The following is a 124,671-nucleotide window of genomic DNA, read 5'->3' on the forward strand; positions in this document are numbered from 1 at the left end:
GAAAAATAACTGCTGTTTGGAGGCTATCTCTTTGCATCTGCCATGCCCTATGGATCTCTAACTATACCCCCATGGACGACACCAGGATCTGCAGGAGCCCATACGATTCAAAAGACGGACATTTTCTGTGCAGGTGGACAATGGTTTTTCGATAATCGACTACAGCTCATTGTTGATGAAAAGTCTGCAATAAACCACAAATGTGTAAAGCCAGGCTCATTGTGTGATCATCGTAAAGGCTGCTTCGAGTAGTTGCTGCTTTATTGACATTATTTGTGCATAATATGCTGCCTGTTTTCAATGAATGTTGTGAAGGTGAAGGTTGTTAGCTTGGCGCGGCTAATAGTGCCTTAGCTCCGGGAGAAAACCACTCGGCTACGACTCGCTGTAGATGAAATGTGAGCAATAAACTACAAAATCAACAAGCCAGGCTCCGTGTGTGATCACCATAAAGGCTGCTTCAAGCAGTTGCCTGTTTTAGTGACGTTTTCAATGCATAATATGCTGCTTGTATTCAGTGAATTTTCCCGTTAGCTTATCGCGGCTAGCTTGTTAGCTCCGGGAGAAAACCACTCGGCTACGACTCACTGTAGATGAAATGTGAGCAATAAACTACGAAATCAACAAGCCCGGCTCAGTGTGTGATCATCATAAAGGCTGCTTCAAGCAGTTGCCTGTTTTAGTGACGTTTTCAATGCATAATATGCTGCTTGTATTCAGTGAATTTTCCCGTTAGCTTGACGTGGCTAGCTTGTTAGCTCCGGGAGAAAGCCACTCGGCTATGACCCATTGTAGATGAAATGTGAGCAATAAACGTCCAAATCAACAAGCCAGGCTCCGTGTGTGATCATTGTTAAACGGTTCTTTATGTGTGTGGTGGTTTTATTGACTTTATGTGTGCATATCTCTCGTTTTCACGTGATGACTCGAGGTTTAGCTTAGCATTAGCTTTCTGCGGAGGCTCTGTGCATCATCAAGGCCCAGCGCAGAACCAGACACTGAAATAAGTGTTCTTGTCACCGGTTTTAATCCTGGGTGTTTCGGTAACAGAAACACTGATGTGTGTCTTTGTAAAAGTGCTGTGGCTCCGTTTCACAACACATGAAGCTAAACCTCCATGATGACTCTGTTTACGTCTTAGGGCTGGACACTGCGGGGAGGGGGTTCTGCTGAGGGGCAGTGGTTGGTTACTCGGCTGGTGACGAAAGGTCGGAGGCGTATCCTGGAGGTCGAGGGCGTTTCCTGAAGGAATCAGGCGTTTTATCCCTAAAATGGCCGCCATCAGAGTTTCTACAGACTACTCGAAAATACGTGAATGTGCCAAGGCAACACTTCAGGCATGGTTTTAATGAGGGAATGACTTAATAACATGATGTAAAGCTTGAAAAAGTCGATTTTGCATAATACCCCCCCTTTAATGGAAATCTATGAGCTTATGGCAACATTACGCACTTTCTTTCCATTTTACAAGAACGAAACTTAAACCACATGGCTAATTTGCATAAGAACAGATGCTTATGCAGCTGTCTGTGATCAACTAAGGGACAGGATTTGGTGAATATCAATAATAATTGAACAATGATGTTCATAAAGAGCTCATAAAGAGTTGTTTATTTAACACATCATTCTGACATGTGTGCAGTTTATATTGTCTGGTTGGTAATTGTTAAATTTGTTGCACTGCAAGAGGATATGGAGTGTATGTTGTACGACGTCACTTCCTGGTCGTTCCCTCCATTGGGTTAGGAAGGTTCAGCTTGTCTTGACGGGCAGAAGGAGCAGCTGAAGCTCCTGTTCCATAACTGCAAATGGTTCCTCAAGGTCGACCTCATGACGTCGCCTCATAGAGAAAGGAAAAGAATAAAGGAGCCATCTTGCCACTTTTTAGATGCAGCCTCTGTCTTTGTCTCTCCAAACATCATTCAATCATCAGTAGTTTTAAAGTTTCGGTTTTATCACTGACTTGGGTTGGTTTAAAGAGGAGACAGTTATTCATAAAGTCTGGACAGAAAGACACACACCAGACAGTGTGCCCCTCTCTGACTCATTGGCCCTCTCTGAAACCAAATTCCTCCTTCCTTCTCTTGCCCACTTCCACTAATTCCTCAGTGAAGACTCCTTCAGAAGTTCCTTCAGTCGAGCACTTGAGCTGTGGCTCCCAGACGGGCGCCTCTTTTAACTGAAAATATTTTTTCCTTAGGATACACCAAGGAAAATGTAATCAATGACCAATCATATTCAGATTTGTCATATCCACACAAAGTGGAGGCCTTTTCCACTCCCAATAAAATTATATTAGGCCTCTTTAACAAATGTGTATTTCTCTGTTTTATTGTGTGTGTGGAACTGAAGTTGTTTGGTGCTTGTTGCAGGTGGGGCTGCTCTCCAGTGTAACACACACCTGTGAAGGAGCCACTTCTCCTCACTGCGTGGTCTGTTTCAGACAGACCTTTCCTTCGTGGGAATGTGCATTTTGAGTGTTAGAGCGTAGGAAGAGGAAGAAGGAAGCGGCTTCAGAAAGGGCTATAGTGCCTGATCAGGAGGGGGGAGGAGGGGGGGTGGGAGCAGGAGGGACGCCCACAGGAGACAGGAGAAGATGCTTGAAAAAAGACAGTGTTTTCTCCCCCTACTGACTGAACACTGCTGTCTACTGGGAAATTATGTGTCTTGATTGTTGTTTGATTGTAATTGTTTTTAACTTGGTGAACCCTTGGTCCTCCAGAACACACATGGGCATAAAAAAAGTGAAAAGTGAACTAATGGCACTAACAAGTACAAGCACTTGAGCTCCACTATAGCTAAAACAGAACAGGTTTGCAGTTGAGGCAATTTAAACACAAAATGCCGTGATTCATTATTTGTTGTGTTTTATTTCCCTCGGACAATGCTGCACTGTCACCTAAAACCACCACTGCGAAGCATCAGCAAATAGAAGAACAGTTTTATTTTAATACGTTATGTGTCAACAATGTATTCATATTTTCAACTTTTACAGCTTTCAGCATTGCCTTTTTTGACACCGTTTTATCTCCACATGATGGCAATAAAAGCAAATGACTAACTATTTCAAGTATATTATCCAGTGTCCACGTCTATTGTCTGTTGTGCTTGTTGTTTTGTAGCCTTTCCTATCAGTAAACATTGACCTGCCCTGGGACTACAAATCAAATTTAGCCATTGTGGCTAACTCTGGTATATTTACATGTGCATTTTCAGGACTCATGTTAAGTAATTAAATAAATAAATCTACAATACAAATGTGCATATACATACAAGCGCACATGTACAGTTGTGCCAATAAGTTTACACACACTTTTTAATTTATTTTTTTTGGCCATTTTTCAAAGAATATGAACGAAAACACTGACACAACAAACTCGTGGTCGGTGATGCTGTGAAGTCATTTATTGTGAAAAAATGTGTGAACTATCTTCAAATCACCATAACAAAATAAAATACCAAAATGACCCTGTTGAAAAGTTTACACGCTGTTGTGGAGTACAGTTGTGGAGAAGTTTCTGTATATAATCTAATGGTAAAGCGGCCCATTCATCTTGGCAAAAAACCTCCAGGTCCTGTAAACTCCTGGGCTGCCTTGCATAAACTGCACATTGAGCTCTCCCCACAGTGGTTCAATGATATTGAGGTCAGGAGACTGAGATGGCCACTAACAGGACCTTCACTTTATTCTCCTGAAGCCAGTGAGAGATCGACTTGGCCTTGTGTTTTGAATCATTGTCTTGTTGGAACGTCCAAGTACGTCCCATGCACAGCTTTCGGGCTGATGAGTGACACTTTTTCTCCAGTATTCTTTAATAACATGCTGCATTCCTCCAGAAAACAATTTTGACCAGGTTTCCATTGCCTTGGTAACTCACCCCCCCAAAACATCAGCGAACCACCTCCATGTTTCACAGTAGGAATGGTGCACTTTTCATCATTGGCCTTATTGACTCGTCTCCAAATGTAACGTTTATGGTTGTGGCCAAAAAGTTTAATTTTGTATTATATTGAGACAAGTCTCAATATTTCTGGAACAAAATGCTTTGGAGTGATGAAATCCACCAGGGTGTGTAAACTTATTGGCACAACTGTACATACCCCTACACACATGGTACATCCACATATGCATGGGTATGCAGCTCTTGTCATACGTAATACTTATGCACTATACTCTAATAGTTTTACACTCCTTGAGTTTACCGTCTTATGTATTTATCCATCCATCCATCCATCCATTTTCTTCCGCTTTATCCGGGGCCGGGTTGCGGGGGCAGCAGTCTCAGCAGAGATGCCCAAACTTCCCGATCCACACACACCTCCTCCAGCTGTTCTGGGGGGACCCCGAGGCGACACCAGGCCAGCTCGGAGACATAGTCCCACCAGCGTGCCCTGGGTCTTCCACGAGGCCTTGTCCCACTAGGACTAGGACATGCCTGGAACACCTCCCGCGGGAGGAGACCAGGAGGCATCCGGAACAGATGCCGACGTGAAGGAGCAGCAACTCTACTCCGAGCTCCTCCCGGGTAACTGAGCTCCTCACCCGATCTCGAAGGGTGCGCCCAGCCACCCTGCGAAGGAAACTCATTTCAGCCGCTTGTATTCGCAATCTTGTCCTTTCGGTCATTACCCAAATCTCATGACCATAGGTGAGGGTGGGAACGTAGATCGATCGGTAAATCGAGAGCGTTGCCTCCCGACTCAGCTCCCTCTTCACCACGACAGACCGATACAGCGACCGCATCACTGCTGACGCCGCACCGATCCGTCTATCGATCTCACGCTCCATCCGCCCCTCACTCGTGAACAAGACCCCGAGATACTTGAACTCCGCCACTTGAGGTAAGGACTCCCCACCGACCTGAAGAGGGGAAGCCACCTTTTTCCGGTGGAGAACCATGGCCTCGGATTTTGAGGTGCTGATCCTCATCCCAGCCGCTACACACTCGGCTGCAAAACGCCCCAGAGCGTGCTGAAGGTCCTGATTTGTTCATCATCGTTATCATCGTTATATATTTATACACGTTATTAAGTCTTGCTGTACTTCTCCATTTGCTTTATCTACTTAGATTGTCTCCTTTTATGGGTTTGAGGTTTATCTCTTGTGAATTCTCTTAGCATGTTATACTATAATGGATACACAGTGAGACAGTCTCTGTATAAGCTGTTTATTTTCTGTCGTGTCCATCCAGATTTTACTAATTGGGAATTTCGTTACTTTGAAATTCCTGGTAATTTGCTTTGATGTAGGTATTCTGAGAATCCAAAAGAGATATTGCTCTATCTATCTTATTTTTCTCAGTGGTATTCCAAGAAGAGCATTTTCAGTATCAGAAGAACAGTTTTAAAATCAGCAATGACACAAACATCCATCATTAAAGCAGAAAAGCAAAATGACGTAGCCTCCAAAAGTCCAAACGTCAACAGTGAAGCAGCAGATGGATAAGTGAGGACCTTTTATTTAAAAAAAAAATCAGGAACTTACACAAACATGATCATTATGGCAATTAAATGGAAAAAGGACACAAAACAGATCCATTTTATGGTACTATTGAAACAGGCCAAATGCACACAAAGACAGTTGATTTGTGAATTTAGATTCCATAGTTTAGATTCCAGCATTGTTCTTGCACCTGGAGAAAAATGGGCCCTCTCTCTAACGGTCTGAGAAAGTGTTTTGTGTCAGGGGCCGCGGTTGTCTGCAAAAATCAAAAGAAAGTGTCAAAACTGAAACTGGTGCCAAGGATCATGATGTCTCCTTTTCACGACTCCAGCCACTTATACTGGTGTTAGATTTATTAGATCCAGGCAGACATACTTTAGATACTTTCAATGGGCCGTTTAGGAAGTAGTGTTTTTACATCCATGCGTGCTCTTGTCTCTTGTCTCAGTGAACACTAAAAAGAAAAGGCTATGGTTAAAAGCAGTCGCCACCTGGATTTAACTAACTGCTATGATCGAGGGTTGCTGCAGTTGGTCAGGTCAAGGTTCAGCAAAGTTTTGTCCCAAAGAATGAGATGAGGCGACCAAATGAACATCCTGAATGACCAGCTTGTTCCATCAGTGAATTTCTTCTTCGCACAGGCACATTACAATATCACAGAGTCCAGATCTTAGGACATTGCAGAAGCTTATTGAAAAACTAAAGACGGTCCAATGAAATATCGGAGTGTACTAAGAACACATGAATTAATTAACCACAGAGCTGGGCGATCAAAGGCGAACCTGGTGATGATGGCTGTATTTGGGGCTTCAGAGGAGACGACGAGCTCCCGGGCTTTCATCGCCTGTACCTAAGAGAGATAAGGAAATGGAAGTAGAGGATTCAATTTGGTGGGAGGAGCACATAAACGAGATCATGGAGGAGAGCGACTGGGTAGAATTTAAAGGATAGGGACTGAAAAGGGCGTATGCAAGGTATGGTCCTGCTCCTGAACTTATTGATGACTCCTGATTCCTCTTCTAGACAATGTGACATCACAAGACATCCATTGTTATTTACTTTTGCAACCCCAGAAAGAAAAGTTCATGAATAAGGGTATAGTATATGAGACAGTGAAAAGATTAACGATTTACAAAGTATATCCTGGTGATGTGGCTACCATTCCAGGTTTCCTTATGGAAAATTGGCGTCTGCATTTGAGTCAGTGCTTTGCAGCGCCCAGGAACCAATCTTCAGATTTGAGCTACTATCTTGATCTGAAATATGTTTTCTTCCACACTTTAAGGCCTTAAACCCCTGGCGCAGGAATCAAACCCGGGGCCTTCTTGTTACAAGGCAAGAGTGCAAGTTAACAGGAGTTGTCCAAACATCATAAAATATCTCATCTGATTGTTAGGCCTTTACCAGCGGCACAACCTAAGTAGCACTTTGCCCATATACCTTTGTTTAACTGCATTTGTGCTTGTAGGCCATCTATTCCACACAACATTATACCATGAAAGTAATAGGTGGTTTTGCCGGTTGCACTTCTTGCTGTTAGGATAACATTAGCCACATAGTTTACAGTCATATGGGTCTTTAATCTGCATCTTTCCGCTTATTTTTGGGCTTGGCACTTCAGAATGAGTTTATAAACAATAATCCGAGTGAGTCTGGATGCACTTGTCCTGCAAAGCCACTTGAAGAAGCATCATCTAAGAACTGGTAGGTTTGGGATTACAGTTTCAATTCCACTTTTACTTGAAATGGTCTATCTAATTTATCTTTAATGAAACCTGACCACCCAGTGCCCCTCCTTCATTTTTCTGGCCCCAAAGTCAGAGCTTTAGGCCCATTACTGATCCAGCTATGGACCCATTCATCAGTCCATCCAGAGTCACTCTGATCATCATCAGATGATCTCATCAGTCCATAAAACCTTTGAAAACTCTGTCTTTAGATAATTCCTGACCCAGTCTAAACACCTTAGCTTTTGTGTTTTGATCGGTAGTGGTCAGGTTTACACTTTTCTCACATTGGTGGTATCTCTGAACACTGAACACCTTGAACTTCTGGACACTTCCGGTCAGTTACAGCTGCTGAAAAAGACAGCACTGGTAAATGATGGAATCCTGATGACTTTATGCTTGTGCACATACGGTGGGTGCACAGTGCGCACCGGACAATCGGTCCAACTATGCTATCATGACTGCCAAAGTTCTGTTTTAGTCTAAAGACTTACTTAACAATGGCATCCTTGAGGTAGTACAAATACTTTCTCTGTGATTGTTAGAGTTTGTATTGTCTGCAGTGCCATCAAAGTGGGTGTTTTAGCTGTTTGGGGTCTTTACATTGACTTGTAGCTGCCACAGTGCAAAATGGTAAGCAGCTGCAGCCCACATATTGGCCTCTTTTGTAAAAATACAGTGAGCTTAGCTGTGGAGGGACTCTAGCTTAGGACAGACAGGAAGGTACAGCACACTCCAAACCACACATATTGAAATAATATCTGGCAAAGGCCGGAGGGATGAAAGCGGGGTGTGGTTTGCGTTAAGAGAAAAGTCAGAGAAAGGTAGTAAAACATTTCCACTGTCACCAAAAGACAAGCAAAGAATCAGGAAATCAGTTTCATTCACAACTTGGAGCTGAGCAACAGTGCATGTAAACCCAGAGACTTTTTGTCCAGAATTGCGCAGTGGTTCTTCCTGAGGTTAGCACATGCGAGCGACTGATTGCAACCGTTCCTAGCTTTATTTTAATTGTTTTGTGAGGCCTGTGAGTCCTATGTCCTCCATGGGACCGTCCATGTGCTATTTGTAATGGACAACAGTACTGCAGAGTAGAGTATATTTGGGTGACGCCGCGTGCTGCGTCTTAAACTGTGTTGGTTTGAAGCCTGCTATGTGGAAATACAGCTTTTGATGACTCAGTCTTCTCTATAATGGAATACTTTGTCATAGTCTATCAACACATTTGCAAACAACAGAGCTGATCAGCAGGTGTGAATTTGCCTGATATCGTCACTCTCTCACACACATGCCCGTGCACGTGTGCTACGGCGTCTGTGTTTTTTTTTCTGTGTATTTTGAACATGAAAAAGCACTTCCACACCCATATATTACCTGCTAAAAATAGTCATGACGTCAAAGAAGTTATTTCAGTTGGTCAGCTTGCATACCCTGCACCCTTTAGGAAAACTCACTCAATAACACTGCAACTTTTAAAAATTTGTTTTCGAGTAAACAGCAATCTGTCGTGAAGAACTGTGGTTTGTGTACCTCTGCCTTCTGCATATTTGATGGCATGATTCAGGCGCCTGAAAATAGACCTATCATGTGTCGAAGTATAGTGACATATAACATAAATTCCTTACTACAGGTCCTAACAGCGAGTGCAAGTTTGGGATCTTGATAAGTATTCACATCACAGAGATCTCTGCAGTGAAGCTCAGATATGAGTCATAGTCTCGAATCGTAGGAGGGCACATTAACAGAGCGACTTTTTATTACCACTTGCTGCAAACAAATATCTCCAACAACTGGATTGACGTGACTGTAATAAGCATATACATTATAGGTAACGGTTATGGGAAAAGTAATATTTATAAGCTGTGAGTCATTTGAAAGTAATTATGCAACTGTAATAATCATGTGGGGGGAAAATAGACCTAAGGTTGGGGCTGCATATCGACAGGTAATGCGGCAGATTAAAAAAAATAAATCATTGCTATGTGACTTGATTTAATATAATTATATTCAGTGATCATTATGGAATATGTGGCTGCAGTCTTATTGGACAATATCCTCCAACAAATAGGTATAGGCATGGACAGCATCAGAGTGGTTAGCTTCCCAGCGGGAGGTCATGGGTTCAGTGCAGGTCGACGCATCACGGACTGCACTACCTTCCCCTTGTGAAATTTTCATGTGTTTATGTCAGTCTATTTAACTGACTTTTCCTCAAAACAAAGTATAGGCTTGAAACGATTTCCTACTTCTTATTTGAGGGTTTGTGCAGGCATATTCTGATGCAGTGTTTACCTGTTTAGCTCGGGTATAGGAACCTGCATATTGTGCAGATGCTCCAAAAGCTAAGGGGCCAAACACAACGTATCAAACGCACTAAACGCGATAGGATTGGTTCTATTTTGAGGAATGCGTTTTGTGCGTTGCCCTTCAGTGTGGCCGCTCCATTTCACCTTCAATGAATTCCATGTCAAAACGTCAAAAAGGCAATGCGTTTACGCAGAGCAGGGTCATAAATGAGCAGACAACGTGGCCAGTGTGTCTGGGGTCTTTTTGCAGACAGACTTTTTTGCAGTGGGTTGCAGCAAGAGTTATTAGGTTTAAGAGGCAAACAGTCAAGATGTTTTTTAAAGTATTTTCAACCAATAAAAACATCTGTTAAAGGAATAGGCCACTGTTTTTACATACTGAGATATGTTCTTACCTTAGCTTTGACGAGTTCTTTAGGACCTGTCTGGTCTTCACCCGTGCCTTCTATCACGTAAACACAGCACAGACAGCGTTAGCATTTAGCCTCACCTGTTTTGGAGCTCTCCACTATAGCTCCAAAACAGGTCAAGATAGAAGCTACCAAGCTCTTCCACGTTTTCCCTATTTAAACATGGTTAAGTATAATTACACAAAAATTAACAATGTGGATTTTCTAAGCGGATAAAAGGGGGAACTATATTGTAAGGCGTAATAATACCAGGAGTAGTTCGAAATCCGCGCAGTAATCTTCACTTTACTGTGCGGATGCCAAACTACTCCTGGTACTATTACGCCTTACAATATAGTTCCCCCTTTTATCCGCTTAGAAAATCCACATTGTTTAATTTTGTGTAATTATACTTTGTAGTGTAACACTTCACGTAACCATATTTAAATAGGGAAAACGTGGAAGAGCTTGGTAGCTTCTATCTTGACCTGTTTTGGAGCTATAGAGGAGAGAGGGAGAGGCTAAATGCTAACGCTGTGTTTACGTGACTGAAGGCACGGGTGAAGACCAGACAGGTCCTAAAAAACTCGTCAAAGCTAAGGTATGAACATATCTCAGTATGTAAAAACGGTGGCCTATTCCTTTAAGAGATTAAAGGCACACTGCGTAACATTTTGGACTATAATGTTGCCATCAGTATCCTAATGGCCAGCTCAACACAACCACACAGTGGCTAATCAAAGAATGGATTGGGATGAGAACCTAACCTATTCACAGCAAAGGCTCATGTTTGTTTGCACATTTATGAGGTATTTCTAAATGATGAAAATTGCTTTCTAAAATTGTATTTATTGAGTAAAATTTAACGCAGTGTCGCTTTAAGCTTTATTTTATTTTCAGATACAGTCTCACAGCAAGATGGTCTTGGTTTTGGTTCCTGGGTGGATGTTTTTCTGTGGCGTTTGCATGTCGCTGCTCAGACTGCTGCCTGCGTGACCCAACTCGCATGTACAGTATTTAGGTTTTGTCTGGGTCAAAAAACTATACAATACTGTCCTCCCTGGGGTCAGGAGGGATTTGAAATCTCAGTGGAGCATTCCTATCCTAGTTGAATAAAAAAGGTCAAATTTATTGTGTCAAACGTTACTCAGGATGTTTTTAAAGTACATACCGTCCACTGTGTACGAGGTGGAACGCTGCTCTGTAAACACAAACTTTAACCTTAACACTTTCTTCAGTTTGACAATTGCAAGTACTAAATATTTCACATACCAACGTCCGCACAGAGATGGTTTCATGATGACTGAATGCGTTCTCCGGGAAAACAAGGGCCTGGTATGTATTTATACCTGACCAACAATGTAAACAGTAAAATTAGGAATGCATTTGAGTCCAGTCAAGGAAATATCCGTTTACATACTTCCAGAGTGAGGCGCATATTTTTGAATGAGACTTGTTTAAATTCCTAACACAAGAAACATATTAAAGAGGATTAAGTACCAGACGTTCAAATATCTAAGTCTAAAGTTATCCAGCGGAGCTTTCAGTAAGTCCAACTATCTGTTCCCAGAAGCTGTCTCGCAAATCTCACAAACTATGAGTGTCGTCAGTGTTCAAGACTAGACATCCTGTTCAGTCTCACTGGTCATTAACATAGTAACTGTGCAAAACAACCTCTGCTCACAACATTTCAAGTCATCCTTATAATGCCGGGCCCAATATGTGAATCTGTATAATAACCGTTAATGCACTGAAGACATACAATAAATCTGTGGTGCATGTTATTTGTATCCTTGGCTTCTTTGTCGTTTCAGGCAGATGGCTCAACTATGGGCTCTAAGTGATTTAATTCTCAGAATTACCACATTTATCTCAGCACTTTTACATTGTAAATTCAGATTTAAACCTCTCCTCAACAAATCATTAAAGGGATATTTTAGAATTTTTGACATTTCCTAGTTATCCAAAGTGGAGATCTTTTATTTTTTTAAATTTATGCAGTCCTTATATTTGAAGTTAAGTGGCGCTAGGCTAGTGCTAGGCTAGCACATGTCTAAGGTAACTAATAACTAATAACCTGCCACATCTGATTTGTAGAAAGCTCTTTTGTGAATTCCACGTGTAGTAATGCCGGCCGCAGGTAAACAAACTACTGTAGATCCAAGCAGATCACTCCGCCGCTGCGTAGCTTACAACCAAGAAGCTGATGCTGCTCAAATATAAGTTATCTTAATGCAAAATGGTTACATTTCAAAAATGATTCTGTCAACACAGACATTTATATCAGTAGTCTGGTGTTATAAGTGATTTGCCTCATGTGCTTGGGTCAGACTGTTTTTAATGCAGGCTACTAGTTACCATAGCACTAGCCTAGCACCACTAAACTCTTCAAATATTCACCTTATTCCGGAGGTTCGCGTGGGCGGCGCCATGAACTGTGCCCGCCCCTTTTCTCCTATGTGTTAACATGGGACTGGAGAAGTCCACATAAAATCAGTCACTACACGAAAACAAAGCCGTTTTCAGGCCGCACAGAGAAACGCTGCAGTGTTGACTTGTTGGTGCAAATGAACATTGGCCATTTTACACAAATCAATCGACTAAACATCAGATTTGAGCGGAGAATATTTTCCCTCGTTCTTCGTTAAAATGAACGGGCTTCGCGCTCAACCGGAAGTGTCTGGACAACGAGGTGCCGAGACAAAGCAAAAAGTGGCAAAAGTGGGCGGGGCGGAATAAGGTGAATAAGGACTGCATGAATTAAAAAAATATTTTTTTATCTCCAGAAATCAACAACACTCTAGGAAATGAGGCCCTATGTCATAATATGAAATATCCCTTTAATATTTAAATCTGCATTGCCAAGCATGTATTTGCAAAGACTGCACTTCTCCCATTATGGATTGGGTTGAAATCTTAATTGTTATGGTAACAGTCATTAATTTTACATCACTGAAACCCATCTATAGTATTCTTGATTCATAAATGAGTGATAATAAAAGGCTACTAACCAGCCCAAGCTGGAATAGGGCAAATCTTCAGCTTCTTTGTATGTTATCCAGTTTCCTCGTCATCCATGCAAGTCACCAGTAGCATAATTCCTCAAACCATTGGCCACCCTTCCGTAGGTGGTCCGGTGTGTGCGTGCGCGCTGGCCTGTTGCCTCTTTTCCCTGTTTGATTTGCACTCCTCTCATCCACTGGCAGCCGGAGGGAGTCTGTGGATACAGCAGGGAGGAAGTAATAAGTCTTAATGTTTGGCTCTCGGGAGATGCACGGGCCTCGTTATCCCGCGCCTAAACACCTCAGGGCTCTCCATTGTACGCTCCCACACCCACTGCTGACCTATGACTCACCGGCCCCTCTTCCTCCTCTCAGCCATTATTGCATTGTCTTAATCGTGAGTGTTATGTCAAAGGGTCGAGGGCAGCGCACATGCAGTGAGTCTACCTACCTACGTACCGTTTATCATGCAACCTGTACACACTTACTGCTTAGAGCTACTATAGGGGCTTTTTTTTTCTCCCATGATGCACCAGGAGACAGCGCTGAGACACATTGTGCAGACTGGAGCAGGCCTGTGTCCCCGCTCCACACACAGTAAGTGCTGATTGACGTCAGTGCATTCAGCCGGAAGATGAATTGACTTTTTTTTCCTTTCTCTCATCTGATCATGCTTTTTTCTTACTGTCATTGCTCCTGACCTACACAAGGACGTTGACATAAAAATCGTGTGTTTGTTTGAGGCTTCAATATGTGCCTCAAGTGTACAAATGAATTGACACCGATTACAAAATGATCATCAGACAGACAGACATGAATGCATTATTCCTTATCCCTGACGCAAAGTGAACACAAATTAACAAATTGATACATATAAACACACATGCCTTGGGCGGTATAGAGTCACCAACACTCACCACCTACTGTCCAGGAATTTGCATGTTTTATTAATCTGGGCTTTGGACTGACTCGAAGATTAGGCTGACTGGAGATCTCATCTAAAGGCTGGCTAGTAGCTCTCTAAGCTTAAAGCTGTGTTAATAAATTATTTTCTTGCAGTAGAGTAAACATCATTCATCACCATACATCTAGATTGTAAATGCGACATTTGTGAAAGAAAAGAAGACCATGTGCACTGTTGTGTGTCAAAATATAGCACATTTTTTCGAGAAGGGGCTAAACGCAGCCGATGGAGGGGCACATGATCAGTGGAGCTCCACTTTTCTGCAGGAAATGACATCACCTTAGTAGGACAACACTAGTTTAAACTAATCCAAACTAACTGTAACACTAGCAATGGTGTTAAACTACAGGTGAGCTTCAATAACAAAGCCAGACAGTCAGTGTGGGTCCAACAGCCCTAAGGCAAAGTTTATTTACAATTAAACACAAATACTAAAATGGTTGAATTGGAACTGTAGTGGTGTGGCCTCGAGCTGGGGTGAGAGGGGTATACTATTAGTGAAAAACAAACACAAGGTTAAACACAAATAAACACCATTTCCATAACAGAAATCACCCATATATACATGTGCCACCACCACCAAAACTACAAATTAAAAATCACCACCTAAAGTGAACCCCTGTCCCACCCAGCTGTAGCTAGATTGGGTCCACACCACTTGGGGAGATCTTGTTTAAATGAAATAACCAAGTAAACTAAAACAAATTCAAAACTAAACTGCAACCAGCACTGAGCCTTTAAAACTGGACTGTTAAGACCCAGGAAGCAACGTGTGCACAGGCCTGCTCAGAAAGAGGAAGCAAGCATGTGTAGCTCCTCCCTTTATAGCCTTATGTGATCACCTGACCACACCTATCCCTGCCACATTACCCCAAACCTAACCCTTACCTTAAGGATAGTGGAGGCGTTTTATTGGGATTAACCTAACTAAATGTTGTGGGAAAAAGTGGAGGTGACGTCATTTCCTGTGGAGGTCTGGAGCTCCATTGATCACGTGACTCTCCATCAGCTGCGTTTAGACCCTTTTCCATTTTTCTCCAGCTCAAACCAGGAAGTCAGAGGCTCAATTAGCACCATGTTAGCACTTGCTGTCCACCTTGTTCATTACTCAACTCTATCTCGCTATGAACTGCGGCTGAGACGAGCTTCTAATTAACTCCAGTGAACAGTCGCGATGTTCGGATGATTTGTTTCTCCCACGACTTACGGCTTTCACAGTTTGGCACAGTTTTTCATGTGGGGCAGCTTTGAGCCGTGGAGTAATTAAATGTTTTATTATATATAGTAAGACAGTGATTGAAAGTAAGGGTCCGCACAGCAGTGAAAGCTTCTTACACCATTGGGTTAGGTATATGTGACGTTTCTGGCCACATGCCCTTAATCCGACATTTTGTTTGTTTTTTTTAGCTTTTGTTTAGCTTGTTATATAGGAAAACCATTTGACCAAAACTACTACATATACAGTAGGTAGTAGTAGCAGTAGTACTAGTAGTAGTTTAAAGCAGAACTAACTCATGCCCCTAGAGCCCATAAGCGCCACTGCAGGTGTGGTAGCATGTGGCGGTTTATTATTCCTTTATTGTCCGTGAGCGTTAATACTACGCTGACAAAGGGACAGATTTTTTTCACTCAAACTTGGCTGTAAATACTGTTTAAGTTGCGCTAGCCCGCAGTTAGCTTAGCCCGTTAGCTTCTTCTTCGTCGTTGTCGTTTTCTGACCAGAGACACCAAAGGGAGATGAAAGACAACCAATCATCCCATTCACACCTGTATCAGGGGGACTACAGAAAAGATTTGTTAAGGTAAAGATAATTAGTTCTTCTTTGAGTTTCTGAGCCTACTGTAGATGTGGTAGTCGTGGTACAAGTGACCTCAAGTGAACAATCGGGATGTTCGGAGTGTCTGTTATAGCTGAGAGGTTTTTCTCCTACAACCTATGACTACAGTAATATAAATCATTTAAAGAGGTCTGAAAACCTTCTGAACCCACTGTACAGCATCTGTGTGGGCCTTTTTTTGTCTTTTTTGGTTGACAATTGTAAAGAGGGAAACGTCATCTGCCCAGGCCCTGCCGGTAAAGGGATACCCCATGGCACACCTTTAGGCCCGACAGAGTGACCCATCCATGTGAGGTCTTAATGCAAAGTTTTCTGTGACTTTCTGTCTTTTTGCTTTGGGGCAATCCGTCTGAGAGATGTGTCCACCAAATAGTCATGCTAAAGCAGTATATTTCAACGTTAATTTACTGTTACTATCTACTCAAAACTAATCAAAACATCCAATGGCCGCAACTGTGCTGCTGTTTCTTTTTTTTGTCACTGTTTGAATCACACCTACAAATTACATTCAGTCTCAGTATGGCCTACATGGAGTAAATAAAGCCAGGCCATGTCGTTGCGCATCCACATGTAGATAAAAAACATGTAAAAGGATGATATAGGTACACTTGACGGAGCGCATTGTTGGGGCTCCCTAAAATTGTCCATTAAGTTGTGTTTATTTTGAGCAAATCAAAAGCTTCTGCTAACTGCACAGAGCTTGGCTGCAGCAGGTACACAGCTGTGCTCGCGGTCACTGGTGCAGATCGTCTGTTTTGTCTTTCTCTCAGATCCAAAGGTTTTCTTCGCAGCCAGAGGCCAGTGGCGCCACATTCCTGATTTCCAAGGCTCTGTTGGGCTGATGAGTCATCTCCGAGCCTTATTACAGGAGCAGCTCTGCCGCACGCCGGACCAATCTGCACACACCTCATAATGAAACAGAGGCCCATCCACAAGACATGCCATAAATTGATTGCAAACAGTCCTTGAGGATCAAATAGAGAAATAATTTTAATGTTGCAATATGAAATGAATGTGTTTGCTGTAATTCACATCAGACGCATCCGATGCAATATCTTTACACAGCTTTCAGTTCCCGAAAGGCACTTGAGTGAGACATCACACCCTGTATGTACAGTGGGGCGCAAACGTTTAGGCGCCCAGATCAAAATGTCTTCATATTAATTTGATGAATGTTAGTTTATATTAATATGAACAATGAAGCAAAGGGGAGGATGAAATGATGTCTAAAGGGGAACAGAAATTCATGAAAAGCACTTCTGTCTAACTGTTAAGCAGACCAGTGACACAGGGTAAATTCATTAAATTAAATTTCAACAAATTCTGTAGCTGAAGTTAAAAGCGGACGCACTTCAAGAAGTATCTGTTTAATGTATTTTAAATCAAAGTGTGTTTTATCATGATGTAAGTGTAAAAGCCTGATCATAATATCGTCCCCTTGTTCACATTAATCGAAATTTCTGTCCAGGGTTCCAAATCAGTGTCACTTGGAGCAAGTGGGTAGATGTGTCCAGGGACCCCGTGAAATGGCCCAAAACATATTTATACATATAAAGGGGACTAGACATGGGTAAATTGCCAGGGGGACACCTTTGGCAATTTGTATACCCCCATAATATCAGTAGAGTTGAGCATAAGACACCAGAGTTACTTAAATTTTCAACATTTTTCATGTATTACTGTAGCTCATCATATTTGTAGCATGTTGCAACACTTTGCGGCATTGGGAAAAACAAATCCCCCAAACACTTCTCCAACCCTATAACAATTCCATACATGTCCCTGACCTTAACACCAGACACAGGGGCCTTTAGGAGTAGCAACCAATTTACTGTTAAAATGAAGTCCCAGATCATGACTGTTGATACACACAATTAGAAGAGTGACTGTGAGACTGACTTTTTCGTTCGATAGGTATATCCTTGACCAAAGTCTGGCCTATGGGCTGTTTTACACCGCTGGGTATCGTTTGGCTGAGGACAGTTAACCCCCCGCCGTATAAGCTGAGTTACCCCCTGTTCAATCTGGGCTTAATTTGGCCAGCACTCGAAGTTTAGCCAGGTTCAAGAGCACCTCACTGAAAGATTAGCCCATGCATTTAACAGGTTGATGAATGAAATCTGGAGCAAACCAACCTATGCTCTCTTGTAATCAAACCTTGGAGCATAGTTTGAGCTAAAAAAAAAAGGGGTGTATGCTTCACAATGTCACCAAGAAAACCCCTGCTGTGTAGCTTTATGTGACTATTAAAAAAAAACTTTGGGGTGCATTCATTCTTTACTTCTTTTTGAATAACTTTAGCTCCCGTGACAGCTTCTGCATAGCAACAACAGCATGCAAATCTGCGCGACATTAGCTCAGCAAAGCCCCTCTTATGTGGTACTCAAGTCTAAACAACACTACAGGCCAAACAAATGTAGATGCAGTTTTTAATGATGTCCTTTTCTCTGCGCCTCTGCTGGATGCCAACGCTTATTATTCTAAGGCTCAGGGTTCATCAGCTTGTTTTGTCCTCCTGCCCTCTAGTGGACAGCTGTCGGGTAATGCACTTACAATGTAAAAGGTTAAAAGTCTTGCACACATTTGATCAAATCATAATGTGAAAGTTATGTTTGTTTGCCTGCTACTCTTTTTTTTTTTTTAAATCAAGTATATCTTCTTAAATTTTGAAAGTGACGTTGAAAGTATTTAAAGCATTTTAAAACAAAGTGGGCGCAATCATGTGAATAGAGAACTAAACAATTGTTGACACATCCTCGCCATGTCAAACAGAACGATGCTGCTAAACCCACTGTTTATTTTTTTCTTTGTCTTTATGATTAAATCAGTGCTGGTCTGAGTTTGATGGCAGGGCCGGCGATGAGTCAGCCAGGCTGCAGTTTGGGAGGGACACAGCAAAAAGCAGCAAATAGGAGGAATAGACAGAGACAATGAAGGGAAAAACATTGATGATTTATTACATCCTGGAAATGTAGTATAGCAATATGAAGTATGAATGGGTCTTACCTACAGGGCTGGGCAAGAAACGCATGACGATTTATAATTTTATTAGATTTTTTTTTTCATATTGTTTCTACTAAAATGGACATTGACAAGACAGGCATTTTAAATAAATGTTAGCTTAGATATTTAATGAAAGCTTTCCACTCCTGTTGATTTTTAATATTGTATTTCTGTGAAATGTGAGTGTCCAGAATGCTATAGAAATATAATGTATTATTGTTATGATTGTTATTATGATAATGATTATTGTAATTATTAATAACATGCAGCTCATCCTACCTTCAAAAATGCTGTATTTGCTCTGATAAATGATGTTCATAGAGGACAGGTGAGAAACATCTTCCATCAAAGCCATATAATGAAGTACAAACGTTTTTGTACAAGGTTCAATATCCACATCCTTCCCTTGAAAGTACAGTTTTTTCCTCCAAATTGGATCAAAAGTGACGAAGAACTGAAACGTCTCTCACCTTCGTGTCTAGACTCAGTGATTCATGTGAGTGATGAGGTCTTGTTTTTGGTTCATTGCTTCAATCCACGTTATGTCCTTGACACGAGGGCTTTGCTCACTGGCCACAGCAGCTCCTCCCTTTTAGATGTTACTTCAAACCAGTCAAGATTATCATCTGTCAGAATTATTACATTGTTTTTGGTTTGTTTTTTGTTTATTCCCTAAATTCATCAGGATTAGGATGAATGAGGCCAGCAAAATACAGTTGGCTAATGTGGTCAAGTCCTGATGACTCTCCAAACCTGTGTATTCTTCTAGTTTAAGTCATCATAGAAATGCATCGTCAGTTTACAAGAATTTGTAAATTGTGTCACTCTCATTTCCTTGGTGCATATGGGGTGGGGTTGAGGTTTAAGGGGAGGGAGGAGGGGACACATTATGGGTAAAAACAAGTTTCCCAACAGTCCACCAAGATGCCAAAATAGCCATAGACGTGGGAAACACAATTCATATAATTATAATTAAGCATGATAAGAAAGATTTGTTTTTTTTTAGACGTAATGGCTAATTTTCATTTGTAGTCCCAGGGCAGTTTGATGTTTACAGACATAAAACCCCACACTCGCATTTTTGCTATAATCTGGTACAATGAGACTTTCCTTTTGGTCAATCTTAAATTGTGCACTTTTCCTGTCTAAACACAAACCATACCATACCATGCACAACAACGAGCACAATTAAGGCTGCAAGCGGCAATAAAGGCCCTTGCCTCAGCACCCAACTCTCTCTCTCGTGATCGCCCTGCCTCGCACTCACCCTGCCCGTGCAGTCACCCATCCTCAAAAATCACTCTGACCCTGCCGGATTTCATCTGCTTATTACTTCCCTGTCCAGGTCCTCATCATTCAGAATAAATGATAAAACATGTGTCAGCTTACAGCTTAGGTGTGATGGAATCTTTTGATTGGTATTATTGAAATCACTTTACCACCAAATGTGCTGGATTTCACTGTTGTCCTGGACTTAGATTCAGGGCCCGATCTTGTGTCTCAAAACGCAGACGATATCGTGACATTTTGCGCTCAGTAGGAGCGCACTTTGTGATCTTGCCACTCCAGACTTAGCACATTTAAGTGGGTGGAGACACTCACATTTTCCACCAACCAGCTCGACTCCGCGTCCAGGAGAGTGGTTGTGTGGGAGTGGAGGGTGAACATGTGCTTTTGTTTTGCTTCGCGTTCACGCCAAGCGCGGCCGATCCGTGCCACAGCGGACGCTGTAGCTCTTTTTCTCTCGAGACGTGAACATCGTTTAGCTCACGATGGGGTAAATACAGTTTTTAGTTTGACCTGTGAGAGCCTAAGGCTTAAGAAAGAACGCAAGACAGCGCAATGTAAACGAGGAAGTGAATGTCAGCCGTGTTTCCATCAGTGCAGTCACCTCCTCTTGTGACGCCCCCTCACAGGTGGCGGAGGCGAATGGCACGTATAGCGCCGCCACTCGGAAAGTAATTCGCCAAGAGCCTGTGCCCCTCCGTGCGCCGCCACAAGATCTGGCCCTCACTCTCATCCATGAGTGATTAAATATTCACCTTAGTGTGACAAGGTACACATTATAAAGGATGCTAATGGCGATGTGGCCACACCCACATCGTACAAAAAAATGACATGTCTATATTACAGTTTTTTAGATTGGGGGCGTTATCCTGGGAGTTAGTGGTGGGTCCCATTGACTTTAAAGATTGGCATGAAACAAAGAATTTCATTTTTGCTTAATGGCAGAGTTGTGTGTCTTTCCCAATAGAATAGCGTAGGGTTTTAGGATTACTTACTTCTATAATGGTGTCTCTATTTCAGTGTCTGCTTTTCTCCTTTGGCAAATGCATTGTGTTGTTTGTGATCAAATGAGTTTGTGATAGTGGCAGTTGTTAGAAGGTGGTGAAACCAGCAAAACTAAAGCTTATTCCTCACAGTGAAGCCAGTTATATTTGTGTACTGGCAGGTGTCCCACAGAGACCGCAGTGGGGAGTGCTCTGGTCCAAAGGCTGTAGATAAGACCAGGCCAGACGTCCAAGGCTGAGATGTCGCCATCCACTGTCACTGTCAAGGTTTAAATAGGAGTTTTCAGACGATTCTAGCCAATATTTGGACTTTTCAAAAATACCACAAAGTTGTTTGAAGCAAGAAAACTGAAGCCAACATAACAACTTTGCCCACGAGTATATCAGTGCCTCTCATTCTGTGATCCGCACCTCTAGTTAAATTTGAGTCTTTATCTTTATAATTAATTGAATGCTTTTGTTTCTGCTTTTGTAATACATTGAGGTCACATACTTTTCTGGTTTAGGCACTGCTCACATAATTTATTCCAACTTAGATCTACTTAAGCCTCTTTTTAGATCAGGTTTTGTCCCACTAAAAACATGTGCTTTAGTCCAGGATGAATGAGAGGGTGTTTGAGAGCCTGAGGCTACAAGCCAGCGTGGTGTGTTTACATGCATGTGTCCGTGTATGTTCATTAACATGCACTGTCCCGACCAAATAAACAAATAAATAAGATGATTTGATCTTAATCTAGGCCCGGTGGCGTGAAAAGTTGGGAGAACTCCTGGCCTATAAATTTGTAGTTTGATTTAGAAATACATAAAGGTAAATGTAGAAAAACAAAGTCAACTACTATTAATTCCACTCATGCAAATCTTAATGTCTCTTTTAATCTTTCTCTTTTCCTTCTATCCCCCCCAAAAACTCATTTCTGTTTATAGTTTTCTACAAACGCAAATAAGACATAAACTTGATGTGGATCGAGGAAGTTTTAGCATATAACTTTTTATCATCATTGTCTTAAATGTATGAAGACTACAGAGTAACTTCACTGAGTGTTTTTACTAATGTGGACTGTCCTCTTCAAATAAACAGATAAAGTCAAGTAAGTATGTACCAACACAGAATTATGCAGCTCATATTTGCCTCCTTGCTGCTCATTTTGAAGGTTGCTCTGCTCCCTTCTCCTCTCTGCGCCTCTCTCCGCTCACGACTCCTTTATTAACAGCGTCTCATCAAACACACAAATGCCTAGAGGTCTGTGGGAAAGCCTGGCCTAACAGAGCTGGCAGCAACCGGAGCACCACAGAGACGCAGTGACGTGCTTCACCCTCTGATGTCTCTCATGGAGGACATGGGCTGAGAAATTATTAATTAGTTTAGCTCAGAAGCAGCGCACTGGAGATACTGTTGGCTATACTTAGAGCTGTAAACTTCAAGAGAGACAACACACAGCACGTGTCCTCTGCATGTTGCTTAGTGGCAATCAGACCAGCGTTTTTGCATAAAATACCAAATAGGACAGTAAATCTGGTCTCCTTGCTATGATTCTCTATTCATTTTGATGTCTTTGTCTTAATAATTTAATGCACTGATTATTCAGTACATTTTGGATCAAGTTCATTTCTGTGTGCTCCACTTCAAAAGTAGAAAAAAACATAGAATTTTTATTTTCAACAATAGAATTTGTTAAAGGTTCTCTGTGAATTAAGTTGAATGTTTTACTCATGTGTACTGGCTCTTGTAGCTCGGATGCACTCCGTAGAGGACAGTGACTCATGATGAACTTGTAGGCAATATAAGAACAAGGAAATTAACAAGGTTCACGCATTTTTAATGGAAGCTTATTTGTATAGCACTTTTCACACGACACAAGTCACCCAACTTCTCACATTGTAGGGGATATGTTCTTCATTCACTCCTCAGTGGTTTTAAAGGAATAGGTCACCGTTTTTCCATACTGAGATATGTTCTTACCTGAGACGAGTCTGGTAAAGATGTTATGAGCATTTAGCCTCACCTCCTCTCCACTATGTCCACGCAATAAAGTGAAGCTATTGCTGCGTGGACGTCAAACTGCTCCTACGGTGTTATTACACCTTACATTATAGTAGCCCTTTTTATCTGCTCAGAAAAATGTTCAATTTTGTGGAGCTATACTTGTATCGTGTAACTACTTACGCCACTTCACCCCCGTTTGGCCCAATAAGCCGCCGTTCCACATAGCACGACCCGACCGCGCACGCCACGATTACGTGCATGTATCGACACTACCCCGCACACTTCTCTGTTTCCCCCACACACACACATTTGTTGTGGGAAACACCCCCACAGAGGAGCACGCTGTACAGATCGTCATTAAAAGTTTTGTAAACCGTTATGAGAAGAAAATGCTGCAATCTGGTGGGACTTATGGAAGCATCAAGGTGTATTAAAACAGAAAAGAAACTGCTAAATACAACTATGAAGGTAAGCTACATGCAAATGTTATGCTAACACCAGCTAAAGCTGGAGGAGAGGCTAAATGCTAACAACATCTTTGGTCTGACTGAGCGCACGCGTAAAGACCAGTCAGTTACGCATCAACTAGTCTAAGATCAGGTAGAACATATCTCATATACATATCAACATAGCTATATATGTAGCTACAGTTTCCCCTGGGATAGACTGACAAAAACCAACTGACCCTCCGACCACCACCATTCATTTACTTACACACACATCATTCTTTCTGGTCTATTGTACATGTTTTAGTGATAGCGGAAACTGGTGCCCCTGCAGGAAACGTACGTTGGCACTGGGAGAACATGCAAACACAGAAGCACAACCCGGGCCTTCTAGCCATGAAGACCATGCTACACCTTTCTTCATTTTGCGAAGTTAAAGTCAATGGTAGTAAAAATATATTCACTCTATTATTACAGCAGTTCTGCAGTATATGCACAGTGTACTGTTTTAACACTGATAATAACACTTCACTTCACAACAACATAGTATATAAGCTGTATAATAGTATAAAGTATATTGTAAGATGTTAAATGTTGGTCTACCACCGTAATTCTAATTTTATCTTCTTTTTTTTAAAAATCTTTTATTTTATGTCCAACTCATCATACTAGTAATGAAAGAAGCTTCAGGATCTTGCTTTGCATCAGTAAAACAAAAGAACACTTCTATGTTTTGTTCATTTTTAACGCCTCAACCCTCAAAAGGATTTCTATGAATGCAAATTTTCACAGAGGCTTTAAGGCCGAGAGCTGACTCACAGTGCATAATGTCTCTATTATAAAGGTTAGCTGTATTGTGCGATAAGACCTTAGTGACACATGCTTAGAGAGAAATGCAAATGAAGTACGACTGGAAGCTTCGGCGGCAGAGTAAATGTTATTATACAGTAACTGGTGAGCTATTAGCAGATGAATAATATCTAATTACGCACTTCAAACACATTTAATGCTCTTGATTAAACCCAATTGAATTAGGCCAGGTCCTTTATTGCCTCTTGCTTGTCACTAGACATTCAACATTGGTGCATGTTCTACATACAGAGCACGGTCTGCATGAGTTTAGAAGATCATTGAATTGTGATTATTCTCAGCATTGCAATGGCCTTTTTTTTTTACTTTATTTTGTATCATTTCACCAAAACACTTTTAATACAGTTCTACGCCAAAATTATACCTTGTGTTAGACCTTTTGTTTGCTGTTTTCTAACAATCTGGATGGGACATACATTAACTGTTTCCATGTGATCTTATTGTACCTATGGGCCATAATGGCATCAGAGTTCTGTGTAGCCTCTGGAACTCTTCCTTTGACACTAATGTCTTACAACTGCAGTTCACTGGTTTAAAACTATGAATAACACAACAAAACAATCACACTTTTCTTGCGGCATATTTCATAATATCGATTTTATATATCTTGTCCATTATCAGTGCATTATATTACATTGTCTTTGAATGGTAACCTCGTCCAGCCCTACCTTTATGTTAAATCATCTCAACTTATAAAGGCTTTGCTCTGCCCGATCCCGCCAGACCTCGGAAGCTAAGCAGGGGAGGGGCCTGGCGGTACTTGGATGGGGGACCTGTGGGGCACACCAGGAAGCTTGGGCGAATGTAGTGTGAATGAGTGGTTGGTGGTGGAGTCAATGAATAATGCACAAAATTGTAAAGCGAGTTTGAGTGTCTGTAAAAGCACTATATAACATATATATATATATAATATATATGCATTATTATTATTATTATTATTATTATTATTATTACTATTATTATTATTACTATTATTATTATTATTATTATAGTACAGTACAGTGATTATTATCAAATAGCGCTTTTTCACCCACATTGGGCACTCAAAGGACTTTACAGCCAGGAACCACTAACCCATTCACACACCAATGTACGCAAACACTGGAGGCAAGGTGGGTGTCTTGCCCAAGGACACAATGGCAGTGTGCACCTGCAGGCGCCAGGATTCGAGGATTCGGGCCTTTCTGTGGAGTTTGCATGTTCTTCCCGTGTCTGCGTAGGTTAGTTTCTGTTTCTGACCACCAGCCCGGCTCCACATCGTGGAGATGGGTCCCCCAGCGCCGGCCCACGCTGGCAGCTCACTGCTCCTACAGGTCGCCCAGTGACATTGAGGATGGGACAAATGCAGAGAACACATTTCTCTACAGAGATTTCTCTACAGAGATTAATACAGTATAAATTAACTTAGCTTAACTTAAAACAACTTGATATTTGAGCTTAATTTACCCTTTTGTGACCCAGCGGCTGTATGGGTGGTCAACACGCCGCCTTTAATTAGTGGCCTCTACATCGCTACAGGATCAATTGTTTTGTAGATTTTCTGGTTAGAGGGTCCCTCAGCACTGAAAAACTACCTGAAACCTGAAAAACAGGAGCGTCATAGATGCCACTGTGATGGAAAGTTAAGGCATCATACGTTTTTAAGCATAACGAGACTCCATGGAGACAAGATTTTTTCCGTTTGGATTGCGTTTACTCTTGCTGCCCCACTATGCATAGTAGCATGTTTCACTGATTGTCTCCATCTTCGCGGAGGGTGTGGTGACTCATATTGCACTTGATATAGGGACCAAAATAGCAGGCAAATGGACGAGAACATTGAGTCTACCCTTGAGACTAAGCAGAAGAAAAAGGTAGGAAAAGAGCGAATGAAAGAAGTGACAGAAGGAGAAGAGAGGAGAGTATGAAGGTGTGTGTTGTGTAAGCCATCGGTGAGTCATTCGCTCTGTTTGAATCTTGACAACGAATAGAAAATTGTTTGTTTTCTCTCACTAGGGAGTGGGTTAACTCTGCAAGGACAGAAAAGGAAGTAGGACGATTTGGGAAACAAACAAGGAGTGTTTTATGTAACACATGTCAGGGTCGACGCACTGTGACATTACGCCCAAAATGAACTCGCAGTGGGTCAGGAGCCATGATGCCAACAAACAAATGACAAAGCCTACATACTGTGGGTTTATTCAGGTGTGCCTATCTCACAGGCAAAGAAGGCGGCTTTAGCACTGCATACAGTAGAGACATACAGTGTACTGTGTTTGATGTGGGGGTGTAATCTAAACACCCTTTAACCTTGTCAGCCTATAGTGAAACTGAGCTGCTGGCTGCCACATTCATTATATACAAAAGAAGAATGACTGAATGTGCCAAAGTAAGCCAAAGGTTGACTGTTTGATCCCTGCACCACATTCAGCGTATACTAGAGAAATATGTGTGGCTGCTCTCGAACTGAAGGAGCAGCAGCTCTACTCCAAGCTCATTCCAGGTTACTGAGCTGCTCACCCTGCCCCTAAAGGCAGGTACACACCTAACCGGACGAATCACGCTACCACTTCTATTTGGTCACTCACTGCACGATTCTGAACAAACCTAGTGCTATTGCTGAGCACTAATTTATGAATGAACATTGTTGCCTGATTCTTTGCTTGTGCTTTGGTGACAGTGTAATAGTTTTACAAGCCTGCCTTTCTCTGACACTTAATGCAAAGCTCCCGGATATTATTCGAATAGCTTATTTCTGGTTTTGGAGTTTGCAGTACCGCACCTCTCTGTCCAGTGTGCATGTCATGATAAAATCCTGTTCAAAACATGTTTGTAGTCTATGTTCTTTATTGCTTCTGTGTCTGTGTTTTCATAAGTTTATTGACGCATATACTTTGATCCGAATGCCTGGGCTGTCAGGTGCTGTTTCCGTTTCACTTGTGTCCTTATGATGCAGTGGAGGTGAGGTTATGTTGCTCCAAATTCGGACAGATGATCTGTATTCTTTTTTCCCCCCAATGTTGGACTTCACTTTCAGCTGTAAACAGCTGACACGCGGAGTGCTCTTTGCACAGCGCCCTGACACTCTTGCCGCCGAACCAAGTCATTCACCTGAGCAATGCACAGGAATCACCCGCTCCTGCCGCGGGATCCGTGTTTGGTGTGTATGCATCTTAAAAGTGTATCCAGCTCATTTCAACTGCTTGAATCTTTTGACTTAGCCAAAACAGTCCGATACACTGCAGACACTGCACTGAGCCATCTGTCAATCAAGCTCCATCCACCCGTCACTCGTGAACAAGACCCCGAGATACTTCAACTCCTTCACTTGAGGCACAGACTCTACACCGGCGGTGGAGAACCATGGTCTCGAATTTGGAGGCACAGTCTTTCTCCCCAGTTTCTTCACACTAAACCACCCCAATGCAGGCTAAAGGTCCTGATTTGATAAGAACCTGTAGTTCCCCAACAGTTTTGAGTGCCAAAGAGAGAGAGGTAGAATACGCATTCATGCATTGAAACGTTATATACATTTTGCAATGTATGTTGATATAATCTTTTGGCGAATGAACAGCCATTGAAATATACAGTATTCCTCCAAACAAAAACATGCATATACTGTTGGTTAATCCTATAGCTTTACACTTCTGACCCTGACTCAAGATCTGGACAAGGGTCTCAGGTGCTGCACACGCTCACCCACTGCTCCTGACGGGCTGTGTCTGTGGTAATTAAAAACTTGAACAGCACTATATTTGGATTAACTCCATTCAAACTCGACTGAAACCGTAATTCAAGATGATACAACACAAACTTGACTTGTGTGTGTCTGGGACTCCCTTCAACTCCCTTTTACTGAAGACTGAATTCAGACTCAAATCTGACTCAGTGTTTAGTCATGGCTGATGACTGGACACATGACTGTGTGCTAAAAAATATACCAAGCTGATCAAACCCCATTTATCAAACTGCAGCCGACTTAAACAGCATCTTCCAGACAAACTGTGCAATAAATGGAAACCTTTTAACTGATTTCCACTTCCTGCTCACACTGCAGTGTACAGCCCGCACTCTCAGTCGGACATTTTTGTCAAACCTCAAAAGGAGAGCAGCAGGACTCTCTACTGCTTCGTCAATGGGAAATGCTGTTTCACAATGAACACCAGATAAGCCCAGGCTCTCCATCAGCAGGACACAGACTGAGAGCGAATTAACCTGACTCTGAGCCTTCAGACTTGCAGCACACAAGAATCTTTAGTTATAGAAGGCATGCAGATCATGCCGCAGCATGGCAACAAAACAGTTATACAATTCAGTCCCGGACAGACTTTATTCCTACAAGGGAAATTGCATTATCACAGTTCAGGTAGTTCAAATAGTACTTAGAGATTGAAATGAAAGAATATAACAATTAAGCAGAATAGCTACTGATGTACTGTTTATACAAAAATCTTGCAATATACAACATATACAAGTATACAATATTGAAATAGGATGATATAATATTAAATATACAATATATACAAAATGGCAAAAATAAAATAGAATAATCAAAACAAACATATTGCAGAACAATGAACAGCGGAGAATTGAAATCAAAGGCACAGTTATCTGTCACAGAGGGCTGAGTGTTTGTGCATCTGTAATGAGTATGGTATGAATGTTCTCTTTACGTTGACTAAGAGTCTGTTGGAGAAAGAGCTCCTCAACACTGTAGAGGGTCAAACTATCACAAATGTCTCCAACTGTGATAGGGTCCACTGTGGTGTCCCCTTTCTTGATGGTCCTGATGACCAGCTCCTTGGTCTTGTCCACATTCAGGAGCAGATGGTTTGCCTGGGACCTCTCCACAAAGTCTGTAGTCAGTGTCCTGTCCTCCAGCTCTTGTCCATCACTGATACACCCCACCACCGCAGTCATCAGAAAACTTCTGCAGGTGGCAGGACCCAGAGCTGTACAGGAAATCAGAGACGTGCAGAGTAGTAGAGTGCATGAGTTATTATTTGTTACTCAGTCCCTAACGATGAGGGATCTGACTTAAATGAAAATGATGTATGTGCATATATACCCTCTTCCTATTGTAGCCATACTTCACACTTTTCCTATTAGTCTTTTCCACACACAGAGCAGGGGACCGCCATTTTGGCACCTGGACTTTTATACCTGTCATCAGCTTAGCTCATTATTGGGGTGATGTCGCCAAATTCCCCAAACATTGGTTGGATTTTCTCAGTGTAAAGTCAAAAATCAAAGTAAAACTAAAAACGTATTATTTACTTCTTGGTTTCATTGCTTTAATGTTTGGGGCAGCCCTGTGAGGCAACTCCTGTTGTGATATGAAAACAATTCATTGATCGATTGATCGATTGATTGAATGAATGATTGATCGACTGTGTATTTTATAGATTAAAACAATTCCCGTCCACCCAACCACTCCTGCAACTAAAAGCAAACAATAACACTCCCTCCCTCCCCATAGCCACACACACACACACACACACAGATGAACCAGGTAATGAAACACCATCAGAGGAGCCGGGACACCACACCTCCATCCGGGCACCCACAGGACAGCGCCCACACAGCCGCCACTGCTCCCGAGGCAGGCAACTCATTCAGAGGAAACACTGGATATTATAAAAGTAATAAAACAATATTTGCAGATAACAACATTAAATAAATAATTATGGAGTAGTATTTCATTCACCATTCAGATCAATATACTTTTCACAGCATTAGGGACATTTCTGAAACTAAAAATGTGATGTAAACAGAAAGTAGGCGTGGCTGGCTGGAGTACTATCCATGGGTTCTCATAGGCGCTAACTGTGCTAAAACAGTTTCCTGCTTTTACAGACTAATGATATAGGAATTGTGAAGAAACATGATACTGTAAACTAAGCAAATAATTATTAAAACAGTAAAAGGAAAATGATTGCATAATAACTTCCTGAGAATAAAGAAAGAAAAAAATAAAGTAAACTAAGTAATTTCTATGTGGAAAAGTTAAACAAATACAAAACTAACTTGTCTAGTTTGCCATGAAGCGCCGTAGTTCATTTGTCATTCATCAAAAGGACAGTAAATGCTGTGTAATATTTTATTGCGCTTTGAACATTTTACATCAGAGCCGAAATAAAAGCCCATTTTGTTCATCTGACAGGAAGTGGCACATGAGTCGTTTGTCACCAACAATAGTGAACAGTGTTCTGATCTCGGGCTGTCTCTGCCTCATGAAAATGGCTGGAGGCTGCTGCATCACAACGATCACTTATGTCGACAGACAACATCAGACGCACGATTGGATCACGCCAGTACTTGGACATGCATTTTTTATAATTTTAAAGGGTGGTTTCAGGACGACAAGTTCAATAGAGTCTTTAGATAAGCACGTAACAATAAAAGTGACTAAATTTTACTTCAAAATCTGTCCTTTCACCAAAATCTTCTACTAGTTTAATACGAATTCACAGAGCAACTTTTAAGCCCTTGCTCAATAAGTAAAGAACAATTCGTCCTGCTTTGCGTCAAAGGACTGACTCACCTTTTATAACAGGAATGAGATCCTTTCACTTTAACAGTTAACTTTTCTCGTTGTACAGTCTCTACAATATGACCTTAATCATGAAATATAAACATAATAGTCGTTTCCATTTAAACAGGTCAAGTGAACTGTTTCTTTTTAACCCCATTTACCGATTTTATTTCTCAAGTAAATATGTCTTTGCTCCATCGGAAGCATAAGTACAGAAACGAAGAACAGCTTCATCCACCAGGCGCTGAACTCTTCCCTTCCCTCCCTCTGCTTCTCCTTATTTTGTTTGTCTATGTTTGTTGTTCCTCTGTGTTAACTATTGTCTTTTTGAACCAAGTAGTTGAGAGTAACGCATTTCGATTGTGGTGCAATTTACGGTAAAGCAAAACGAACTGAACTGACAAAAGCTTCATAGTGACATATGAATGAATATATACATTTTTACTTTATTTTCTAATAAGAAGTACTTTTCACATTATTTCATGCTTTGACATTTGGATTAGGTTCATGCACTTAACTCTTACTTTGGTAAATATTTCTTATTGGAAATTAATGGATATTTTGCTATGGCCAATTGTAGTGTAAGTCGTTGTGTAAGTTTTAATATTGTGTGCTAGCTTGTGTAACTATAGGTACCTCCTTGTATTTGAAGCTTCTCGAACTCGACGTTCTTCTTGACCCTCTGTTCTGTCTCTTCTATTCACTACATATGGTGGTAAAGTGTAATGTATTCTTTGTAAATACCTTTTGGTACTTGTTGAGCAGCACATTGCGACATGAACAATGGCAACTACCTAAACCCATGGCCTTTGAAAGCACTGTAGCAATGTCCCAAGGTTAGTGATATAACACTGTTTGCACAAATGACAAGTCTTCCTTCATTTGCCTTTCCTGTTTATTCCTGCCCCAGACCTCACCTTGTCCCTGCACTGGCGTTGAACATGCAGGACAAAAGGCTGTTTATTACACCCTGTAAATTCTGGGGAGAAGATAATTATTGTGAATACGGATGCTGCTACGTGGAAAGGCGTACAGTGGCATGTTGTGTTACAGTCCCCCATCCCTCCAGCTCTAATAACTGCCCGAGCCCCGGTGTTGAGACGACCTCACGACTGGCCTTTTCCATTGAGAATCAGGGCTGTGGAGGGAACAGCTGATGCAGGCAAACACAAAGCCGACTGTGACTAACTCTTGCTTGCATCAACAGGAGAAGTATCTGTGAAAAAAAGCGTAACTCTGCTACCAAGGATACAAGAGGTGAACGCAGGCCTGTGCTAAATCACGACCAACTCAGGAACAGAAATGGCAATACTACGGCTGAGTAGTACCTCACAGCAAGGTCATGGGTTTGATTCCTGTATGCGCCTCTTGTGACGCCTCCACTGTGCTACAGGTCTGGGGGGCTCTCGGTGCCTTTTCAGTGTTTCAGAAGAAGAAATTTGTAGGTCTCAAATGGCTTTAGTGCATGAGCTAGCTGTTTGTTTACTTTAAAAAAATAAAATCTTAGTCTTTCAAGGCTCGAGCAGACTCTCTGCATAGACTTTTTGGTTTCTTTTTAAAAGACACTAGGTTGAAACAAACAAAAGCTGTTCAATTACCTTACGCGTTGCTCTGACGAAGACGGAAGTAGTTCCCTTGTCCGTCGAAACGCGTAAGGTAATTGAACAGCTTTTGTTTGTTTCAACCTAGTGTCTTTTAAAAAGAAACCAAAAAGTCTATCACTCAAGAAGACACAATGAATGTAATAAAAGCAGACTCTCTGCAGTAAAAAGAAATCCATTGTACCTCACACCACAGCAGAGATGTAAGTATCCAGTGAAACAATCTGGGACACAAAAATTACAAATGCAAAAAACACCTCTGTACCAAGAGGGAGGGAGGTTGCTGCTTGTTTACGCACCGCCATGACGCAAAAAAATAAAAAAAGAAGAGTGGTGAGTCAGGGTTTAATTCCAGGACCGTGTGAGTGGGGATTGCATGTTCTCCCCATGTCTGGATGGGTTTTCCAAATCAATGGTAAGTGATAAATGGTCTCTATTCAATAGCACTTTTCCACTCAAAGGCACTCAAAGCGCTTTACACCACTCACCCATTCACACTCTCATTCATACATTAGTGTGTGCAGACCCTGTGTGAAGTGTCTTGCTCCTATGGGAGCTGGGATTTAAACCGACAACCTCTTAGTTAGAGGACGACCTGCTCAACCGTCTGAGCCACCAAAACCCAAAACAGGGATCCCCAGGCTGCAGCCGCCCACTGCTCCTGACAGGTTATCCAACTTACACCGAAGGATGTGTCAGATGCAGAGGACACATTTTCTATGGGGACATAACGCCATCTACATTTACTTAAAGCCACACCACAGATATTATTATTGTTGAAAAGAGGCATAAAGAACAACCATGTGTGTTCGCTGTGAGCACCTCACCTAAGACCTGACTGTGACTTTACTGACTGCAACTTACCTGCTCCATGGAGATGTTGACTAAAAGCAGCCAAGTACGAGATTTAAATAGGTTAGGTCCTGATCCAAATCTATTCTTGGAATTCTATGTCTATGTTGACTACCCACTGCAAAAATACCATTTCCTGTGTCGAGCTGGTCATTGGGGGCATGTTTTGTAATGCAGTGTTGTCCAAAATGTTACACAGTGTGCCTTTAACCTTAAACACTGTGAAGATTAATTTAGTGCAGACAGTCTCACTTCTCAGTAAAGAGAGATTTTTCAACTTTTCCATTTGTTGTACTTGTCTTTTAACTAGAAAAAAAAATGTGTTTGTCATGATCCACAAGAAATATTTCAATATGTATTGGTTCAAATGAAAGTGATTCTGTTGTGTGATTGCGTTATGAATGATGAACTTTTTATCTACGTATTCAGTGTTGACCTAAGTTGATTAAAACAAGTACAAAATATTCCAAATTAGTATCTTTTTTTTATGATTTAATAATGATCTTTAGTATTTCTGATTCAGAAAATGACCCTTTGCCCTCTCATTATTTTCAGACTTCATTGCCCACATCTGTTTTTCAGAGCTGGTCGTGTTGCGCACAATGCCCTCCGGAGGGACTGACACCGATCATGAGTCTGCAGCACTGAGAAAGTCTTGCCACTGTGGGGTACTGTTTCCCTTCTGAACATACTCCAGTAATGCAGCAAGGAAAAGTCTTTAATTGAATCACTAAAAGAAGTTATATACCCAAAAGTGAAAGCAGTAGACATATTGACCAAGGGTCAATCATTGATGCATATAATCACTGAAATTGTACATGTTTTATGTCAGTTTATAACTCAGTTGCCTCATTGCATAGTTAGAATACTTTTATTCGCCTTTAAAAAGCTTTACTACGTATGTGGTATTATTGTAGTAATTGTATTATAATCAATTATTGCATACTGATGTGAAAACAGCTCGAATCACCAACAAAGTTTGCAGATGTTTTTAAAGTAGTGTGATGCCAACACTTTTAATTTGATTCTAAATGTGGTGTGCATTGTTAAAGTTTAGCAGGCTGAAGTGAGCTGGACTACGAGGTAAAGTGGCCGGAGTGGAGCAGTGGCAGGCCCAGCTGAACAGGAGGTGAGAAAATCAGATAAGGGCAAGAACTCAGAAACTAGCACAAGGAAATCTCCAAGGTAAAAAGAAAGAATTTGGCAGGATATGCTATTATCACGTTGCTTCATAGCTCACAGAAACTAGATCCGCACCATTTGTCTTGGCATAATCACTTTTTGAATTGCTATTGGTTCTGAATTCTTAAAGATTGTTTTTGATTATGAAATAGGAAGTCACTGATCTCAAACGACTTCGGCATCCTTATAAAGCTGAACTTGTGTTGTTGTTGAAATTGTAAAGTAACTATTGACGACTGTATTACTGATCATCATACACAGGAGACTTATCAACTTTGAACCGTTATGAGCTTTTGTCACATTGTTCCCTTGTCAAAAACAGACCTGGGGTAGTATTTTGCCCCCTTAACACATTTTAAGTAATCTTGAAATATTTCCTGGATTTTGTTATATCAAAGATGGGACAAAACTGTCCCCCATATTTTTAATCTCTTCACATTTTGCCCAAATCTAAAAGCTTCTTGAACAAAGCATCAAAACAGTGATGAAAATGAAGATGAAAATACAACAAAAACGTGACAAAAACGCGACTAAAAAGTGTCAAAAAGCAAGGACAAAAAAGCAATAAAGAAAACAACAAAAAACAATTAAAAAGAAGATGAAAACACAACAAAGAACTCGTGAAAATGTGACAAAATCGTGGCGACAGCGCAACAAAAAGTCGAGATAAGTTTTGTAGGTCTTCGCTTTCAAATGAGGCTGTAAGATCCAGTCCAGAAGCTTTAACATTTGGGTAAGACTGGAGAAAATGTGCTCAGTGAAGGTGTGTGGTTAGAGATTAAAGCCCAAAACCCATCACAGGACAGTTCTGCAAGAGAGGTGTGTTCCTCGAGGCACCTGAATGCTCTATGCTGTCATTCCCGTTGCTGCCTGCTGAGGATGCAGCCGGACAATTTTAACTCTTCACCAGCACAGATTCTCACGTCTTATTCTTGCATAGACAATATTTCAAATTTTAAATGATAAAATATTAGGGTCACACATTTTTTCAATTAATTCCAATTAATCCATTACATAGTCAGTAAAACCTCCGAGGAACTGGCATTTTCAAAAAAGCTAAAGCTAGAAAGAATTTAAAAAGTATTTCTGAGGTGTTAATCTGTGGAACGACTTGGAAGATCAGGAAAAACAGTCCGAAACAGTAAACGCTTTCAAAAAGTTGTATAAATCTGGATCTGACAAATATTGCAATATTGAAATGTATGTTATCAATTCTAAATACATGCTTATTTCTCTTCTGTTTGACACTTGATATTGTTTATTATAAATGTTTGTGTTTGTTTTCTCGTGGAAGTATGTAAACTGGGTTAGGCATAGTAAGTTTTCACTTTATCCTAAACCCTTTTGATCGTGTTGTACACGAATAATGGAAAAGTTTGTTTAAGGTTTAAAGTAATGACCGAATAAACTACTACTAAAAAACCCAACAACAACAAAAACATAAGGTTTAATGCGATTAAAAATATTAACCGAAATGAATCACACATGAATCACAAGGAAACTTTTTCAGTTTCCTTTTTCCTGCAGGATGTTGTGCAAAACCAAAATCTATTTTACTCAAACTTCTTTATTCACACAATTAAGCCGACATAAAGTTATATTAAAAGATTATTCTGCGAAATAAATGAAACTGCTAATGTCTTCGAAGTGTTTGAAATGATCAGACAGGCCTCACTTCTCCACTTAAAATAGTTCAAATGTAGGAAAATACAAGAAAGCATCTAAAAAATAAATGCAACCCCTAAATAAATTATGCTTGAATGCGATTAATTGCGATTAATTAATGACAAAGGCCATAATTAACGCGATTACAAATATTAATCGAGTCCCACCTCTGTAGAATATCAATGACGAGGTACCTCAATGTTGCTCAATGTTACTGTATGTCCACTTCGAATAACCAACCACTGGTGGACCCGTCCGGATGAAATGTCTCTATGTCACTATTAGAACTGTGTATATTCTCAGTCATCCAGGTGTTTAATTCAATCTATCTCACTATTGTGCATCATCTCTCAAAACAACATTGGCAAACCTGAAAAACATCCCAATGATCCTGGGCAGGACAGAAGCGTTACTGTCCTCCATTATTTCAACAATAGATTAGTGAAGAGGGGTCCTGTGATGTCTGATACCCCTCGCACCCCATCTTGAGTCGCGGTTTGAAATCCAATACAACTCTCCTGGTCCCCATATGCGCTGCAGACACATTGTGTAGCGTGTGTATAATAGTGAACATACATTTGCACCACGCCCTGTGCACCTTAGGCCTGTCTGCCTGACTGCTCTTTCACCTCTGCTCCATTGATCATCATGGAAGGCTGAGGACGCAAACTGTCAGGTGCAATAAAGATGAGAGTGTTAGCGATGTGTGAAGCAAAATCGTTTAATGTTTGACTGACAAAGACGAGTTCTGACTAGATAATTTATTGCATCGAAGTTCATCAGAGGTCAAAAACAAACAACTGGGGAAAAACACCTTGAACATGTTCTCCTACAGTGCATTCAGAAAGTATTCACACCTTTTCCCACATTTTGTATTTGTTAAGTTTCTCTCATCAATCTGCACACAATATTGACAAAGTTTAAAAAAGTGCAAATTTATTAAAAATAAAACTTTGAAATATTGCATGTACATAAGACACTGAAAACTAAGGACAATTTCCCACCAATCGTCCTTGAGATGTTTCTACCACTTGACTGGAGACCTGTGGTAAATGAAATGGATTGGACTTGATTTGGAAGGGTACACACAGTGCACGTCAGGGCAGAAGCTAAGCCCTGAAGTCAAAGGAACTGTCTGTAGACCTCAGAGACAGGATTGTATCAAGGCACAGATCTGGGGAATTTGTAAATGGATGAAGTCCAGAACCGCCAGGACTCTTCCTATAGCTGGTCGTGCGTGCAAACTTCAAGCAATTGGGGGAGAAGGGCCTTTGGTCAGGGAGGTGACCAACAAAAAGAAGAAGAAGAAGAAGAAGAAGAAGAAGAAGAAGAAGAAGAAGAAGAAGAAGAAGAAGAAGAAGAAGAAGAAGAAGAAGAAGAAGAAGAAGAAGAAGAAGAAGAAGAAGAAGAAGAAGGAGAAGGAGAAGGAGAAGGAGAAGGAGAACTTTATTTGTATAGCACCTTTCACAGGCATGGTCACAAATTGAATCCATGACGCTATAATAATAATAATGCATTGGTTTTATATAGCGCTTTTCTGGACACTCAAAGACGCTTTACATTGCACTATTCGTTCACTCCATACTCGGTGGTGGTAAGCTACTATTGTAGCCAAAGCTGCCCTGGGGTAGACTGACGGAAGCGAGGCAACCAGTCTGCGCCATCGGCCCCTCCGACCACCACCACTCACTCACACACTACATTCGCTAGGCTTCCTGGTGTTCCCAAACGGTCTCCCATCCAAGTCCTGCCAGGCCGTTCCCTGCTTAGTTTCTGCTTAGGTCTGACGGGATTGGGCAGAGCAAAGGCGGTATGGCTATCTTTGCAGTACTCTGCGTATTCAACAAAACTTTTTTTTTGATAAATCCAAATGTAATCCATTTTTGAATGAGGCTGTAAGATAACAAAATGTGTGAAAAGTGCTGCGTGTGAATACTTTCTGGATGCGCTTGATATTATGGGTATATATGGGCAGCATTTCACAGCTAGGGAAAAAAAACCATTTGATTTGATAATATAGAAATACATATTTAACTAATATGGTTCATGAGCTAAGTGTTTTATAAAGATGTTCCGTGAGGTATACCAGATTGTGATATTAATGCAGTAGCAATGTAGCTATAATTGTATTTATTTCATTGGTTGGGACAGTACATGTTTATGATCGCGTAACACTGGATTCTAGCGATCGGCTAATTTGCATCCATTGTCCCACATGCGCACTCACAAATGCACTCTTATTCACCGTGGCCTATTGTACATGTTGTAAGTGGTAGAGGAAACCGGAGTACCAGGAGGAAACCCACGCAGACACGAGGTGAACATGCAAACTCCACACAGAACTTTAGCTGCAAATGAATGCTTTCTCAGTACTATTTAAGCCGGTGGTACTTACCTCTGTTGGGCAAAGTGCTTTACATCAAGGAACCATTCACCTGTTCTTACTCATAGACCAGTGTACGCAGACATTGGGGGCAAAGGCGGGGCAAGTGTCTTGTCCAAGGACACAACATCGGTATGTGCCAGCGGGAGCCAGGATTCTGCTTCCAGCCTTACGGTTATAAGAAAACCTGCTTTACCTCATGAGCATATGTGGCTAAAACAGTTTCCATTTTATTCTTTTAAAAACTGCTGTAACTGCCACAAGAGGCTGTTGACCTGTCGTTTAAAAAGTACCGAGCAGATGATTGAGACTGATCATATTTTTAAACACAATTGAATAAAAAAGGCCATGCCCTACTACTCTCCCACACTGCAATAAGCAACAACATTATCTCATATCAGTCATTCAGTAACAATTTTATACTTTGTTAATTAATTGTGGTAAGATTTAGACAGCATAGTGAGTCAATCTACAGAGTGCAGACAACAACACAATTTTATAGTTTTATAGTTTATTATTTACCTAAGTTATGTGTTATATGTTTTATGATTCATGTTGCACAATTGAACCAAAAAAAAATCCTAGTTGTGAACCTGTTCACTAACAATGGCCAATAAATGTCTGACGAGACTGTGTTTATAGTTATAGTGTTATGGGACGAGCAACTCAAGACACGTGTTACTGTGAATGAGTGACTGATTATGTGTGATACATGAACACAGTAATGTGCAACTCTGCAAAGTGCAAAATTACCTTATAGAAATGAGAATAAGGGTTCATACTATTGTAGTCCTCTGGTGTTTAGCTGTAGCATTATTTATCAGTTTGAACGACAAAAAAAGGTGAAAGTGCTTATGACTGGTTTTAATGCTTTTGAAAATATGACTTATTTAGAAGGATAACACCAGTTGCCTAATTATCATTTTATGTCAGTGAAGCAGCAGTTTTACTGAAGAAAAGTAATTTTTATTTGATTTTTTTAAGCTGTTGACAGGAAGTGACATAGATAAAGGTTACAGAGCAGTTCCACTCATTGCCCATACGTTTGTTAAGTTGTGACATCACAGATCTACTTCCGAGATGTGCGAGAAACTACACAAAACTCTTTAATACCACAATTAATATTTCTGAAACTCAACAGAGAGTTACTGAACATACTTATTTATCAGGCCCAGTCACCAAAAATGCTGTACCTACTGCTATAAAAGTAATATTTGCCAAAATTGGTACTCTGGTTTAGCGGAGAAAAATGCTAACGGCGCAGCAGCTGCGCTAACCCCGGAGCGGCTTTAGTAAATATTTCTTTTTTAGCAGTAGGTGCAGCATTTTTTAGAGTTTTTTTTATGTTTTTGACAAACGTATTGACTTAACATGGTCGGCACGGAAACAGTTAAAAATTGTTGTCCTTCATCTATGTCACTTCCTGTGTCCAATAGATACAGATGGCATCGTGTCATAGAAGGGGGCGTGGCTTCTTTAAAATAGAATCTTTAGAGAAACACAATTTTCCACTCTTTTAGCCATTTTCTGGTGGAATAACAACTTATTTATCACACAAAAATAAAGTCAAGTGTAAATCGGGCCCATATGGATATTTTCTCACAGCAGATTGTTCTGTAGAAGTGAAAAAACGGCAGTTGTAGCAAGCGCTAGCTAACCGTTAGCATTAGCCCGATGCTAACATGTAGTATCATGTTAGCATTTTCCGTTTTTTTTATGTATTTATGAGCTGTTGAACCACTTTGGTCCTCCCCATGTCTTTGTATCTTTATTTAGTATAAACTATATTCATAATTCAGCATTCAGCATTTTGAATAATTAGAGAAAGCTTACATTTTTTCAAAATTGTTTTCCCCCTTAGCTGTTTTCAAACATGACCATATATGGGCGATTCCAGAGATGCCGTCTGTATCTATAAGCAAGTGAAACTATAAACATCACAAACTAAAGAAAGCTGGGTACAAACTTTAGCAAAATCTTAAATGTAATTGTGTTAACTGCTTTTGCAAAAAATGTATCTAATGTGTCACTTTAAAGCCACACCGCGTAGAATTTTACAGAATAAATATAATTGAAATACAAGCATTTATTTTATGACAGATATTTTCATAATTGAAAAATACCTCATGAATGTACAAACCAACATTTATGAGGCTCACTCCTCCTAAGATATGACTGTAAACTTTACCGGGAGTGGGTACGTCTTCACCTTGTCTCCATGGAGATGTGTTGAAAGGCAGCAGAAATTGAGATTAAAAACAGATTAGTTTCTCATCCAAATTGCCGCAACAGTATAGTCCAAAATGTTATGCAGTGTCACTTTAAGGTAGCCTATAGTTATAACTGTCGGTGATAAAGTGAATTTTAATGAATATGAAAGACTTATACATGTGTAATATTCAACAATGTTGCATTCTGAAAACTAAAAATGTGTTCACAATTATACACTTACATAAATTGCAAAACATTAATTACTCTGGGCACAAGGCCGTGGGAACCCAGGGTGCTGAGGGCGCTGCAGCACCCCCTGGTGGATAGTTTGTGAACTGCAGGCAATATTAACCCCTTAACTCCAGCTTTACCCCTGTCCAAAAGCTTCTGGAAAAAAGGTGTGAAAATAGCGACAAAACTGAGACGAAAACAAGGATGAAAATGTGAAAAAAGTGAGAAAACATTGACGAAAAAGTGACAAAAAAAGTTCAAAAAATGTACAAAAAATGACAAAAATGTACAAAAATTTGACAAAAAAGTGAGAAAAATTTGACGAAAAATTTTGAAAAAATTGACAAAAAAGTGATACGAATTTGACCAAAAAAATGCGAATAATTTGACGAAAAAGTGACAAAAAATGTACAAAAAATGACAAAAATTGACAAAAAATTGACAAAAAAGTGAGAAAAAATTGACGAAAAATTGAGAAAAAATTGACGAAAAAGTGATAACAATTTCACAAAAAAAATGCGAAAATTTGACAAAAATGAGACGACTGCCCAACAAAAAAAGTGATGAAAAAAAATCCTGATGTGAGGAAAAAGATCAATTTAGTTTTGTAGGTCTTTCAAATGAGGCGTTACACTGGCCTACAGGATTTGGGTAAAGCTGAACTGGAGAAAATGCTCTCGGTTCAGGCGGGAGTTAAGGGGTTAATAAATAGGATTTATGCACAGAAAAAGTATTTTGGGGGTAAATTTTGTCCCTCAGCACCCCCTAAACTAAAACATCTTCCCACGGCTCTGTCTGGGCAATTCATGTAATTAGCTGCGAGACACATTCACTGCACAATATCACTTCATATCATTGTGGAAATCCCCGTAAATCTATGTTTGGTGACTTGTAGTAGCCCAACTCTAACAATGGCCGTGTTGTTTACCTGTAGAGTGCGGAGCAGGTTGGAGCGCTGCAGGCTGGGTCCATGCCGCACGCTCGCTGTCCGGTAGGGTGCACGCTGCTGCTCATGTCAGGCGCGAGGAGGGGGCGAGAGGAGGAATGGCTGCTCTCCCTCCCGTGTAGGACACAAACCAGGACGAGATCACTCCACGGTGCGATTACCACGGGCTGTGCGGTGCGCGTAGTTTTTAGCCTGTTAGCGGCTCCTCGTTAGCAGCGCCGCTTTTTTGGCTCATTTTAATGGGAAAACGCAAGAAGCGCAAGGCACGGGCTCCTTGTCGCATGTACTGCTACTTTGTATTTACGGACTAATACGACACACGGGGCTGAGACATGCTTCAGAGCAAGGTAAACGCGACCCCTTCTGATAACAGCGGTGACTTTTTTAGCAGCCACGAAACGCCATCCGTGACATATTTTGTTGGCGATCGCGCACGAAGTCTATATGCCTGTTGTTAATGTGTTTGAAAAGCGGCGGCTTGGCTTTCACCTCTTCATGCCTCAACCCAAGTCTTGAGTCCTGAGTGTAGCTTATACAAAGGCCGCCTTATTTCACTGGCACCTGATCAAGCGAAGGGGGGGGGAAATGCGTGTGGATTTGTTCTGGCTGTGCTTTTGGGGGGTTCTCCGACTCGGGGCCACTGGTCAAGGACAGCCGACCGCCGCTGTGTGCTCGCCCGCGTGCAGCTGCGATGGAGATGGGGGCGCCGACTGCTCCGGGAGAGGGCTGACCGCGATACCCACCGGACTCAGCGCGTTCACCTACTACCTGTGAGTAACAACGCGACCGCAATCGCACGCACACATAGCTCTAAAAAACTCGTGTGTAGTATGTGACACTTGTGTTGTCTGTGAGTGGGACAGAAGGTCACATCACGGGGTAGACTTTACGCACATGGTTCCAGGACTTGTGGACAATGAAGATGTCAGGAGGAGATTTTTTTTGCTTAGTTAACTGTGGGACTCATAGACACTCTTATGCCTGTGGAATAATGTGCTTCCCCCCATAGGCTCTGTGTAAACACTAAACTTAGTTACTCCTATAACTTTTAACAAACTCAGACAGGCATGGTCATCTATAACCCGGGGCCACATTGGGCCGGTGACTGCCCTTCTTCAGAGGAGTCCAGAGGAAATTGGGATTCAAAATGCTGAATGTTAAATACAGCTGCATTCTTTTCATATTAAAACATACTATTTTTTATTAAATGCATGGATGTGACACTACGAAAACAAAGTAAACTTTCACTTGTAGCATATTAACATGTCACCAAATCTTTAACTCACCATGTAATTGGTAACTTTGACCACTTACTGAGCCTGGGAAAAAAGTAGCAAGTACTTACTGCCTGTTTCTAAAGTTTAGGCAACACATAATTTTGACCGATTATGACTGTACATTTGAAATAACATTACTTCATGTATTTGTGCGTGCCTCTATAAGTTTGATGTGACATGAGCTTCTTAAGGTGTGTTTGGAGGAAGGGATTATGTTCTTTGTTTGTTGCTTTCAGTTTGGGGGTTAAAATCTTAGTACAGTCCTGCAGATCTTTCCACAGTGCGTTTGTTTACTATCGGTCTTGGAGGTCAATTTTGACTTTTCTCATTGAAAGTTTGAGATTTCATTACTTTGTTACCAATTCCATTCTTATTCACGATTATTTTAGGCACTTCTCTCCAGCAAAGGTTTCATTAACCCTAACCCTAACCCTAACCTATCTTTAAGTTCTGTTTTGACCTTCTTTGACAATGAATAAATACAACATACTTGCATTTGAGATCTTAAAACCGGCACTTTCCCAGCACCCTATAGTCTGCCTTTATGGGTTGTTTAGACATGTTTTTGTCATAGCGTTTATTTAGCAAACTACTCCTGTCTGTTCGTGTCATTGTGAGTATCTTTCCTGCGGTTTGTATCATAACGCCAATAATATAAGTGTGTAAAGTTGGCACATGTTACCCTATAGGAGTGGTACGGAGTTGATGATTGCCCCATGAAGAAACCATCCCAAGTTCATTTCACAACTTTCAGGTTAATCATAAACCACAGATGCCAGTCACCTCGCAGTTTAAAAAAAAAAAAGCAGCACAGAAATACACTGCAGGCGCGATAGTAATTACTGTTTCTCTGTGAGCAAACAAGTATGTGAGACTATGGCCTCCACAGTTTACTCTGGGACAGGGCCTGCAACAGGATTGTAATGTATTGTTTGTATTGAAAAAACATGGATGTTAGTGGTGTCAAGTTTGAAAAATGTTGATGTATTTTGAGGTGTAAGCTGTTTTTTGTTTTGCTTAGTCTGTATTACTAAAACTTACTTAAGAAAAGGGCAGGGCGTGTGTTGTTTGCATAGAAAACCCTTAAAATATAATGTCACTCTAGAAATCAGTCTTCCTTTATTTTTTTTAACTTAGCCTTGTCTTGCACAATAAATCAGATAAATGAAACTATTGGCAAGGTTAAGTTGATAAAGTTTGTTTTTTGGAAACTCCTGACATTTATATCCATCCAGCCAAAGCTCTAAAATGTGATTATAGTCTCAAATCTCTTTACAATTTTAACTTTGTAACGGCCTGTGCAAATGATTGCGTGACGAATTTCAGCAAAGCGATAAGGCATGAAACTGTATTTTCTTCGGAAACTTTTATATGTATACAAGTTATGAATGTTGATTCCTATTGCAACATTTTGACATAGGCTTGTTTCTGTTTTGTGATATTAAAAAAGTCAGCACTCTCAAATTGTAATGTAAACAGAGGAAGCAGATTCATTCTCTCTGTCAGGACATGCCAGGCCAATGTGCTCACGCAATCTTTTTACCCAGAAAAGCGAATCGATATATGATGGGTACTGTGACATTTCACTTAAGCAATGTTTTTACAGAGTGATAGTTTGTACCACACTCTCTGAAAAAACAATGTGTTGTTTATTCTAGATTGCACTATCTTTCTCAGTGCATAGTTATACAAAGACTCTTAGGGCTGCGTAAGCGACTTACAAAAAGTCAGCAAGCTACAAAAAAGTTACGTTGAATATGCAGATATTAAAGTCACTTTTGAACTACAACTACTGTGGATGCACATTCAGTTGCAGTTATTAAAGGAATAGGCCACCGTTTTTACATACCAAGATATGTTCTTACCTAACCTTAGTCGAGTTAATATATCCCCGTCTGGTCTTTGTCCGTGCGCTCTGTCACGCAAACGGAGCACATACGCAGCCTCTCCCACATGTCATATAGCTCCAAAAAAGCTCACGATAGAAGCTACCAAGCTCTTCCACGTGTTCCCTATTTAAATAAAGTTACGTGAAGTGTTTTCATGCAAAGTATATTTACACAGAAATGTAACATGTCGATTTTATAAGCAAATAAAAGGGGCACTATATTGTGAGGCGTAATGATACGAGGAGCACAACGTCCGCGCAGTAACTCCTAAAGACTTCCCCCGCTCACTTCCGTCAATAGAAGCTGCGTGACTTGTACAGAGCCAGCAGAGAACAGTTGAAGAAGCGTCGATAACTTGTGAACGATGCCTTTTACGTGCATCGTGCCGGGCTGTGATAACAAGCAGAAAGTATATAGTGTAGTAATGTTTCACAGATTTCTAACTCACCCCGGACGACGACACAGGACTCAGGACCTCGACCATGAGGTAGGAATGCGCGAGCCCTTTCCGAAAATATATTTTCTGCTTGTTGTAAAAGGCTCTCTACAAGTCACGCAGCTTCTATTGCCGGAAGTGAGCGGGGGAAGTCTTTAGGAGTTACTGCGCGGACGTTTTGCTCCTGTATCATTACGCCTCGCAATATAGTTCCCCTTTTTATCTGCTTATAAAATCGACACGTTACATTTCTGTGTAAATATACTTTGCATGAAAACACTTCACGTAACTTTATTTAAATAGGGAACACGTGGAAGAGCTTGGTAGCTTCTATCGTGAGCTTTTTTGGAGCTATGTGACACGTGGGAGAGGCTGCGTATGTGCTCCGTTTGCGTGACAGAGCGCACGGACAAAGACCAGACGGGGATATATTAACTCGACTAAGGTTAGGTAAGAACATATTTTAGTATGTAAAAACGGTGGCCTATTCCTTTAAATTGGTCACCTTACCGAACAATTAACTGCTAACCACTGGCTCATTGTCAGTGGTGGAAAGTAAAAGTAAAAAGTGCAAATTATAGGTACTTTTACTTTACTTAAGTTCATTTTATGATGAATACTTTTCACTTTTATCTCAGCACATTTTAGTGCCTGTATCTGTTCTTTCTACTCCACTACATTTTTAAATTGGGTTAAAAGCGTTTGATTTTCAAAGTGGCCTCTCTATGATGATGTTTGGTCCCAGCTTAGACTTGGTCTAGTGGTTTACTCCTTTAGACCTTGTTTAGATCCGGTTTGGACCAGGTTTAGTTCTTGTTTTTGACCTGAGTTTGTGGTTTACTCGTTTAGACCTGGTTTGATTCAAATTATGCACATCAAACTCTTAAATACTTTTACTTTTTACCTATATTTTTTTATACTTTTACTTCAGTAAACATTGTATCAGACACTTTTACTTAAGTACATTTTTGGTCCTGTATCTGCACTTTTACTTAAGTAAGAATATTGAGTACTTCTTCCACCACTGCTCATTGTACATTACATTTATAGATAAACAAGAGCACTTTTTCCAGAAAAAGTCAAATGATTAACTCAAGGCAAATTATCGACCTGCATATTCAGGGAGCAGTTGCTTAATTTTATGCTTATTTGCCCTTACTTCTGTGAGATCGCAGATAGTGCTTTATCTTCTTTCTTCTGTACAACTTAACGATTTAAAGGTTGTATTTTATTTAATCAATTAAGCCGATGTTGGCTATTCATCGATTAATAATGAACTGTCCTACTACTATACCGAACAAAACTATTGCGTCAAGTTGTACTATAACTAAACAGGTCTGAACCAGAAGCACTGGTTTCTTTCTCTTATTATTATTATTATTATAATTATTATTATACAGTTGTCTTTGCCATTATGTAATCGCAATCGTCACGTCAATAGCACTAAATTTGCGCCACATTGTCACGGCCTAATTGTAAGTATGTAAAAGGGCATTGGTCCGTTTGCCTCATTTGTTGCTGGTCTCTTGAACCCTGCTTGTCCCGGGGTCTTTTGTGCGTGGAGCTGGGGTGAAGGATCATGATGGATTAGTGAGACGTACTGCAGCTGCACAAGCTCCTGCGCTTAAGCCACGCTCAACTTAGATGTAAACACGGGCCTTATCGGAGAGAGCAACGCTATTTTTATGGTTTATTTGATCGGGACTTAGATGTCACACATAGATACACTGACGGCACATGGGCGGTTGTGTCGGTGTTCATCTACATGATTCATAGAGAAAAGTGTCTGAATTAGATGGTTTACATTAAAAAAAAACATAATAATCTTTTTGCAAAAGGCTGAAATTCTGATAATAATCCAGTTTGTCATTTCTTCCTTAAAGGTGCATATGCAACTTTTTATGTAGAAAAAAAAAGTTGACATTTTTGCATATTTGACCTTGTAGTGACCCAGCGGCTGTATGAGTGGTCAGCATGGCGCCTTTACTTTCCATCACAGTGGTCTCTAGGACGCTCCAGGATCAATTGTTTGGAAGATTTTCACTGCTCTCATCAGAAAACCTACAAAACAAGTGATCCTGGAGCGTTGTAAAGACCACTGTGAGCAAAAGTAAAGGCTCCATGCTGACTACTCATACAGCCACTGGGTCACTACAAGGTCGAATACGCACAAATATCAACTTTTATTTTCGCATTAAAAGTTGCATAATGCACCTTTAATGTCTGATCTGCATAACTAGACATTGCATTATTACAACTTATTAACCTTGAAAGACAAAATGAGTGCTTTTTCCAGTCAAATCCTGTGCTAGTTGTTGAAATCTGCAGTTATTGAGTCTCACTTTGGACTATTGTATCATTATTATTTTATTTTTGTAAGGAAATCTTTAATTTTGTAATAGTAGCATTACGCACTATTGCGCTGTCTGGCCTCTCTATAGACAAGCTTACTCCCTCAGGTTTATTCCCAGAAACACTGCACGACTATAAAGTTTGGGAGACATATCGATAATGTGGCTGTATATCACAGGGTTAGAGTTGCACAGAGGTTAAACACATCCTCTCCATAGGCCAGGCCTGGGCAGCTGTACTTTTGCACCATTATTCACGGCTTGATGACTTTTTCTTCAGGAAGGCCTGTTGGAAGTGGAGGAGCTGACATGTCTCTATAAATCAGACGACATTGTTGGAGTGGACTCTTACCTACAGCCCACAGGGGCCGGGGGTTGGCGTGTGTTATGGAAACAGAGCAGTCATAGGAAAGCAGATGAGAACAGGAGAGGCCCCTCGGTAACAACGCAAACACTCCTTAAAAAAGTACGAGCCTTTACCTGCAGCCGTATCTGTGCTCATCCCTTAGACAGACAAAAGATTTCTCTATTAGCATTTAATTATGGTGGAAATACAACTTTTGCTCAGTTTAGCAAAACGGGTCACACAAAAAACCTTCATTATTCATTGGTGGAATAACAAGTCCTTTGCAAAATTGAGAATCACAAGGCTATTCTGGGTGAATACTTAATTAACCACCCAAACCAGAGAAATTTCTGATTATTTGGATACATAATAATCCCTAAAAACCCCATCAAGTATTGCATTGAGCTGTGAGAGAGAGGTCTGCGCTGAGGAGCAGTGGCGCACCGCTGGAGCCCTCAATCCATTTTAAACTCAATGATACTTTTGTTCTTGGTCAGCAGAGGTGAAAGGAGCCAGTTAGGAGTTCCCGCTCTCAACAGCACGACTCGTGGCTTTGGAGAATACTTAAACTCCCTCGCTCGTGGCTTTTTGATTCGCTTTAGATTTTTGCAGAGACAATCCTCTTCACGCTATTTAACTTCAATGTATTTGTATTCATTTTCTTGTTGCTGTACTGGTCATTTGCAAGCATCGGGACATCTTAAAGCTGAAGTGAAAATGCTGTTGAATTGCAAAGTCTTATTCTAAAACTATGCTTACTCTATTTATTAGCATTTGTCTCTGCAGGGCTCTGTTATAACTGGGAGTTCTCCCACAGTAAGTAGCCTATGTAGCTTAATACTCTGATTTTGCAACAGGAAGCTATTATTATCATTACTTCAACATTAAACGGGTTGGTCCTGTGTGTATTGTCCTAGACACTCAAAGTTGTTTTTAAGGAATTAGTCACGCACCACTGGTCAAACTCAATGGGGCTTATAACCTCCGCCAAGGAGAGTATGTTCTCAGCAGCATTAGATAGTTACATTGTTTGTTGGTATTTCTGTCTCTTAGCACTAAATGTCGGATTGTGATGTTATTTCCAAAAAGAGTCTCAGATTCACACATTACAGCTCAATGTATTCTTTCTGTTTTTATCATTGTGAGATAAGGCCTGGTTTCTATCATAGCGACAGACTAGAACCTCACTGAAATGGAGGTCTTGTAACTGCGAACAAGCACATGCTCAGTGCAGATGGCAGAGATAAGAGTGGAGCACATTATAGCATGCACAGAAATGAGTGCTGCAGTTTTTCTGGTTGAAAGTTATGGACTTAACTATTTAATGCATTTAAAATGATCAGACTTGTGCTGAAAATAGTCCTGAAACTGTCACTGGTGCTACTTGGGCTTCTTCAAGGCACTATATAGACTTGTTTGGCCTGTCATTGAGGTCTTTTTTAGACATTTTTTTTCAGATCAAGTTTAATTCTGATTTGATCTTGATCTAATCCTGGTGGTGTTAGTCAAATATTTGGTGTGTGGTCCTTGGACCTCTGTATTCAAGGATAAAGAAGGTCACATAACCACCTAGACTGACTGCACGGAACTCAGTGATACAGTCAAGCTTACTCTGGCTTTTTAACCCATTGCTTTGTCGCTATAGTTAAACAATGTGTTACACTAGCGTGATCTATTCTTATCAATCAGTTATTAGTGAGTCATCAAGAAGGAAGTTAGATTTGCATCAGCATGTCATGTGTATGAGATCATTAGACGCATCTAATTCACAAAATCCTGCAGAGTTTTTAGACAACCACTTGTAAAACATCAAACTTTATGATAAATGAAAAGTCTCAAAATCAAAGCATGGAACACATCGGCACCAATTATTACATCAAGCAATAAGAACTTTCTTATTTTAAATAGAGCAGAGTGACTCTAGTGTTTCAGAGGATTCAAAGCAATAGAAAACCAGTTTGTCTACAGTACTTTTCAACATTTTTTTAAATGAACACAGCAGCTAAACGGTTTAATATAAACTTTGTATTGACTCTCAGTCTTCCAGGAATTTTCCATTATAGTAGAGATATTCAAATATTTTAATAGGCCTCTTAAGCCGATTTACGAGAAGAAGAAGAAGAAGAAGAAGAAGAAGAAGAAGAAGAAGGAGAAGATGTGGAAGATGAAGAAGAAGAAGAAGAAGAAGAAGAAGAAGGAGAAGATGTGGAAGATGAAGAAGAAGAAGAAGAAGATGAAGAAGAAGAAGAAGAAGAAGAAGAAGAAGAAGTAGTAGTAGTAGTAGTAGTAGTAGTAGTAGTAGTAGTAGTAGTAGTAGTAGTAGTAGTAGTAGTAGTAGTAGTAGTAGTAGTAGTAGTAGTAGTAGTAGTAGTAGTAGTAGAAGAAGTTGTAGTAGAAGAAGTTGTAGTAGTAGAAGAAAAAGAAGTTGTAGTAGTAGAAGAAGAAGAAGTTGTAGTAGTAGAAGAAGAAGTTGTAGTAGTAGAAGAAGAAGAAGTTGTAGTAGTAGAAGAAGAAGTTGTAGTAGTAGAAGAAGAAGAAGAAGAAGAAGTTGTAGTAGTAGAAGAAGAAGAAGAAGTTGTAGTAGTAGAAGAAGAAGTCTTAGTAGTAGTGGGTGAAAAGTCCCCTAATCTTAACAGTGTGCACATTCAAAAGAACCACTTGTCACTCAACCTAGAATAGACAATATGGAATATTAAAGTACTATAAGTATACATCAAGTTGGTGATATTGTATTTTCCCATTCCCACAATGGTTTGTTACCACTCAAATGGACTCATTGAGCCTCTAACTCTTAACTGTAACATTTTAACTAACTTTAAAGACTCATGTGACAAGTGACATTCACCTATTCATCTATTCCTATTCACCTAGGAAAGTGCCTCATAATTTACTTTTCTATCTTTTGTACCTTGACATGTCGCTGGAACATCGAGTTGTTTTTTGCCAAAGATCAAGTTGATTTATGGCTTTCACCTTTGAGTAAAAACATTACCCGCGTGTGGTGTTACCTTGTTTTTCTTGTCCCAACCCATTGCTGTATTTCAAGATATGATACTTCCTACTTCTGGCTCTTGGGCTACAAATGAAAGGCCGTGAACCTTTCAGGGCCCAAAACGTCCCATCTTCATTAACTCTTATAAGCTCTAGTTAAGCAGTTAGTTTTTCAGTTTCCTCTCAAATGTTAACACTTAAGGAACTGTTGGAAGTGAATCTTTAATTTTAATCGCAAATTTAAAACGTGTTACTGCACAATTATATTCTATCCCAGATTGTTCAGCTGGCTCGAGTGAAGGCGCCTGAAATAGACATTTTCAGATACCTGTTTGTTGAAGAGCTTAGACCAGTCACCATTTATCACCTCTGCATTTTTAGCGTCCTGTGCAATCCGTCATAGCATGAACGGCGCGGGACTTTAATGAGTATAGCAGGCAGAATCTCAGGAAGGGGGGAAGGCATGACCCCCCCCACCCCCCCGAACCTGCATGTGGTTCAGCCTTAGGAAGATTTAGTCAAACGTTTTAAAATGTGGTCAGGGATGTATCCATCTTGACCACCTGTGGGTTGCTCTACGCTGTCAAAGATGTTGTCTAGGAAAGAAAAAAAAAGCGCCTGAGAGTGGGTGGATGTTGATTGAAGTGCTGTTTAGTGGGACAGGCCATAGGGTAATTGGATAAGCAGGTAAGTGGAGATGGGACAGGGTCAGTGGGACGCTGAGGGGTCTGTCAGGGCCTGCCTTTTAGGGGGTAGGGGTGTGTGTGTGGAGGGGACTGCCGAGGAAGGGCAATATGATCCCGGCTGGATTCAGGGGCCCACACATTAGGTCCTAGAGCAATCTGGCCGTGAAACTCAAGATGCAGCGTTCGGAGGGGTGCGGGGTCGCACTTATTTGTGATGTTTGTTCAGGTTGAGAGTTGCTGGCGCTTTGGGTACGTGTAAGTTGTCTTTCAAGCAAGCTGCGCAAGTTCCCCTTCAAGACAAAGCCAATCCTACACGCCTTTGCTCCAGTTGTCCAGATCTGTACTTGTTGTTTCAGATTTTGAAATGTTGTCACACTCACAGATGTGAAGAGGAGCTGCTTATATAATACTTTCAATAACGAAGACGGTAGAAATAAAAAGAATCATAAATACTGGGCGTGAACCTGAATTTAAAACTTTCTCTCAATGTCTATTATCCTTCTTTATACCATGGTCACTGAGAATTGTAATGTTAATTGGCCTGCATTGAAACGGTTTATATATCAAAACATATGCTGTGCCCAGTGCTTAATTTCCAGTTTTTCAGGATATATTTAGGGGGATCCGGCAAAGATTTGCTCTGATATAATGGTGTTTAATGAGAGTGTTCCAGCAAATGTTTTGCACTAAGCACTGGCCATGCCTCTAAATTGCTTGATGGAGTTAAAAGCTCCATAACAGGAATGTTACTGGACACAACGCTGGTCTCACTGTGGTGAGATTGTCCTCTGAATCCAACAGTTTGCTGAATGTCTTCCCCGATCTCTCCCTCCATTCATAGGCTGTACTGTCCTGTTGTATAAAGGGTAAGGGCCCAAAAGTCATAACATCAAACTGGTCTAGTGTGGAGGACGTTTGTGGGACCTTGGACTCTTTTTCTGTTCTGGACTATTTTTCTAAGGTGTCCCCGGTCCCAAAAGGCTTGAGAACCCCTGGCCTACGTTTGTGCGACTGCAGAGACATGCTTGATCTACCTATTAAAATATTGGATTCTGTGCATTTCAAATTCACGCAGTGGAAGCTTGGCCTGTCACGATTATTGCTATATCGACTACATAGCCTCCCCTCCCACAATGCGGTTTTCGTCCTGGTCGTGGCGCACTGGACCAGCTCTATACCCTCCGTCGGGTGCTTGAGGGTTCATGGGAGTTCCCCCAACCAGTCCACATGTGTTTTGCGCATGTTTTTCTATCCAATAAATGATAGAAAAACAATATATTTTTAGGCTCAATATTTATCGTCAGTACATTTATTTACATCTTTCCTTATTTTTCCATCCTATTTTTGTTATTACTTGAACAATTTCACCTTAGTAAATTGTATTTTACTGAGTTTAGTACTTAGTTAGGTAGTTGAGGTAGTACTTAGTTACATTTTTTCAAGTACATGCTCTTGAGTTACTTTTTGAAGAAATTGTTTTTCATACATTACTTTTTACTTCTACTTGAAGAAGTAATTGTTACTTTTTCCACTGTGAGTAGATATCTAAGCGGCAAATGCTTCATTTTGATCAGTAAAGTAGATGTAGATCGTCTGGTGCACCTTTTTTTATGCCCATTGAATTTCTTTTGTAAATATCACAATTTCCACATGGGTTTATGCAACAGTTACTCACAGTACTCAAGTAACATTTTCTCCAAGTATTTTTTTTACTTTTAATTGAGTAGTTGTTTGGGTCACTACTTTGTACTTCAGTAAAATTATTTCAAAGTAAAAATACTCTTACTTGAGTACTTGCTCTGCCCACCTCTGGTTACTATGTAAGTACATTAGAATGATGGATTACTGAGATTCCCTTTTTATTAAAAGTTAGTTTCAGTGGTATCAAGTGATCCTCAGTAATATTGTTCATCACGATATTTCCCTGCTTCAATATATCGAACTTCAAATTTTGTTATCGTGACAGGCCTAATAGAAGCTGGACTTTGTTATTCAAGAGCGAATGTGTGAATGTCCTTTTTCACAAGTTAAACCTGACTTTTAAATGCATACTCTATTAGCTCTGGTGTGGAAGCAGATCAAGTCCTGTGAGCATATTTTTCATGCTGCTACATGCCTATCTTCACTTGAAGTTGAAAAATGAAGATCCCCTGGGCAAAACAGGGCCTTTTAGAGGGTTTCTGTTGAGGTTACAGTTATGCAGGCACAATCCAAATGTCTTATGAGGCTTGGGTGACACGGCAGCCATTTACAAGCACAATATGGATTCTTGTTACAGTGCAGTGGCTAAATATTAAGTACAAAGGCTGTAAAATAAAGACAAAAGTTATCTTACTAAAATGGAACTAATATAGGAAAATCATTAGACTGTGTTTGGAAACAAATGTTCATATCTAAGCCAGATGAAAGACCTCAGTGATTTTTACCTCATATCATGGCTTCTTGCGATATAGATGATATGATGTGACCGTGTATTGTCGAAGAGTAACATTTGTTTGTGTGTTATTTTCACAGTGACCTGAGCATGAACAACATCACCGAGCTGCCAGCCTTCGTCTTCAAGAGCTTCCCCTATCTGGAAGAACTGTGAGTGCCTGCCCCTCCTGTTAATGATGTATTTACTTTGTATCATGTTGAGATAAGGGCTTTAGCTGTGAGATATGCACCTGGCAGCTTGAGTTATAACTAAAACAACATATGTAATGCACAGAGTATGCCCTTCCTCTGCGCTGTAGGCCGGTTACTAAGCGCCGCGTTTGGCAACAGTCGCACACCATTCATGAAATCAGGGTGGATATAAAGATGCACTTAAGCTCAATCAAAAAAGGTGAGACGGGGTGTATTTACCGTCATGCGACATCCTGATTTGAGCTTTTAAGGGATTATCAGGGTGGCAACAGCACTGTGGGGCCCTGGAGAGCGGCATGCATCTAATCTCACTGTGCGGCTGTTATTTCTTTGCTCTTTAAATGCCCCGCTGTCTGGTGCAGGGGGGTATGATAACATCGGTCTAGGTGATATCAGGTAACGCACGCAGCCCTGTGAATGACCGGCCGCTCTTTGTGCCAGTGTGTTTTCTAGGCCCTCGTGCATCTCGCAGCCTCCGAGTGTTCCCCCTCTTCTTGTCCGTGCACAACTCCAATCTGCTTTGTCAAAAGGCAATTTACTTTTCAGCGCATTGTGTGGAGGAATGCAGGGCAGGAAGGAAGAAGGCAAAACAATGGTTGCTGAGGCAACAAGGCAAAAGAACCAAACCCACCCAGTTTCTCCCAGGCCTTTTTGAGTGTGTGTGTCCAATGCAAGGTTCTGGGGCCAAAGCTGGGCCCACTGGCCAAACTTGGACCGTTGAGTTGTCTGATTTTATCTGTGTTTGAATGCTGAGATCTGTAAAGGATATTTGTCCAAAAAACGTCTTTCCTTACATATTTTCAGGAAAGTGAATCATGATGTATCTGTTTGCATAGGTTGTATTTGCATGAATATATTTTCAGATTAAACAATATTGTATGTGTTTAATGGCTACTAACTCAAGGCAAAAAGTTTGGCCACCACATTTTTCGATTTTGTACTTGTATAATTTCCTAGTGATTCTTCCCAGAGATGCATCAATCCAGCTTTTTGCTTCCGATACCGATACTGATGCTGAGGGTTTGAGCATCTCCCAATATCTGATATTAAGAGACTTTCTTAAAAGTGGCTGCTGCGAGTGAAAAAGTGAATGGTCTTTTCTCCCATGTGAGATCAATTAAGTCTGATTTTTTTCTTACAAAAGAGATGTTATCAAATATATCTATTATAATTGTGGTGGAAAACCTGTAAGGATCACAGGACTTTTCTACACTAAATATCCTCTGCTGCATGACTCAGGCAGCTACATTAATAGGAATAACTCATGTGATCAAATACATTGCGTTACAAATATGTTGTGTCAGTTATTCATGAAAAAATATTGTTCTATTACTTTAGGTGATCCAGTCATACTTTCTGTCCCAGCTTTGATTAGTTGTCGCTAGCACTAGCATGCTGCTGCTAGCTGCAGCATTTTGCACTGAGATCCAAAGTACATTTGGTGAGGTTAAAACTAACTCAGCTTCAAAATGAGCTCAGCATGTCCATATTCACTTAGATATAGTTTGTGAAAGTTGTATTTTTAAAACGGTGAGAAACGGGTATTAGTTGAGTAGAGTGTTTTATGTAAGGTTATAGATTTGATCTTTACATGATTTGAACTTTCCAGACAAAAAACTTGAAAAATTGTCTGTAAAATCCCCCCACTTTTTTATGAAAAGTGTTTTTCATGACTCAAAGTGAATTTTCGTCCTGATCACAAAAACAATCATCACAAATAAACAAATACATGTAGGCCACTTTTTTCCTGATGTTGGTTAGTCATTTTGTTATAAAAGCAGACATATTCTTAAATACACACAATTCTCTTGGTGTTTTCAAAGAAGAAAAAATGGGGTAAATTGACCTAGAGGCGTTGGGGCAAATTGCTCCATAACAAACAATGAATAACAAACTACAGAACATTATAATGTACAATTCTACAGTTTTCTGCATTGTTGATTGTTAGCTTTAAATCGGGTTGTTCAATTTACCCCAAGACCTGGTTTAATTCCCTCCACCTCTGGGGTAAAATGAGCCACAAGACACATTTTTTGAAGACCAACATCTGTAAAACCAAATATCCAGACGATTTTTGGAGATGCAAACAACTAGAAAACATCCCAAAATGTATGTAAATAGTCAAATTTTCTATCTACTTTATACTGTTTTTACACAACCACCAAAGCAAAAAGTGTCTCATCTCACCCCACTCTCCCCAATTGGACATTTGGAATCAATACCGATGTAGTATTTCTTATTCCTATATCGGCCCCGATATCTGATACTAGTGCATCTCTCATTCACACATGTGCCTGTGAACGCTGTTGTAACCCAGGGGGACCTGATAGGGCGTATGCAGAAGCAGATTATGACAGTAGTGGGAACAAAGTCAGTCCCAATTGCCCCAAAATATATCAAACTCAGTGATTTGAAGCATATTGTTAATCGCTTAAAAAAAAAAAAACCCACACACATGTAGTTGTCTTTCTTAATTTGAAGTTGCTGTCTTTGATCTCTATAATAAGTGAGCTGTCAGCGCGGCCTGTTTTTGAACATTTTTGATGGACAGACGAGTTCTGATCTCCCCCCCCCAGCCCCCCCCCCCCCCCCCCCTCCTCTTTCTTCTGAGGATTAAAACTCCGCGTTCGTCTTTGTGAACTTTCATAGATTACTTTTTTTCTGCTCCGGGGCTGCAGCAGAGTCAGTGAACTGGAGCACGAGGCCCGGGGGCAGAATGAGCAGAAGAAGAGGGAGATGACAGAGACAGATCAGGCGGAGCAAAGAGCGAGCGGACGTTTTTCTTTATAAGACACAACACACAAGCAAGGAATGATGTTGCCTCCTTCGTAGTCACGCAACTCCCCCCCCCCAACCCCCCCCCCCCCTCCCCCGCCTCCCGGCCTCGGTAATCCCAGCCAAAGGCACAACAAAGCTCCGCAGACGTGATGACAGCTCCTTCGCAGTTTGTTGATATTCGTGAAACTTACCTGCGACCAATAAATCAGTCGGTTTGAAAGCGTGACATCTGGGCTAAAGCTTTATAGCAGGAGGTGCCGAGTGTTTGTTTGTGCAGTCAATTATACTGGGAATCAGTCATTTTTAGTGTGATATTAGGCTTTTCTATGGCTTTACCCACATTATATTACTGTAGTAGATGTGGGGGATTTCTTTTAATTTGGAGCGGTATCTTTTTTTTTTACTTAAAGGTAGTGTTACTGACAAAATAACTTTCTAAACAACCCATACTTTTACTATTAAGGTGGAGGACAGGCTAGACTTCTTTAGCAGACTTTGCCTTTTTAACTGTCAACACAGTTTTGCTCCAATCTTCAATAGCATTCATTCACTCTCAATGCCGGCTTCTCAAACCAAAAGTCGAACGCTCTTTTTTGAAACAGTTTGAGTCAGAAAATTGATCAGTTGTAGTTTTCCCTCTGCCCAGGGAGGTTCTTCTCGTGTTTGTTTCCGACAAAGGTAGATGTGTGGGAGTGGTGTTGCACAAGGAGAGGATTTAGCCTTTCCTCTGTGAGATTTAGCACATTCTTGGGTCTCGTTGGTCCCTGAGGCGACACGTCCTGAGTGTGCTGAATGATGCATGAGGCGGGAGCATCTTTGTGTCGGGAAACTTACATGATCTATTACAATTTACAATGCAATGATCTTTTAGACAACACTGGAGCTGCATTTTGTTTGCAACTACTTTAAGACTTGGTGTCAATGAGGGCCACACAATTAATCGCAATTGAACATGTATAAATGTATGATATGAGCAGTAAACTAGTCAGTGTTATGAGCTACTTCTTCACTAAACAAGGACATTGCCTTTTAAATGCTTCTTGTGTGCGCTAACTTAATTTTAAATTGTGTTGGTTTGAAACGACATTAACGTGACTGTAATGTTGGTAGCGTGTGACAGCGGCTCTGGTCTGTGGGTTATTTAAGTTCCCAAACTCTGAGGTCACATCAACAGCGTAATGTTGTTGGCTGCAGAGAAACAAACATGATTCAACAGCTCCAGGCAAGATCTACACTATGTCACCCGGGCCCCGACACTTTGATTTATGGACCTTATATAGATGTCACAAGAACCGCGGCCAAAGAGACGTCGCGCTGAAAACTGGCAGCAATCACACTTTGATAAGCAAATGTTTTTAAATGAGAGTTTAACACTTTATTCCTCATACAAACACGGTGGAAACACATGGTTTAATTGACCTAAAACAGGTTAGGCACATACTAAAGTTGCTCCCTTCATGGATTCAAACAATGCTGATCAGGTTGGATGGACTGTTCGTGCTAACAGATAGTTTTATTGGTGTGTCAGTCATGGCATCTCTGCTTTATAAGTAGTAGCTACACGCAGCTGTTGCACTTCCACATCTAAATGCTTCTACGTACTTGCAGTCATGCTTCTTCCACAATCTTATGTGGATGACATGCAATTTTTCTTTTATTATTGTGATGTCCACATTTATTTTGTTCTACATACCTGCACAGACTCTCAAGCTTAAGTCCTCTTTGGTCATTTAGTCCTGGTCCACATGCTAGGGTTTACATCGGGTAATCTTGAATTGATTGTGTCTAAAGGTAAATCAAATTAGTGGGTCAAATGCAAAACAAACATGTGGTTTTTATAGTAGACGGTATCAACAGTATTTTGCGCTGTAGACCAGCACGGACTGACCCCCTCTAGTGACAGACTTTGTGTGGGGCATCTGGACTCCAAATGTTGTGGGTCCTGGTTCACACCCAGCGGCTCTCGTTGCAGGGAATGCAGCCCGGACTCAAGTTGCAGAGTGATAAATCTGCTGCTAATCTTCCAGGCCAGATAATATACAGGGGATATGTGCCCCGCTCCGCCTGCCCGCTCTGTATTTACACCCCTGTTTCCTATGCACTTCCTCTTCACCCTCCAGGAAAGGGTGGGGTGCACCATCTTTAAACGGCCACTGTGCTGACTGAGTAGATGCGATGTGCGTATTAAAAAACATTATTAAAATCGTATCCGGTACAGACACGCGGTTTACGCGGCCCCTGGGATCTTTGGAGAGTGAGTGTGAGAAGGTCAGAAGTCGAAATGAGCGGGGGATATCCAGGACCGGCCTAATCTGCAGGAGGTGACGGACGAAGTGACAACAGGCCGTGGCAAACACGCGTCTTTTGACGCCCCGGGCCTGTGTGCAGCCAGCGCAGATATCAGAAACTCCAAGTCCCCACATCCACTGTTGTTTGAGTAAATAGCACAGATTGCTTCGTTACATTTTATTTTTTGTCAGTAGTTTTTTTATTCATTGCATTTTCAAGTGAATAAACAATAATGGGCATGTATCTGTACTTTATAGTTGCCTTACCGTGTGAGTGACCAGTGCTTAAACTCTGCTCAGTGTTATCTTTCCAAAGCTGTGACAGCAAACTCTACAGAAGCCTTTAGGTGGATTGAGAATATTTAACAGTTTGGTCTTATTATAGTGTGTTTCTTGGACTTCTTTGGTTGGTACAGTTTTTCTTGTAAATTCCAGATTAGTTCATTAATGCTTTCGTAATGAATTTCATTTGGGTGTTTATATAGTTTGCACATAGTTCACACCCTGTTTATACATAATTTAGTTTGATTCAAGTATTTGTTAGATTTTATCTTGATCCAGGCCTGGTGTCACTTGAAGGTCATGCTATATTTCTGTTTAATTATTTGAAGGCAATGATGTTAAACCATCCTGAATGTACATATACACGTACAGTCTGTCCTATGTTTGATCTGTGTATGTCCTGCAGGCGGCTGGCGGGAAACGACTTGTCATTCATCCACCCTGAAGCGCTGTCTGGACTCCATCAGCTCAAAGTCCTGTGAGTGCACACCCCTCTGTCGCCACCTCCACCTTAAACATGCACAAAGACACCCACTTAGACCAGGCCTGTGAAGTTTTCCACTCGGAGCGCAGAGCAAATATTAGCCTAAAGACTGCTAACACTTTGGTCCTGCTGGTATTTTGCCACACGACTTTACCTATTTGATTGATCGTAATTGAAAAACATTTCTTTGGAGTGTTCTTTGTTGTTGACCATTTCCACAGTTAATTCAAAGATGTATACAGTAAAAACACAAAGAAGCTGCTGCTGGACTCTGCCTTGAGCTAACATGGCTTTTGAACTACAGCTGAAACCTTGGACAAGAGGCACACTGGTAGAAAACATTTTTATCACGGCTTGTAACTACAACATTGTAAACAAATATATGAGCTATGGGTGATAAGCGAAGCAAGGAGCACCATTTTGTAACCACAGAGAGAAACAAGCGAGGCATTGTTTTGGGGATGACGTCTTTTCACCGACATTTTGTACAAATTATGATATTATGTACCAAAGAATCAGAGCATATCTTGTTACTAACTAACCGTAGAAGCCCAAAGTAAGTCTATCTAAAGATTACAATATTCACACATAACCCAGTGTCTGTTTTTTCACAGTTTGTTTTCCTTATCCTTAAATAAATGCACTCTTGACCTGCTTTTAAATGCCTTTATCCCACATATGTTATTTTGCGTGAACTGTGAACTAAAATCCATCTTGAATTTTACATCTTTTCATTTCAAAATATTTGTTTCCTGCCTTTTCAACGCTTTTATGCATTGAGTCGATGAGACTAAACCTCAGTTACCCAAGTGAATGAACGTCATCTGCATTTTTAAAGCCCAAACCATCACTGGTACATGTTTCGAGCAGTTCTGCACTCATGCTCCGGTTATTATGCCGACTTTGATTGGTTAGCATACTCCTCGCTAAAATTAACAGCTTGTATAATCTTTTAAATGTAGATAATTCCCACTGCTGCCTACAGAGAGCGCTCTATATAACAACAGGACAAAGAGGTGTCCAAAGGAAGTTTTATTTGTTCACTTTAAAAGGAGAATTATGCAACTTTTTATGCAGGAAAAAAAGTTGATATGCATGAGTGGTCATCATGGCGCCTTTACTTTCGATCACAGTGGTCTCTACAACACTCAAGGATCACTTGTTTTGTAGGTTTTCTGGTGAGAGGGTCCGTCAGCAGTGAAAACTTCCAAACAATTGAGCGTCTTGGAGACCACTGTGATGGAAAGTAAAGGCGCCGTGCTGACCACTCATACAGTCGCTGGGCCACTACGAGGTCAAATGCGCACGAATGTCAACTTTTTCCCCAAATAAAAAGTTGCATAATGCAGCTTTGTAGAGTGCACATGAAAGGTTTTAATGCTTTTGAAAATATGACTTATTTAGATGAATAACGTTGGGCAGTAAAGTTATTTTTTGTTTTCAAGCTGCTGACAGGAAGTGACATAAATAAAGGTAAAGTTCAAAGCAGTTCGACTCATTGACATAACATGGTTGGCACGGCAACCCTTTAAAATTGTTTGCCTTCGTCTGTGTCACTTCCTGTCAGTGTCCAATAAGGAAGTGAAACTATGAACATCACAAAATTGACCAAACTAAAGAAAGCTGGTTACAGTTATCTTTTGAAACTACAAGCCCTTCAAAAGAAAGCCATTCGAGCCATCTCTTGGGCCAAGTTTAACAGCCCCACTGACTCCTTTTTCTATAAATATAAGCTGCTCAAACTCACGGAGTGCAACTTCTTTCAAAATGCATGTATAATGTATAATGTCATGTCTAGACCTAAGGATAGACTGGCTCAGCTCATCCCAACCTCTACACCTGCTCATGATCACAACACAAGACATAAAACCCTCTTAAAGGGAAAAACGAGGACACTCAAGGGTACAAGTTTTAGTGTGGCGTGCAAAGGCCCCGAAATTTGGAACAAACTGAACACTGAAATTAAAACTGCTACATCTTTGGCCATTTTTAAAAATAAATTAAAAAATTGAGCTTCTAGGAAAATACAATAAACACTAGTTGGACCTCTAAAAAAAACAACAACATTTAAATAAATAAATAAATAAATAGATAAATACAAAAATATAATTAAAAACTTGTGTCTGATGGTAGTATGTCCCAATGTGTGTGAGCATATAGTGATGCATTGCTAAAGTAATAAAAGTAAGATAAGGTAGTTTTAGATTAGAGTAGGTTAGGTTAGTTATAGGTTAGGAAGGTAATAGGCAACAAAGGTAATGTTTCCTAGGTTGCTAGTGTATTAATGTATGTTTGTGTTTTTAATATTGTGTCTTATCTTGGGCCCCATATATAGGCAAACTGTTGCTTCAAGGGTGTCCCATTTATGAATATGCATTATTCCATGAACGAATGTGTAAATGTTTTTACTGTATGTTCATAATAAACTAAACTGAAACTGAAACTACAATCTAGCAAAATCTTAAATATAATTGTGTTAACTGTGTTTGAGCAAAAATTGTGTCTAATGTGTCATGTGCACTTTAAGCCGATTGCTTTTGCCTTTAAGAATCTCCTTGTTACTCAGATTGTTTCGGCCTTTTACAGTGACCAGCATTAGTGTTAATCTACTTTTCTCTTTCAGGATGCTTCAGAATAATCAGCTGAGGACAGTACCAAGCGCCGCCCTGAAGACGCTCCACTCTCTCCAGTCTCTGTGAGTCTCAGAGTGATTTAACTGGACCGTCATGTTTCAGCGTAACAAGGCTTAAACATTCGCCACAAGTTTCTTCCTGTAATTTACATTTCAGTTACCCTCTGTTGTCGGGAACTGAAATTAGTTGTAGAAAGTTAAGTCACTGTCTTTAAGTGATTTATGTTAAGCCTTTCTCTTGAAGGGAACAGAATCAGCAGTGTGTTGTGTTGTGTTGCGTGTTTACTTATTTAAGTGCAAAGATGCCCTCGGGGATTGAGCATTTGTTTCGCAAATTTATGCAAAAGAGCAGGAGGTTAACTTGGTTTTTAGACTGAAGTCAGAGTGACAGTGTTTTAGGATCTGTCAACACAAGTGAAACACGTCTCCTAAAGGTCATATCCGGTGCAAAAACTCTTCCTGCAGTGACTCTAACTCTAACTCCCCTATCTATCTCTATCTATCATTAGGGCCAGACTAAGTGCTGGATGATGAGAATGAACGTTATTTATGACTGCTCAGCCCAAGCAATATTCCTCTAAAAATGATTGCTAAAAAGGCGAGATCTGCGCGTCAATCAAGCGTGTTTTTCTTCGGGCCCCGACACTTGTGGAATTTTGAGGGAGTGTGAGAAGAAGAATTTGCACATCCAAAGGTAGCTAGAAGCCTGCTAACATTAGAGCACACTGTCCTTGGGCAAGACACTTAACACGTCTTGACTGCTTGCTTTGTAGTATGTGTAGTTTGTGGCGGTTGGAGAGGTCAAAGCAAAAGGCATGTTTGCGGCTGCATTTTTGTCAGTTTTGTCAGGTGACTCTAAAGCTGCCAGTAAATGGTGAGCATTGAGAGACTGGCATGTGTGTGGCAACGTTGTGTACATCTAGCACGGTGGGAAAAAAACATTGTGGTATTAAAATGCTGGAGACGTTTATATATATACAAAATTAAATATTTGTTTTGTTAATGATATATTTGGAGGTGAATTAAAGGGATATTTTAGGATTTTTGACATAGGCCTCATTTCCATTTTTTTTATTCATGCAGTCCTTATATTTGAAGAGTTTAGTGGTGCTAGGCTAGTGCTAGGCTAATGCTAGGCTAACACATGTCTATGGTAACTGGTTGCCTACATTAAAAACCTCTTCAAAATCATGGGGTCGTCCTCCAAACGTTGCCATATCTGATTTGCACAAAGCTCCTTTGTGAATTCCACGTGTAGTAATGCCGGCCGCAGCTAAACAAACTACTGTAGATCCGAGCAGATCACTCCGCCGCTGCGTAGCTACAACCAGGAAGCTGATCTATCGGTAGTCTGGTGCCTCAGGTGCAAATCGCTGTTTTTAATGCAGGCTACTAGTTACCATAGACGTGCGCTAGCTTAGCACCACTAAACACTTCAAATATAAGGACTGCATGAAAAAAATACATATATATCTCCAGAAATCAACAACACTCTGGATTTGAGGCCATATGTCAAAAATCCTGAATTATCCATTTCAGAACATTGTTTGAGTGTTTTACAGATTTCCTTTTGTGGAATGCACCAAAGACACTGACTTGACTCTTTTTTTATTAAGGATTTTTAGGAGTATTTTCCCCTAAGTGACTAAATAACAAACAAACAGTGGGAAAAAAAACAAGAGTGTTAGATAAAAGATAATTAAATAGCAATGAAATAACCAGAAAAAGCAACTAAGAGAATTTAAAACAATGAAATGTAAAAAAAAATAAAAAATGGAAAACCTGAGTATCACAAGTAGTGCTGCTAAGACTCTGCTCAGAATCAGTTCATAATATGCACATGTTTAAGTTCCTTCACAGTGTTCACTGTGGGAATCCAAAGACAGGAGACAATTCCATTGTAATTATATACATTACACTCATCTGGAAATCAGCCAAATATTTAACCCGTGTACTCGGCGCATAATGGCAGGTTATTGTGGCCGACTCATTTTCTCATGGTTAACCCAGCGCCTTAGCCAAGCACATTTTCTCCAGTTCGGCTTTACCCAAATCCAAAAGGTCACAGACTATAGGCCAATGTAATGCCTCATTTGAAAGCTAAGACCCACAAAACAGATTTTAACAGATCGTTTTCCTTGTGTTGTTGTTGCTTTTTTCATCTCACTCATTGTGGCTTTGTTATTGCGTATTTGTCACATTCATCACTTTTGTGTCAAATTTTTTGGTCCATTTTTCACACTGTTTTGTTGCTCCTCTGTTGCCTTTTTGTAACTTTTTTTGCTGCACAGTCAACGCCTTTTTGTCGTTTTTTATTTTTTATTTTTTGCGTTTTTATCCTTGTTTTCCTCTCATTTTTAGATTTGGGTAAAGCCGAACTGGAGAAAATGTGCTCGGTTCAAGTGGGGGTTAAGAGGTCAAAAATAGATGTTTCAGACGGTATAGCTCAGTGGAAACATGAACAATACTATGGGACTTTGTAATATGGCTGCAATATACGAGTTTACAGCCGATAGAGTTACCATGGAGATCCGGCATCTTTGCAGCTGTTATACATTTCTATTGACTAACATTAGCTAAAAACAGTATAAAAAGTGTGTTTATAAAAAAAAGTGTATAAAAATAGCCGTGGAACATTTCCATTAGCTGCTGAGTTACTGCTGGTAAATACATCTAACTCACTGTGGTGTCCAAGTGTTTTAATGTGAACAATAACTCCAGTATTTTAATCTCCATTAGTTTACAATTGCTGCTAATCCCATAATGCTTAGCGATATGACGTCCCGTTCCCGAACTCTATAGGCCAGAGTAAAGCTACAGAACTGAATTGCTGATGAGCTTTGTTACAGGCTCAGCTAGGTTAAAAGGTGTAACAAAAACCAAGATGTAAAATGGTTTTAAACAAAGTTGTGATTTAATAAGAGGTCATGTAAAAGGTAAAGTTAACAAAAGATGTAACAAAAAAAATCAAACAAAGGCTATTTACATACAAACAAAAGGTTGACCACAACAAAGTTACTAATAACTAACTGTACAAAACCAATTTCACAAAAACTAACAAGTATCTCCAAAACTAGTCACAGTAGGCCTAATAACAAAACGAGTGACAAAATGAGAACAAACTAAAACCGAGTGTTTGTGGCCAGTACGCAACAACAATGCGTACTGGCCACAAAGACCAGCAGCCCCGAGTGTTCGGAGGTGTGGCTTTTTAAAGGCGTGGCTGCAACAGGTGGTTGATTAGGGGCCAGGTGTTCAGATGTCGCACCAATCAGGACCGGGGACGAGCAGCCAACCAGAGCCGAGCTTGAAACTAGTTCTCCAATCGCAGGCCAGAGCTCACACAGCCAGATGTCCATGGAGGGAACGTTTTTTGACACATTTTCATCACGTTTTTCTTGCTTTTTTTGCCATGTTTTCACCACGTTTTCGCCATGTTTCATTGCTCTTTTTGTTGTTTTCTATTGTGTTTTCATCATTTCTTTATTGCTTTTTTTGTAGCATTTTGGCCACATGTAGTTTTTTTTTTAACTTTAAGTTTAATGGTTTTGTATAGCCCAATATCACAACAGAAGTTGCCTCACAGGGCTGCACCAAACATGAAGGCAATAAAACAGAGCAATAAATATGACAATGTAAAGATCAGGAGAATGAAGTATCCAGGCAAACATAACGTCCAACAAGCGTCGTCAGCATGTGGCGACCAGTGGCGCGGGTATCCCCCGTCCTTAGACTCTCCAGCACGGCAAGGAAAAACTGAAAAACCCAGCGGGCGAAAAGAGAAACCTTGGGGAGAACCACAGAAGGAGAGATCCACTCCCATGGACGGACAGGCTTTAGAGACCCAGGGCCGAAGGATCCCTCAGCAGACGGGCCAAAATTGCAGACCGTTGCAGATTGTCAAAAAACACAACCAAAAAGGACGAAAATGTGACAATCATAACGAGGAAGAATCTTAGATGAGTTTTGTAGGTCTTAGCTTTCAAATGAGGCTGTAAGCTCCACTCGAGAAGCTTTTAGATTTGGGTAACGCTGACCTTGAGAAAATGCACTCGGTTAACACAACATTAAGACTTTTTTTGACAAAACAATGTAAAATCTGTGTCTAATCATTGCACTGTCTTGTATTGCAGTCGCCTGGATGCCAACCACATCACCGCTGTGCCCGATGACAGTTTTGAAGGCCTGCAGCAGCTACGCCATCTTTGGCTGGACGACAACAATCTGACGGAGGTCCCGGTCGGCTCACTCAGACACCAGGCCAATCTGCAGGCTCTGACGCTGGCGCTGAACCGCATCCCACACATACCAGACAACGCCTTCGCTAACCTGACCAGTCTCGTTGTGCTGTACGTACTGTATTATCCAGCCGCCAATTAATGTCTCTGTTGGAATTAGAGTTTGAGTCATGACTGACAGCGCCGGGTAAAATCATTTCTGAAGCAGCCGCAATTAATCACACGTGACGTTTCAAAACATGCAGGTGACTGAGTTTGCTGCAGATTTCTTTACGTAATTATGTTTCCTTCTAGAATCACAATCAGAATGGGTTTTATTGCCATTAAAGACAGTACAATCATAAAGTAGGATTATGTTTAAGTCAATAAGGGCATGCAATATTAGACAAATATGATAAAAATAATAATAAACAAGGCAAGACAAGTTTATTTGTAGAGCACAATTCATACACAAGGCAATTCAAAGTGTTTCACAGTTTCATAAATACAAGAAAACAAATAGAATCAATAAAAACATCAACATAAAATTAATAAATTACAGTAAACGGCAGGAGTGTAGATAAAATACTTTCAGTCATATGCATCGGTAAAAAGAACTGTTTTCAGCCTAGATTTGAACATTGTCAGAGTTGAGGCCTGTCTCACATCCTCATGAAGACTGTTCCAGGTTTTAGCTGCATGAAACTGAAACACAGCCTCACCTTGTTTATTATTGACTCTGGGAACCACCAGGAGACCCCTCCCTGAAGTTCTCAGGGCCCGAGATGGTTCATACGGCTGTAACATGTCAGAGATGTACTTTGGAGCTAAACCATGAAAAGACTTGTACACAAGCAGAGCTGTTTTAAAGTCTATTCTCTGAGTGACAGGAAGCCTGTGCAGAGACCGGAGCACTGGACTAATATGGTCGTATTTCCTGGTTCTTGTCAGGACTCGAGCAGCAGCGTTCTGGATGTACTGCAGCTCTGATAGCTCGTTTAGAGAGGCCAGTGAGCAGGCCGTTACAGTAGTCTAACCTGCTGGAGACAAATGCATGGATAAGTCTCTCTATGTCTGGTTTTGACACTATTCCTCTGATCTTAGCAATGTTTTTCAGATGGTAAAAAGCTGCTGATGTTATTGCTTTGATGTGGCTGTTTAAGTTCCGGTCTGAGTCCATGATTACTCCTAGATTTCTAACCTGATTTTTTGGTCTTAGAGAGAGAGACTCAAGGTGACTGACAACACTTTGTCTAAGTATACAAAATATTCACAATAGACAGTACTTTGTGGTTTTATACATGTTTTTGTCCTGTGTTCAGTCCTGGCTTTTGCATTGGATAGACTTGGCTTGGATAGAGTGAACACAGTTTTAAAGCAGCAGTGCCTGAGACTCTCCTCACAGCAAATCATTTCACCCACAAGTTTGGTGTCGAACCAACCACTTTATGACAAAACTGAAACAATATTTATTAGGTATCACTTTATTTTACAGTACATTGATGGGTTGTAGCTAACTAAATTTAGTACAATGTAATGTGCTCTGTAACCATGTTCAATAACTTGTACCTATGGGTTTGATACACAATGGAATAATGTGTATTTGCAGTTAGTAGGTTCATAATGTAATAAGACATCACTCTAACCCTAACCATAAGCCCTTACCCTAAGGGTCTCGTGTCCTATTACATTATGTAACTACTATAATATATGTATTAACACAAGTTATTCCATTGTGTATCTAACCCACAAGTACAAGTTATTGCAGATTGTTACGGAGCACATTGCACTGTACTAAATTTAGTGAGGCACAATGTATCAAGGTACTGTAAAATAATGTGATACCAAAATATATAACTTTTTCAGTAACTAATAACGTATTACTTAAAGAAAATACAACAATATATTAGTCATTTAAATGTTTGAACAAAAAAATGCCAAACTCCCTCCAAATAAAATGCAGCACCAAATCAAGTTGGACACTGGTGAATAAAATCTGCCGTCTGTAGTTACTGTCGTCAAAACAAAACAAGACAGAAAGGGGGAAAGCGAAGGAAAAGGAAATCTCTGACTGCACTTTTGCTCTGTGGCTTTATTACTATTCTCAGTTTATATTTTGCCAAAAGTAACTCAAAGTAGCCACATTTTTGAAACAGTAATCTTTCATACAAACATATTACATTTTTAAAGCTTTAATCACTAATATAGAATATATTGTAATGTTTAGGTTACTTTCCCAACACTGTAGATGAGTTTGTGGGAAATGCAACAAAAATTCTCAGTGAGCCAAGAAAGCACTAAGCTGTGTGTCTCGGCCACTTCAATGCACAGGGTTTCAGTAGTATGCAGTGTTACGCTAATTAAAGTGAGCATCCTCCACAATGGGCTCGATAGTGTCCCGCATAGGCCCATATCCTAAATAACTCAGCAGGTTGGAGTTTCTTAGGCCTTAATTAAAGAGGCACTCTGTCAGAAGACTTCATGTTTACAAAAACGACCTGGGGGAGAAGTAGTGGGAGTCAAAATAATGGTGCACTAAGTATCTCTCCAGTCAGACGTAGACATGAACTGCACCGCTCCACAGCTGTGTTATCAGAGGGAATGTTTGTGCGCTACATTTGAGGGCATTTCTGGTATAAATATTAACCTGCTTTGAGATATTTTTACCCTCAGCCGCACGGGTCACACGAGCCAAAGTACTTGTTGTCCCAAATCTGGAGGAGCTGAGAAGGTGGCTGTTTCAGGAAGGTTTTATTATGGTGGGACGGTAGCTGGGTGGCGATAGCAGGTTCGACTTCCAAAAGGGAATGGGGCCTTTCTGTGTGGGGTTTGCACATTCTCTCGCGGTTTCTCCCTGAGGCCTGCGCTCTGGTCGCTCTCTGCTCCTGACAGGCTTCCCCCAAGCTGACACCAAAGCTGAACACCTTCATATGACCATGTAATTTCCCTCAAAAAGATGCTTAATACAATCACATAATGCCACAGCAGGATGTCGTGAGTGGTTTGGTCCCCTGGCTTCTTTATACATTCACGCACACCCAAACAGAGATGAGCACTCTTCAGGATAAACAGGAAGAAAAGCCTTGGATCTATTAGACAGAGAGCCCCGTTCATGTACACAGACCGCAGACACACACCTGATTTACGAAGCGCTCTGCTCCTTTCAAATGAACTCGGACTCAAACCATATTGTTTAGAATGTAAAGTCTTCAATTCACGCAGGTTTGAGTTTTTACTTGGGTTGTTTCTTCTTCTACTGCTGATGATGTGTTCCTTGGATTTCCCTGGAATTTGCTGCGTAGTCGACAGAACCCACAAGTGTCCTCCACATTTCTAAAAGCCAGCAGACCATCACCAGACGCTCACAAAAGAAACGAGGTTCTTAGAGAGCAGTCTTTACTCAAGTAGGGCTGAAACGACTGATCGATTGATATTGAAATAGTCGACAACTATTTTATTAATCGATTAATCGTTTTCTGGTTCACACAGACTAAAATGGAGCAAAAATTAGATAAAAAATGTAGATGAAAACCTACTTTGATTTTATATTTAGGGTCTGTAGTGTTTTGTGCATTGTAAATTTAATTAATAGAGCCTTCAAAAAACATTTCCCTTTCGTTTACTCCATCAACACATCCTCAAACGGCGCCACTTAAGCTATAATGTGATAAAAAAATTGAAAAAATATAATGTTCCTACACCATTCACGGCCAAGCAATTAATCGATTAATCGTAAAAATAATTGATAGATTAATCAATTACAAAATAATCGTTGGTTGCAGCCCTATACTCAAATGTCTTCTTCTTCTTACATAGACATTGTTTTTACATGAAATACGAGTGACCAAAAGGAGGTTTACGGACCACACTCTTATTGTACTATTGTTCTAGTATTAATATTGACGATACTAATGTGCTGAAATGTCCTGTTCTCTTACAGACATCTTCACAACAACCGCATTAAGGCAATAGGAGAGAAGTGTTTTGCTGGGCTGGTGAATCTGGAGACTCTGTAAGTGCTGTTTGTATTAGCCGTGTGTTTGTGTACATTAACAGTTCCCCGCCCTCCGCTGCTCCACTCCTCCAGACATCATTGTGTCCACTTCCGCCTTTAATTGCTCCAGGATAAATAGAGCAAAGTACACGATGCTTATCGGTTCTGCCCTCCCACTGCTCACTTCCTCCGACTGGAGAGAGTGCAGTGTCACCCCCATCTTAGCTGAGGAGGATTTACTGCTGTCTATCAATGGGTTTGGGTCTATAAGCACTCGTAAAAATTATTCATCACAATGTAGAAAATAGAAAGATTCATTCTAACCACCTCTACGTCAATGTCACACCTTTTCACGTCTCTACTAAGCACTAATGTTAAGACTAAGCAGCAACAATGCCCAGTAATACGTTTGTTTGGGATGAGAACTTACTTCCTGCTACTGCCCAATAATATATGGATGTGAAACACTTAACACTGTAAGACAAGAATTTGCTTTAAAATGCTGAAACTATTTATTCTTCAAGTAATTGTACAACAATTTTGTGACTTCCTGTTTCCATCATGTGTGTTACAGCGATCTTAACTTCAATAACCTGATGACTTTTCCCAAAGCGATCGAGGCCCTGCCCAAACTCAAAGAGCTGTGAGTATCGTCCTGCTGGAGCTCCCTGAGGGGGGCATTTTGTTATGGGACGAGTTTTCATGCCTCGACATAAAGAGGTCCTGTCAGCCGATATAAAGGCACTCAGACAAAGAGGCTAACTGGGGCACGCATTAAAATTAGCCCAACAATTCTTTCATTATTTGGACCGAGTCTCCTTTTGAGGACACTCCAGATGGCTGCATTACTGCACTGGAATCTTACATTTCTCTAACTTTAGGCTAATTACATACAAATATGTTTCATCTAGGGCAGGGGTTTACTAAGGTCAAAATGAGAGAAAAAAAGGGGATTTTTAAGCCTTTATATTAAATCTAACAATAATTGCTGTGCTTTGAATATAACGCAGTTCATTGAATCCTGTTATTTTTCTCAAAAAATACATTTTGGCTCCTAAACATCAGAATGCGTACAACCTATTTGTACACAGTGTGCCAATGCAATGATGTGTTTCTCCTCTGCTCAGTTCAACACACTGCTCCAGGTTTAGTTTAGTCCTGGTTCTCGCTGCCGATCAGGAAACCGCTGAGTTATTTGCAGATTACGATCGAGCCATATTTCAGTCATTCCACAGCCGCTTCTAAAAAAATTAAAAGTGTCCAGGAGCTCAGGGGCAGCACTTCTCTCTCTGTTCATCTGGGCTGTAGTTATTCCGCTCTTCAGCAGTCAGAGAGGGAGAGGGATAGCACATGCAGCCGCTCCTATGAGGGGATTCACAGTTGGGTCCAAAGTTTGAACCCAATCCGGACCGAGGTCTGCCATTCAGTGACCTCTGGTCTCGGGTGTACATTTTCACATTTCCACTAAGTTTAGGAAAAAACAAATGCTGTAGGTGACATGACATGCCTGGTGCGGTGTTTTGTTTCATTCGCACATGTTTCAGTGTTCCTGCATATTCAGTCTTCCTCTTTTGCCCTGAAAACACTTGCCCACAATTCAAAAAGCGTCACTCAGAGTGATCTGTAACGTTGCTCTGAGTTTTATTGTCTAGTGACCTTCACCAAACCTGCTCAGGTCCTGTCTGTGGTTACAGATCAGCACATTTAAGCAGTCAGACCAGGTTTAGCACCCTCTGCTGGCTTTAACTATAACTACACTTGATGATATCTGAAGTATTAGGGGTATTGTCACAAACACAGGGTAAGAATCCTGATTTAAGCACAACACGGGACCTTTAACCTTTGGATGAATTAATGTTTACTTTTTGAGTTCATGCTAATGTCTTAATTGTGTCTCTGACCTTCTTCCTGCAGTGGCTTTCACAGCAACGACATTGCTTCCATACCTGAAGGGGCCTTCCATAACAACCCCCTGCTACGAACCATGTAAGGTCACTCCCTCTGATCCGCTAAAACTACGCTCAGATACACCCAGCACTAATGACCGTGGCGGGACAAATGCCAGCGTGGTGTCTCCGTGTGCACTCATGTAGGACAGTGAGGAGTGTGGTACCAGTTACAGTTGAAATATTGTCTGTCAGCATAAACTCTACTTATTTTACCTTTCTTCCTTGTTGTGTTTGGGTAGCATTTTATTTTACAGCCCTGTAAAGACACGATAATAGGATAGAAGTAGTGTGGTAACCAGCGACAATGGGAGATAATGCGTTTTGCAGCCCTTTTTCCAATTTACCAAGGAAATACGAACCATGTTTTCAGTCTTTATACTGACTTAGTGCTGTGGTGTTTGTTTGTTTGTTTTTTATCACCAGGAAATATATTAGATGTGTGTCCTATCTCTGTCTTATCTTATCAGACTTACTGTGCAGTAACGTGCCACAAAGTTTCGTTATTTTACTTCAGAAACCTAAAGGATTACCACATCAATTCATATTACTCGATATCTTTAAAGTTAGCATGAGAAATAAAACAAATCTCAACAAATATATATGTTTGTGTTTGACAAGCAATAAACTAAACTAAACAAAAATCTGGTGATAATAGTTCATTAAAAGACAATAAACTTTATATGAGCTATAAATAGTTATTGCTAATAGCTCGTCAAAGAGGACAGGTTTGCTTACGTAGATACATTTTTGCCTTGTATCCAGCTACACCATCTCCAATGATTACAAATGATTGAAAAGCAGACATTAATCTTGGTTCATGGTCAGGAGTATGTTACTGGAGACTATTGTTCATGTTTATCCTACTTCATCTTTATTATACAACATCACACCTGGAAATGAAGTTTAAAATGGCTGCTGAGAAAATCTATAGACTTATCGATGAAATATTAAAATGTTGTCAATGACTAGGGACCTTTTATGTGTCATAACCAGAACTCACTGTCTTCAGTCAGTGTGGTTGAAACTCCAGTCCGCTGTCCAGAAGATGGTGCCATTTTAGCATTGTAAATAGCAGCAGTTTGACCTCTTGTTCTGCCTGTGTCACAGACATCTCTACGACAACCCTCTGTCCTCTGTCGGGGCCTCAGCTTTCCAAAACCTGTCCGACCTGCACTCCCTGTAAGTTCCTTTGCACCCACACCCCAAAACAGGCTTCAAACATTATACAGCATTAGAATTATAAAGGTTTAGATCTCTTTTAGTTGCTATTGTATTATGCACATATACAAGTATTTTCTTATGGTAAAGAAAATGATTGATTAACTTATAATACTGCATTTAAGATAGAGCGTTTTGAAAAAGAAAAGCCAACATTTCCCTGCCTGACCCCCACAAAAAATTGCCACCTGGATTGAACTGTCTAGGTCTAGGTTCAGCAAAACTATGAGCCCAAAGAGTCAGCTGACGACCTGAACATCCTGATTGACCGGGTTGTTCCATCAATGGATTTAAGGTTAAGGTATATTTTATTGTCCCCATAGGAAAATTCATCCTCTGTATTTGAACCATCCTTTGATGCCGCTGGGGCAACCCGTAAGGAACAGTGGGCAGTGCAGCGCCTAGGGACCCATGTGCAGATGTGGAGCCAGGCTGAGGGTCAAAATCACCTGGCTGGAGGGTTAACCTATTGTGCATGTTTTTGGCTTCTTCTTTCCTGATGGCGCATATTCAAAGATGATAATGCCAGGATTCATCAGGCTCACAGTGTGAAAGAGTGGTTCAGGGAGCATGAGAGATCCTTTTCACACATGGATTGGCCTCCACGGTGTCCGGATCTTAACCCCATTGAGAATCTTTGGGATGTGCTGGGGAAGGCCTTGCACTGTGGTCACACTCTCCCATCATCGATACAAGATCTTGGTGAAAGATTCATGTAGTGAATGTGTGCTGTAATCAAAGCTAAAGACAGTCCAACAAAATGAGGGACATTTTTTTGTGGGGACTTATTTGGTCAGGCAGTGTGATTTTGACTTAGCTTCTCTTAAACATTAAAAGTACACATATAAATGATTTTCAGAAACAGACTTAAGCACATGAATAAATGGAGGGGTATAAATATGAACGCATTGTAGTGATTACGGCTGATTCCTTCTTTTGTTTAGGATGTTGCGTGGAGCCAGTAAAATGGAAGACTTTCCTATCCTCACCAACACCAACAATCTGGAGAGCTTGTGAGTGTCATAAGCTCAGCTTTGGCCTTTTTACACACAGTATTCTAAAAGTGACTTATTTGGTTTTATATTTACAGAACGCTTTCAGGCACAAAAATATCAACGCTCCCTGCAGACCTGTGTGATGATCTCAAGCTTCTCAGGACGCTGTAAGAAACTTGTTCTTTAATTAGCGCACAAATATCAGCATGATTGTCTTGCCACATATTGAGAAGTAAAGACTTAGACTGAAAGTGTTTCTTTGGCTGTAACTTTCAAATAGATTAAATGCATGTTTTTCTCAATAGAGATCTGTCTTACAACAACATCGGGGAGTTGCCTTCTCTTCAGGGCTGCATCCAACTTCAGGAGATGTAAGGGTGACAAAACTGTGATTATGCAAATTACAAGTCTGATAAATGTTGTCTGTTAACCATGTGTCTAATACAAATATACATTTTTTTCCCCATTTGCAGAAGCTTCCAGCACAACTCTATCCAGCAAATCGACAGAGGCACTTTCCAGGGGCTCACGTCTCTCCGCTTGCTGTGAGTCAGCTATTGCAACACTACGTCCCCGAGGTTTATCAGTCGGAGTGTGACCCACATTTATTTATGTTTTACAGAGACCTGAGTAGGAATGAAATCCGACTGGTTCATAAAGATGCTTTCCTCACTCTGTCTGCACTTACCAACCTGTGAGTAATACAGATAATATTAGCAAAGGCGCAAAAGTAGAAATAACTTTGTGTCACTATTTTGTTTTGTTTTTACGAACGGACAACTTTCCCTTTAACTTATCTGAGCTCACGGACAATACTTAAATGAATCCGTCAAATGTTTGGGAGAATGCTGATAAAAAATGCAAGTCGCTTTCCTTGTATTGTCTTCTGGCGAACTAACTTGTGCCTGTTTTAAATGAATTGTGCAGAGACCTGAGCTTGAACTCCCTGACCGTGATCCCCACCAGTGGCCTGAGTTCTCTGAGTCAACTCAAGCTGTCCGGAAACCCAGGGATGAAAAATGTGCTGCCTGCAAAAACACTGCCAAAGCTCAGGTGAGGGGAAAGTAGGTCCACACTTATATGAAGCTGATCTACAAGCCACAGATATGCATGTATGTCCACAGTAAGTTTGTTAATGTGTTTGGTTTTCCCGACAAGCTGCACAATCTAAAATGAATGCTAAAAACATCCTAATTTGTTTCTACTCTGGTAATCCAATCTTATAAATGAGAAATACAGGTTAATGACTTGAGCCGGGTCAGCCACCTGCGGAAACATCCGAATGAATAAACACCAAACGCATCACACGGACATGTTGCGCTGATGTGGGACAGGATGTTTGCTCATACTTGCTGTGTTTTTTTCTTAGATCCATCTCGGTGCCCTACGCCTACCAGTGCTGCGCCTTTGTGGGGTGTGACCAGCCCAGTTCAGAGGAAAGCGATGCAAAGAAATCAGGTAGGAAAGCTATGTTGAAAAGAAATGTTTGTGGTATGCGCTAGTTTGTGGTGGCCCAAAGTGTGATGCTCAGTGTGCTCGCTTTTTAGATCATTGTCTCAAGCACCCGTTAATATGTTGATATTGTGAATAAATTAACATTTCCTATTGTGATACTATATAAAATCAATATCTCATTAGAACATGTTTACCTCATACCTCCTTTAAAATGTCCAATACTGTAACACTGGAGATAATCCTCTTCATATATATTATAAAATGTTTATTGCATGTACTAAATAAACACAATCTTTTATTGCAGGGGCAGAAGTAGAAAGAAACTCCATGTTAATGCATTGCTCCCCTTCCCCAGGTTTGTATTGAAAGTCTAAAACTATATTTTCTTTGTAGTGTCTGTTTTCCTTGATGTGTCTTGTGCATTTCAGGCGCCTTTAAACCCTGCGAGCACTTGTTGGGGAACTGGATGATTCGTCTGACCGTGTGGTTCATTTGCCTGGTGGCACTGGTCTTCAACAGTTTGGTTCTTGTTGCCACATTTGGACCCACTCACCGGACGGCCCAGCACTCCTACCCCTACTCTCTGCCCCCGGCCCGTTTGCTCATGGGGTTGCTGGCGGTAGCTAACCTCCTGACGGGGCTGTATGTTGGTGTCCTGACTGCGCTGGACCTCGCCACCTGGGGCTCGTTCGCTGAGTTTGGGGTGTGGTGGGAGATGGGCCCGGGCTGTCAGGCCACAGGGGTGCTGGCGGTCTTCTCCTCTGAGTGGTCCATTCTGCTGCTGGCTCTGGCTGCAGTGGAGCGAAGTGTAGCGGTGCGTGTGATCCTGGGGAAGGTCATGCTGTCCCCGCGCAGAACCAGCTCTCATGGGGGGTGTTGGAGAGGGAGTCGGCGCTTCAGCCTGGCCGCGGGGCTCCTGGCTCTGCTGGCTGCGACTGGGGCCTGCATGCCGCTCCTGACCTCCAGCGACCAGGCCTCCCCGCTCTGCCTGCCCTTCGCGGGGATCGACAGTCCGACTCTGAGTGTGACTGTGGGGCTGGTGCTGCTCAATGCTCTGGCGTACCTCTTCACTGCAGCAGTCTACACACAGCTGTACTGCCACCTGGGTCGAGTGGAGCTGGCCGACCCGGAGCAGTCTGGCGCCCTGCGGCACGTGGCCTGGCTCATCTTCACCAACTGCATCTTTTTCTGTCCCGTCGCGGCTTTCTCCTTCGCCCCTCTCCTCACCGGATCGGCCGGGGGTCCGGAAATTGCCAAGTCTGTCACTCTGATCTTTTTCCCCCTCTCCGCTTGTTTGAACCCTGTGCTGTACGTGTTCTTTAGCCCAGCCTTCAGGGAGGACTGGTCCCGGCTGCGTGGCCTTAGAGGAGCGTCCCGAGAGGCTAAAGGTGAGGGTCAGTGTGATGACGGTGGTGGGAGCTCGGAGCTGACAGACAGAGGCTCTTCAACACTGGGCTCAGAGTGTGGGCTGTACTCACAGCTCTGTGCAGAGGTGTGTGAGCACTGTGAGGCGGCGCTACAGGCCCGGACCTGCTCCGCTTCTATGTGCAGACACTTGGTGAAGTCGCATAGCTGTCCCACGCTGTCAGGGGCGGCCCTGTGCCCACGTCCCGAGGGCTTCTGGGCTGACAGCGGCACGCCTCTGGCCCAGTCGGAGTATGCGGACGAGGGAGACTCTTTTGTGTCGGACAGTTCAGACCAGGTGCAGGCCTGTGGCAGGGCCTGCTTCTGTCAAAGCAGGGGACTGCCGCTGGTACACTACTCATACAACATACCTCGAGTCAAGGACTGACACGTCCTGAACACAACAGAGACTTAAAAACTCAATGTGCCAACTACCGTTCAAAAAGACTACAAAAGCACTTAGGTATGTACTTACTGTGTGACCAGAGAGGCAACCATTTATTTAAAGGGAACTCAAAGAGTGGTGGTATTAAGAGAGTCGTCTTTACTCTAAATGAGCACATCACGATACAGAGTTGTTGAACAGCCTTGGTGCCTGCCTCTGGAGCTCATGTCGACAGCCTTTGACTCAAATTGTGTTATAAGCTTTTAAAACATGTTTTTATTTGTATGCTTCTTGTTGATTCCTGAGCTTCTTCACCCAAAACTTAATTTTACATGGATGTCTGATGTGAAATGTAGCACGTTTCACGCTCTAGGTTTCTGTGTGAATGTAAGGTGGTCCTTTTGACCCACTGGTGGGGGATACTGTAACTTCAGCAATAATTTATTAATGTCTGTGATCCGAATCAGAATGATTTAGCTCCACGCCAGTGTCCACGAATAAACACCTCTTCATTCGGTGTAACCATGACCAAGAATGTGATTAAAGTAGCAGATATCACTGTTTCGGCCGCAGCTCCCATGCTCCACAGGACGTTATTTATTGTCAGAGCCGCAGGAACATGTGGGATGAGTCAGCTTTGGAAAGGTGGTCTACAAATTACAGCTAGATGATTATCCAGGGTTTTTACAAAATGGCACCAATGTTTACACACAAAGCGTAGCTTTATTAAATCCCTTTTACAGAAGTCATGATGTTAGTTTGGATAATAAGATTTTTTTTTAATTGGACATCAACATAAATTTACATTTGTTTGTTTGTTTCACTGTTTTATATCTGTTCTGATTCTGTTTGCTTGGATATTACATTGTTTATTTGTTTCACTGTTTTGGTGTTTGGTGCAGCCCTGTGAGGCAATTCCTGTTGTGATATTGGGCAATACAAAACAACTCGATTTGATTGTGATCAAATCAGCAGTTTGGAAAACCCTGTGACACTTCTGCAGTTGTAATGTTTTTTACAAAACAAACTGAATGGAAATAAATCAGATTTGACTCGGAAAATTTAGTCTAATAATATTTACCAGGTGCACACAAACAGGAACTTCAGTAAGCATTAATAGGAATGAACACTGTCCAAGTTACACATGCCGTGTAATCCCAGTCTTCCCGGTTTTCTGCTTGATGTGCGCCAGACAGGCAGCTGAGTCAACAAGGAACATGCCAAACTTTTATAATGAACTTAAAATCCAAAATGTCATTCTTTAACCACAGATAAACGTAGGAACAAATTACTGAACAATCCAATAGCTTGAATATCCACCACTAAAATCTGTTAGCTCTAGTTGCAGCTGTACCATTTATTCGGCCATGCAGTTGTTTTAATGATAAGAGCCGCGCTGCAGCGTGCGACAGGGTTTGGCTGCTGTTTGTAGAGCATGACTGTACACATAAAGGTGGATCCGCCCTTGAGCATGTATCCACAAGTGCGCATCATGTGAGCACTCAGGAATTTAGGCAATGTGCATTTGTAGTGCGTTCAATTCTGGCCTTTATGATCTGATTATGCATTGCCAAATGTTGCCTGCTTTTTCACAGGCCTGATCACAGATGCGTGTGTAATGACCATAACATGTTGAGTGCTTGTAAATTCAATCTTTGCTGTTGCAAATTTTGACAGAAAAAAACGTAATCAAGAATGGGATGCTAAGTTAAGGAAGCTACCTCTATAAATGCATAGGCTGCGCTTTGTTTCATGGTTACTTTCTGTATGTTGATACACGTTTATTCTTTGTTTTAATTCAAAATGTGGGAGGAATGTGTACTGTAAACTGTGATTATTTTTAGCCAAACATAAACTATGAATATTTTTTTTCCTTTAATAGCTAGGGCAAAAAACTATAGAATATTTCACAGAAATTCAAGTTAAATGTTTTGTTGTTTTTTTCTTGACAGAGATCCCCAGGTTGATCTATCTTTTTTTCTTTTTTAGTCAAATGATTTGTTCTAATTGTGAATAAACAATACACATAAATTGTCTAAATTTGAATTCTTCTATACTTGCTGCATATGTCATGATCAACCTGCCCATCGTTCTTACATGTAAAAATAACTAGAAAGGTACAGCGGCTCGACTGTTTTGATGGGACCCCACAGGCCGGCCTTCGCTCCTTCCTTTGACACTGACTGACTGATGACACCAGGCTGGGAGAGCATGAGTGATGATCTACTGTTTTGTAGACACTTTTACCCAACTGTTAAAGTACTCTATGGGGCCAGTATGAATGAGTGTGTTTTTTTCTGACTCACAACAGATAAAACAATCAGCCATCTTTACATGCATGTGTCCAATGTCTTCATAACCATTGTCTGTCTCAAATATACAAAAAAGTATAAAGTGAAGCTTAACACAAGTAAAAATGCCTTTGGCTTAGTGTCATTTTTCACCCAAATCTTTTGTAATACAGTTTACTATTCAACCATTTGGTCCAGTGCCCTTTCACTCCCAGTGCCATCTTCCTCTAAGCGGACTCTAATTTGGTGTTGAGAGAAAAATAGCCTTAAACAGCATTGAGGAGCACTATGAAACTTGATGAGGCAGTGAACCTTTTAGCCTTGAGGATTTTAGTGATTGTACGTGTCAAAACACCTGTAAACAGAGACACTCTGTGACACTGCGGCTATGTGTGTTATTAGCCGCCACATGTCGAGTGTCCGATGCCCATGCACTGGATCCTTTGCAGCTGCATGTAGAGGAACTATGGGAAATATTTACATGTGTGGCTTCAAAGAAGGCAGCGCTGAGTGATGGTGGAGCTTCTGCTGGATGAAACGCACCATGTGGTTCTCCTCCGAGCTATTTAGACCCCTGCAATCACATTACACATACCCCATGCACCGGGCTCTGTTCAGGCTTTGTTACAATAAATCTAAAGCCCTCAACAACTCCGCTGGACTTCTCAGTATGTGGACTACGTAGTTAGGCCTTTGCATCTTCTGTATATCATCTAGAGATAGAGTGTTTAAAAGTATACACACCCCAACACATGAATGCGTTTTCTCAAATACAGTACACAAGCATGACCTCATAGTCCACTCCACGGTAGTTATTTCATACATTTACTTAAATTAGTCACAAACATTTTTACAAAGATTGCACATGGTTGTGAAATACAGCAAATCAACCTATTGCACTCATGTCTCTCACAACAAAAGGACACATCTTGGCAGAAGCTGAAACACACATGAGCGATGAGCGACAGCACGCAGACGATGAACTGATGGGTTTCAGAGCTCCAGGCTCTACTTCTTAGTTTCCTCTTTAGCGATTTGAGCTGAAGGTGAACACAACATTTGGTCAACTTATCATAATGACTGTGGAGACACTGATGCAAGTACAGTAACATGCAAGTCTATCTTCTTAAAACATCATTATTTTTAAACATATAATATTATTTTATGGTCACCATTTGTAGTTTTTTTTTTCTAAGGATATCTTGGCCTGTAATCAGCTCAGAGTATTCAGAGAGTATTCAGCTGTGCCCTGTGTACGTATGCGAGCTCTTAGCAAGGGGTTCTTGAAATTATTTCAGATCTAAAAACAGTATTTCAATATTATTTTAAAAGAAACCTTCCTTTTAATGATACTTTAGTTTACAGTAAAAGGATTGAATTTCATAGTGTTTTTGCTTTTTTTTTATACATATAAACCCTTTAATTGTTTGTAAACATTCCGGGCTTAGCTGGAGGCGGGAAGCTCGATTCCTATCTATTTCATATAGTAACGAAAAACAAACGTCTAACTGTTATTGGAAATATCAGATAAACCTTATTTTAACGTCTCAAATGTCATTCCTCTTGTTCTTGCACCTTAAGCCACAACAGGACCACATGTGCAATAATCTATGTATCAGCTGCACTTTATTAACTCTGAGTGATCTTCTTGAACGCCGACTGTAACAAGTGAATTTCTCCTTTGTGAGATCAATAAAGGATTATCTTATATTATCTTTTTTTAGTTATAGTTTTACACTTATAATCACTAGTTTTAGGTTAATCTTATTTCTCTTGATCACTTCCTGCCTCCAGCTGATGTCACTGATGATGTAAGCAGTGAAAGGGTCTATATACACAATTAAATACTGATGAATTTGAGTTTAGCGGATCATTTTCAAATTGGCTGCACCGAGTTTCAGATGTCGAATTCAACTGGTAATTGCTATGGCAACAATCCTAATTTTTCATCACTTGAGAGCCATGGATAGTGAATGGTTTACTCACGGCGCACTTCCAGTTTGCACTCCACAATGTCCTCTCCACAGGCGTTGACCGCTTTGCACGTGTACATCCCACCATCGAAGGGACAGGGCTTTCTGATCTCCAGAGTTAACACGCCCTGTTTACTGAGCATGCGGTATTTAGCCTCATGTGAGATGTCCATCTTGTTCTTGTACCACGTGACTTTGGGCTGAAGTGAAAAGATAGACAGAGAGTTTTCAATCATCCCTGGCAATGTTTAGGTTTTTGACAATTTGACAATACTCGTGTTTGTGGGAGCATAGATATAAGACATTCGGGGTCACACGGTGTTAACGAATGGGGCATGACTGACCTTGGGTATGCCCCGGACTGCGCAACTGAGTGTAGCGTTGTATCCCGCAATGACGGACCGATTCACCAAAGGACGAGTGAACTTGGGAGCCTCTGAAAAGTCACGCTCTTTATAGTTGGGCGGCTTGTACACAATACCTGAAGAAGAAAGAGAAATAGCATGAAGCCAAATATAATAACTCAGATGTACCGAACGAATGATCATCTGACCTGCTTTCTGAATATAAGCGCTGTCTTTTGTGTTGCACGGTTCAGGACTGAGGCCCACCTGGTTGGCAGCGTAAACACGGAAGACGTACTCATTTCCCATGATGAGGTCCGACGCTGAACAGTGAGTCCGTCTGTACTGTTCATATATAGTGAACCACTCCTAAAATGCAAAAAGTTCTGTTTTACAAAATGATTAATCGCAACTGTATAGTTTTTTCATATTGGTGGAAACAGAAGAAAGACAAAAGTAGCTTGTTGTGCACCCTTTTTGTTGAATGTTGTGGTGCTGACATGAAACAAACTCCCTGCATAGGACAATGAAGAATGTATCTATCAAAGGCTCCCCACATTTGTACATGGGCTTCTTTTTGTTTCCTGTATATATTAACATATTAAGTGGATATTAAGTCATTTTCTTACATTGTTTAAATATCAACTTGGCCATTAACTCTACCTAAGTTGCTTAGTTACACAATCTTCAAAGCTGTAGCAAAGTAGCGCTCGGGCATTTACATAAAAAGTAGCTCACAGAGTAAACTGATACTGATAATAATTGATATTCCCATATGATTATACGTATGTAAATTTATTAGCGCTAATAGTGTCCTATTAACATTATGTAAATGCCCAAGCAGATAGATAAACAGAGTCACATAATGAAGTCGAAGCAGTAACCCTGTCAAGTCTTAATTTACATTTGATGACAACAGGAGAAAAGACTTGTCACGTCAGGAGAGATGAATGTTTCACTGGTGGGTGTATAGTTTCATAGCCTATTTGCATGCCAACCTCTGTGACAGATTGACAGGCCTCCACAGACAGTGTCATCTTCATTTTAATAAGTAACTTGATAAAGTTTTTTGTTTGTGAAATTAATGGACTCTAATGATGCCCGCAGTGAAACTCGGGAGTCGTGCTGAGCAGAGGAACAATGCGCAAGTTGAGACGCGGCCAAGGCCCAGGAAAAGAGCAGGACATTCTTGGCAAAGGCTTTGTGCCACTGCAACACGTGATGACAGCACACAGGCGATGGCTGCCGTGTCATAGACATAAATTACAATTGGTGTCATATTAATTTGAACACAGTTTTTACTTATTTATCTTCCTATTACTTAAACAACTAAAATGTATTTAATTATAGCAGATTTAAAATGTGTGACTCTTGTCATGTGAACAGGCGTTGCATTTTACTGTAAGGGGTGTCACATTGTTTTGCTGGCTGAAGAACCTCTGTCCAAAATAATTGCAGCCTTTGTGCTAATAGAGGATCACAAAGGTTATGATTAAGAAGGTAGTACTGGTGGTGTATAATTAGTAATTGTGCAAAGCTTTTTGCAGTGAGATAATAGTGTAATGGGCTGGTAGGTTACCTGAAAATTGATCAAACCCTCACAATAAATCGTTTGCTCTTGTCTCACCGTACCATGGTCTTTTTTTCTGCTTTCTGAATGGTGTAGCCGGTAATCTCACAGTTGCCGTCGTCTTTGGGTGGTTTCCACTCCAGGGCCACATTAAAACCCCAGACATCCACAATCTTCAAGGCTTCAGCAGGTCCAGGGAGGTCTAAAGGAGGACATAATGTTCTGCATATTTCCCAGACTGTGCATCAATCCTACTGTAAGTTTAGAAAGTTTTAGGAGCTCTTTTGATGACCTCTATTTTAATATGTAAAATACAATTGAAATACACTTATATATACAACAACTGCAGACCTCTTCCATTGTCTCAATCACAGTTGTCCTGTTTCCGCACATTGATAAAAGTTTAAATCAGTAGAAAATTCCACTAATTGTCATCACAAAGGTACACCCAGGATACACAGAGGGGTTTGAATACTCCCTGACAACACTGTATTATTATGTTCTTATGTTTGCAAATCATACATACCCACTATCTGTAGAGTCACTGAGGCTTTGTCCTCCACATTTTCGATCTGCACCTGGAGCTCGTACTTGCCCGAGTGTTTCCTCTCTGTTTTACGAATGAAGAAGATTGTGTCTGTGTCGCTGTTTCGGATGTTGGCCATTGATGAGGTCAGGGGCTCTCCGTCTTTTGTCCAAGTGACCGCTGGCCTGGGCTTGCCCTGTATGTCAAATAATATACTTGAAATTTTAATTTTACAAACAGCTGTCTGTCAATGTGATCTGTTTTACCATGTTATCAGACAACATTGTGTTTTTTTCCTAGTATTAAAATTAAGGTTGAAATCTCTCCCATCCATCCAGGACAGCCACTCCACCCGTGTTACCCACAAAGCCGTCAGTATCGAAGATGATCCCACGTACCCATCACTGCACTGCCGTCATGCAGGAGACAGAGTATTCGGTCCAGGTCCAGCTTAAGGGGGGCACACGCTACAGCTTCATCCACCAGGCTGTCAGGAAGCTGAATCATCTCCCTTTCCCTTCTCCAGCCGCTCAAAGACCCTGAATTCTCGCTTTTTATACTTTTTGCAATGAGGGATGGGGGTAACATAATTTACTTTATAATTTTTTTTAACATGTGGTGAGTGACAATAAAGATAATGTGAACTTACAATGTTTGTATTAAAGTAACACTAGTTTGCAATCACTGTTATATATATTTTTTTATATATAACGCAAGCAGCAGTTATACTAAAGAATGAGATCGGCTGACTTTCTGAAAATCCTGAATGACCAGGTTATTCCATCAAAGGATTTCTTTATCCCTGATGGCGCATTTTCCAAGATGCCAATGCCAGAGTCCAGATTTTAACCCATTGAGAATCTTAGGGATGTGCTGGAGAAGGCTTTGTGTGCAATCTACAACACCTGTGCGCTTGGAGTATGTCACTGCCTTATTTACCATCTGATGATCGATTTAGCTTTCTGTGTTATTTTGGTAATAATCGTGCCGAACATAGACCAGTATGTGTGAGGCGGCGATACAGTCAAATGACTTCAGTAAAATATGTTTGTTTCACTTTGTTTCACCTGAAAGGGTATCACGAGATTGACACATTCTCCAACTGTCTTGATGAGAGTTTGGCGGAGATTTCTGGGAAGCCAGATTTTCGGTCGCTCTGTGAAGACAAACATAAGACAGGCCTGAGAAAGATAAAAACCATTAAGCTGAGAACTGTCCCGCTGTACTGACGCATGATCTCCCTGATGGTGACGGGCTGGGCCAGAGTAGCAGGGGCGCTGGGGCCGGCCATGTTCAAGGCCCGCACTCTAAACTGCAGCTTGTCTCCGGTGGTTAGGCCTCTGACGATGAGGGACGTCCTGTCTGTCAGACTCTCACAGGCCGAGATCCACTCCTCAGCTGCAGCACAAAACACACAGTGACATGTGGCTCTGTTTGAAGACACATGAGGGGAGGAGAGCGGGGTCAAATCCTTTAGTGGATTTGTTCTTTTCTCTTCAGCTTTGTAATAAAATATCTTCATAAAATAAGAGCAATAAGAATCTCAATTCAAGTGAAACATGTACACTATACAATGTGCTGTTTAAGGCGAGAAACTGCAGATGAGAAAAATACTTTATTTAATGTTTTCATGTGTAAAAATGGCCTATTTTTCCGACAACCAAATATTAATAATGGATTGAACTTTTAGTTTGTTGAACTATTTATTTGGATATTTTGTTTGGATTTAGAATAAGGTAGTTAATGCTAAACTAACTAGGAGAAATCTTATTTCTCCTTGTTTTTTGGGGTTAAAAGCTAAAAGCTCTGAGCAAACTTTCAAAAAGTACAAGACTGGAAAATTTTGTGTCTGTCGGTGCTGCTAAACTGGAAGTTCGGTTGCAACAACGTGAGTAAAAAACATCTTGAGAAAATGGTTCTTGATTGTACTATTTCCCATATGGAGAAACAATATACAATTTTAAGTTTAAATGCTAAGAACAAACAGGCCCAGAAGCTGAACAGTTTGTCAAGCTCTAACTAAAGTATCAGGCTTAGTAACTCACTTTTTCATGTGGAAAAGCGTCTATCTTGAACACAGAAAGAGAGGTTGTGTGCAGCACTTACTGCCTTCTTTGCAGTACTCGACCCTGTACCCCTCGAGATCGGCCGCTCCGATCCTCTCGGGTGGACGCCACTTCAGAGAGATGGAAGTGTCATTGATATCATCCACACACAGACCCACGGGCTCGCTGGTCGGTGCTGGAAACAGGATTACAAAAATAAATACTTCAACTAACCAACGGCAGTGCAAGTGTAAACCTGTGGAAAATGGATTACCACAACACCAATGCAAAAGTCCATCATGATTGACATTACTTTACAATACCGTACTGTGAGAAGTAACATGTAACACAGAAAACAGCTAGAAATTAGGTCGAAATCTATTTGATGGTAATATTAATAAACTTAAATGTAGTTCATTGATTGTTTTATTCTTGGAATTAAATTGTTTTGAAATTTAGTATATTGTAAAGATTTGTGGTAAAAAGCTCTGCATCCTTTTTATTGATTGTGGACTCTTGCAGTGAATCTTCTCTTTCTACGTCTCTTTCAAGAGGATATGATCTCAAGCCAAAAGGCAAATTGCATCATCTTTGTGGTTGGACCTTGTGCTGCAAATTTACAACACTATTCAAAAAATGTACAACGTGGTAATTACTTTATTACATGTAAATGATGCTTGAACAGCAGCAGCCGCCACAGCTACCAACAGCAAACGATTTGTCGTTTTAACAGCTTGCTGACAACATAAAGACGTGCTCAGAGCCCTGAGCTTTGACCTTGTGAAACCGGGGTCAGGACATGTCAAAGAAAACGATCTGCACAAGCGCCACAACTGGACCATCTGTCAGAGGCTCACATGGCTTTGAACCGCAGAGGTGCAGTCAACACACTAATTGACTTTTGTGCACACACGAGGTGTTGTTGTATCGATAAATGCAACATGTTCATTTAAAACACTAATGTTGAGTACGATTGTAAGACCTAATCGTGAATCATGCTTCAAAAAATGTCTCATTTGACTTCATCAGTTTCTTATGAATTAAGTTTTATATTGAAAGGTTTGAGTTTTTTTCTGCTGGTGACTAAGGCTTATTCACCTGTTCGGGGCCACATGCCTCCTCTATTCTCACACATACACTTGTGTTTGTTGTAGTGACAAAAGCTTTCTGTGGCACTGAGTCCACCGTAGAGCAGAGGCCCTACAGCAGGTGGCCTCAGCAGCACTTCTCCTGTAATATTTATAGAGAGATGCCAGAAATACTTTCCTAATCTACCATCATACAACCCTGTGGCCAGCGGGATAAATCATGTTCCTTCCATTATCAGTAAGTGGGTTTTGAGATCGCTGAAAGAGTCACTGACAGATTCAAACGCAAAACAGACCCTCTTTGTCCCAAGCACTGGGTAAAGTCAATGGCAACATATTTCCCATTCCTCATACATTGAAAAGTAAACATATAATAGTAAGTAAGTACTTTATTTGTCATTGTACGTGAAATACGAAAATGTGTTCAGGTGTTAGTCCTGAGCCACTGCGACTGAGCGCACTGTGGGCCAACCTGATCAGCATATTTTTGGAGGAAGAGCAAACTGTAGCACCCGGAGGACACCTGGCTGGTTGCCTTCAGAGCTCGTCTGAAATGGTGCAGCGCCTCCTGTGTTTGTCCCTGTTTCAGAGCATGGTGCTCCCTCCACTCCACAACAGTCTTTCACCGTCTTCTCCTTATTTGTCCCTTCCTTGTATTCCTGTAGCGCCTCTTGTGATGCCTCCACTGTGCCGCAGGTGTGGGGGCTCTTGGTGCCTCGTCAGTGTTTCAGAATGAGACATGTGTTGGTCTCAAATGTCTTTAGCTCATAAGCTAGCTGTTTGTTTACTTTTAAAAAGCTGCTTTCTTAAAGACCATTATGAACTCTCTGCAGTAAAACAAAATCCACCAAACCCCACAAAAACACAGCAAAGACGTACAAAAGCATCAAACCAGTGGAACACAGAACTACAAATGCAGTTCGCAGCTGTACCAAGGCAGAGGGAAGTTGCTGCTAATGATATAACTAGTGCTCGATAATTTTTTTAAATCGGATTTATCACACCTGTTAAATTTTATTATTCATTATTAATTGCGGTTAATTTACATTGGCATTTGCTCACATTTTATAAACTAAATATTCACCGTTTCATAAATTCTATTGGAAAAGCCCAACAGCTTATAACAGGATCTCCAACCAGTCGCTCTCAAGCCCTTTCTCGCTCACTCGGCCATGGCTTTCAATATTTCTACACGTGCTTGATAAGTCACATTGTACATACATTTTCTTTGGGTGCTGAAAATTTTGAACAAAATCTGTCTCTTTGATGCATAAGTAGCACTCGCTTTTGTTACATAAAAGTAGCAGATACAGGAGTGTATTTGGTCAAAACATCTGATGCGATTAATTTGCTATTAATTCATGATAAATGCACACATTTTTATTTTTATTCATCGTGAGTTAAGAAAGCTTAAACTCTGACAGCCCAAATTCTAACATACTGCAATATTATAGGTTTGCATAATTGTGTCTATATTGTATTTTTCTAATCTATGTATCTTACAGACGTAAATAACTCATCATGTTGGTTGCCCACCCTGTGATCGTATCCCTTTTAGACACACGTCTTAAATTACTGCAATGAATATGAGCCTGAGTCATGACCACAAGTCACTGAACCCTTGGCCTTGAGGAAATTTTACACCATAAACACAACAGACTTCCATCATCCATCCTTAAATGACCTTTGTATAAACTCACTGCTTCGTTTGTTCTATTCACCCGTGCATTTTAGTTTATTATGGCCTGAGATCATATTTGACATGATAAAACTCACCCACGGGTACAAATGGCTGTGAAGCCGGGCTGTGGCGGGACATGCCGATGCTGTTGACAGCGTACACTCTCATCTCATACATGACGCCTTCGATCATGCGCTTGGCCTCGTACGTCGTGTCAGGATATGGATCAAAGTTCAGCCTCATCCACCTGTAGCTTTTAGTCTTCTTTCTCTCCAGAACATACCCTATGAGAAGCAAAAACAGAAAAGTACAGAAAAAGAAGTAGAAATGGGGGGGAAAGAATGCTATGAAAAAGCAATTTACCAATGACTGGCTGTCCACCATCAAAAGCTGGAGGATCCCACTGTACGACACAAGAGTCTTCTCCAATGCTCACGATTCTGGGAGCCTGAGGTGGGTCAGGGACATCTATGGACAATAATTATGATACAATATTTATTACTGCAAAGACATGATAAATATGATTCAGTCTTACCAACGACTTTGACATGCACGTCTGCTGTGTCCTCTCCTGCCGGGTTTCGGACCACAACAGAGTAGATGCCCTCGTCCTGCCTCTCGGCTCCTTCAATGGTGAAGATACAGTGGCCTTTGGTGGTTTCAACATGGACTCTGCCATCTCCCTCAGTGAGAACCTAAAAAATGATGAAAGGTTTTAATCCCTAAATGTTCATCTTCTGATTGGTAAAACTAATGCACACTGGCACAGGACCATTTACATCACTCGTGTTGATGTAAAAGAATATCACCCACTATCATGCTTTGATTAATATGCGATACGCCTATAGGCAGAATTTCATATCGAATCAAACTTTATTGTTCCACTAGAGGAAATTTGCACTGGGCACGTAGTGCAGACCCAGCAGAAAACATACAGACAACCATTAATAATATAAAATTGTATCATATTCCTACAACGCTCACATTCAATAACAATAGTTTGTGGCAACATATGTTTATGCAAATATTTCAAAATCATGACCTATTTGTGTCCCCAGATTTGAAGATGAAAAATTGTTTTTACAGGTAGCAAGGGTGATGTTGATTTATTCACAATTTGAAAAAAATAGAAACATTTTACATAATGCCCAAGTTACTACATTTATTTTATTTTGTTATCTATTTACAAAAACAGGAAGAATCCCAGGGTTGCCAGATCCTGTGGCTTATGCCGCCTTGTGGTCTCATACCTATGGTATATGCTAGTTGTCATGTAGAAAATTGCACATGAACGCCTCCTCATTGCGTATCGAAGATACCCGAGTTCCTGAGATGAGATAACTTTGACCTTTCAACATGACAGAGCGCAGAAATAATATGTGTTCATGCCTTTTTCATAGCCTACACCATTCGTATGGCAATACAATTTTAATGATTACATTACTCAAACTCGTAACTTCCAGTTCACAACTGGAAAAGATTCTCTTTCCCAGAGCACATGAAGGCAGCATAAAATGAGCTTGGTAATGAACATGAGACGACTCCTTGTTCCATGCTGGGATTGTCCCCCAATCAAGTCCTAATTACTGCTATTGCAGCCTCCAGCAGGTAATGCTCAGTGTCTGATCTCTGGAGGTTCTTAGCTTTCAAATGAGGATGGCCTTTTCACAGACAGCGCTTATGTCTTCACATGCAGATGAAGACCATCCAGGTTCAGTTATAGTAGTGGTGTCTGTTTTAAAAACCACTGAGAGCGCATCTTGTAATCATTAACTACATTTTTATAACTTAAATGATCCAAAAGTACTTCTAGCATTACTGTAGTGCACATGCAAATCTGTAGTGCCTAAATCAGTTTACGACTCACCATATAAATGATACTTACAGCATAGTTTCCTTTGATGTGTGCAAATCTCAGGAGGACATGCTACTTTGAACACAACTTTGGATTGTTGCTACTGTGTGAGTCATGCACATTCAATTGAAATGCTGTAAGACCTACAGAGTTGTTCATTATGTTTGAGTCCTTATGTGCTGTGATGAAGCCGAAACATATTAATAACAGTTTGACAGAGCTTTTGATTTGAAATTCTTTGTACAAATTGAAAATGACAGTAAAGGGTTAAATAAACCAGTCAACATAACCTTCTAAGCAAGCAAGCGCATACAAATAAAGCCTTGACGCACTTACTTTCCCATCCTGCATTGTCCATGAGGAGGTCCCGCCTGTCGATGTCTCTTCTCCATCGCGTTTAACAGAACTAGCCTACATTTGAGCAGAGCAAAGCAGCAGAAGCCCAGATAACAGAGAGGACATGTAACCCTCTCATCGAGCTAGCCACGCAGACGCTAGCCAGTCACTTAAGCGGTTAGTTGCATTGCACTAGTGGCCAGTCTATCACGTGCACCTCCAACTAACATAGAGAACTCTATATTATATTTCAATGGGAAATCTTGATCGATTAGCATCCGTTAGATGATATTAAATACTGTTTCATCTTGATACCCGTTGATTTGAGCAAAGCCGGACTTTTTTTCAACAAATCACAAACCAATGTTAGCAACTATTATAATCCTGGTTAGCCACACAGTTTGAGCGTTTTACCTTTTCACCCTTTGTCCAGATCACTGTGGGTGCTGGGTCTCCTGTGATGGGAACATCGAGTCGAAGTTTGTTTCCTGCCACGACGATGATGGTAGAATCAGAGGTGCGTCCCATGGTGTCCAAGTGGATCTTGGGAGGATCTGAAAAGGAAAATGAAGCGCTGAATGACAGAAGAGATGCACAATAAATCGCAAATTGAATGGTCGTGAGCAGCAAATCACAAAGGGTGCAATTACTTTGGGGATATAATGCTTCTCTGAAAATATGAAAATGGGATTCACCACTTTGTGTGAGCTCTCTATCGTAAGGGAGTCTTCAAAGGACAAGGGTTCCTAAGCCGCCATCTGTACTTGGTAGTTTATAGACGTTTTGCCTCTCATTCAAGAAGCTGCTTCGTCCAAGACTTAAACTACCAAGTAGAGAAAACAACTTAAGGACCTTTATCTACTATGTATAAACCTACCGTATTTTCCAGACTATAAGTCACACTTTTTTTCATAGTTTGGCTGGGGATGCGACTTATACTCAGGTGAGACTTAATCAAATTATATAATTTCACATGTTTGGCTTGTGTACCAGTATCTGCTACTCCTGTACCACTGAAGATTTAAAAACGGTATCAAGCGGCAGGAAAAAAAAGTGTGGCGTGAGCAAGAAACTTGTGAGGGACTGGCAATAAGCGGAGGTTACTCTTACTGCAATGAAGAAAACAAAAAAAGCTAATTGCGGGCTAAAAGCTAGAGGCTTCCATGCCCAGGCTGTTGCGAGCGATATGTGTTTTTAAATATGACTTATATATGTTTTTTTCTTCTTCATAGTGCATGTAGTAGATCTTTACATTTGTAAATGAGTAGATATTGTCAGATTTGCACAAGTTGCGTTTCTGCTATTTGTACTAATTATTCAATATATCTTAATTATCATTCTTATTAGTGGTATTGCTTTATTTATTTTTTTATATGATTACTGCTATTGAGCCACTGTGACAACGCAATTTCCCTTGTTTTTCAATTAAGTGTGTCTAAGTCCAAGTCTACAGTAGACCGCTACACACAATGTATGGGATTCATTCATGTGTTAGTCTAACAATTGAATATTTAATTCTTCTCTCACAATGTTTTGAACCATTCTAAACTTGTCTAAATTGTGAACTGTAAACTCAATCTTTAAAACTAAAATTACAAATCTGCTCACAACCGCAGTGAGAGAAATCATAGATTCCACAAACCGCTCAGCCCTAAATGACAGCACATATCAATCTCTACAACACATCTGTTTAATATGTGGTTTGTTTACCTTGGCGTGGCACGAAATCAATCTTCACCTCTGTGAGAAAGAACATCTGTCATTGTCAAGTTTAACAAAAAAAGAGTGCAAATAGAAAAGATGACTGATTTTGTATAAAAAGGGATATGAATTACCAAGAAAATTCAATTTGGCCGAGAGGTTGAAGGCGTGGCCGTCTGGTACAAATGTATAGTCCCCCTCGTCCTCGGGTTTCACATCATCAATGGTCAGTTTGTGGATTCTAAATAAACACAGATATTTTATTACACACAGAAGGGAGAGGAATGAGAAGCCAAACGCAGAGGAAAATATAGGCTCTGTCATCTAAAGGTAGCAATGGAAAAAAATGTGACAACTGTAATAATAACAAAGTAATGCCAACCCTTAAATATTCCCATAAAGAATTATGTCCTCTGCATTTGTAAGTAGGTCGGTGCTTTATTTGTCCTTTTGCGATTGCACAACAAAATTGCGTTGGGGTTAGTCCTGAGCCGCTGCGACTGAACGCGCCGCCATTGCGGGCCAACCTGAGCAGCATGTTTTTGGAGGTAGGGGAAAAACCGGAGTACCCAAAGGAAACCTGGCTGGCTGGCTTTAGTGCTCGTCTGAAACGGTACACCACCTCCTGGGTTTGTCCCCGTTTCAGAGCGTGGTGTCCCGCACGGGTCAGCTCCTCCTTCCTTTTCCCCCTGCGCAGCCCCCTCCGGTCCACAACAGTCTTTCCCCATCTTCTGGGAAGAGCGTAGCAGACGAATATAATCCGTTTTATTCTCCAGTGAACGTAACAGTAGGGATAGAAGATTTGTGTGGCTTAGCTGTGAGTCTTTCCCAGATAACTCATCGTTTATTCCCTTTTTGTTTCCTGTAGCGCCTCTTGTGACTGTGCTGCAGGTCTGGGGGGGCTGCTGGTGCATCTTCAGTTCTGCAACCTGGCTGAGGCTGTGGGTGACTGCAGTATCTGGGGCCCATGTTGAACTAGTTTAAAAAGGACTTGAGCAACAGGAGAAAACCCAACCACATAATGATGTAATAAAACTAAATACCAATACCTGATATATTAAACACTCTTAAAAGTAGATGGTTTTAAGTTTTACGTTTAAAATGTTATAATTGGGAAATGGAGATCAGTGTTCAGTATTGATTTCCAGGTAACATTTCCTGTTACCTGCCGATATGAGAAATATTGATTCTTGCATCAGCCTTGACCTCCACTCCGTTTTTGAACCAGGTTCCTCTGACATTCTCGTCCGAAACTTCACATTTAAAAACAGCCTGGTCCTTGGCCTTCACCGTGAGGTCTGCGATGCTCTGGTATACCTCCAGCTCCTTCTCTGAAAATGGACAAGCCACAGCACAACATTTAAAGGCACACTGTTGGATTGTACTGTTGCAACAATACAAAACATGTACAAAAGTCAAAGGAACACAGTAAACTAAAATAAATATAATCAATAGGTTAAGTCTCTGAGTAGGATGGACGCGTCACAATAAGGCCACAAAAGCTGGATGTTTAGTTCCTTTGATCACCATGGCGATATCCCATTACATTATACGTCTGTGAATACAATAATGCGCGCTTCCATAGACTGTGGGGGCACATAATCGTATAATGATGTGCAATATCACCACCGTGGCATATATAGGTAGAGATTAATCGAGATCGTTGCATGTGGGGATTAAGTGGCAGTTGTAGTGATATGTTCATTATCTCGCTGCCCCTTTGTGTGTTGTATCTTAGCAACTAAAACACGGGGTGTAGTTAATTGGATTTATGGAAGAAATTAAAGTGGGAGGATATGAATGCCAGATACAGCTTGAGCCTCAAGCAGTTACAATACAGTGTAATGAAATACCTAGTGTTATTAAAGTTATAACACAAAAATCTGCAATCTAAGCAAGACAGACCTCGACATACCACTTGAAAAGGTTATACGAGTGTTTACGTCAGCTCACTATCACAGTCATCACTTAACAAAAGAATGGCATTTCAATCTGGCTCTCTGTGGACCCGAGCTGTCGATCCCCGCAGTGCAGTGACAAATGCTGATATTTGTCCGCTTTTGAGTTTGCTTATTGACGCATATTTTTAACTGGGACAAAAGAGGGGGGGGGTCTACTTTCATGGTTTAGGAATCGAGGGAGCTTGCTCCAAACTCATGTACTTGAATAATACATCTCATAATGAAAAAAAAAAACAGCTCATTCCCAAGAAAACTTGTTAGATGAAGTGGTTTCTATGTGTCTACACAGTTAAAGAGTTTTTTTATTTAACTAAAATGACCAATACGAGCTTTATAAAAAACCTACGTGGAATTGCTTTGTTTTGTCGTCTTAAAAAAAACAAAAACTACTTCACCTCCCTGTGGTAATAGAGAATTGGTCCATTGTGTGTGCTGTTTCCCTACCTATACAATATTTTTAGTTTTTAATTAGTGGGAAACAAATGCCATGATGTTCATAAAAGCCTCACTTCAATACAAAGCAAACACGTCACACTTGGGTTGAGTCATCCTGAATGTCGCATAGAGACTGCACACATGCTTACAATGCCAGTGCTGGTGCGAGTGGCAGGAGATTGGTGCAGGCTGTGTATCCACATGACTGACACTTACCCTGAACTATGAGCTCAGCCACAGACTCGCCGCCGTTTGTCTTCACCTTATAAAGGCCACAGTCCTCTTTTGTAGCCTCGTTTATAATCAGGACGTGTTTACAGCCGTCTTTCTTGAAGCGATACTTGAACGACTCGTCTCTGGTCAGCTCCACTCCATCCTTCTCCCTGCAATAGGAACAATGATATTAGTGGGTTTCCATATATTTTTAATATTCTATATATTTAATTTAATTAATGGGTTTATAATCCCCATCCCATAATAATGGGTTATTAATATTGCCTGCAGCTCCTTATGGGTTGCTCCAGAGGCATCAAAGAATGGGTTAAATCAATTTCTTATATTTCTATGTACAATTGCATGATAACAAAAGTAAAGCCCTTCACTTTACTTTATTTCAGTGTTATATATACTAATACAAATATACTAGTACATTAATCAATGTAAAATACATTTAAAAATACATGCATTCATTGCATTATTATACTACTATTAACCAAGTTTGGACCTCTTTTTTCCAGGCGTTCTGACCTAATAGCCTTTATCCCGAGTTACCATGCTCCTAATTCCATGTAATTATCAATATAAACAACACACAAAAAAGTTGGGTAATAAAATGGTGGCCTTTTCAGAAGGGATAATAATTTAGAGTGTGAGAGCTCTGAATAAATGCCATGTCTGAGAGTCTCACTAGGACACGCCCAAAAGCACTCTGAAAATTGTACTTGTTTTTTTGTCAACTTTATTGTCCCTGTAGGTAAATTTATCTTCTACCTTTCTTCAGCCAGTGCCTCATGGCAACCCTGTCATGAGCAGTGACCACTCTCCAGATTCAGAACAGAGCCAAGCAAACTCCACACAGAAAGGCCCCACCCAGTCTGAGAATCAAATCTGGAGCCTTCTTGATGTGAGGCGAGAGTCCTAACGGCTGCACCACCGGGACTATAGCCCTGAAGCTTTGCTAAAATAACGAGGAAACTCCAGCACAAAGAAAGAAAATTATTTTTGCTTAACACTGTATTTATGAAATGTTTTCAGTGTTAACTCCAGTGTTAACTGCTTGTTTCACCAAGACAGTAATCAAATTTGACTTATTCATTTTCTTATGAAAAGCACTTGGGGTAGCTTTGTTGTAAATGTGCTTTGAAAATAAAGTTGACCTTGACCTTCTTAAAAATGTCTTTCTGACAAGTATCCAAGGCAGATAAACTACAACCACTTTTCATTCTCTTATCTATGTGGTCTGACAATATCTCTAAGAGGTTGCTTTTAGGGGCATTGCTTTTGTTTGGAGTTCATGACCAAAGGAATAGCTAAAAGCTTTTGTGTTGCATTCAACTGGTAAACTTTCAGACCATTTGACATTGGCTCCTTCCTCAGAGACGACACACTCCAGCTCAACTCGTTCTCCCTGCATCACCATCTGATCCTCCAGATTCTTCTGTATCGTGACAGGGGGCTCTGGGCAAGCAGAAAAAAAGAACAAACACTAAAATCACATGTTAATCTACAGTGGTTTCAAAATGAATTCAAACACCTGTATTTATTTCCATAACAAAAAATTCTATCTTAAAAATGCACATTTAGGCTTATAGAGGCATCTGTCTGTATTATTGGTGGATTTTTTTAAACTTTTTACATTTTTATGTTTAATGTATTATTGTGGATCAGACTGCTGCATAAACAATTAAAATTATTGAAGGAACTGTAAAGATGATTAAAACCCAATCACCCGAAGCATTACCTTTGACAAAGAGCTCAGTGGTGCACTTCTCCTCTCCCACCACGCAGCTGTAGGCGGCGTCATCAGCCAGAGAGCAGTGGTTGATGGTGAGATAGCGCATGTTGCCCACGCTCTCAAAGATGTACCTCAAGAAAGAAAGGATTACTTCACTCAAAGCAGACAAACCTTTGAAACGAGTTATTGTCGAGAATAAAACCATCAGGATAAAATATACTTTTTTTCACTTACTTGCTGAGGAAAGGTCAAGAAAGTCATTTCAAACACCAATGGAAGCAGGACCACAATGGACACAGAGAATGTTATTGGCAATGAATCAATATTGAATGAGAAATGTCTGACAGCGTTTACTTGTACCTTCCAGTCGGTTGAATTTCTTGTCCGTTTTTCAGCCATTTCACTTCAACATCTGCGTTTGCAACCTCCACAGCCAGCTTAATTTTGTGCCCCTTTGTCACTTGGTAGGCAGGGTCCAACTTCTTGTGAAACGCTTTGAAAACAACGAGTAAATCATAAGCTCTCATTCTAAAATATACACGTATACATCAGTAAGTACAAACCTTCGCTCTTCTTCTCCTCCTTCTTCATCTTCTTGAGTCTCTTGAGCATTCCTCGCAGGTCTGTGATGCCATACTGAAAAGCTACCTTCTCGTATTCAGAGGCAGGGGAATTTTTGAGAATGTTCCAAATGTCCACGTCTGAGTCCGGGTTCACCTGCGCAGCACTGACAATCACAAAAACCTTTTCACGCTCAGGATTATTACAGGTAACATGAAAGTCACCATAAGCAAGAGTCTAGAGTACATCCCGTTTTAGACATCCACCGGCTCTTGTTGACTGTACGCAGAACCTACAGGAGGAAAGAACTCATTTCCCAGAATTACTCTAACAAGCATGTCTATGGCTTAAGTTATATGTTGAAAGCAAAACAAAATATATCTCATTTAACTTGCTCGGCATCATTTATTGTCAATGAGTAAAAAAATGTCATCGCTCCAAAAATAATGGGTTTGTCAATAGAGAATTAGGCAATACCACACCTGTCCACTAGATGGTCTCAATTAATCAAGAAAAAAAAAAAAAAAAAGGCTGATACACCTGATATAGTGTTTGTCTCTTACCGATTTGCTGATTTTAAGAAACTGCTGCTCATTCAGAAGTTGAATCCAAGATGCAAAACAAACCAAATGCATTAAAACATAGCAGATAACACAGAAATTACATCACTTTAAAAAAATAAGTATGAAGCAAAAGCACAAAGCAAGCTGTTTTTAGCTCACGCAGTAATTATCAAATAAAACTGAGAAACAGTAGGCCTATTTTATTTTATTTTCATTACTATTAGTATTTAGTAATAGAGTTCGGGAAATTCCACAGTTACCATGGAGATCCGCCGCAGCTGTTAGCATACATTTCCATAGACTAACATTAGCTAAAAACAGTATTAAAATGTGGAGAAAAAAGCTGTGGAACAACGCCGTTAGCTGCTGAGTTACTGCTGGTAAATACATACACACTGTGGTGTCCAAGTGTTTTAATGTGAACAATAACTCCAGTATTTTAAAGCAGTACTAAGTCACTCTTCCCCCTAGAGGCCATAAGCGCAACTGCAGGTGTAGTAGCAAGTTACGATTTTTTAAAACTTATTAATTGTCTTGGAGAGTAAATACTACGCTGACAGGAAAGGCGAAGGGGGAGAGGGTTACTGTGCATCCAATTATACAATGGAAATATTTTTTTTCACTCAAACTTTGCTGTAAATACTGTTTAAAGTGACGTTAGCCCGCAGTTAGCTTTGCCCGTTAGCATGTTAGCTTCTTCTTGGTGATTACATTAGTGTGTATTGCTTTCTCCGGACCGGTGCCAGTCAAGTTGCAAACATGGTTTTCTGGCCAGAGACACCAGGGGGAGGTGAAAGACCCTCCAATCATCCCATAAACACTTGTATTACCCCCACAGGGACTACGAAAAGGATTTATTAAGGTAAACACGTAACTTAGTATTGCTTTAACTTTTAAAATCTCCATTAGTTTACAATTGCTGCTAATGCCATAATGCTTAGCGGGTATATCACATTCCTGAACTATTTTAACTATACTTTGGTGATGCAGGAAACCTAGCTTTTTTTATTAGTTGGATAAGTATGATACATTCATTGCATGCAAAAAAAAATAGATATGCAAAAATAGATAACAAATGTAAAAGGAAGCTTACTCTCTGAGTCCAAGAGAAAACAAAAAAAGAGAAAAATATAAACATTTAATTGTTTACACATTGACTAATAATGCGTTTTGTAGTCTTTTATTACTGTTCACCTCTTTTTTAACAAAGCGCTGAAATCCAATTCTCCCGAGTCTTCTTTTCCATCGGTACTACTGCAAAGACATCAGCATATCAAAATGTTATTTTCAGCAAACAAGAAGGCCTTTTCCTTCAGTTAGTTCAGTTAGCGAGATGTCATTGCGCCACGTGTTGCAGCAAACAAGCTAGTTGTGTCAGTTGGGTCGTTAGCTTCTACTGAAAAACAGTTGATGAAATGTTAGATGCTATTTAGCTTTCTCTCTAGAGCTGACACAACATAGCTACACTGTATTAAAATTGTAAAAAAAAAAAAACTTTAGTTAGCCCAACGCAATAACATCTTTTCACAACAAGGTTATTTAGCATGCGACTCTGTTAACCAAACCGATCAGAAGTGAATGTCATCATACAGAAGATCATCGTAAAGGTAGCTATGGGTCATTTTTTGGGTGACAGCATGAAAGGGATGCATTTCCTCTTAGGCAATCTTGTGGAAGGTGCTACACAGGCTTTGTGTTTCATTAAACCACTCTACTGTAAAACTCTGTTGTTCAGAAGTTGATCATAGCAAAGGCTTGTCATCACAGATTGCAGTTTGTAGTTTGCAACCTCTATAAGCCCTCTGTGATCCAACTTCACTGTCTCACATTCAAAACAGGAATTTTACAAGTTGTGTCCGATTTTGACTTGACGGCAGAGAAGAAACAGGTTACTTCAAAGTAATCCAGATTTCTTTTCTCTTTCGAAAGTCAGATTCATCATCAGTGAAGAATAATGAGGAGCCTTTGAAGACCTGCTACCTTGAAGAGGCTCCACTTCTCTTCTTACCGCCCTCATTCCTGATAGGTCAGCATTTTACAATTATTGCTCAAACATTATGACAAAATTGTGTCTTGAAACTCTAGTTGTGTTCAATATACCTTCTTCCTTCCCTATGTATTTGTTGTAGTCTATTGGTTTTAACAAAATAAAGTATTATGCTTCACATTGAAGTGAAATGAACAACCCTAAATCAGCAGCCAGGTCAGCTGAACCAGGAGGGTTGGAAAGTGTGATTTTAAGAAAAGACTGATTGTAAGATGCAAACTTACGCTCGCTTAAAGGCAGCCCTTATGTCTAAACCGTCAGATGCACTTGCCTCTGTTGAAAAAAATTAAATAAAACTCAACACAGATCTCACGTTTCACAGAACCATGTATGAAAAATCCCCACCATGAACAGTCAGGTCAAAGTTACAGCTGTCAAACTTGTCTCTGGATGACACTTCACATCTGTATCCCCCGGCATAGTTAGCCTTGGCTGCAATAATGTGCATCTCAAACGTATAGATCTGTAAAATGATGCAGAGGATTCAGTAAATAGAAAATACTACTGTGAATGTATTTCTTAAACACAACACTCTAACAAATATTGATCAACTAAAAGATTGGCCTACCTTTGAGTTGCGATCATACGTCTCCTTGAGCTGCAGGTGTTTTCCTGATTTACTGGCGAGATCCATCCACTTTCCTTTGAACCATTTGATTGTGGGTTTCTTCAGAAGAGATGTTGCATTCACTTTGGCCACAAAGGTGATGTTTGCCCCTGTAGCAAATTTTTATGAATCATTTGCAACTATTTTATTATATTCTTTATTTTCTTTTTTCCACTTTGATTTAATGCGTCTACCCACCCACAGTGACTTCTCCTGACTGGGGTTTCTCTGTGAAAAGGCCGATCAGGTCCTGCCTCGTGTCTGGTAGCTGCCCATCTGTAGGAATACATCAGGTAAGAGACAAACAAAAGCCCATATCTGACCTTGCATTAGAATTGGTCTATGGTATGATATAACTGTATTGCTTGAGGTATATAATGTTCCATTGTTCTTGGTGAGTTTCTTAACTGTACTGGCCATACCATCAATCTTGAAAGTTCTATTTATTTACATGGCAATACATTTTCCTTCACAATGTTATATTTTAGCACAATTGGAGGCCTACCCTCAGTGGGTGGAGCTTCACTAGCGGGAGTAGCGGTCTCATCTTTTGGAGGTCCATCCGCAGGAGCAGCAGTGGGCTCGGTCTCTGCGCTGGGCTGCACAGGTGTCTCCACAGGTGTCTCCACAGGTGTCTCTGCAGGGGCGTCTGCAGGAGCGTCTGCAGGGGCGTCTGCAGGGGCGTCTGCAGGGGCGTCTGCAGGTACATCTATGGGTGCATCTACAGCTGCATCTGCGGGGGGTTTCCCAGGGGCTTCTGCAGGGGGTTCAGCAGCGGCTTTGAGAAAACAAAGCACAAGGAACATATACAGTATAAACGGTTTTGTACAGTACTCCATTAATTCACCATAAACATGCTGCAGTTCAAATCGAATTTTTTTACGCTAATAAAAAACAAAACACTTTTTTGGAATAAAATTGATTTGTCCATTTTCCCAAGACTCTTATTTTGTGCTACTGCGTCTAGACTAGTTTTAGGATAATCATGAATCGTCTTCTTCTGTATGCACATTATTTGAATGGCTCTTTATTTAACCTGGACAGCCCCACTGAGACTTTTTCAGGGGATTCCTGCCCCCTGAGTGGATACTATTGTACATATTTTTAGTGGTCGGGGAAACTAACAAAGGGAAGCTGTGCAGACATAGGGAGAACTTGCAAACTCCACACAGAGAGGCCTGACTAGGTCCGGGAATTGAACCCGAGACCTTCTTGCGGTGGTCACGGCAGGGTGACTCCCACCGTGTCACTTATACAAAGCGGGTTTGAACATAATAAATCTACAAAGGATGTTTGAAGTAACTTAAACAATAGCATTCTTGATAAGTGCTCTTGTTGCTGTGAAAAACTTGCTCTTATCAGCGGTGTGTTATCTCATGTGAGCGGCTTGTTGACTGATTTTCCATGCGTTATCTGCTGCCTCTCGTGCCTGTCCGGAACACAGTGGTGAAGTGGTGGTTACTCAGGAGGAAATAATGTGCTGGTGTGACGGGCCCAAGGTCGTCCCGCAGACAGAGAGAGAGAGCAAGGGGGAGAGAGTGGCAGTGATAGGAGCCACAGACAGCTGCAGGCCGCCGCCTCTCACTCTGTGGGGCCATTCGTCTGGAGCCTTTCGGTGAGATTTGTTTCCACCTTATCAAATCCAAACAGACAACCTCAGTGGGTCACTGCAGCACAAGTGTTCTCACCAACTCACTCAGCGAACAGTAGAGCAGGGGTACAGTGGGCAGTTGTAGGATTTACAATGGATGAAAGGGTGTGATAACTCCAAGAAGGTGTGTGAGTACAGAGAGATTTCTGTTTTTTTTTGTGAGTCTTGAAAAGTGAGTAAGCAGATTTAGAGTTGGCAGTGCTCATTGAACTCCGTGCTCTGTTTGTGTGCCCCGTGCTGTCAACACATCGTGAGTAATAAATTATGTCGGTGCCAACAGTCCCACCTGGCTTCAATACAACTTTTAGCTCAAACTTGACCTTTGAACCCCCAGCGATCACTGCATACACATTGGCGTCGCCCTTAGTGACGTCTGTGATGGTGAGGGAGTGTTTATTCCCCTCAGCGTTGATGGTGTATTTGTCGTTGGCCACAATGTCCTTGTTGTTGCACTGCCATTTTACTTTGGCGTCTGGCTTCTCTGTTTCTGCTTGGAACTTCACTGTGGAGCCTTCCTCTGCCTCCTGGGCCTTTGGTTTCTTGGAGAACACTGAAACTGTGTTATAGATTCACCCACAAAGACAAATGTTTACGGTTATTGTATCAAGTAATTAGGGCTCAGTCACAATGAAACAAAGTCACAATTTGAGTGGAGCAAATCGCACAATCATATAAAGGTTGTGAAATATCTTTTGCAAACAACAAAGTATTTATTTTCAATGGGGTCTCATGTTTAAAACGTACTAATCCTCTTGTTTTATTTTTTAAATTGAGCCAATTGAGTAAAACGCAGTGACAAAATGTAAAAAAACATTTATAGCTTTTAAACAAGCTTTGTTTACACCAGCTGTTGAAAGAACATGCATCTGTGCTCTCTCAGGAGTACATTTAAATGTATGCAGTGTATGCACAGTCCTATTAAACTTTGCTGCCGGCTTCAGGTGTCCTGTTGAGGGATTATCTGGACTCTATTTTAGTTCCTCTGGAGACACACAAGAATGATGTGCTCTCTGTCAGCACACACGGCTTTCTACTGTTACACCTTCAGCTGTCAATCAATCACACAACTTCACCTTCACACGTCAGTGGCCCCTAAATTTCTCTGCACTGGTTTTAATAATAATAAAAACATAGGAAAGACTTGGTCATAACTATGGCTATAATGGTTAATGGCTTAATGTATTACCAGTGATTGGCAATAATAACCATAAATGGCATTTATTTAATAGGCATTGCACGTATATTCAGAAGCCTGTCTTTTCTTAGATCTGCTTTGATTTGTCACAGCTTGCTACTGCTACTGTTATTGGCCCCAAACATATTGAAACAAAATTAGTTTTAATTAAACAATATTTAAGCTAAATTCTATCTCGGTAGGCTTTCAGTCATCCAGGCATATTCCTTTGTAAGACACATTTGGGAAAACTATCAAAGCCCCAAACTAAATTACCTAAGTTACCTAAGGTAAAACTACTTTTTAAACCTACTACCTATTACAAAATGTCATAAAGGTTTTGGCTTTAAGCATGAGAGCGAATGCCATTTTCCTCCGTGTAATTTATGGCACGGAGTTATTCAGTCAAGTCTAATATAATTTGATGTATTTAATTAGGCCTCCGCCTCATATTGTCTAAAGCTCATAAGGATAATCTAGGCTTAGGTCCACTAACTGTGACTATGCTTTACTAATCCTTGACACTGGCCATCAGAATAGATAGAAGCTGGATACCTGAACTGCATTGTGTTACCTGATAGCTTGAACTTTAGCTCCCTCTCTATCCATTACTACTGCTGACTGAGAGAAAAAAACAAAACCTGTTGAAACTCATTTGTTACGTGCTTTGCATCACTCGTGTGCATCTGGTGAACGCTGGAAATGCTGCAGATCAAATTTACATCAGGCAGTGTTTCCAAATGGGACACATGAGGCTGCTCCTGCCTGCCAAAAGGATTTAGTTGAACTTTCACACCACCCCAAAACGCTCAGATATACATTACATCAACTTAGTTTGGACTTGGCACAGGACATTACGGCAGGGTACATCTGTCTACAATGTACAACATTACTAGAGTTTGGCTAACGCAATGTTGCAATGTGTTAATATACAGATAAAAGTAGCTTACATGTAAGTGGTACCTAAAATATCTTCTCTTTTGTCTAACATCACCTAAAGACCTAAAGATTTAAACGATGGACAATTAATTATGACAGTGATTCTAAATAAATTATATATGACAAAAAAGATTGTAAATTTAAGTCCGCTAAACCAGTAATAATCCACTAAAAGAAGCCCATGTATCGCAGTTTGAAAACATATCCAATATATACATTTTTTTTCATTCATCTTTTTTTTTTTAGATCAATAATATTAAAAAGTGATAAACAGAGGGAGAACATGCCAGTAATTTGAACACTATTTTGAATGACACCTAGTCCTACTGTTGTGTTACAACAGTGATGGGAGCTTCTTACCTGTTTTCTTCACCGGCTCTGGCATCCTGACCTGTCTCCGCTCCTCCACAATGGGACGTCCTAAACAGAACTGTCAGGCTAGGCCCCCTGTCTTTAATAGCAGCTCCTCCAAACAACACACACCCCTTCAACACACCATCCCACCTATTCTCCTTCCTATATCCAAAAATCCCTCCTCCCCTTGTCCTGCTTCCTGTAACAGCAACACAGTGGCCCTCACCCCACCCCTGTCCCATCTGACCTTAGCCTATATTCACCCATCGTCTCCTCCAACACCTCCACTCAGCGACAGGCCTTGAGAGTGGGTGTATGGGACGCTGGGGTTAAACTTAGACCATTCATTTAAATAAGTCCCTTTGGTATTGCCACATCTGTGTTTCCGTCCGTATCACCTTCTGTCACCCTGTAGATGCAGCTATACCAAATACAAGCCTATATTTGGATTGCTATAGGCTTATTCTTGAAGTGTACATAAACTTCCATGTCAATATAAACAATGTATTGTTAAAGGTAGGATGTGCTCTTAGTGGTTGTAAAAAGTACTGCAACTACAGCTGGATTTTGCCATTTGTTCTGGCAACCCAATGTGTTTTTTTTTTTCTCTCTGTGTGCAAGCACAACAACCTGCTATATGGGATCTACTACTCAGTGAAGTCCTTACTGGAGTCAAGTGATGAGGCTTTCTGTTATCTCCATACTTTCTACAACAGCTTGCTTCCTGTCTGGCTGCTGTCTGCAAACATGTGGTAGAGTGCTTTTGTGTTGAAAGCTTGGTCCATTTATAAAGCTTTATGTTACATGTCACTTGGAAAAATTGATAATTGATGCATTAACAAACATTTGTTTCAAAGTATTCGTAAAAAACACATCCAAAAAACACATCCACATCCAGGTGCTCATGGTTCATGGTTCATTTTATTCAGTTGTTAGAGCGTTAATCCATAGAGCGTAGATCAGCGATACAACTGACTGTTGTTGTGCACCCACTTTGCCTATGTACGAATATGGTGTGTGATTGAGTGATGGGTGTCGGTTTGAGGGGTCGATGCCACAGAGTGGCAGCTTCGCTTCTGTCAATCTATCCTAGGGCAGCTAAGCTACTGTACATACATCACCAGGTGTAGAGCAGCCCTTCCTAAAGTCCAACACGGGGCGGCCCCCCTTGTCAATCCAAAGATCCCACAGGGCCCTCCTACATTATGAATTAACTTATTTCTAAGAATATGTAATGTGTGTCCGCATTAATTTCCCATAATATTACTTATCAATTCACAAATAATTGAGATTACAGGTTTAATAATTTTTATAATCAAACAAATACACATAAAGTTAATTTCAAACTCATTCATGTTTAGGTGAAGCATGTGTGATGGGAATGTCTGCTGTACAGAATAATTACTATGCAACTGGTTTGCTGAAGCAACCCTTCTCTAAAAGGGTGGTTTACTTCATCAGTGTAAATGAACAGCATAATAAACAGTTGTGCGTGTGTTTGAACACCACTGCCCGGCTGTCCTTGTGTATGTGGTTGCCATTACTGACATTGAGAGCTGCATGTTTCACCTGTCTGCAGAGATCAGTGACACCTCGCCCACTGAGGGGAGCTGTTGGCTCTGTAGGAAGAACGCCACATGCTTCGTTTCTGTCAGTCTCCCCCAGGGGAAACTGAACACCACCGAGTACGGAGAGAATGTACAATTGTCTCATGTAAAGCGCTTTTTGACTACTTTGTATGTCTGTGAAAAGCGCTATATAAATAAACTTCCTCTTTTTCTTCTTCTGTATTTTAAAACTTTTGCCAAGTTATCATTCTCTTTCCCCAGAGGATTTTTCTTTATCAGATATTTGATTAAGGCATTGTTATTTAAATAGATGTACAAACGATCATAAAAATCTAAAATGCTCTCTTAATAATATAAATTCCACAGTGGCATTGCGATTTTAACTTTACCTGAAATGACCTTGTGGTACTTTTATCAATACTCCTCACAAACGTTATTTATTGAACAAAACTTGTTGCTATTGGTCAGGGCAGGCCTTCTACCTGTTTGATAGGAATGAATGAAAGAAATACACACAGAATGATTCAACAAATGTTGATTTTGGGTTTACAAAACATTTGACTGAAATGGCATAATTCATAAACATTATGCAAACAATTGAATTCAACGCACAGCCCATACTAACTTTTATTTACAGTCATAATATTTTACACATCTCTGGCACACAGAGCCAGTGCAAAGCTTTCGCTTAAAATTGTACTACAGAAGATTTCCATAATGTTATGAAAATGTTATACTTAAAAAGAGGCATTGGCATTTAATGGAGCTGTACATTATTTTTCTATTTACATAATGCTGAACAAATTGTTATTTTTTTTAGCACTTTCGATGGGTTAAATTCTAATCTACAGTAGATTAGATGTGAGCAACTCATCCCCTCTAAGACCAGGGCTCCCCTTTCTACACATAACACATTGCATAAAGGGTTAGGCTTTTCATTTACAAAAAACAACAACAAACTGTTGCATAAACTAACTCAGCTGGTAATAAAGAGTTTAAAGTGTTATTTCTGCACCTTTTTTGATATAGTATTGTGTACTGTAAAGTGATATCTCCTTGAGTAGCACTTTCACTTGCCCATTTTCTTATGTGTAAACATTACAGTGTTTCCATGTAACATTAATGAGATATTCAATTTTCAATATTGCCCACAATCTAGATAAAGATCAGAAAAATTCATTTTCTTGAAACAGGTCAGAAATATAGACAAGACAGATAGTTTGGCCTAATAAATAAATATTTCTAAATTGATCAAAACCACTGAAATAACATTAATATTCTGAATTGAAGTCATTATAACTTTAATAGAACTTTGTGTTGCTGCGTGATACTGTCTACTTCCTGTCCAGATGACTCTTTCCCAACACCTCATCACTGAACTGATACGTCAGCTTCTTCTTGATCTTCTTCACCTCTCCTGTTTTACCGTAGTTACGCAAAGCCCGCGCCATTTTCTGATAGGTCATTTTTTTGCGGTTGCCCTTCTGGATGCCCCAGCGGTTCGCGAGGGCCTCTTTGTGTTTGGACGAAAACTGGAACGTGCCTTTGTCCCGGTCCACCCACCAGATACTGTCCTTCATGTCGCCATTTCTCAACAGGTCCAAGAGGAACTGGTAGAGGCGGATCTTCTTTTTGTTGCCTTGAATGAAAAGAATGATATCGGTCAAATTCAGCAGTGTGTTTGTTTCAGCTAATCCAAAGCCAGCCCCCGCTGTTGACCCTTGTCCCGTACCGAGTTCTCCAGGAAGGTAGGGCAGTCGGTCTCTCAGACTCTCTTCATCAGACACCTCGAGAGTTCTGTGGTCTTCATCGTCAGAGCTGCGCTGAGACACTTGCGGATACACCGTCCGAGAATAGTAGGCGATCTGTAACCCACAAAGCGTTGTTAACATAATTGTGAGGAAAGAATCACCTGTTTCTCCCTATTTTGACTTTTGGCCACAGTATGTCACATAAAAAGAGGTTAAAACAGGACTAAGTAACTTGTTTAACTTAATAAATCCTTTTCGTAGTCCCTCTGGGGGTAATACAAGTGTTAATGGGATGATTGGGGGGGTCAATTGCAACTTTGCTGCCTCTGGGTTTGAGTCACCAATACACACTAATGGAATCACTAAGAAGCTAACAGGCAAAGCTAACTGTGGGCTAGCGCCACTTGAACAGTATTTACAGATAAAAAATTATCTCCATTGTGTAATTGGATGCATGCTACGACACCTGCAGTGGCGCTTATGGCCTCTAGGGGCATGAGTTACTTAGTACTGCTTTAACTTTTAAAACTGAAAACCTGTCAACTGCACTTTAATTTGGCATTTTACCTATCCATTAAGCTCTAACCCCCCACCTTCACAAAGTGCATTTTATCCAGTTTGGCTTTACCCAAATCTAAAACCTTCTTGACTGGAGATTACAGCCACTAAGCCAGTGTAATGCCTCATTTGAAAGCTACAAAACATCTAAATGGATCTTTCTCCTTGCATTGTTGAACTGTAGGGAGTTGCCATCTTTTTTTTTTGGGGACTTTTTGCATCATCACTCTTTTGTCACATTGTTGTGACTCTTTCGTGGCATTTTGATCACTATTTTGTCGTTCTTTTGTTGCTTTTTCATCACATTATTCATGACATATTTGTCACCTTTTTGTTGGTATTTCGGGGCTCTTTTGACGTTTTCGTCACATTTTTGTTCTGCTTTTGTCACGGTTTTGAAGCTTTTAGATTTGGGTATAGCCAAACTGGAGAAAATGCGCTCTGGGCTAAGAGGCTAAAGACCCTGATCATTCATATGTTCACAGACATGGCACTTAATACATTGTGTCTTATGTTCTTTTTCTACCTTTGTACCAAAACATATTCTAAAGCGTGGTCGGTCACGAAGAAAAGGCCTTTATCTCGAGTCTAATGCAGACATGTTATTTCAGTCATATATTTGCAGAAAAATAATGAACAATTCACTGCACCATCTTTCTTCCAGAAGTTCAAATAACCTCAGTTTAGGTGACCAGTAAATTAGTTTTGATCGAAAATATCACTTTGGATTAACCAACGCTCGAGCGCAATACCGAGAACGTCTGTTTCCATGGAGAAGCTATTTAAGACGCAGATGAAACATGACTCATAACAGTTTTTTCCCCCCATGTTTTCACACTGGGTAACTTGAATTGACTGTTGACGGCTTTGCAGACGTCAAAAGCTTATATATGTTAACAAAATGCATCTATCCTAAGTGAACGTATAGAGTGGGGTTTTAACAGTATGAGTGGCAGTTGATCGCAGTGTGTGGGGGTTGAACTAAATTTACCCTCTTACAGTAACAGTTGCATGTTTCTGCTTGGGCTGCGATGTGTGGTCGCTGTATGCCTGGGTGGGCAACACTTTATTAGTGGAAACACTTGAATTTCAGTGTGAGTGGTTTTTGCACGTTGTATGGGCGCTTTCTATAAATGCAGCTGTACTGCTACACGACTAAACTCACTATGTTGTGAGCATTATGTAAAAGAAATAGTAAACACAGAGAGAGTATGGAGGATTCAGGGCTTGATGTTGCATTCGTGCTCCCTGAGGACTGTAACACGTTGTGTCTCAAACATAACTAGCTTAATTGTGTTGAGTGGTTCTCAACACAATTAACCTCTGTTAAAGTCACAATTTGCAGGTCACAAGGGCTGCAATTCTTTTGGTAGAATATGTTTTTCAGAGATTAAAGTGAGGGTCTGCGCAGCAGTGAAAGCTCCCAATTGTTTTAATTGTTTCTTACCCCATAAATATATGTAACGTTTCGGGCATTAGACATGAACGTGTTAGAGACACACCTGTATTTGTAAGTGTTAAGTGGTCACCTGAATGTTTTTCAAACAATGTCAGGACTCCATCAGTTTTTAGTCTAGACCTCAATGAACATTTTGTATTGTATTTGTATTTATTCATTTATTTAAAGGGACAATGCATTTACAAAACGTACAATATCCTTATAAAAAATGCAGATTGCAAGTCTTTATTCATCAGAATAATTTGTTGTTTTGTAAAAAAAAAAATATTCAGCCTTAGTGTTGCCAGTATTATGCGATATTATATTACTTAAAGTTTTGCCTATGATCATCTTAAAATCTTCATATTTGTCTCTTCTCATCATGTCAAGGTTATATAAAAATACACTGATGTGGCTTCTAAACCTCAGTCAACATTAAAACCACCCCACAATTGCTTGTGAGAGGAATCAAGACAGGAATCTTCCAGCTTTGGCCCCGGAAGTTCTGACGAAAGACATGTTTTCACACACCTTTACAACAGGTGACGCGCTGGCATCAGGGCCCATGTGTTAAAGCAGTGGTTCTCAACTTTTTTTAGTTGCAACCCCCATATAACAACCGCTGTGTCATTTTCCTTTGACTCAGAGACAGATTTGCCTCCCATAGGATCTGATGACCCCCCCAAATTTATCGCACAACCCCCTTTAGAACCACACTGTTAAAGGTATTTCACTTGAGAATCAAACACTAAAATATCTGTATGTGAACTTGGATGTGTGCTTTGTGCTTATTATCAGCCCTTATAATAGTGGAAGGCGTGTAAGCTTATGGTGATCATTGCTAGCAATAATTTTGTAATAGTGACCAAACATTTATCTCGCTCTATCTTTCACTCCATACTCACTGGTTGCTGTAAGACATGGGGGTGTGCTCCCAGATTGGGGTCCAGCAGGTTTTCGGGGTCGTAGCGTAAGCTGTCGTGTCGGATGAGGGTCGTGTGGAGGGACTGGACGCTCTGTAACTCCGTGAAATTGGTCTCCGGGAGGTTTTCAAACTCCACCGCATGAACGGGAGGGTGGTACTCCCAGTGATCTGGACACAATACAACATCGATATCATTGTTTGCACTTAGAGGACCTGCAAATCAACTGTCGACTTTAATTGATTGCGTTAGGTTTGAATTCTCCACTCAAGACTCCTTTGCATTTTAGCTGACTGCGACTCTGACTTGTGCTTAAGTCATCCATGTCACAGAACAAGCATCTGCCCTGTCACCACAGAGCAACACTGAGCTCAGCATGAAGTTCTTTCCTGTTTGCTAACACACTGCAAAAAATATTAAAATGTAACAGTAACGGGTTGCACTTCATTTTACAGCACAATAATAACATGGTAGCCGTTGATGACAAATGATAATGCATTTTGCAACTCTGTTTCCACATTGTTACAAAGAAAAGTATAATCTTTCCTGGGAATTGACAGTCTTTATACTGGTTTCGAGTTAAGGCTAAAGTTAGCAGTCGTTTTTGTTCTGTTTCCATGTAACTACCCCAATTATCATGTTATTACATTTTCAGGTGCCACGCCATTTCCATTCTATTACTGTGCTGTAAACTTGAGTGCTACAAACTTTTTTTTCTTGCTTTAAATCAGAATCATTATTTCAGTCGGCACTGTAAAAGATAAGCGCGTTTTGCCCACATGACTGACACCGTCTCTCACATATACAGTACCACTGCATTCTCCAACGTCAAGGGCTTCTAGTTTAGTATGCAAAGCCGTTGATTACAAGAGAAAGTAAAGCACCTTTCTTGTATCAAAAATAAACCCTTGGGGAGAGATCTTTGCCCAGAGCGTCTTTCGGCGGCCGAAACAAATGGCATCTGTTTCCTGTGCTCCCTGTACAGCCGTGTGTGGGCTTAAGCTGCGTGCGCTTTAATATTGAAAAGATGCTATCAACATCACGCCGCAGTGTATTTAAAGATCGAAATGAGGCATGGAGAATTTACCAGTAACCAACTACGAATATAGAAATAGTTGGTGTCTGAAAATGGGCTTTTGTCACCATAAAAGATGTTAAAAAAAAAAAAAAAAAAACGTTAAACTCACCTGACTGGATATCTGTCTCAAGCACATATGGGTTGTAATATTCAGCCATTTGGTGTCTGTAGATTTCTGGGTCATACATCTCTTCTGAGGGCTAAAAACAACAACATGCACATTAATACTATACTATTAACACTATGCCATAAAACAACTATATTTATTTTGGTTTTGCCCGTATGTCACTGCCAAAAATACATACGGCTTTCAACCTTTTTTTCACGTCTCAAAAGTCGTGCGGATCGCCAGGTCTAGGGGTGACCGTTTTGAAACCCAAACTCTGTAGTAAGTTGAGTTTCAATTTCATGTCTCCCCTGCCTGCTACATAGTATATAAAGCCGTTTCTGGCAGAGACAATCAATCTTTAAGCCAAATGCAGATTAGGTTAGGCACATTTGTACAGCAGAAGAGTGGAAGTGCAAAACTACGCAATATTATTAAAGTTTTCAATGCAGAGGCAATAGTAGTAATTTGAATATTTGTTATTGTACTTACGGGGGGGATAAGGTAGCTCTCCATTCTGTAGGGATGCAACATTGGAGATCTTTGATCCGGCAACCCGACTGTCAAGCTGCTCTTTTGTGGCAAAACGATCTAAAAACGTTTCAAAACTTTTGCGGCACCATTGCACAATATTTCAAAATTTCCTCTCAGTCAACGTCAACCCCAAAAAAAAAAAAAAAAAAAAAAGTCTCTGTCTGAATCCACTACTGACTTCTTTCACTCAAACTCACGGGTCTATTAGCTGTGCTTCAAACAAGTGGAATAATTGAGGGCCAACGCTGGACTGGCGAATGAACAGGGGAACCTATGACTTCTGTAAATTTGAGTGGGTGGGAACGTTGAAGTGTGTCTGCTAAAGGCTTTTGGTCATTGATCAAACCTTTATCAGGGTCTTACTGCTGGGCCATCCTCTGCCAGCCAATCAGCACTGAGTACAACCCCCCCACTTAAAAGGCTGATAGAGGGGGGGCCTTTAATTCAGTAAAATAAAAAGCATCATGCCCTTTTAGTTGCAGCACTGTTTTATTTCTTCAGCTGTTACTGTATTTTAATTATTTCTTACCATCAAAACTTCTTGGACAAATATAAAGCATTTGCTATAGTTATGGTACACATGTCATTAATACGTTTTTGGGGGGGGGGGAATTACAGCTCAAACGGCTCAAGAAAGTGGATGAAGTGATACAGTGCGCTCAAAGACAAGACACAGCCAGAGTCATTGCTGTTTGCTAAATCAAATGTTAACTTGTATTACTGGTACTTTCCATAGGGTACTACAGAAAGCTGTCGAACTGGCCAAATTGACTGTATCGGTGGCAAACAGCTGTAAGATAAGATGGAGCGCTCAGTATCAGTGTTGTCAGATGAGTGCGATGTGGTGCTCCTGGTTATCAAACAGGGAAGATACTGATTCACCGGCAGCATCTCTACGTGCTGATGATAAAGCATGTGTTCTTGCAAAACGGTGAGGTTTCTTCATGCATTTTGCCATCACAGTTCAGCAACTGTTTAAAGATATCTTAGTTGAGACTTAAAGTTGAGTAGCCTTTATTGTTGTTGTGTCGGGTTTTATTATTTATTGCAGCTCTAATCTGAAGCAAACGTTTCACAATGATATCTCGAAATGTCATTTTTATTCCCTTTTCATCTGCAGTGTCTTAATACTCAAAAGTGCAGATAAGTGCAAATAGAAAAGTGTGAATGCATTCAAAATAACAATACAAGCAAGAAATACAATATTAGAACAAAATGCAAAGGTATGATACAGTTTATATCAAAAGTAGAAACATATTTACACAAGTGCTGGAAGATCATGTTAAAGTGACATGTAGGTATAGCACTGAACAGACAGGAAGCTAATATTGCGCATGTGAAAAACTATACAGTAGAATTGTACAGTCTGACAGTGGTCATGATGAAGTACTGGTTTATTACTTTTACACAGATCCTATGTCATAAACCACACAGTAGACCAGTGGTTCTCAACCTGACTGAGCCATGACTAGCCATATTTTCATTAGCATATAATCTGATATTTTATTGTAGCATTTGTTTTTTAAGAATTATGTAGGTTACTATTTCTATTTCTCACAGTGTGACCCGAGCGGGGGTCACAAACCTCCTTAACTGTTAAAATGGGGGTTGCAGCGCCAAAAGGTTGAGAACCACTGGAGTAAACGAGAACAACTCCTTTCCTAAGGCGCTACTGGTGAATATATCTACCACCAGAATACTTAAGGTTAAAGTTGTTGTTTTTTAATTGGTCATCGTAGGGTAATGTGTCAAGGCTGCTGGGGCAAACTGTCAGGAGCAGTAGGCAGACATGATTGCCTCTTTATCAGTTAGTTTGAATGCTAAATGCTAAATTGAAATGGACATTTTAAAAATCCCATTCATTTACTATCGGAAATTTGAAGTGGCGTGACAACACTATCCTGATCTCTATACAAGGTACAAGGTTTTTGTGTATAGTTAGAACTGCACGACTTAGAAGGAGTTTTTAAAAATCAAAATGTATAGCTACACTTTTGCTTAATCTCTACTTCATTTGTTTTGGTCAATACCTCCTGGTGCTGTTTCGTCAGACAATATTTAAAACAAAGCCTCTATTGAATATATGAATTGATATGCATATATTTTCATATTTTTGATGCCTATAGATAAATGTGGGTTTCCAAAATAAGAAATGACCATTATCAGCTGGAAACATTTCAACATGCAGCATTTAAAGAAAGGGATATAAAAAGTCCAGCACTGGTTTGTCTTATCTAATATTTCTGAATACTTGTATTGTGTAACCATCTTGTTTCTGCCATAGTTGACAATAATTTGCTCAGTGAAAAAAATCACCAGAAACTGTGACCTATTGATGAAAAAGGGAAGTGATGACCTGCCTTTCAGATTCAGTTCCCTGAAGCTGGACTGAAATGGATGTTTTACTTGTGGCCCGGACTTGTGTGTCCATCACAGCAGTTGGATGGTGTCTGCTGATAAAGAGAATAAAAGCTGAGACATTAGATATGTTGGTATTATTGATAGACTTTGACTTATCACCAGATGTTTAATTTTGGCTGTCCTACATATTTGCTTTCTCGTTTCATACTGGTTGGTGTGTAGATTCAGAAATAATCCTGTTTGCTGATATTGCTCAGATGAAACATAACTTGAGTTTGAAATATTCCACAGTAGGTCCTCCCGTCTGGCCCAACACTTTTAAATAATCAAATACAGTTTATATCAAGCAAACAACATTGCAAAAATAAATGTAGCCTATACAGAAAGGCTCACGTGTGTGTAGTCTGCAGACATTTCACCATCGCAAAAACAACAGCATTACAAAAGATCACATGGATTTTCCAAGTGTTTATATTTGTCTTTTGTCAGTCACAACTTCTGTATTGTAATGATTTGTTGCAATGTCCAAACTCAAGCTTTTCCAACTGTAAGTTCATGGATATATCATGGAAAATGTGTCAGTTTATTATATCTGTTTACTGTAAATAGTTTTTAAAGTTTTTTTTTAATGAAATGTTGCTCAAATCGAGACTTCACCGTCACTTCCAGCCCTGTAACATTAATGATCATAATAACTGAGGATATTTGAATCTGTTTGTGATCATGTTTGTTTTACGTCTCTGCTCTGGCATTGGTTGGTATCTGGACAGATGCATCTCTATATTTCAGTGAGTGTAGAATGATGACACGCAGCGACCAAACTGGGATTTTTCTCAACCAACACTAAACTTAACCCGTCAAGACTACGTCGAAACGCAGTGGAAGCATTATTCTAAAACAAGGACTGGACTAGTGCTGCACAATTTTGGAAAGATGTTTGTTGAGGTCTAAACTATAGGAGACAGGATATTTTGGTGTTTGCAAAGACGTTATACTGCCCACTGAACATAACCAAACCTGGTTAAAATCTAAATTGCCTTTGGTCCAATAGATTGATTTTAAAGGATATTTCAGGATTTTTGACATAGGGCCTCATTTCCTAGTTATCCAGAGTGTTGCTGATTTCTGGTGATATATATATTTTTTAATCCATGCAGTCCTTATATTTGAAGAGTTTAGTGGTGCCAGGCTAGTGCTAGGCTAGCGCATGTCTTTGGTAACTAGTAGCCTGCATGAAAATCCTCTTCAAAATCATCGGCTAGTCCACCAAACGTTGCCATGTCTGATTTGTACAAAGCTCCTTTGTGAATTCCACGTGTAGTAATGCCGGCCGCAGGTGAACAAACTACTGTAGATCCGGTAACCGAGCAGATCACTCCACCGCTGCGTAGCTTACAACCAGGAAGCTGATGCTGCTCAAATATAAGTTCTTTTAAATGCAAAATGGTTATATATGTATTTTTTTTTAAATCAGTCAACACAAACATATTGGTAGTCTGGTAAGTATAAGTGATTTGCCTCAGATTCACCGTGCTTGTGTCAGACTGTTTTTAATGCAGGCTACTAGTTACCATAGACATGTGCTAGCCTAGCACTAGCTTAGCACCACTAAACTACTCAAATATGAAATAAAAATATATATCTCTCCAGAAATCAACAACACTCTGGATAATTAGGAAATGAGGCCCTATGTCAAAAATCCTGAAATATCCCTTTAATTGTATGTAACAATAGAGGTCTCCATCCTGTTGCTCTCCATTCTTTGTATTTCTAAAATGTCTCCATGAACTTGTGGAGTCAAATGCAGCAATTGCAAAACAATTCCAATGCATCATCTCACATTTTAGATGCATTTTCACTTCCATCCATCCAACATCCATGAAAAATGTACATTTTTTTATTTTCTGTTGAAATATCGTCTTTGCTACTAACTGTTCAGGGACATGTCGAATAGTTACTTAAGTATCAAAGCATAAGTAGCTTCGAGCTATTTTTTGTTGTTGTAAAATAGCTTACGTTTTGAGACTCCCAATATTCAGTGTATACTGTGTATCCGGCAAAGTTTTAACTCCAGTCCCTGATTGTCCTATTCTATCTAAAATATGTTTACTTTACAAAACAGATTAAACGACTCAAAAGACTTCCTAAACTCACTGCAAAAGTTCAACATGTCTACACAACGGAAAATGTTGGGTGTTAAACAAAACACATTTCACAACATGAATGCTTATAATTAAATGTCCCTGTGAAGTGACATATGTGTAAAATGCAGTAGCTGCTGTGACCAATGGCTGCTTTTGGGTTTGCACGGCCTCAGGGTGTAGCTGCTTTTGACAGTTTTTGGTCTGAATGCAGTCGCAAGATCCGTATCTGTGAAGCTATAACCAACACCCACAGTCACGCACCCTCTGCCCACTCTGGCTTCAACCCAGAGCTGCCCAGAGGTGTCAGTGCGCTGCTCAACACTAGTTCTGTATTTTATCATCAGATCAGTATGTCCACCAGTGTTTGACTTACGGTGGTCAGAAGGTCCGATAACCCTTTCTGTCTCGTTCTCCCCATGTCTGCATAGGTTTCCTCTAAGTACTGGGTTTCCCCACCACTAAAAACATGCACAATAGGCCAGGATAAATGTAGAGTGCGGGTGAGTGGTTAGTGGTGGTCGGAGAGGCCGGTGGTGCAGATTGGCAGCTTCGCTTCTGTCAGTCTACAATTGTAGCTTACCAGCACCAAGTATGGCATGAATGAATAATGTCTACAGTGTGGCGCTTTGAGAACCTTGGTAACACAGGCTGGAAAAGCGCAATACGAGTGTAACCCATTATTATTATTATTATTATTATTATTATTATTCATCATCATCCTATTAACACTATTATTACCCCCAGAGGGACTACGGAAACGATTTATTCGGGTTAACATGTTACTTAGTACTGCTTTAACTATTATCTTGATAATCATTTGATAAGGTACTTTATTGTCTTCTGTCGTATAGCCTATTAACCACTATTGTCTATGAATTAAATAGGTCGTGAAACAAAATGTGCCTCTCACAAATCCTTTCATAATGACCGCATTGATCTAGTTATGTTGAATATTGTCCTATCCTCTTAGTGGATAATAATATACAGTAAAAGTCTAGACTAGAGTTCATTAACATTATTAAGGTATAATATTGTTTTTGAAATTCTTGTAACAACATTAGTTTGCAGCAGCAGGCAGTAATCGGTTACATTTAATCTCATGCATGTACTTGAGTAACTTTTAGAAGGGGCAGTACACTTCTACAGCTCTTCTATTTTGTAGTACTTGTACTTGAGTTTTTGGTTACTCTTTCTACTGTGAGTAGAAAGAGTAACCAAAAGCTTCATTCATCATCATGAAAGTTTAATTAAAGTGAATTTAGATTTATATCCTTTTCTTATTGCTTATATTTTATGCATATAATTTTACCAGTCTTATTATATCAACACTACAAGCAGTTATGTAGCAAAGTATTATTCTTCAAGTATTATTTGTTATACTCTATCTGCGTCACTTCTTTTTACTTCTACTGTATTTTGGCTGTACATTACACTGTTACAGAAGTCATTTTGTTCTTTTCCACTATACGTTCGGTGCTACACACAGCTGTTTTCAGATCATAATTTTAAACCATATTTGCTGACAGTCACTTGTTTCCAGACTGGAGTGTCCCTATGTCTGGTGTTGCCGCGGCGACAGCTCAGGGTCACGAGGTGGTGCCCACAGGGCTGCGAGGAGGAGAGTGACACGCATGACCACTGACTGTGGAAAACAGGATACAGGCGGCGTCGCAACAGGAAGTCTTGCACCCGTCCTCTGCACAACATCAGTTTGACCAGAGAGACTGCAGTGATGTCCACACTTTGTGAGTCCTGCGGCAGCGCGCACATTTCGAAATCATTGCTCTAAACATTTCTCATGAGGTGGTTGAGCAACTTGTGTCAGTTTTTATAAAAGAAACCACCCTCAAAATATAACAATTATTGCCAATCTAACAGTACAGATGACATTAATTCAAATGCCTACACTTAAACAGTTAAAAAATATAAAACAAGAAACCATGCACAATAATAGACTAACTTTCTGCTCCCATTCAGTTTCCAACAGCGGTTCTCAACTGGTCGCTTGGGAATCCAAAAGTAGGTCTTGTCAATGCTTGAATAGACTGTGAGGGGAATACTGTATTTTGATATTACATTCTGTTACATTGTCAAACTGTAAAATATTTTTGTTTGGGTCTCGGCCTGCTATGATAAGTTAACGGTTTGCACCACCGGTTTAAAGCAATTAATCTTGATACGTCAACAAACAGGACACTAATGCATACATTTTTTGTCAATTCCTCACTTTTGATGTCTAAACAAACATTTCATTTATAACCTAAAAAGTGGTCTAAAGCATACTTCTACAGCTACTAAACAAAAGTCACATATTATACCTAGTCATTGGAAAGAAGGAAACGCCCACTGTCACAGATGACTTGGCTTTCGCTCCTACCGTCTAAATGCGCCGATGAAGAGCTGGGACATCCACACAGGAGCTGTTGCTCTACTCAAAGACAATTGTCAAAGGTGGTTGAAATTTTCAGCCTTTGTATGTATCTCTGAATTAACAGGGGAACTAAAAACTTCCTTAATTCTACCAATTTAGGTTGGTGCCATAAGGCTTCTTCTCCTTCTTTTCCTTCCCCATTAAAACAAGAAGGTGACCAAAACTTCCTATTTGAAGAGCTTTAAGCACAGTAATAAAATGACTATATTACACTGCAATACATTTGAAACAAATACAGACATAATTTTCAGACTTTGAATTTCCCTCTGCAGGTTTAGAGCTTTCACTTTCTGTGGAGCCAGTTTTCCTTTAATATGGTGTATTTATAATAATAAAGTATCTCAAAGGAAATACCACAAATGTTGAACATGATCATTTTTACTTTTTTTTATTTTGTGACAAAATTCTATATTTTGGTTTCTCCTAACCCACACAATTAAACACGCCTATCTCACTACAACAGCAGTAATGCATTAGTTTAGTAGATATAGTTGTTTGAAAAAATGACCCAAACTGAGGATAGCTAGCACAAAGTCAACATACAGTGGTGCCCTGGCTGTGCAAAAAGCATGTGCTGAAAGAGTAAAGGTCATTAAAACACAGTGCATTCAACAAAAATGTAGTGTATTGTTTGAGAAACTTCAGCGTCAAAACTTTTGCAATGCATATTGGTCATGAATGTAAAATCAAAATAATTGTTCACATAGATGTTCAAAATCCTGTCTGCATGCTCAAAATCCTGGCCTCTTTCCTGACTGACGTGAGCGGAGGGTTTTGGTGGTCATCGTGTGTTTCACAATGACGGGCAGCAGTCACTGAACGAGGCTAAGGGGACGTCTTGTCCTCTCACTTCTTATTCCCGATTCCTCATTTTCTTAGGACTCCATAACTTTGACAACCACAAAACACATTGTCATTATTAGACAATTGAATAGTGCATTTTTGATCAAAATAGTACATTTACGAAGATGCATAAACATAGAGGTATGTATAGGTATGCATGTAAGACTGCAGCAACTGCACTGTCAAAATCACATTGTAGTGTAAGCCATGGAGCAGATATAAGAATAAGTTTTTTTTGGAACCATACAACATTTGCACACCATAAAAGGGCCCCTATCCCACTAAAAGCCCAGTTCCTCTTTTTCTGTATTGCCCAAGTGAGACAAGGATGAGTCAGAGCAAAAATGAATCACGCTTTACATCTAAACACTTGTCATGAGCATGGTGTGACTATTTTTGAAATACAAATCGCCTTCAATATTTTTCACCGCATTTATATTTATTAAAAAAGTGCATATAATGTAAATTTTTGAAAAAGATAGAAAAAAACTTTTTTGTGAGCCATTATATTTATGTTCCATTGCCTGAAATAAAAGAATAAATGGAATGAATGAAAATGAATAATGTTTCCTGAGTTCTTTTTGTTAAGTGGTTCACAAAGGTTTCACCTCAAAAATATTTCACCTTCCAAGTACCACCAGGCATAGATCAAGATGAAATCTGGACTGAACTGCGTCTGAAAATGGTCTAAAATACACCTAAATTGAACACGAAGCATAAGCATGAATTCAACCTGCAGACTTATCTGTAACTTCACCATCCAGCATTCAATCACCACCTCATCCTCATCTCCACTACCATTCCCTCTGCCAATCAATTTGCCCTGATTGATTGCTTATTGTTCTTTTTATTATTATTAATCTTTTGCCAGGGTCTGAGCCCTAATATGTCTAAACCAGAGGTTTCATTAACCGGAAATTCTCCATTATTTACGGAATCATTTTACCTTTTGAAGGAAAGTTTTGAAGGCCGTCCGTCATTTTGACAGTAAAGTCCAAACACAGCACTGCTCTGTGTCTGAGCGTTCTCTAAAAAACAGCTACTGTGGAACACCGCGTGGTTTTGCTTTGCATTTCGCACAGCAACTAAACAGCTTTTTAGTGCCACAGTGGTTCTCACATTGGAGCAGAGAGTGCTTGGATTTGGATAAACACATGAAGGACGGAGAGAGGACAGAGGGAAGAGACGTGGTGCTTGTAGGTATATATTGTCCTGTTCTCCCACTGTTTCTTAAATGTGGCATTAAAATTGAGATAATGCAAATAATAAGCTCCAATTTGTACTTGTATTAATGTCATATGAGCATCATCTGCTCATCAATATGAGCCTTGATATTGACGAGCAGATGATGCTTTGAATAAGTCGTGTCTTCGACTGAGACTTTACGCACAAGTTTATACATTTTTCTGTTGCAAAACTGTTTAGCTCCATTTATCCTGAAATCTCACATTTTTTCCCCAACATAAATAATAGGTAGTATATAGCCTATGTATATTACTTTTAAAAATGCATATAATGAGAGATTAGGCTAATTCATGATGGATAAAAATAGCTCATGACGGATTTTTTTTACGACGCTGTCCGTCAAAATGATGGAGAGTTATCCTTAGCGAAACCACTAAACTGGATGGATCTAAACCAGAATAGTGTCTAACTTATGTACATTTCTAATAAAACATTCACAACTAATCTTTAATTAATATTAAGTGTAAAATTACAGATGGCCTTGAGTACCACCTGAAGAACTGTTTTTGTTCTTTAAATAGTAAAGTAACAGACAAAATAAACACAACCAATCAACCAACTGAAGAAGCCCAAGACATCCATATGAGGTAAAGCTCTGTAGCAGGCACCCCCTGGTGGAGAGGCTCTATTTCACTTAAACAAATGTCACTAGTTATTACATGGTATTGTTTTAAGCAGTGTGTGAAGTTGAGTTGGCCTTTGTTTTATTTAGTTCTATGTCCATTTCCATTGTCATTCGAGTTTACAACGATTTTGACCAAATTGACGAGTTGGATTTTATCTGTGTGATATAAATTCATCACTGTTTATATCACATGTGGGGCGCCCCAGAGTTGTATATGCTTCCTCTTGACGGTGTCATTAGGAGACATGGAGTCAACTTTCACAGTTTCGCTGATGATTGTACTGCACATCTCCGTGCCAACATAGACACAGGGCCAATGGATACACTTATTAACTTTTAAATATCTAATCCTGGATGGCAGAAAACTTTCTCCATCTTAACCAGGACTTTATTCATCGCTCCTGAGCCACAGAAGGAGAAACCTTTACCCAAACTACAGTCACTGTCTTTTAATCCTTTAAAAAACCTGGGTGTTTATTGACTCTGAGCTGACTTTAATCCACACATTAAGAATATCATTAAGATACTGTAGGTTTCACCTAAAGAACATAGCCAGAGGCCGCCTCATTCTCTCTGCTGATGCTTTCATCACCAGTCGTATCGACTTCTGTAATGCCCTACTGTGTGGTCTTCCCAAAGAGTAACTCAGGTTTAGAACTTCTACAAAATTCAACTGGAGAGTTAAACATTTTAACTGCTAAGCTCTTCCCAGAAGATGGTGAAAGACTGTTGTGGAGCGGAGGTAGCTACACAGGAGGAAGAGGAATGAGCTGACCAGTGCAGGACACCACGCTCTGAAACAGGTACAAACCCAGGAGGAGGTGCACCATTTTAGAGGATCAGAGGAGCACTGAAGGCAGCCAGCCAGGTTTCCTCC

The 124,671-nt window shown here is 40.4% G+C and overlaps 3 protein-coding genes across 4 annotated transcripts; 1 reads left to right on the forward strand and 2 right to left on the reverse strand.

Moving 5' to 3' along the window:
- Window positions 1–41,850: 41,850 nt before the first annotated feature.
- On the forward strand, window positions 41,851–80,617 carry lgr4 (leucine-rich repeat containing G protein-coupled receptor 4). The gene is made up of 18 exons (XM_079555704.1): window positions 41,851–42,618; window positions 54,339–54,410; window positions 60,207–60,278; window positions 62,908–62,979; window positions 67,050–67,265; window positions 71,074–71,145; window positions 71,702–71,770; window positions 73,042–73,113; window positions 74,184–74,255; window positions 75,239–75,307; window positions 75,385–75,456; window positions 75,595–75,660; window positions 75,763–75,834; window positions 75,912–75,983; window positions 76,217–76,342; window positions 76,659–76,747; window positions 77,049–77,099; window positions 77,173–80,617. Exons 1-18 carry the CDS (start codon window positions 42,434–42,436, stop codon window positions 78,534–78,536), a joined length of 2,883 nt encoding a protein of 960 aa, XP_079411830.1. The 5' UTR covers window positions 41,851–42,433; the 3' UTR covers window positions 78,537–80,617.
- A 752-nt stretch (window positions 80,618–81,369) lies between these two features.
- On the reverse strand, window positions 81,370–106,220 carry mybpc3 (myosin binding protein C3; the record flags this gene model as incomplete). Its single annotated transcript, XM_079555538.1, has 31 exons — window positions 81,370–81,864; window positions 82,811–82,997; window positions 83,142–83,278; window positions 83,351–83,510; window positions 84,774–84,913; window positions 85,238–85,433; window positions 86,305–86,393; window positions 86,468–86,635; window positions 87,344–87,478; window positions 90,147–90,335; window positions 90,415–90,519; window positions 90,587–90,746; window positions 92,657–92,796; window positions 93,953–93,982; window positions 94,078–94,184; window positions 95,109–95,274; window positions 96,556–96,722; window positions 97,911–98,016; window positions 98,300–98,424; window positions 98,654–98,786; window positions 98,857–99,020; window positions 99,418–99,444; window positions 100,612–100,671; window positions 101,398–101,436; window positions 101,689–101,737; window positions 101,810–101,927; window positions 102,033–102,181; window positions 102,270–102,347; window positions 102,577–102,849; window positions 104,009–104,278; window positions 106,196–106,220. The coding sequence occupies 31 exons, from the start codon at window positions 106,218–106,220 to the stop codon at window positions 81,833–81,835; spliced, it is 3,924 nt and encodes a 1,307-aa protein (XP_079411664.1). The 3' UTR covers window positions 81,370–81,832.
- A 2,150-nt stretch (window positions 106,221–108,370) lies between these two features.
- On the reverse strand, window positions 108,371–120,986 carry spi1b (Spi-1 proto-oncogene b). 2 transcript variants are annotated; one of them, XM_079554585.1, is made up of 6 exons: window positions 120,969–120,986; window positions 114,104–114,184; window positions 113,615–113,705; window positions 112,410–112,597; window positions 109,490–109,622; window positions 108,371–109,396 (listed from the first exon to the last, which is right to left on the reverse strand). In XM_079554585.1, exons 2-6 carry the CDS (start codon window positions 114,143–114,145, stop codon window positions 109,092–109,094), a joined length of 759 nt encoding a protein of 252 aa, XP_079410711.1. In that variant the 5' UTR covers window positions 114,146–114,184; window positions 120,969–120,986; the 3' UTR covers window positions 108,371–109,091. The 2 variants fall into 2 exon arrangements, with proteins under 2 accessions (XP_079410711.1, XP_079410710.1); XM_079554584.1 differs by having other exon boundaries at window positions 114,104–114,202; window positions 120,969–120,985.
- Between the last annotated feature and the right edge of the window lie 3,685 nt (window positions 120,987–124,671).

Source organism: Gobius niger (genome assembly GCF_951799975.1).
Source record: "Gobius niger genome assembly, chromosome: 4".
Taxonomy (NCBI): Eukaryota; Metazoa; Chordata; class Actinopteri; order Gobiiformes; family Gobiidae; genus Gobius; species Gobius niger.

Bases quoted from the DNA above. Each gene is read 5' to 3' on its own strand.
- lgr4 (XM_079555704.1), top strand. From the start codon at position 42,434: ATGCGTGTGGATTTGTTCTGGCTGTGCTTTTGGGGGGTTCTCCGACTC. The intron at 62,980-67,049 runs GTGAGTCTCAGA...CTTGTATTGCAG, and splicing joins CTCCACTCTCTCCAGTCTCT to TCGCCTGGATGCCAACCACA. The intron at 71,771-73,041 runs GTGAGTATCGTC...TTCTTCCTGCAG, and splicing joins CTGCCCAAACTCAAAGAGCT to TGGCTTTCACAGCAACGACA.
- spi1b (XM_079554585.1), bottom strand. From the start codon at position 114,145: ATGTTGCATCCCTACAGAATGGAGAGCTACCTTATCCCCCCC. The intron at 112,598-113,614 runs GTGAGTTTAACG...TATTGTGTCCAG, and splicing joins TGAGACAGATATCCAGTCAG to ATCACTGGGAGTACCACCCT. The intron at 109,397-109,489 runs GTACGGGACAAG...TTTTCATTCAAG, and splicing joins CTACCTTCCTGGAGAACTCG to GCAACAAAAAGAAGATCCGC.